General features: G+C 40.6%; 1 protein-coding gene across 1 annotated transcript; it reads right to left on the reverse strand.

Moving 5' to 3' along the window:
• Positions 1-1413: 1413 nt before the first annotated feature.
• Positions 1414-119640, reverse strand: adamts17 (ADAM metallopeptidase with thrombospondin type 1 motif, 17). The gene is made up of 23 exons (XM_076730170.1): positions 119516-119640; positions 118800-119164; positions 111469-111640; positions 97342-97514; positions 95803-95886; positions 94360-94517; positions 87629-87672; positions 64326-64431; positions 59643-59783; positions 45516-45666; positions 41767-41868; positions 41487-41632; positions 40811-40980; positions 36237-36364; positions 29883-30003; positions 21385-21465; positions 19937-20094; positions 17165-17324; positions 13295-13430; positions 12028-12232; positions 8949-9101; positions 6141-6318; positions 1414-4753 (listed from the first exon to the last, which is right to left on the reverse strand). The coding sequence occupies exons 1-23, from the start codon at positions 119571-119573 to the stop codon at positions 4602-4604; spliced, it is 3342 nt and encodes a 1113-aa protein (XP_076586285.1). The 5' UTR covers positions 119574-119640; the 3' UTR covers positions 1414-4601.
• Between the last annotated feature and the right edge of the window lie 11060 nt (positions 119641-130700).

Raw genomic sequence — 130700 nt, forward strand, 5'->3', positions numbered from 1 at the left:
TTAACAGATTTAGTTTCCAGATAAACAAACTTAAAACGTTATGCTGGCAGTAATGAGGAGCGACGGAGGGAGATAGGGGTGTGTTGTGTTCAAGAGTACCTCGGAGAAAACTAACTTTTTTTTAAACTCTGCTAAATTTGCCACCGCAACAACAGTACAGTAGGACACAGCATGTAACAAATAGTGTATAAAACCCGCAGTTTGAGAAAACGCGTGACTGTCTGATCATCTCATTGCGACAATTTGCGAGGGAACGGTGCATATTCAGTGTGAATCCTTCACTGAATGTACTGTGGGGTATACGTTCAGTGAACGGATCACTCACTGAGCCCAATTTGCCGAGTAGACCAGTTAAATAGCATACCATAGGACAGGACACTTAAAACATCATGATTTATAATATAGTTATATATAGTTTTATATTTACAAATGTGTTTGTCAAAGCAACACAGTCACAACACTCTCATCTCCCGGTCCTGGAAGCTGTGAACTGAACTGAAACTTGAACCGTTCAGCCGTATATCAGTTCAGGAGTCGCAGGCTCCTCCTGCCAAGCACTGAATGATTCGGTGATTCAGTGAACGAATCTTTTGAACGAATCTTTCTAGTGAACTGATTCTAGTGATTCAGTACATCTAAAAGAACTGGCGTGCCCATCACTATACTGAAGAGAGCTACGTGAGCTAGAGACGTGTCTGTGTAGGGAGGGGCGGGCGCTGTGTGTGACTAGCCAATCACAGAGCGTGAAGACACTCAGTTACCCAATGAGGATTTTCCTTCAGCACGAGCACGGATAGTGACGAGTTTTACTCGTATCATGCTCGTACCCGTCAAAAATGCTTTATCCGTAAGGGATAGTCGTCTGAAACGAGTATCCATCTCAACCCTAGTAACCATGTTTACTGATATATGATGAACACATCTGTAACCATGTTTACTGATGAACACAGCTGTAACCATGTTTACTGATATATTATTGCTCACAACTAATTTGTTTAAGTTTTATAAAGCCTTTGTAAACTGTTCATACACGGGAGGGATGGGAGGTGGAGACTGAAACAGTTTACAACTGTTTAAAATGAGTAGAGAAATGCTCAGGTTGAAGATTTACACTTAACCTGGAAATAATAATTTTCATCAGCTGAAGGGGTCAGCCATCATGAAGTTTGAAGGAAAACTATAAATACATATGTTATGTATAAAATAAATGAATAAAAGTACAAATTCTTCATCGTTCATATACAATATTTACATTTCAAGTGTTTACAGATGCTTTTACTGAAAAAACTCAATACTGTTTCAAAACTGTTTTCATCTCGGTTTGCAGCGACTTCAGGCTGTTAGGCCTTTATTTATTGTTTATACATGACTACAGTGTATGCCAGTGTGTTGTGAGGACAGAGGAGGAAGATGGCAGTCTGCATTCTGGTTTAATGGTAAATCCACATATCTCCATAGTAGGTCATACAGGTTTGTCACATTATTTATTATGTAACAACATAAAAGAGAATCACTATACAGTAGATTTTAAATAGAGGTTGATCCAATCATTAAAGTTTGTCTTCAGAATGGTCTGATGAATGTTGAACACAAAGTGGATGAGAGTACAAATATAGTGTGACTACACAGAACAACAGACAAATGGTTAATCCCTGTATAAACAAATTATTTACTCAGTTCCAAGTCAGCACCATAAAATACATTTAGTGGCAGTTTATGTACCAAACATACTGTGCAACTAAAAAAAGAAAAAAAGTACAGTACGGGAATAATTAAGCAAATATTATTTGCACTACATCGGCAACAAATAAAATAAAAACATATAACAATAAAATTAAAAAAAAACACAAAAACACAAGCTCGTCAATAAAAGGCATGTTATTAAATAATCCTACAACTTACAAAACAAATAACTGTTAACAATGACAATAGGACCATCACTGACAATAAGCTGGATTCCACAATAGTGAAACAGGTCATAAGATAGCACCATTCAAACCCTTGGAAAAGACCGAGGACATTCACACACACAGCTGTGTGTGAGCTCTATGAGTATGTGAAAAGGGTCAGCAAGGTGATGATGAGATTTCTGAACAGCAGCTGCTGGTGGCAGATATTCAGTGCTGATATTACGCATTCATTGTTTGACATTTAAGGATAATAATTACTGGTTTACCTCCTGACTTTCACTGTCAGTTTTACTTGTCTGAGGGATAAGCTTAAATAAAAGTATTTAAAGCTGTGAAGAATAAAGCCCTTGCTCTTCAATCCCCATGTCCACCTGGTATTAACAAGTGAGCTGTATCTGGATATGTTATCTGCATAATGACATCTTGTCATGGACCATTGCATTTATACTTGGTGTTAAATAAGTGTTCTCATTACATCAATTCTGTCTGTACTGTGATCAGATCTCAATATGCAAACTAAGCAGCCAGAGCCAGTGGATTTGTCAACAAACATGGTGTGTCTCAAGCCAAGGGAAGTGATGAAGGTCACTGTCAAGTGCAGAATGATCATCTTCTCAGAGCCAGTGGAGAAGCCTGGTGAAAATAGTGCTAGCTCTGCTACCACTGATAGTCACGTGATCCTCATATTGTGCTCTGTGGCGGTCACTCACGACTCACTCAGCCAATTTTTGTTTTGATGTGCATTGAAACCTGTGCTACATAAGAATAGAAAAATATATACAATACTGTATATGGCTGAGGCATAGGTGAGAAGTTAAATGACCTAAAAGGAGGTTAGAAAAAAACAAGTTGCTGTTTAAGAATGTGGTTACACTTTACAGATGTCATTTACATCTAACTGACACCTGACCACCATATATGACCACCTCCACATGTGGTCTGCTCAATCTGATAACTATCCCATTGCTTTATTCTTGAAATGCTTGAAAAGCATGACATCATATATAGTGGTTATTACATAGATCTATTATCAGGATCACTGTGTTGATCAGATTTGGCTTTCTAGGACAGCTGCACAGGCACAGCCGGTGAGAGAGCAGTGATCCTTAAAGGTGTGGGAGTGGAGTGAATGAAGGCTGTGAAGATAACACTTTGATTTGCTCATAGTTCAACAATACAATTCATCCATGTGTTTGTTAGTTTATAGGCAGCTATTGGCTGGTGCTTTTGTCAGTTATGAAACAGCTTCAAGTGCATTACCACCAGCTTCTGGATCTGGAGTAGATTGATCCTGATTCACAGGCAGCCAGAAAACCGAGATGGATTGTCATCAGATTGGTGGTTTGGCCAATGAAGATGCAAACAAGTGTAAACAAATGTGTATTAAATAGCATCTGATTTTAATCTGGATATGAGACATTTCACATGACAAATTTAAATGTTGTTTTTCTCGGATATGATAGTGAAAATGTAATGTGTGTAAAAACACAAGACGGATTTCTTATTAGCCAAGAGTTAGGAAAGGCTTAGATTTGGCTTATTTATATCACTTAATTTTAGTTTATGCGCACTGGCTACGCCTTAAGAGCTCATGTCTAAAGGCCTTGTAATGCTTCATATGAAGTTGGATTGTTGCGATTGGTCTTGGTATTAAGCAGGATCACAAAAGCCCTGCTGTGACTGCAGTAGCAATGCATCTGTTCTTGTCTTGGACTGGCATAGCACGTTTTAAGCATTTTCCATGCCCATGGTCAGGATGACTTGTACTGAAACAACCATTGAAAGGTGTCAGTTCTCATGGCTCATACTGACCCCCACCTTCTTCCAGGACAAACAACGAGAACCACAAAACAAGAAGTTGCACTGAGGTGCACAGTTGACCTAAGTGAATTTAAATAAATCCCAGAATAACAGTCTTGGCAAGAAAACTTAAAATCCATTGATGGACTGCATTTGAAAGGAAACAAAACAACCACGTACCCTCAGAGTGTATATTTACGCTTCCACCATGTTCTGCTACATGAGCTATCCACGGCCCTCAGACCGACGGATCAGTGGGTCTCCCATCATTAGCTTGGTCGCTTCACTGTAATCCTACAGTATTTTACCATGGCTCCTGATCAATACTTACACATTATTACATTATACTAAATTAATACTTAAGTGTCAAAATTTTACTTATGTATAAACCTATTTACTAGCTATTTGAAATTGCAACAATTAGCTATTATACAGTACAGAATAACAGAATAGAATAAAAGATACAAAGGAGAGCGTAATCAAGGAAGAGAGTAGAGAGGAAAGCTCTGGCTAACTCATAATCCCATGTTATCTGATAGACCTGCCAGAAAAAGTCTACAAAATCAAGCACTTAGTTTCAGTCATTCTGTGCAATAAAGCCGCCTGGATTGGCGTTCTAAAGGCTCCCGCGTATTTTTTCTTTTCTTTTCTATTTTTTTTTTTTTTGGTGTACAGCAAAAAAAAAAACCAAATAGGACATTTTCAAGTCTTCATCAAAACTAGAAGCTTCCAAGCCCATTTAAAATGTACACTTAGATGTACTTGCCATTTTCTTGTTTAAATACAAAAAATTCCATCAATAATAGAAACTGTTTTCTTATAACATTTAACAATATTAAAAACATTTACAAAAAGGAGCGCTATTTGGAGAAAAGTAGGTGCATTTGGTCATTAGCTCTTGTGCAGTATTTTCTTGGCATAAAAGTCCCTACAGGTTTCACAGCAGCGCTGGTACCACCTCATGTCCTGACAGAGGTTCTTCTCTCGGATCACACGGCAATACACCGTCCACTGGTCCCCCATGCATTTGTAGGTCAGAGCAGCTTGGGAATGGAGATAGGAGAGAGGCAGCAAGTCAAAATTCACAGGTGACGTGCTGCATCACAATTCAACAACTTCGTAATTGCCTCTCAAAACAACCAATACAAGCATTTTGCAACAGTGTGATAAAGTATGTGAACACACGCCATCTGTCCCCAGTTGCACCCAGGCTGAGTATTCCCTAATTAAATCAAGTTAACCTCCAACCATTCTTGTACAATTATTCTAAAACACCTTTCCAAGGCATTCCCGAAATAAAACACTGAACAATGTTCTTGAACCATTTAGTTCAACAGGCATGGTTTTGGTCTCAGTTGAAATGTAACAATCAGTTTTATCTCCAGTGATCAGTATCACTGTAAGTGCTAAAGGTATTGAGTAATAGAAGTTTGAACACATTGGAGTAGACACTTCATATTTCTGCCTGAATATTTTCGTGCAAATGCATGCCTGCACGACTATCTGGGCCTTATCTGATGGAAAGGACAAAGGAACCACAGCATGAAGCCTCACCCTAGTCCTAGTTCAATAAAAAAATGTTAAAAATTCCACAGAAAATGAGTATTTCAGACATGTTTTTCTCATGGTATATCTATGTTTTCTCCAAGAAAGGCTATTTACTATAATTATCTAGAAAAATATCTAGATTTAGGCTATCTATCTTTATATTTAGGCCATTTGCTATATTTAGCATTTCAAGCCCTATGTAATATCCCTAATTGCACTGAATACCTTAATTTGGCTGTAAAGTTACCCTCTGAAGCTGCATGTCCTTATTTTGTGAATTTCATTGCCTATACGAAGCACCAGTCATCTGCACATTCAGCTGAAACTGGCTCGATTGTTATACGGAAGAAAAGGAGCAGGCCCATCTTTTCAACACACTGGCTACTATCAGCTGTGGACATGACATGAAAGATCCTAAATGGTCAAGTGAGGTGGCAATCAAAAGGTCAGAGTGTAGTGGCCATTTTGAAATCAACATATCACCTACACATACGTGTTTAATAGAATTATAATGGAGTAAACATGGGAGGTTAGCACGCCTGTCAGCTAATCTGAACATCTTTCCATGGATTATTATAGTGTTTTGGACTAAATATTTTACTGGATGGACTCAACGACATTCAGTTCCAAGTGGCCTGTTCCAACTCCAGATGATTCCCTTTCCAGTGCATGGAGCACCAGGTCCATGTTGGGGGGTGCAGTCTCACCTGAACTGAACTGAAACAACAGCTTTGTTCATGGCATTAAAACCTAATGAGAGCTACAGCTGAATGCTATTGAAAATAATCATTTCTTATCTTGGTTAATGTGACAAACTGCTAATGATTTCATTGTCTGTTTGGTCAATTTAACTTTAGAACAGAGTTGGGATAAGTGTCTCACCTAGCCTGGGGGAGGTGATGGTGTTCACATTGATTTTCTCGTTGCAGGTACCATGGTGACAGGGTTGGTAGGTTGGTGGTCTCAGCGTTACAGGGCAGTCATTACCATGACGACCAGTTACTTTGTGCATACACTGGACCACTCGTGATTGCAGACCCTTGCCACAGGATGACGAGCACTGAAACAGCCAATACAAGTTGTTAGTTCTCAATGTTCATACTGTGGCTCTTCAGAAGTTAACGTCAACACAGGTGATTCTCATTTCAAATTAGTGTATACCTGTAAATCCTCCTGAAACCACAAATTGTCATTTTTACATTTCTGTTTTTTGTATCGGTTAAACAATTAAGACACTGCTTGTTAATTAGTGATCTTAGGAGGTGTTAGCAGGTGTATTTTTGAATTGTGGATGAAGTCAGACTAGCTGTTTTACCCTGGTTCAAGTCTTATGGTTTTAGTATGGTTGTTCCTCACCTTGTTTTGTTTCCCCTATGCAGCTGTTTATGTTTCAGTGAATGACTTTGGCTCAACTACACATGTTGTTAATCATTAGTACCTATTTGGTAGAATTGTTTAATCACATACTGGGCTACTTTCTTGAACAATATATAAACATGTCAATAGAAGATTTCAATATTGTTTGTGTATATGTTGTATATATATTATGTATATGTTTCAAAATCTAAAATATAGTATTCCAATTGATCCAATAATGACAAAGCCATAAAATATCTATTTAAGATGTGAAACAGCTAAAGCTTATATTTCGCACAGTACTGTACATGCTTTATGTTTTGCCTGTGGTCTTCTACCATGTCCAGATGAGTAAGCCATGTTTTCAGTCTGCCCAGTGTCCACATGAACATCACACCAGTGATGTAATGTGTGTAATGTGACATGACCCTAAACACCTTTTGGAAGGTCTTAAAAAGCAATGCAAAATTACACAGATTGGCACACACACACACACACACACACACACACACACACACACACACACACACACACACACATACACAGGAGGATGGCAACATCTGAATTTTAAAACATAGAAGCAAAATCCTGAATTGCTTAGTTCAAGTCAAATCTTACAATTCAGACACCACCATAATCATCCTAACGTTCTGTTGCCTTTCCTGTTCACCACTGCCCCTGATCATTTCATCTAAATTTGATACAAGGCATTTATTTCAACCAGATAAAAGTTATTTTTTATTTTTTATGTTGGGCCTCATTATTTTGTTAGTTGGTAGCCAAATTGTTCTAGGTGTGGTTTAAAATGACATAACATCAATAATGCAAATGCATTTTGCAAGTGCAACCAACTTTTAATGACTGGTGCACTCACCTACTCAGAATGATGCAAATTGGTCAATTAATTTAATGGCTGTTTTGACCATAGCAACATTAATTTTGCACAATTCAAACTACCAGACAGGATTTAGATATTCTCTAAAAAGGTATTAGCCACCATTAGCAAATCAATTACTTAATCCAATCATTGCTACAAGCAAACTGATGAACTGAATTGCAGTAATTCACAATCCATGCATTGAAGCAATGGCAGAGTCGTTCCAGCCCTATGTGGCAGTGCTGCGTAGTGAGGTTGCTGTAGCTAATTCAGTTTTTGTTGGTCAGACAAGATTTTCCAGATCAAGAAATGTCATTAAAAGTTAATAATACTGTGACACCAGCAGTGTAATGGGCTCACATGCTGTCTGACAACAACTCATTTGCCAAGCATCATTATACTCACAAATGAGCTTCCCCACAGACACGAGGAAGTGATGATGAAAGAAGCACAAATTAAAACAGTGGAGCCCTGAAGGTCAAAGAACTGTTCCTGGGACTGATGTTTGAATCTACTGATGGACTGGAAATTGTGCTTGGTTGTTCAATGATATAAATCAGTGAATTCACACTTTTCACATTCGGTCCCAACAGTGATGCCCTGTTGTTTCATGGAGCTCTTTTAAAAGAAATCTTTGCTTGTCACCACGGCAGAAGGTTGCTGTGAGTGAAGAGCAAGAATGTCAGCAACAGTCATCAGAGGGGTTTATTACGTATACTCATACATATACATCCTACTGTAGGTCTAAGGTTTGAATGAGACACAGTGACATAAAGAGGAGAAAAGAAAATTCATCTTTTTTTGTGGAAAAAACTTAAACAGTAAGTCTTATTTTTCATCAACATCATATGGCAAAAAAGAAGTCATTAGTATCATCAAACCTCCAGCTTAGCCAAACTATTTGGAACAGTATAATAGTAACATGGTTACCTAAATAGTCTGTTGTAACCGTTTACAGATTCACTTCCTGCTTCAACTTTGACCTACTGTACTTACCGTAGTTTTCCTGTGCAATGAATCATTGGCATCATTTCAGATGCCTCAATTTCTGTTTGACCTCCAGACGAAGCAGTTTAGGTAATCAGGCCAACCTGTCTTATCCTTTGGCTGCTCGTGTTTCTTGAACTGTTGGACTTCTTTTAAGTGATATCTCCATATTCTTAAATTTCAGCAATTACTTTGGTGAGTACAATTTATCAAACTGTGACTAAGAGAAATGATAGGAAGATTATATTATTATAAAATTAAGCAAGTTCATGATCTTTTTTCTCTTTAAAGAGGGAGTTTATCTTTTTCATGGTTAGTGAATGCTAAATAAGTTGCTAAGAATGAACATGGGGAGTGTTCATGGAAATGATAATTAATCCTTGCCTTATCCTTGAACCAAGTGTTTCAGTTGCCTGACCTTAATTCTGTCATAACCATACATGCAACATGGGGTGTAAAGATAGTCGTACCTTGGACCAGTCTCCAGTCTTCCACTCGTTACATTTGGAGTGGTCCTCACAGGGCTCCTCCTGAGTGGGCTGGGACAGAGGATCACATAGACCCTGAGGGTTTGTACAGGACACTGTCCGTTCACGAACACCTTGACCACAGTCTGATGAACACTGGAGGAGGTGACAGAGAATAAGAACAGATAGAAATGAATGGAAAACAGAGGAGTGAACAGGTATGAGGTTAACTGAGTTTTCTAAAGAATAAGACCAAAAAAAAATGCGATTAAGGGGCTGTTCATAGAATGCCTCGGTAATGAGTCTCAAACTGTTGAGTGAAGAGGGTAAAAAGAAATGTGCCAGATACCTTTTAAATCTAAGTTATGCGATGCACAGCTATGTTGAAACTTACTCTGTGCTTCCAAACCTTTAACAAAACTCAAGAGGAGCTGTATAAATGGTACGATGAGTGTTGTGTGCAAGTACAGTCAGAGTTGAATGCCAATATGGATAAGCCTATATTTCAAAACAGAATAAACCGTATTGGAGTAACGAGTTGAGTGATTTCTGGAGGGATATAAAATATCCCCGCACATGTAAACATCATAAATTAAGCATAAACAATATACTTCTGAAAAAAAATAGGTTATACAAACAAAAAGATCAGAGAGGACAAAAAACACATCTGAAGCAGACATAAGCAAACAATCTAATATGTAGTTTGAGGTAACATGAAAAGTACGATACTCATAGTGATGAATCTTTAAATAGAGCCCAAGGCAGAGGAGAAGTCCAAAAGGCAATTGAAACTGTGAAGGATAAAAAATGCTGTATTAACATTATCACTATCGTTCACAGAAGCTTTTGGTGGTGTAAATCATGATTTTTAATTTAAGCTTCACCAAATTGGGGTTCATGAAAAAGCTGCTAACTCTTTATATAAAATACAGGTAGAGTTCTCAGTTTTGCGTAAAAGCTTGAGTTTACAGATAAATATAAGAATGGGCATCTTTTTTTACTCTGTGCATCAACAGACTCAGTGAGTTGGGCGTTAGGAGGTTTTATAGGTTAAAACTAAAATGCTCAGAGATATGGGCTAGTCTACATATTTCAAACGGCATCAAACAAGTCCTGCTTTAGACTATGTGTTAGGAATATTTGTTTCTATAAGATTTCAGGAGAGCAAATGTGCCCATAATCAGTTAATTCCATCACTAAATATGTAGCTGTTTTGGAAGTAAATGGAAATATGGGGTTGGACATGTGACAGAAGATGGAAGGCCAGCGTGGTTGGAGCAGGCTTCTGGGTTCACCAACCAACAGCATGTTTGTGAAATATTCTATTGGGATTTTTCTGTTGGAGGTGAATGAGCATCTGAAATATTTGATTTGCTAGAAGAGTAAGGACTTGAAGAAAATAAATTCAAAAAGCAAATATGGAGGAGTTTAATAAAATAAAACTTGCAGAGAAAGTGTGGCTAATTCCCAAATGCTGGTCAGGTATGTCAAACAAAAATCTTATATTTTGAAGACCGAAATACACAACCTTGTCACCAATCACGAGCATAAAGGATCAGGGTTAGGGTTAGGAGATCATGAGAGCAGGGCGCCTGTATCATGGCTCTTTGGGGCTTTTCATGGCCTTGCAGGTGTCTTTGCAGGTGTCTTTGCAGGTGTTGTTTGTGACCTTACATAACCCTGTGTGTCCTTATATAACCTTACTGTATTCATCTTTAAATCCATGTTTGAGTGTTTATTGTAATCACTGAAAGGATGAATGTTCTTATAATCATAATATGATTCAATGAATGTTGATTCAGTTATGATTCAATGTACTTTTACTATGTTTTAATATAATCTCAAAGTGCACTTAAAGATAGTGTGATTGTGTGATATGCCTTTATACTTTATATGCAATTATGGCAATAAATTGTAACTTGGTAATATTTTTAAAAAATGGAGCCCAGGATGATCAGAAGCTAATGGTGTAATTCAAAAGAATAGAAAGAAAATAAAAAAGAGCATCCTTTTAAGATGCACCTTTAATGTGTCAATACAGGCCTGGGAAAGTCCAGGCAGAACAGCGGCCAAAAGATAACATAATGGTGTAAAAATAGAAGAACCTTAGAAAAAAGAGAAGACGCCCCCAAGAGCGTGGTAAACCCTGAGCTGAACTGTATAAAAGACGGAGCACTGACCATTGTAAGTTGGATCTTCTTCAGAATTGTACGCTGTGTGTTTCTGAGTGTTTTTCCCCTTTGTTGCCGTCAATAAAGTATTTTTGCTTCTCGGACTCTGACTCCTGCAGATCCTTTTTGAGCATTTTTCTCAGACAGCTGAATTTGACTGTTTCTGATCCGTTGTGGTCTGTACATTCGGCCTTCACATTCCACGACAGTTCCTTGGTGAAAACTCATGTTCTGCTTTGTGTAAACATGACCAACATGGGCAAAACTGATCACGGTTCCAGTTCCCCAAAAGTATCTTCAGGCTGTGAAATCCATCTTCCAACATTCTTAAACTGGAGATATGTTTCCCATATCGTAACAATGTAAGATGCTCACACGTTTTTCTGGTGCTTGGTGGTACTAACACCTGTGCTATCATCCAGATCCACTAGAGGCTCCTAACCTGCCTCTCTCGCTGAGAGCTGAGTCTCTGAAGCTCCTGCAATCACTCAGCCCTGCTCAACTGGAGCACTGCTGTCCCTTCTCTCCCTCAGTCTATGCTTGACTGTAATGACTTTGCCACAGAGCTCCTGCCAGAGGTTTTGTCTTGGCTTGTCCTCATTTTTTTGGTTCCTGTCTGCTACTGACCAAATGAAAGCTTTGCAGACATTCTGTCTCATCTCTGCACGGTCTCTGCCACATTACAAAGACACTTTTAGGAACGATGGTGGATGAAGAAATACCCACTACCCTCTCGGAGAGGATCTCTGAGAACGTCAGGAAGAACCAAGCACTATGTCTTTCACAAACATAAGAATTTGTAAATTTTGTAAAATTTGTAGAAACTCTCTCAGGACACACTCTTCACTTCTAAAATCAACTATCAATGGGAAACAAGGCGCAGACATCAGCACAGTGTGTGCATGACATACCTTGGACCACTCTGACGCTTCCCACATACTGAGGCACAGGCGGCCCTCACAGCCCTGCAGGGGAGGAGGTTTTGCTCCTTGGCAGTACAGGTCCCTGGTGTGGATGAGTGAGCCATTCTGTAGGTGGTAAACACAAACCACCTCCCTCTGCTGAAGACCTTTACCACAGGTGACGGAGCAGGATCCCCACTCTCCTGTCACCCACCTGTGAAAAAAACACCATGTTTACAGACAGCTCATAATGTGCAATCCATTCGCTTTGAGTCTGAATGTAGAGATGGTGGAGTCTGAGACAGCCTCACTGATTGTTGATCATTGTTTTATGGTCACAATGTCACACATAAATCCAGGTTGATGATAACAGCTGTGTGATTGGCTATATTTAAAATACATGACCAGTAAGAAAGAGTCCACAAGAAGTTGTCTTCTTAACTTTTCTGCCACACAATCAGCTGTGACTGCAGCTACAGACACAGCCGGTTACTCTGCTGAACATCAGCCTGTTAAAGCTCTGTTCAGTGATGTAACACAGACAAATTCACAATAGTTAGTGTGAGTATGAAATAGTGATAAAGCTCATAAATACTAGCTGTTGACCAGCAGTCATTTCCATGTTGCTGCGCTGGGGTGTTAATAAAATCATTGTTTTATAATTATGGATTAATAACAATAGCTATGAAGTGCATTGCTATATGTTATATTTACTTTGGAAATGAGTGATCACAGAGAAGGTTTGAGGTGGCAGAAAGCTCCTAACTTTACTGTCACACAGCCCTGAACTCTGACCAGACAGCTTACATCATCATAAGTAAAAGCTCTGTTTTACACCAAGAGACTGTTTTGGAAAAGCTCGATTTTGGGTGAGAAAAATGCAGATTTGGTGCAGATTAAGACAAGATGTGTTTACAAAATTAACCAGCTTAGTGTGAAGAATAAAATAACTAGTACAGAGCACGTTCCTAAACAAAGGGGAATGTGCAATGATGAGGATTTACATTTATAAAGAAACAACATTATAAAAACATAACAATCTGATTAACCCTGTCAAGACAACTTTTATATCAAAGCACCTATTCTGAAAATAACTTAAAAGAACTAACATTGTTTAGGTGGATTGTTAAAAAACTAAATGTGAGAGTAATTTTACAGCATACTCAGTTTAATTATTTTTAATTGCAGCATGTCTAAAGACAAGTTAATGCAAGCCTACAAGCAATCAGCACCAACTCTGTATGTGCATGTGTGTGTGTGTGTGTGTGTGTCTCACCGGTACTGGCAGGGGTGAGAGTTGCAGGGTCGTATTTGGGGGTGTGGTCGGTTCTCAGGTTGACAGTAGCTATTGTTGACCACCTCCATGGTTTTATTGGCTATCCTCATACAGGAAACTACTGTCCTCCTCTCACCTGCACACACACACACACACGCAAACACACACACACGCGCATGCACACAGGCACACACACACACACACACACACACACACACACACACACACACACACACACACACACACAGGTCAGCATTCCATCTGTTCTGTGGAGTTCTGGAACATGTCCAGAGAAGACAGATTATGGCATTCAGCCCTTTGACTTTGTACCTATAATTAACTGACTTTTATTGTGTCATTGTCACTCGGCTCAGGTTCTGACGTAGTTTACTGGATGGTTGGGTTCGGGAGGGCAATGTAAGTGCCTTTTTTTTTTCTTTTTTTTGGGGGGGGAGAAACCATATTCAAGATTTTGTAGTATGTTGTCTATGGGGCCCTGAGTACAAACGTTTGGAATCTGCAGTGATCTGGAAACACAGGCTTGACTAGATTATGACATTATGGTTGTTTTGTAATGATTTTGCCCTACGGGAGCATGAAAAGTTTTACAGCATAATGTCAAGAATTGACTTTTATCCTGCTCTGGTATTTCAGTAAAATGTATACATCAAGGAGCACAAACCACTTTAGACTTCTGATGTACAATTTACATCCTGATCCCTGATTAGAGAATCTAAAGAGATGCTCCACCCAAAAACTCCTTGCACCTCTATTGTTGTCACTGCTTTAAGAGACTGCTAACTTGTTTGCTGATAATCTGGTAGGTGGCATGGTGGTGAAGTGATTAGCACTGTCACCTCACTGCAAGAAGGTTCTGGGTTCAAACCTGCAGGTCAGCGTCAGCTGAGATTAGTTCCGGCACCCCTTCAATTTGCTATATCATTGTTTCACAGTGACGTTCACAAATTATATAACAGCTGTCACTTTTCATACATACTCATACTAATACATAATTTGCCAAATATTCACAGCTCTAGGCAGACAACAATGCTGAATGATCCTTTTAGTTTCTTGAAAAGTAGCTCCTGGGACTAAAAGTTCTGGGTACTTTGGGTTTAAAAGTGGCTTAAAATGTATGCTCTTGATGTCAAACCATACATCTACATGGGATCTCAAGCAGATAGATAAACTCTAATCCACCATTAAAAAGAGATAAACTGAGCAGTGGTGGGCTTACCCCCGGCTGCTCCGCTGACTGCTAATCCAGGAGCACCTGACCTCGCCTCCTGGATGAAAGCAGTCGACTGCAACTTCAAAGTGCTCTTCTCACATGCAATTTGAAATATTTTGAGCGCTGGATACCAATATTACAGAGCAATAAGAGGATAAGATGAGCTGCTCAGGAAATCAGCAGTGGGGTGCCTGACAATTAGGATTGCCCTATGCCCTGTGTGTGTGTGTGTGTGTGTGTGTGTGTGTGTGTGTGTGTGTGTGTGTGTGTGTGTGTGTGTGTGTGTGTGTGTGAAGAAGAGAAAGCATGACAGACACAGAGAGTAACACAGAGGGAAGCCTGCTCTGTCTAATATGCTGTTGATGATTAGCTTGGATTAGCACTGGTATGCCTCTTTGTCCAAACTCCCTGTTATCCTACCCCCCTCGACCCCCCAGCAGCCCCTCCTCAAATCAGTCTTCATTTCCTTAATTTAATCTTTTACCCTTTTAACTACTACACATGAGCTTGCAGCAGATCTGTTTGGAATTCCTGGACTATTAGATGCAAAGAAATTCCACCCCAGAATAGTATCCAGCCTAGAATTGTATTCATGTCATGGTGGAAAAGCCTCTTATTGGCATGATTACTTATTGCAGATACTTTGTACTCAGTGGTATTAATTATTAAGTAGAACTTCCGAGTTAAGATCCACACAGGCTGAATTCTTTATGGCATGGATTCTGAAACATTCCTTAGAGGTCCTGGTCCATGCTGACATGACAGCCTCGAACAGTTCCATTAGATCTCTCTGCAAACTGTAAATCACCTGTTGTACCTCATTCCACAGGTGGTAAACTAGATTGATATCTGGTCTCTGTTGAGGTCACATTGTCATGTTGGTGGAATCTTTTTAACTATGGTATTAACGGGCCTAATGTGAGCTAAGAACTTCCCACCACCAGAAAGAGTGTGAACCACTGACACAGAGCGAGATGCATCCGTGGATGTGGTTTATACTGGATTCTAACCCTCCAATCTGCACGTCACAGCAGAAATGTGACCATTCTCCAGAGGCTATTTTATGTGAAACTCCCAGAAGAATCCATGGTTTCCGAGAGTCAAACCGCATCGTCTGGCAACAGCAATCATTGCACTGCAATCATCCACGGTCCATTTCTCCACCATTCTGATGTGTGGTCTGAGCCTCTTCAACATTCTTGACCATCTTTTTTGATTGAGTTGCTGCCACATGATTTTTTTTGAGTAGATTGTATGTTAATAAGCCTTTAGAGGACACTTGAGCTCTTTCATAAACAAATCAGTCATAACGACTGAAGTATTGTAGTGATGCCAGATGAAGCCACTTAATGTTGCCATAATGATTCAAAGGCACGGAAATATGTGCAATAAAGTTGTTCACGCAGCCTTCACTGTAAGCACTTTGTCGTGTTTTTACCAGTTTTCACTCATGAGTGACTTCCCCTTGCTGGACCAGTAGGGACACCTGATAGCCTGCACCTGATGAATTTGTAACTGTTTTGCATGTATTTATTTTTCCTTATGATAAATACGTGATACAGCACAGCACCATGTAAAGATAAAGAAAAAAACACTGGTTGTCTTGTAATTAGGACTCAGTTTTCTAATTATTACAAACAAACTGTCTCATAATATTATCAAGGAGACAAGGTCAGGTGTGGATTAGTCCTGAGGCACCTGGGGGCACAGCCACCACAGCTTCGTTTATCTCTTCTAAATGGTGGATTAGAGTTTATCTTTCTGTTCGAGATCCCATGCAGATCCAGAGCGCACACAGTAATATCAAACTGATCAGGTTCTCTAAATACGCAACTGAATTCACAGGGAAGCCAGTGCTTCTATTTAGCAAGAATCTTTGGATACATGTTGGATTTGGATCTTTATTTGATAATAATGACAACCAGACCCGGTAATTATGAAGTCCATATCCCATGAGATTACCAATGTGATCTCTTAATCCTTAGATGAGGTAAACATGGTTAATTTAACCTTGATTTCTGTATCTGAGGCTTCAAAAATATTGACAGTGTTTGGTAAGTCCATATTTTAACAATAAAGTTAAAAAATGAATTAGGATTTAATTGTTGGGAATGTTCAGACACACACACACACAGACACACAGACACACAGAAACACACACACACACACACACACACACACACACACACAGCAGAAACTGTAGTAGGAACAAGGCTTCTTTGTTCTCACCTTGTTTAATTGTTATATTGTTATAGTCTTTCATGTTTAATTTATTTTATCTCCAATGTCATTTAAGTCAGCAGTTAGTTTGCTTTACTTGACAGTTGCCAAACAAATTTCCCTCTCAGGGATAACAAAGACATTTTGACTCTGAACACTGTTACATGTTCTGTCAGCTCAGGTCAAACCAAGTGTTTTTGTAAAGCCAACATCACATACAGTGTCCAATGGCACCTGACCCATCTGGTCTCTCTAAGACAACAAGGATCAAGTTCCAAAAAGCATCAGCACATATGGCAGAAACCTGGGCAGAGGCAGTTCAAAGGGAAATAAACCAGACTGCATTTCTGAAAACATCTTTTAACTGCTCTAACCTGTAACATGATTTGACTGTAGCAGTGTGTAGTGTGGTGTGTTACCTCCTCCACACTGGACGGTGCAGTCCTGCCAGCTGCTGTGTGTCCAGATGTAGAGATACTCTGGCTCTTTCTGCTCCTCACTGCTCCTGGTCTGAGTTGTGTTCAGGGACACGGTGTACTCGTAGTGGATTCCATAGCTCTGGTCATGAAAGAGCAGCACCTGGATACAGGGCGGAAAGAAACTTAAAGAAAAGAGACGCACTGCCTGACAAAACATGGCAAACATCAATAAAACAATCAGTACTATAGTTGTATTCGATATAGTTATTACTCTGATCAATTTGATGTGCGGAGGTGTCAGTAATGAATAAGTATGATACGCCCAGATTCACTTTTTATGAACATCTGTATCTACCATCAATCATGTCTTAAAGTTTACAGACATTTATCTCTTTCATCACTACGATGCGATTCAGCACACTCATTCATCCAGACTCGCCTGTCAGTTCTTCTGAATATCTATAGAAATGTGACTTAAACACCAATTTTGTGGGTTTTTTGGGAGTTTGGATAGCAAACTCAGCAAAACAGTGACAGATAGATGTAGATAGTGAAAGTGTGATTGAGTGTTGATTGTGATGGAGTGATGGTCTTTGTGAGTGATAGTAGGTGAGTAATTGACATGTGCTTGTGTGTATTTCTGACAGGCTGGTATTGGGCATATTGTGTGATTCAGAGCTTTGCTATGCCTGTGCTATGCCAGCATTTCCGACAGTGTAATCATGACACAAAGGCCAGTGAGTACCTGACAAATGATTAGAGTGACCAATAACTCTCTCTAGATATACATTGTATGAGAGTTGCTTTTTAAAATGCTGTCAGACCGCATGGGTAGGACTGTAAGTATAAAGTGAGCTAGCACTGCTGGAGCAGTAACAACAGAATAATATGAACTGAAAATCATTTAAAATCTTACCATCAATCAAAACATCTGCCAGCGCAGTTAAGCTATTTTAAACTGTTTCCAGAACAAAAACCAAATGTCTAAGAACTTTCTCGATGGGAGTGTATCCTGAAGCCAGACAGAATAAGGCAGATAAATTCATAGTGTCAAGAAAAAATACACTTGATTCTATTCAGTTTTTGAGGGAGTCAAATTTGAACAGGAAACAGGTTTTATTAGGACTAAAAAGACCTGATAATATTCAGATATGCAAAAAGTTTTGCAGGGTTAAAACCCATGAAATGTAGCAATTTATGAGTAGTGAGCTGAGTGTCCCTCACAGATATAAAAACACTGAAGATGACATTGTCATAAATGGACACCCCTGACATGAGATTCATTAGCTTCCATTACAGCCCAGACCACTGCCTTACAACTATGCCCAATAGTGTAATCAAGTGTTCAGCCATGTCTCCAGCTCTGCACGGGGTGGTTGTGTGTGGTCTTTCGTGTTCATGAAGTGTAAGATATATAGTAATAGATCAGAAAGTGGATTTCCTCTTCATGAACTTTTTGTTTAATATATATATATTTCTGAAAAGAAACAAATAATAGTCCGAAACTTAAAGAGGACAGTCCAAATATTCTGGATATAAAATATCAGAAAATAGATGATGATGTTCCCATAGCAGAAATTGATGTCTTCAAATATAACTATAATATGTTAAATTTCCAAAGAAACAATAAAGAGCCTGCTTCTTGGCCTGATCCCAGTCTGAGTCCCTTCATACTGAGCATCTGCCGATAGAGTCCAATCCCATGCTTATCTTTACCTCAACATCAAATATGTATCTGACACACTGGAATAGTATGTGTCGCCTTCTTAATTTGGCACATTTCATTTTTTCAAGCGGTTTGGTCCAAATACTGACGGTCCTGGTTCAAAACTATGAAGGCAATAAGCTTAAATTATTGATATGACATTAATGAAAGTAGGAGAATACCACTCCTGAAAGTGATGTGAAGCAACAAGCTCAAGAGAAGATGTGTCAACCTGTTGGAGTTTTTGAGAATACAGAAACACTCACAGTTGTATGGAGTTACAAAGTGATGCTTCTTCCCACACAAACAACCTTTGGGGGTACAGTAAGCACACAAACCTGACAGCAGCCAAGTTTACTTTGGCCTGTCATCAAGTTACTTATGAATTAACAGTAATTTGTAGCAGCTGTCCTGCTGCTGGCGACACCTGTCATTTTAACTGGTGAAAGCGACTGTGCGGAGGCTAAAAATTAGCAGCTGCCTGTCTGACAACACACAATCACTGAATGTCATGATGTTGATTCCTATTTGTTGACATGATATATGCAAAACATTTTGCCAGATATTCACTTATTCATCCATGCAGTTGGCATTAATGTGTATGATCAGGTTATTAATGTGGTTGCAGAAAGGTTTTTTTTTTTTTTTTCTAAACTTAGTTGGCTCTGGCCACGCTTCAAGGCAAACTGTGTGTACTTTTTTCTTTTTCTTTTATGAGAGGACTAATCTCCTCAGTTTTTTAAACTTTGCTGGTTCTCACAGTGGTTCCTAAGATTATTAATACAGTAATACAGAAATGCAGTTGTGACTTTTACGTAAAGTGACCATGCTGCTTATTCAGACATGAGGCCATCATGTTAATTTGTCTTCACATTAATGTAAAGAGGTGCATGTCTGAAAAGGGCTCCAGCAGGCAGTTGTTTTTTTTTTTAAAATTAAATAATATCAAATTGATAACACTCCTAAACCTTAACAAACAGTCACCACCAGCAGGATGCTTCAGTCCTGCCATTATATTCAGGGTGTGTTGTGACATAATAACACAGAACAGAGTGCATAATGTTTACCATCAGGTGTAAGGGGGTTTTAGTGGGTCCCTTGGCAGACATCTTCTCCCACAATCCCCTTCTAACATATCGCACGATGGTCCCGGCCAGCTCAAACTCTCCTGGAAGCTCGATCTTCCAGTCGCTGTTGATTGACCTCTCGGAGGAGTCTTTCAGGGCTGTGAAGAAGACACAGGAGTTCAAGACCAACACTTTCACAGACAAACCCTATGTCTTACATGATAATGAACACCAATTCTGCCCAGTTTTATGTGTGACCCATTCCTACTAAATGGATGTCACAGGTTAATTCCTGGTTAGCCTTGTCCACCTGGTACTGAAGTTAGCACAGTGCATTTTCTGTCTGTTTGTGGACTTTCAGCTCATGAACAGTTTTAATGTTTACACTGGATTCATCAGGGCAGAAAGCCACTAATACTGCTGTCATTTTATCAAATATCAGAAATTCGACAAGAGCACAGTTGAAAGTTAACATTGTCTGCTGTATGATAAGAGCAATCCTACAGTAATTACTATAATACTTCAATCCTACGTGTATAGAGCAATACCTACACAGCCACATCTATGGTGCAGGTTTGGTTTATGAATAGTTCAACATTTTGGTAAGCACACTTATTTACTTTCACGTCCATATCTTAAAGGTTAAATCAAAAAGCAACAGACAAATGTGGAATGGTCAGAACAGTTTGATTCTTCAGCTCTGGCCAGTCTGTTAAAAGAACTCTTAAAATGGATTGTGGCTTCTCTGAAGGCCAGCCAACTGACTACCTCACCACATGTCCAGAGCAGGACACTCCACTCTGCTGGACTGTGTGGAGGTGGGCTTCACATTAAATTGTAATAAACCATAGCTATCCTTTGACATCACCAGAAGGAATCTAGTTAAAAACACAACAATGGACTGTTTGTTGTCTAATCAAATCTCAGTGAGTTTTGTGTGTGATCCATGAAATAATAGGCAGAACTTCAAAAATAGACCAAAAAAAAAAAAAAAAAAAAAAGAGAGAGAGAGAGAGAGAGAGAGAGCGCAAGTTCCGGCCGCAAACTGACAAAATATGTAGTCGACCAGTCAATTAGAAAGAAAGATCATAATCATATCACTACTCACTATTCAACTCATCAGGAGCTGCTAACAACTATGTGTTCAAATAAACCATAGTCCTCTACGTGCATGGTCAGTATTCCCCTCAAACTATAACTTTTTCAGGAGAAATTACAAAGGAAAAACCACCATGTTTTCCATCCATCCGTCCATCCAGATAACATACAAACAGACATAGGATCATACAAATACATAGTAGCAGTACTAAAGTAGTTGTGTGTAAACGCTGTTGTTATACTATACATTGGCAGTAGCTGCCGAATGTTCACGAAGAAACATGGTATTGTGTTTGTGAGCATGTCTGGAAGTTAGCAATCGACAGTCTGTACAACACATGCATCATTACCCAGAAAGCTATGAGAGGGTTTGTCCTCCACAACTTTGATCCTCCTCGCTCCCGCAGGGATAACCACAGCCTCGATGTAGCCTGACAGAGAGACAAAAATGTGAGGTGAAAACAAATCCAGTGACAAATGCAGTATATGCCAAAAAGCTGGATGCTGGATCAAAAGAAGAACTGAGTGCAAAAGTCAGACAAATGTAAATTAGCTGGAAGCTATCAGTCCAGTGTGCTGATCTTTGTCTGACTTTTGAAAACAGAGGCATACAGAGGATGGGCTGGTGACCTCTGTGTCTGTATCAGAGATGCTCTGCACAACTTCTGTACAAGCGTTTTTTGCTGCTTGATTACTCATTACCTAAATTTCGCTTTAATGCTCATTATAAAATGTTAGAGCGTTTTTATGTGTTTTTCTCAACTTCAAATTCCCATCTACTGGGTTCCATTAGTTTATGATACTCTTTGTAAATGTACATACAGAGACTCTAATATGTTAGGCTGCCCTTGCAGAATTTGCTGATCAAATCAAAATAAATTCAGCATTTGACATTTAAAAAAATATCGAAATACTCAAAACCCAGATTCACTTGAGATTAAATTCAAATCTGTAATTTCTCTTTTCTGAAAAGGCAGAACACAATCTTCAGTGGCATCCTAAGTACTGTTTGCAACTTGTGGCTCTAACTGCAAACATGACAAGCAGCAACAATATGAAATGCTAATTATAAAAGTATCTGACATGTTGATATAAGAAATGTAGCCTTCTGACAGTACACCTGGAACAAGATCCAACACAGAGGCAGCTATCTGAGCTATCTGAGCTATCTACACATCAACAAAGTCAGTCAAATTTTAAGTGTTTATCATCTGATTTTCATGCTGTACAGAAATGAAACCAATTTCTGCCTGGAAGTTGGAAAACTTATTCAACAATCTAAACAATGTGACCTGTTTTAGGAACATGTGGACACACACAGAGCTGTTCATAATGTAGTAATGCTCATGTTTCAATCTCTTAAGCCATGACCAGCATGGCTATACAAAACTTCACAGCAATCCAAACAAAAGTTATTGAGATATTTGATTGAATGTCAGTCTGACGTGTGACAGCCCTTTGACCTGTTTGTGTCTCACCCTGGACTGCTGCTCGGGTGCTTTCCACTTGGCTTTCATGGCTCCTTGTTTCCCTCACTTGCATCCTCTCCTCACACCATAGTATGCAAGGGTGAGACGTGAGGACTGAGGAATTGTATTTACTAAATAGGACCTCCTCCTCCAAATTTGTAGGAATAACTCCATGACAGTTTAAAAGAAAAACACCCGGCACCTGATGACTGCCACCGTTTTTAATAAAATTTAACACTTTCTAGCAAATCCTTCTTTGAACGACACGGGACAATCACAGGGTGTAACTGGGTGCATTTGGCCAGTCCATCCAATGCTTTTAAGTTCAGCCATCCACATTATTCCATATCTCAATCCATCCCTGGCTCTCCTTTTGTTTTTGTTCTTTTGTTCGTTTATCTTTATTTTACACCATACAACACTACACATTCAGACATCCATTCACAAACACTACTGATTGATCATTTCATACATTTAGTCAATTCTTGCTTGATTTCTCAGTACAACTGCAGGTATTTCCCTTCCTTTGTCATGGTCTAAAGGCAGGATCAGTTGGTCCACCACTTTGGTCTGGCTTGAAATATGACTATTGCTTGGACTGACAGGACATTTCCTACAGACTTTCATAGTCTCCAGACGATGAATCCCAGTGACTTCAGTGATCTCCTGACTGTTCAGGATGTTCTCCTTGGGATGCATTCTTGTAATTTTGCTGTTTCAAGGTCAAAATTTTAATTCATCCAATACTTTGGTTAATGACCTTGCTAACATTACTATGATGACAAAACTAATGACATTCTCATCTACCTCTGTTGTACTTTGTATTTAGTGTCAACATGCCAAACTAAGACTACGGTGAATACAACCACCTAAACGTCGCCATGTTGTCATTGTGAGCATTAAGGCTAAAATTCTCAGTTTTGTTTTGTTTTGTTCTTAAGTATTTTTGGGGGGATTTTTCTGCCTTCATTAGGTAAAGTGCCTTTATTACACTTTGCTGACAGGAAATGTGGGGATGACATGCAAATAAGACAACCCTAAGCCTGCGCAGACTCAAGCACCAGGGATGCTAAACAAGATTTTTCCCTGGGTTTTAAGTCCTCATGCCCCAAATGACAGTGTTCACTGTAGTTTACTGTACATGTAAAACAATTTAAATGTAAAACTGTAAAACTATAAGAGTACCTTTAGTAATCATGTCCACTGCTCATTGCAGACAGCAATGTTTTTTTTTTTTGTAATTGTGTCATCTCTGTTGCACAACCAGCCACCAGCCCCTCTCCATACACAGTATACCTTGTTATACTTGTTGGGCATTATTTCAAGACAAATCAGCTCAATCTGATAGCCAACATTTATTCTACCATTGGATGTGTCTTCACTGTGTTGAGGGTTAGCCTCTACAGTAAGCACAAAGCATGTGATACAGAATGAGATAGAAGAGCACATTACTTTTTGTTTGTTTGTTTTTTTGGCCATCATTCTCATCATTCATGATAACTCACCATCTTTACATCTGAGAACAGAGAGGCGCTCTTAATACATACAGCTTGTTAGCGCATAAGGTTTGACTCCTATGGTTGTATGTGTGTGCACGCTGTAAACGTCAGACATGAAGCTGGTGAGTAAAATGCAACAAATCTTCCCAACTGATCCTTATTGCCTTTCAAAATAACCCATGAGTTTTCTGTGATTGGACAGCCCTGTCAGCAGGCCCATTAATCCAAGCGTTTGCTCATCTATACTTTCACACTCCTTCAGTCTTTGCTTCTGACAGACAACAGTCATAATTCAGATCACTGTTTGAAGTCTATATCAGTTAAACATAGGCCTTTTGTAGGCCTTTCAGGAGAGTATAGTAAAATGTTTGTCGATGATAGAAATGATGGCCAAAACTACAAATATTCAGGTTGGAAATTAAAAATAAAAAGTCTGCTCCCTTAAATAGCTAAGATTGATAACATCTGAGTAGAATGGATGTTTCATGGTAAAGTGATTAGCAATTTTGAAGCATTCTGGAGTACATCTATACATTGGAGTCAAATATGAGCTGCTTTGTTCCCGTACCCAGTACATAATTATGCCCAACATTATTTCATAGTACAGCATTTCACAGTTACAGACACCAATATGACTTCATACTTACCAAAACATTCTCCCACCTTTAAAGGATGTCAGACACACAGCACACTGTTACACACCATGAGTAAGTATGGTTACTTCTGACTGATAGTCAGATTTGACGTCAAACACAGACACACTGACAAAACAACACCAAAAATTTTATCACATGAACCCAAAGGATGAAATGCAAATTACTCGTAGAGGATGAATGTGAATACCATCATGGACCACCATAATATGGGAAAACCATCATCTGCTCTTACTACGATCTGTCTTCATCACATGACATGGTCAGTCACGTCTCAGTGATTAGTGAATCCACTATGTTTCTTTTTTTGTTTGGTGTAACATAACAGTGAATTATGTCAAAGAATCCTTGACTACAAGGCAAACTGTATGGTGGCCCTTAAGGACAAAACATAAACAAAAGCAGAAACCATAATTCATTCAGGAAATATAGCCCTAAAAATGCTACAGATTATAAGAAACATACAAAAGTGAAAGTACTTTTACGTGAGCTTAATGTGGTTTGATACGTAACAGTGTGCTGTTTTTCATAGCTGCCTGGCAACAGTCCCATCATAGTCTCCAACATGCCTGGATATGCAACTCAGCCATCACAGAATTGCTTTACTGACTGTATATTTATCAGGCTATTAAATCATCTGATCATTTATTATTCAACCCAGAGGGGGCGACAAAAACTATAAACATTTATCCAGTAAATAAAAACAGTCCATCAAAATGTCAGTCATTATTTATCCAACAGGAATAATATTTGAAAGATCTTCAATCGTCCTGCCTTCTGCTTGGCCATCTCTCCCCTCATCTCTGATCATTCCTTTAAATGTCGATAGAGTCCATCACATAGCTGCTGTAGTTATGCTTATTTAGTCAGCAGCACAGCAGCAAGATGTAACCAACTACTATGGGACTGATTCTGAGATCACTGACAAATTTTTTATGCGTCTGAAGAGTTGTTTTCATTTTTATGAAGATCTCTTTTGTTAATTTTGGGATCTTGCTGGATGTCCACGGTGCAAACACAGGATCAAGTGAAGTCAGTCCTCAATCCATGGCCCCAGAACTTAAACCATGCCCCCCTACAGGCAGCAGGTAACACTTCCTTGACAAAAGGCTTCATGTGAAAATGCATGTCTATTTTTCTCTGTTGGTGTTGGTTTTGGTGACGATTTCAGTGGAAAGTCCTCTTTTGTACTGCATGTGTTTCTGAAATTGGAGTTTATTTCTTTAATGTTTGTGCTTTTGGTATATATTTTGTCCTTAGGGGCCACCATAAAACCACAGTAGCTACGTTTAGACCTTGATAAAAAAAGTAAATGCAACCCAGTAATAAAAGTATTACTTTTTTAATCCATCCTGCTTTGTCCCCAAACGTTTTGGAGGTGCATTGTGAAATTACTGGAGTACTTTATTTAGATGCTTTAAAGGAAAATTCCACTACATTTCAACCTGCCATATCTCTTACTTCACACTCCTCCTCTGTTGAAGACATTTAGTGAAACCAGGACTCACCAACGAATATATATCAAAGCCTCACAGCTTTCCAAATGAACATGATTTTTCTATGAATTATTTTCAGCACTTGTCTCCGAGTCTGATCCAAAATCAAACACAGAAAGTAAGCAGCTAGAAGACCCATTATGGCTAAGTGCATAGATATCTATGTATGGATCAGTTTGTTTATGGATCATTAGTTTTTCATTCAGATCTACTGATGCCAGAAAATCTAGGTGTGTCCAAGGACGATAGTGATCCCAGCTGTGTAACAGTAGTCAACAGTTAGGGGGTTTTCAATGGCCAATGCAGATATTCAAAGAGCAGGGCAGCCAATGGCTGACAACAAATAAATAATAAGAACTGTATCAAATAAACAAATGTCTATAGGTAATCAAAAACTAAACTTTGTTAAAAAAATAAAAACTATGAATGAAAACTAAATGTTTTAGTGCACTAACCAACAGCATTCTGGAGACTGTATTTCACCTCCCCTACAGTGAGTAAGACAAAGCTGATTACAATGGTAAGAAGGATATTGCATGTGAGGCATTGCATTGCCTGACCCACAATCAATAAACACAAGCATATGGTGGGACATTTTCCTTTAACCCGCTATGATCTAACATTACAGTAGTAGCAGAGAGACAAAGCTGGCAAACTGACCTGGATGTAGGTTCTCATTCAGTTAGTTACATGGCCAATCCAGGCAGCTTTCTGCTGTGTTTACTTCTGGTCGGACTCAGAGACGAGTGTCTTGTTGTATCCTAGTGCTCAAAAGTTCTTTAATGCGACTGCCCTACATCTAAAAGCACTCACTATAAATGTCTACTGCCTGTTCGTAGTAAAGCCTTGCCATATAATCCTTTCACGGTGGGGAAACAGAATCTCCTCAAACATGGTATTTGCATTTCAAGCAGTTGCATTCATGACACAAAATTTTGTGAGCCTGGGCTGAAACTGATCCTGTGCAGATCTTTTCTGAGGGTTTGGGCAACTTGTATCAGCAATGAACAAACACACCCCTCCCTGATGAAAGCCAACCAGCTGTATCCTTCAAACCTCCACCACCCTGCCTATCCAGCTATGGTTAGACACAGACTGCCATGGGCTCACCTGGGTTTACAAACAGCACATTTGACATTTTAAGAGGCAAATGTCAAATGTTAAAGGATGACTTATGTATAATACTGTAAAAATCAAACTTCTAACATTCATAGCGTTATATTGCAGATGACTGTTCTCTCCCTTCCACCCTTGCTCCTGCGCTTGGCAGGAGCAGCAGGGAGAAGAAAACACCTTGGATGAAAGCAGTGTGTCCTGAGCATACTTCACGGCTGGATTATGGGGTAACAGGGTCAAACAGCTGGTTATGTAACTGTAACCAAGCATGCTTTTAAAAAAATATTCAGACTACACCCCCCAGAGGAGCCCACAGATAACTGCTTCTCTAATCTACCTACAGTAAAACACTCCAGGCAGAGCGGGAAACACAGACACAGACACAGACACACACAGACACAGACAGACAGACAGACAGACAGACAGACAGACAGACAGACAGACAGACAGACAGACACACACACACACACACACACACACACACACACACACACACACACACACACTCTGTCTCTCTCTCTGTCTCTCTCTCTTCTCTCTCTCTCTCTCACACACACACACACACACACACACACACACACACGCGTGCGGTGCATGCATCTTACATGAGAAACACTTGGGGACAGCTCTGGGTTTAGCCATCACACAGGTAGATACCCTCTTACACTGCCTAGTGGTGACTGGAGGACAAGACAAGGAAGTGGAAGGGAGGTCACATGTCCTGTGGACCACACCAGCATGTGCATGCAGGTGTGCACACACACTGACACACACAAGCTCCCATTCCTGTTATCATTATCATAGATAATGACTGATTATTGATTCGTTTATCAGCGTCCTCATATTTTGTCTTGGCACTCGCAATATAACCTGAATATTCATGATCACTTCTGGCCACACAAAATATGATCAAGAATTACTAAGTACAATGAAGGTGATGATGAGGAGTTGCTTGTGCTTTACGCTCACATGCTGTCCAGTCCAACCAGGAGCTGTAAATCCTGTGCAATTGTCTGACCAAAAATTGTCTGTCCAAAAAGCCTAAAATTTTAAAATAAGACATTCAATTATGTCTAATGCAGAAGGTCCATTGCATAAAGTCCATTTACATGACGTACCATGTCCTTTTCTGAATTTGTCACAGATATAAACTGGACCCACATAAAGTTTCAAATTCCAAAATTAGATAGTCTGATTGACGTGTCTTAGCACAATACTGTAACACCTCTTGTAAGTGCAATCTGTACATCAGCTTGCAAAAACATCATTGTATGAATATTTGCATACAGTAGATGCTGTATACCTTTTGTATGTGGCATGTGATTGAGACACAGTTTTGGCATCTGGCTGGTCTCTCCAAATGAATGAATGAATGAATGAATAAATGAATAAAGCAATAAGCAAGAAAGAAAGAAAACATCTACATTGCCATGATTGGGTTAGTATATGTAGGACCAAGTTTTCCAACAAAACTCCTTATTGCCCAATATTTTCAAGGACTTTTGGTTTCCAGGTTTTTTCAGGATGATTAGAATTAGAAACACTGTCTGAACTCTGAACTGCAGGAATAGATGTTTCAAGTGATCAGCAGCTCATTGTTCTTAGTAAGGCAATATACTGTATGTTGGTGCATGGACAATTACTAAAGAAATCCAAACATACTGATCCTTAAAGTGTTTTCACAAACACAGAAGTTGATTCACACTATATTATATATTATAGTGTATATATTTATATTATATAGTATCTATACATTTGATCAGATTTGATCCCATAGGCCCTCACTGAAGAACTGATGATCCTGTTAATTTACTATTAGATAGCTGAGCTGTGTACACTGAAGATAAAGCAAGTGGGAGGAAAACCAATCAGGTGTAATCAGAATAAGAGATGGGCTTGATCATAAATTGATTGATTCTGATACGGACTCTCCTGCTGTATGGGAAAGCATATGTAGAAAAATGAGAATGTTTGGTGTTATCAAGTAGACAATGATCCTGCTGCTGACATGATGCTTTTGCTATCAGTGAAGACAAGGTGTTTGAGACACACGTGATTGCGCCAGCCCACTATACCGCTATACTGTACTACATGTGTAGCCAGTGAAACACAGTGCAGTAAGTCCAATAATGGAACATTGTTTGTATTTTAAGCATCTACTGTATGTGTAGCAATTAAATATTTCTGAGTTTGGAATGCCTGGTGGTAACATCAAATCAGCCAAGTGAATAATTCAATTGAAATTAAACTGCTTCCCATTGTGTTGGCATCTTTAAACAAACCACATATGGCTGATCCCTGAGTATGCTTTTAGAACAAATTCAAAGACTGCAAATGTAACAACAGCTGCTGCAGTATAAACTTCTTTCTCTTCAAAACCATCAGGCTTTACACAGAAATCAGGCAACCAACGTACAATAGTTATAATTGATGCTTCAAAATGTATATACAAGAAATCAAAACAAACTGCATCACATCAAGAGCAAGTAGAAATTATTTGATACCTGATTCTTTTTTGTATATATATATATGTATATATGTAAAGCCGATATCAGCCGCATACATCAGCACACACATATGGCGTGCTAGTTGGATATTAAAACACACACACTCACCCATTCCTTTGGTGTGGTTGAAGTCTCCTCTCACTATCTTACAGGAGTGTCCATCTCCATTACAAACACCACAGCGGTCCTCTTTCGCTGAAGAGCCGATGATGCCGTCACAGCCGATTTTCTGACCACAACAAAACAGCGAAGTACAACAGTAAAACACAAGGCTAATGAGTTGCCGTTGTCATGCACACTATCGTGTGTGTGTGTGTGTGTGTGTGTGTGTGTGTGTGTGTGTGTGTGTGCGTCTTTCCACTTGCATGGCCATCTGTGTTAAGACACCGTGTGTGTGTATATATTTGAGTGTATATATAGTTAGAATTTATCTAGAAAAGAAAAAAATGTTGGATAGAGTGTAAAAACTTTACCTGTCCTGGTGTAATACTGTATGTACTTCAGTTAACCATCAGAAGGTGGCATTAAAACTTAAGGAAATGGATGCACCAAGATCAAATTGGCCTATTTCACATAAATGTTGACCTTCTTCAGGAATTGTTTAACAATGGAAGAAATTATTTGTTGATTGTTGTTTTTAATAAATCAGTATTTCTGACAAAGCTATAAATGAAACTAATATTTATCTATAAAGAGTGTAGGAGAGGACATGTTGGACTCCTGGGTACAATTTGTGGCCAATGAAGACAGGAATTCAGTGCAGTAATTCATACTGCCAGGGTAAACAGGGTGTGTGTCCATAGTCCTGAAGTCACTGGACTTTCAGGATTTTACTTTTGGAGAAGACTCAGCAATCTGCTGACACATCATTTACCACTATCACACTGAATGAAAGAAACACAGTAATTGCACAGCAGTAGTCTCTTGTTCAGTAACAAGACAAGGAGAAATAGAAGATACCTGGATGTAACCTCGGTTCTATAAATCTACAACCCGTTGACCCCTTGCATCAAGCATAAATTGAGCTTTATTCGTCTGATTTTGACAAACATTTATGAGATTAACTGATACACGTCATACCTCTGATCACAAGAACTGACAGAGCATGCCATCATCAGAGCTACTAAAATCACTTCTTGATGGAGGATGGATTGCTTTTTTGTCCACAAAGCCCCTGCATCCAACTCTCCCCAGCTGGATGGTTGTAGTCCAGCCAGTCTCATTGTACACTAGTGCCAGTTCAGAGTACTTGAGTCGCTTTAACCATTGTGCTGCTGGTGTCGTAAGTGACTAAGTAATGGTGACGACCATCTTGGCAGCTCTGAAGTACATCATGACATATGGTCTGAGAGTTGGCTGTTTGACCACAGGTGGGAAAACTAGCTCCTTGCCAAGGTTAAAACACATTGCCTTGCCACATCTAGGCAGAAATGTTCTTTTGCTGGCTTCTGTGGGTTCTCTTCGGGTTTGACAAAGGGTCAGTTGATAGTAAACTGAGGAGTTGTTTACCCCTGCCCTGTCCAATAGCTCTGCCAGCTTCCTCAGCACCTGGTTGTGCCACCACATGAATCACCCCTGTAACAGTGTGACCTTGTACCCTATATGCTGGGACAGGATATGCTGGAGGCCTATGTTGCTGCACAGCGATCACTCGTCCTCTCTCAAAAACCACTGAGAGAGTTTTTGGGGACACTGAGTGTCATATGTTGCCCTTATGAAGAGCCTGAACCATGCTTGCAGAGTGGTCTGCCCACCTGATGTTTCTGCTTGTGGTGGCCTCCCATTGTGTCCATGGTCCTTGCTGGCCCCGGGACACTGCCTTGATGAGGCTGTGCTCCTGCCCCACCCATGTAACCTCCTCCACAAACCTTGCCGCCTTGCTGTGTATGAAACTATCTGTAGGATGGCAGTTGCTGGACATTAATTTCAGGATTCTGACTATTTGCCTCGCTCCAATGAGGATTATGTCAAAGGCGAAAAGGCTATGGGGGAGATGGAACATCTGATGCCAATGCTAACTTTAAGGTGTTGCCATCCTGTCATAAACCCTTCAAAAGAGAAGCACTTGTGGAGGTTGCTGAAATACTTACAATGATGGTGACACTGGTTGGTATAGGAAAAATTCAAAGCAAAATCAGTCAGCTTGTGTGACACTAAGCCATAGTTATTTGAAAAATCAAGCCACACCACATGTAGGTCACCCCTCTCTCTTTTGGCTCCTTGTATTTGCTGTGACATCATGGAGGAGTGTTCAATACATCCTGGGAAGCCTGGGTGTCCAGGTAAGACTCTATCTTTATCTGAATCTATAACCTGGGTCCCACATTTTATCATGTTTAGGTTGCAAAAGTGTTGAGGTGGTTAAGGTTAATGGCTGATGGTACAGATATAAAAAAAAGTCAAGACATCCCATCACATTCTTCGCTTTTTAAAATAATATTTAAGCAAGGCTGTCTTTCTCAAATCTTATCCAAGAGCCTTTCCCTGACTAGGAACACATGGTCATCCCGCTAAAAACTTTGGTACTACCAGCAAATCCGCCACTGAAGACCTACAAACAGCTACTAATGGAGTCATTAATGTAGGACGTAAAAGACCATGAATGACTTAAATTAATAATCGCAAATTAATCAAAAGACTGCACCTGGAAAAGATGCTGGTGTTAATATTTCCTGGACCTGTTTGAAAGCAGTGCAGTTGCATTTTGTACCAGCTGGAAATGATTATTATTATTACGAACACTGTTTTGGATGAGACGAGATTACAATGTATTACAATAATCAAGATAATACTAAAGTATTTACTGATTTTACTACATCACCCTGAGAAAGGAATTACCTTATTTTTACAATATACCTCAGTTGGAGGAAGCAGAACTTCACAGCCTGTTCCTCTTGCCCACTGAAAATAAGGTCAGATGAAAAGAGCACAACCAAATATTACCTGCTTAACTTACATTGGTGGGCTTCAATGGTTCAATAAAACTTCCATTCTGCCCTGATTGAGCTGCAAGAAATGTCAGATGGGCAGTACCACAGGGGCATTGCCTTGGATAACAGAAAGGTGTGATTGCACAGAAAAGAAAAATGATTAATGTTATTACAGATAGGGGGCAGTAACTGCTGGCAGGTTGTAGGAGATGAGAAAGTTTTGTTTTTGTTTCTGTGTGTGTGAACACATTACTCTTTATGGGGGCTATTGGTCTTCCTTATGGGGACAAAATGCAAGTCCTCATAATGTAAATCATTACATTTTAGGGTGAAGACTTGGGTTAAGGTTAGGTTTATGTTGAGGTTAGGGTTAGGCATTTAGTTGTGACGTTTAAGGTTAGGGTAAGGGGCAAGGGAATGCATTATGTCAATGAGTGTCCTCACAAGGATAGATATACAAGTATCTGTGTGCGTGTATGTGTGAGCGACTGCACATATTATTGGTGGTCTGAATGAGCAACATGTCTATGGCGCAGATTCATGGGACTCATAAGACACACTTTTTCACTACATCAGGAATTTAAATGTTAAGCCAGACACACACACCCACACAGAGCATAAGACAAAGTAATGCACGGTGCACAGTTTGCTGAATCAGAAGGCCATATGGCCCTCTTCAGTTCAGTCAGACTTCCAGGATCCTCCTCCAGCCAGACACAGTCTATTTTCATACCTCCACTGAATATATTCCTCGCCCCTTTTCCTGTCTGCTTCCTTTCTTCCTTTTCTCTCTCTCTCCTTCCCAGTGTTTTCATAGCATGCCTGAGACTCACATGCCAGGCTTAGAAAAACATCCATGCCTCCTCCTCCCTCTGTAACCTCAGTATCTGCCTACTTCTTTGTCTGCAGCTCACAGTCTCCATCCTCCAACTCCTCCACTACTTCTTCCTCTCAGGTGAAAGACAGAACCAGTGTGCAGGCTGGAATGTTTTGGCAGAGCCCACAGAAGCATGATGTGGTTGTTTGAAGCTGAATCTGAAGCTGAGACAGAGGTGAGCAGACCAAATGAAAGAGACTTGAAAAGAGAAACCCTGCAAGTTTGTGGGACTTATATTAATGTGTCAGACTGGGTCAGGTTGATTTAGACATAATTGCAGGTAATGGGTCAGTGTTGGAGGTGTATGGTGGGTTTGACTTAAGGTGTGGCTGATGTTGATTGTTTTTTTGTTTTTTTTGTGTTTTTTTTTATTTAGCAGTATTATGCAGTCTCCCTAGGTGTATGTGATTTTTAGTACATGGGAGAAAACATCGTGTTGGGAACTGGTAGGGGCAAGTTTGGTTATTAGCAGATCTTTCAGAGAAAGCTATTGATATCAATACAGTTATTAACAGGACTTAGTAACTACAGGGCACCATCCTGGGATCAGGTACAAATGACCAAACCATGGATGCAGTCTCAGAAAGGAGAGTTCATTTGAAATGTCAATATTTGAGCCCTATTTTACATTTATAAGGTGAACATTGAGGTTAAATTTCAGCACTGATCATCATGTCCAGCTGTTATCACAACACATATGCACAAATAATAACAGACAACTGCTCCTTAGAAGGACAGCTATAGGCCCACGCAACTACGATAACAATCATAAGGACAGCAAGCATATGGCCTCTGTGTGGAGCAGATAAGCTGTGTGTGTCGTTCTGAAGCCAAGTGGGTCTGTGTGAGAAGTAAAGGGGAGAGAGACAGAAAGGGCAAGGTGGCAGAAATGGCTATATGAGGGCCTACATCACACAAGAATTCAAGATGGAGGGTGGAACTGCAAGGGTTAAACAGAGAAAGGAGACTCGATATGGGAGTGCGAGATCTCTGACAGTAAGATGCTGTGGAGCCAAGCTGAGCTATGCTGCAACACTATCTGTGCATTTAAGGTGTGTGTGTGGATGCATGTAAGGACACAACAATAGAGTAATGCTTACAAAACAATACCGGCTACTTTGTCTGCACCAGTCCAGTTTAAATGGGAGCAAGAGCACAATGGCACGCTCCTTATTCTTCATTTTTGAAGTGAAATAGATACATATGCAATCTGTGCCTCAATTGTACTCATTCTAAGTTATTTTGCACAGTTAAGGACACATGAGTCATTGCTGATGTGTAAGAAGTAAGTATTTTGTGAGCACATGTGCGTCATGATAATTGCATCCACATTTGACTTTCTGGACCTCTCTCTCTCTCTCTCTCTCTCTCTCTCTCTCTCTCTCTCTCTCTCTCTGCCAGAAGGAGGGGGAATTCCTCCCAAATGTACCGACATCCACATTTGCAAATAAACACAAAAGACTGACTGTAGTTGAGACACCAGATCCAAATAAACTCCTCAACCCTCCCCAAGGGAGCAGGCTGTGGATCCACTCTACCACTTCTAACTGCTAATGAATGAGGAACTCTTTTGATCCCTGAGTTCAGGAGGCAGCCCCTCCTCCACAGTACTGCAGTGGGGCATCTATTTTATTTTATTTGTTTTATTGTTATTTTATTTGATTATTTGGTTTATTGTTTATTTATTTCACATCTGATTGATTTTCTTCAATGATGACAGCAGTGCCAAAATCTTTCCCCCTTCATACTCCCTTGGCTGCTAAACTTTGGAGCTTTAATTTATGGACCAGTCACTCTAACCACCAGGTCATCGTGCAGCCACGACATTGGAACCTGACTACTTTATAATAGTTACTAATATCATTATCATACAACACTATTTGCAGTCACCATCATTCTATTTCAACAAAGGTTAACTTTGAAGCTTTTCAGGCTGTAAAGCAAGCCACATGATACCAAATGGTATACCAACACAAAACCTGAACCTTACACAATAATGATCCCAGAGTGGGATCATTATTACTGTCGCAACAACTCCTTCATAGTAAAAACAATGAAATACAGAACTCGTCAGTGGCTTCCAGAACAAGCTATATAAGCAATTTGATTCCCCATTCAGCAGAATGACATTGTTTGTCAGTACCTTCCAAAACCATCACACTGATTCATATTTGTGTTTTCTGAGCTGCAATTTCTAGGGTGATGATTTTGTTAGGTTTAGGCACAAAAACAACTTGGATAAGCTTAAGCAAAGCTCACAGTCACTAAAAGAAAGCAACTTTGATTGCTGTAGGAAACGGGAAGCAACGGTAAACTTTATGTTTTTTGGCCCATCCATACACCCAATCTTAATTCACATGGCAGTTACAGATCTTTGTCAATTAAATATCAAGATGTGTAGTTTTTATGTAGTTTTTATGCATCTCATTGTTCATCATCAGAGGATAATACGTGCGTGAATGTAAGAACAGGGTTAAGTAAGTGGGCTTAGCAATGGCACAGCTCAAAGGGTGGGGGAGGAAATTTTGTTCCTCTTGAGCAGAACAGCAGGAAGGCCACCAGACCAAAGGATGTCTAATTGTATTTGGCGTATACCATTTCATGACATGATTTTGAAGAAGTAAGCAAGGGTGTGTGACTGCTGTGTGTGTGTACCTGACATCTCCCGTTAACACACAGGTCAGCCTCATATGGTCCACAGGGCGTGCCGTCCATCACTCTGTCAGCCATCAGGACTGGAACATCTCGACCCACTGGACTGCAGAACAACACACATGGCTTCTCTGCTCATGCACGCACACACACACACACACACACACACACACACACACACACACACACACACACAAATCATGTTAGTGTAATGACCAGGGATGGAGAGGCTAATGGAATATAAAAGTACTGTACCTTTGAAGGCTTTTCTCAAGTAAAGGTGAAGTTACTCATGTAAAAATGTACTTGGATAAAAGTGAAAAGTAAGCCAGTTAAAATCAACTCTCCATAAACGTTAGTGTGTTATATTTTGTAAAATGGGGCTAGATAAAAAAAATGTAAAAACGTTGGGATAGAATGTGATCATTTGCGAATCCTTTTTGATATATGTTCAATTTTAAGCAATATATTTCATGTTTGACCTCAGCTTCATTGATTTTTGTTGGGACAGGGGCAAGAAAAGACTGTGAAAGTTATGGAGTGCTCCAAAAACACCTGTTTGGAACATTCCACAGGTAAACGGTTTCATTGGTAACAGGTGATAGTATCACGATTGGCTACGACAACATAGAGCTGTAGAAATAAACTCCACAGATTACAACCCACAAACATAAATATTGAATCAAAGGAAAAATTCCAGTTTTTACACAACATAGGGCACAAATATATACAATGTTACGTTGCTAGGCAATGGTGGTTGGTGGCATTTCTATCTGGAGAGTGACTTGCAGCAATACTTGAGTTTGCTGTAGTAGTCATCCGTCTGAACAGCTTCTTGTGAGCTTTGTGTGCTGTAAAGTTCACATTCTCCTATAGCATCAAGTTTGAACAGCAGATGAAATGGATGGACTGAAACTCACGTTAATCGCTCCCAAAGTCATCTCAAGTAAGAGGCTTTTGTCTGGGCAGAGACAGTTAAGTCCTTCCACAGCAATTAACACCAAACCAAAACCACTAACAACACAGTAGGAAGAGGTCAGAGGTCAGAGACCATGTGTCATGCGGCAGGTGACCAAATGGAATGAAAGTACATAACTCAAAACAAGATATTTAACATAGGTCTAGTCTTTTTTAGACATTTTAATGCAGAAATGTTACAATCCAGATTCCAAATACGTTGGGATACTGTGTAAAATGGAAATAAAAACAGACTGAGCCTTTCCAGGATGCCCCTTTCATACCCTACCACGACACTATCACCTGTTACCAATGAACCTGTTTAACTGTGGAATGTTCCAAACAGGTGTTTTTGGAGCATTCCACAACTTTCCCAGTCTTTAGTTGCCCCTATCTCTTCTATGTGTTGGGAGGCTTTTTTACCATTGACAAGAATACAAATACACAACAAATGTAAATACTGAAAGCATTTAAGTACTTTCTTGGAATTTGTAGCTGAAAACTTTAAATATATTATAAATACTAAGTGTGATTTGAGCCTGAAAAGTTCATTCGTGATCTTGGAAATAATAGTTTGATGATGTAATCTTTACTCAAGGTTAGCTTTCTCCTCTCTTAGCAACAGAAAACTGCTGTTGATGAAGTCCAGGCAACAACTAAAGCTAGTAAGTGGAGCTTGAGTTAACATTATTTCATCAATCTACCATGACATTGAAGTTGACATCAGTGCTGAAAGGTTTGGTAGGAACACTGTTGGAAAGTACAATGTGTCTTAACCACTATCCTGGAAAAATGAGCGCGGAAAGACAGCGAAAGACGGAGGGGAAGAAGGACAGAGGAGCCATTAATTTGTCTACCTTCACTGTAAATATATTTACATCTCGTTCGAATAAAGGCAAACAGCTCCCATAATTACCCGTAAGCGAGAGAGTTTATGTCTGACAGCGTAACAATATGCTGCTGAGAGACTCAGATGCTGACTAAAAGGCAGAGCTCTAAGGAAAACGTTTTCCAGTCAAGGTTGTGTCAGCTGAGAGGTGACCCAGCTGGCTGCAGCAGGTCTGAAGGAGAATAAAAAGCGTCTGTTTTGAACCACGTCAGTCCACTTTGAAGCCAAAGTAATATGTTTGTATATCTGTATATCATATGTTTCTGTGTTGTACTGGCTGTGAAACCCAATCATCCTCTGGAACAATAACTCTGAATTTAAAAGATCACAGGGATTGCACAAAATTCTTACTTGAAAGTGAAATGACACCTGTGGTGAATTACCTCGATTAGTATCTCAATTACATCTCCCCACTTCATAGCTGCATCCCAGTTCAGAGCCAATAAAAAGTTTATCCACAGCAAGCTGCCCAGCAACAGCGACCTAAGTGTAATGATTTTAATGCAAATTTATTTATGGAAAGTGAATCCATAAGTCACACAATGCACAATGGATTGTGGGGTACAGTTGAACAGTTGAAGCTGGCAGGGCCTTTGCGAAAGGAGAGCCCTGAAAGCCCATTATTTCACACCCAGCGTTGAAATGCACACATCAAAGAATCCAGTATTAGGACTCAGTTCATGCACTAATGTACTCATGTACTAATTCAAAGTGAATTTCACAGTCATTGCTTTTACCGATAAAATTAATGAAAAGTGAGTTGCACAAGTTGGCCCTCACGCACTAATGAATTCCCTCTAGGCAGTGCATAATACGGGTAAACCAATTCATGTGACTGAAAAGTGTTTCAACTTGAATGCAAAATTTGTGCTTAAACCAAGGCTGTGTGACTCCACTTCATGAGCATACAGAGCCAAGAGGAAAAAGTCGAGAGACTGGAGGAAAATAGAGACCCAAAGTTCCTCATTGGTTCTGAGCAGTCCCATCAACACACAGATCCACACTCCACTGGTAAGTACATAGCTAGTTAGTTACAGCTAACACCTCTACAGTCAGTACACTGGCTGTATTTGAGGCAAATAAAGAGAGACTGCAAAAACAGTTCAGCTGTCAAACAAGAGCAAATAACATGAGGTAAACTTTTGCGTGTAAGACATGGAGTTACTTTAAAGAATTTAGAAGAAGTTGTATCCTCGTCTCTGTGGATACAGAATGTACAATTGAAAATACATACAATCAGTTCTGTATATGAAATTGCATGTAAATTGACTTGATTTTCACAATGCTTGTGGGAACAAGATGTAAATATGTTTACTGTGAAGGTAGACAAATGAATGCCTCCACTTATGTTCTCATCGCATTATACAATTTTTTTGCATTTGCATTGTGAAATATGTTTCATGCTTTGTCTGCACTCACATGGGTCATTTTCATTTGGCTGCTTGCTTTAGTCTCTTTAATTGCTATCATTTGGCAAAACGTTTCATTTTAAGCTGACGGGATAGTGTGGATATTTTTGCTTATCCCATTAATTGCTATTAATATACATACTTATATTGATATTTTGCTCTCTCAACAATGCTGTTCCCGGCTTTTGAACCTTACTGAAAAAAAATAAATAAAATATATATATATATCTGCAATGTCTGTGTGAAACACTATATAATCCTGCACAGCAGTGTTTTCTTTCACCCAGGCTGTGTATACTGTGGTCAAAAGCACTGACCACTTCCAAGCCTGTCACTAGCACCCATGTGTTTAGTGGCAGAACATGACAAAGCACAAGAACAAAGATAATTTAGAATTATCTAGTATTTATGACTCTGCGTTTAAATCTGCCAACATAAACAAAAGTAAAAAATGTGTATATAAAATCCCGACGGTGCTGCAGCCTGTTGGAGCAAATTAACTCTCTGGCCGCTGCTTGGCTTTCAAGTAACACATTAATCACTCCAGCAGTGAAAACATTAATTCAACTATTGCTCCCGGAGCACAGGAATTATGCTCATTTTAAAGCTGCCGTCCCTCTTTGGGACATATCAGTTTTTATAGTTATCCAAACACTGTTGACGTCCACGGCTCTTGACACCTTTTAGCACACACAGCATCAAAGCAGTGGGAATGTTTCCATCCAGGTTTTTTTTCCACCATTTCTCATCTGACAACACCTCACCATATGAGGATAATTACTGAATAAGAAAAATTTCAATGTAGGATCTTTGCTGGGAAAAGCAGGAAAGTAAAATGTTTCAGGGTAGTTTTTCTGTCACTGTTAGTAACCCTGTACTATTTTGTGGTGTACTACAAGGTTCTGTTCTGGGCCCTTATTGTTTTTCCTTGCACACATGAGATTGTATAGTGCACCATTCATGCAATCTGAAATAAATTTGGTCTAACTTTGAAGTATACTGTGGGTGTCACTCCAGCATGTCTACTGTAACTCTCTTTTTCTTCGCCTCGGCAGGATCCAGGGTGCTGATGCCGGGGTCCTGGCCAAGTCTGCTGAGAGGTCTAACATCACACTCATCTGATCTTTACAATCACTCCTCAGTCAGTTCACACTCTAAGTTCTCTTTCCACATTTTAAACTAAAGGTGACTCCCACTGGACCTCAAATGTATTAAAAATGGACAACTTTAAAAAACAGCAAAAACAGAGAGATTATAGGATGAGTGAGGGGAGTATTGCTACAGTAAGAATATGTGTTTGTGTGTGTGTGTGTGTGTCTCACCATCATTAACAATAGCAGTCAGCATGCTGCCCTTCTTCTTGCTGGCGTGGCGGTCATAGGACAGACACTGCAGTTCTCTGAAGGTTGGTGCCCCTTTGGGACAGGGAGTGCCTTCACAGGCCTTGTGCTCCACGCTTGCCTTCTGACAATGTCTCCCACCAGGACCAGGCCTGCATGCACATGTGCACACACACAAACATGGTATGACACTCAGTTTAGGAAGGAGAAAGAGGCTAACAAAGTAAGCATGGGTATCCCCCAAGATGAACTAAGAGATTGTTTGAGCAGGTATGATCACAAAATGCAAACAGGTCAGGGTCTTTTTTTTTAAATACATACTTCACAGTTTCAGACATGAATTTTATGACTACCAACAGAAGATCCTTCATCCCAAGCAATTAAAATAATGAAATATTTTCATGCATGCTCGTATGGAAGCTGATCTGAATGCCACATAAAAATAAGTTTAGTTGGAAGGCTTTTTGACGAGGTGCCTCTCAGCAGCCTGCCACTCAGCTGGAAGAGGGAGGAAACTCATGCTGTGGAAAATACAGTGTGTGACAGTGTATGGGTATAGGCATAGCACAGTATGTGTGGAAATCATATTATCAAAAGTATCTCTCACACACACACAGACAGACAGACAGACGGACGGACAGACAGACAGGTGACATACGGAGGGTTGTCACATTTCCTCTGTCTGAACTGGACTCCAGTACCGCAGGTCCTGCTGCACATGCTCCACTGGCTCCATGGACTCCAGTCACCATCCACATGTTGAGGGATGGGAGTCTTACTGACACACTCGCCTGCTCTGCACCACTGACACACACACACACAAGAATATCCAAATTAAAATGATTTTAAATACACCTCACAATCATCAGAGTCTTCATTTAGGTAAGTCAACCGGCTTCTGTCAGAAGCTGCTCAGTGTGTGAGTGTGACAGTCTCACCTTGTCTGCTCCACACTCTGTTCCATCCAGAGGAGGATCCAGCTTTGTCTTGCAGGATGCATCTCCCTCTACTAAACACCACAGGCCAGCACACATCAGGTGCTGACACACACACACACACACACACACACACACACACAAACAGATAAAATTATCAGACAAATGTCTGTATCTATATGGTTTCAGCATTCAGCATCATATCAATCTACTGTTGAAGTCACGTCATACAAAGCAGCAACCTCTGGGGCTGAAAACTGTAAGGCAACGTCAAAGTGCCAAAAACTGAAGTTCCTCGAATGGCTACTTGAGGCTGGTTCCTAAAGTGAGTCAATCCCCGCAGAGCCTCAAATTAAAAAAGGCCAACTTTACAGCAGAAATAAACATGGTGACAGCCATTTTTAGTCTCTTTAAGTCGGTCTCAGTAACCAGGCTTCATTCAGCCCACCTCAACTCTACCCACGCTGGAGCCACTGTCGCTGAGCTTCGTAATGGATCTTCAGAAACCTCTGTGTGATGTCATGGAGACTATGTCCATGTTTCATACAGTCTATATATGGGTCATACTCACCTCTCTTCTGCTCTCCATTATCCTTGAAAAAAAAAAAACTTGTTTGCTAATTAATTCCTTCTTCTTTGTCATCTTCTCGACCAGTAAATGAAAGCAGACAGTACCTGACGCTTCACATTAAAAACCTTTCAAAAAAGTGAAAGACTATGCCCTCTATAAGCATGTTGCAAAATAAAGCCTGTTTTTCTCTTCAGTGAAGGGAAATAAACTATCTGAGAATTCATGGTCGAGATTTGCATGAATTAAAGCCGGACGTACCAGACTAAATACACAGGCATAGGACCACAATGATCAGACAGTTCTGTTTAGTCTGAATATTACTTTGAAGTTTCCCAATCAAACAACAAGTTCAAAGCTCAGAACGCATGTGCTTCCTTTGCTAAGTTTATGTATTAAGTGACTACCAGGTGGATTCACACTGCAGCAACCTATTTAATATCGGGCCTCAGTCACAGAGGTCCTACTGCTGGAATGTCAAGCATTTTTACAACAGAAAACTCAGGAAAATGAATGACTCAAAGATGAAAACTTGCCTCTACTTTCGACTGTATAAATTCTGTATATTCACACTTTCAGTGACCTACATGCTTGTAAAATCCTAAAAAAAATGTAATTTATTTTGATCTGTCATCTCTTCCTGGTCTCTTCCCTTTCTGTTTCTGGTTTTCATTCAATCGTCCTTCCTCTTGTCTTTGTTGACTGGTTTTTGGAAAGTGCTTGATGACTGTGCTGGCTCCTGTAAAGCAGTCCCACTGAGGTACATCAACAGGTGGTCCCTGCTGACATAGCACTGTCTGTCCTGGTATGAGATCAGAGCCATCCCACATACACACAACGTTCAATTCCAATTAGTCATTTGGCAGACGCTTTTATCCAAAGCGACGTACATATGAATTCGGCATCAGGGGCAGTTTTTGGGTTCAGTATCTTGCCCGAGGATACTTCGGCCAAGGCCAGGGATTGAACCACCGACCTCCTGATTGGTCGACGACCGCTCTACCTCCTGAGCCACAGCCGCCCCATTCACCAAAACAAATGACACTGATAACCACTCTGATAGCAGATGCAGAACTGTAAGATGGACGAGGTCTCACTTCAGCAGGGGTTTTGTCCCATCTGCCACAGCACACCTAAACAGCCCTGTTGAGCACTATGTATAGATCTGTGTATGCATATTTGTGTATGCATGTGTATGTGAGCACCCCCTGTAAATCCAGAGAGAGCAGATTGCAGAGCTGTGATCTCTTTGCTCTTGCTTTGATGAGAACCTGTGTGCCTTCTGTGAAAGCTCACATGACCAGTTCCCAGTTGACTTTGATGCGATGCAATCAAAGCGACTTGGCAATCTATCACACGGTGTTGACTGGATAAATGATTTACCCTTTCCTTGATCTAGTCCGCTTTTCATCTTTCTCTCTAGCTCCTGTCTTCTCTTAACAAGCTTGAGTGATCAGAAACATAATAAGTGCTCCGTGTTCAGGTGCTGATAGTCCACTTCGGATGGATGGAGGAGCCAACTTTGCCTAGTCATTGAAACTGTTGTGTTATAGTGGCTGACAACGTATACAGTCAGCGGGGACAGAGTCTACAGGGCTTTGAACAGTTTGTCATTTTTCCAGTTTTGCATTTCAGTAGTTCAGTGAGTGTGTGTGATTTGTGAAGGAGTCCGTGTGAAGGGACTGCTGCTAGTCGCTTGTGAGCATTTATTCATTGCTGCTTTGTTTTCAAACTGCTGCTGTGTAATGAAGTTAGTGGAATACAGTATGTCTTGTAGGCAATTTTTGGTATTCTAAGATTTGATGTGAATGAAAACTTTTAGATTTGTGAATCTTTTTGTTATTAAACCTTTTTTTCTGTACATTTATCTGTACCTGTAAGTATTCTACTTTAAGGTTTTAACAATTTTGTTAAAATTACATGTTGTCCTATTATATACTTTATGAGATGATGTTAAAATGAGCTCGTACTTTGAGAGTAAACTCCCCCCCCCCCCCCCCCCCCCCGGCTTAAATGAGCTACAACCGCCACTGATCAAGATCAAGACATACTTTATTTGTCCCAGTGGCCGAATTTGTTTTTTTGACATCTGGTCACTTGTTATTAGCTTTGTTGTAAAATTGATGAAGTGGTTTAGTTGAAGCATTCAAAAGCACTCTCAAGCTCAGTTTTCTTCTTAGCACACTGTAAATCTTTTTCACTCATTGTTTCATTCACAATGTACTTTCAAAGGAACAGCCCAACACTTTGAGAAACTATTGTTAACAGTCTTTGACTCTATTCACATCAGAATTTATATCAGCAAAATTTTAGAACAAAATCAATTTGTGTCAGTGGAATTGCTGCAATTAATGGTTTCCCTCACAAAGATAAAGTCTATCCACACTGAGCTTTCACTCACTGCTAAAGATTGGTGAACTTGGACTCATGACTACATGATGCTGACCACTTCCAAACTGCCTTACCAACACTGACCTTTACAAAGACCCAAGAGTCTAAAACAGTCTTCAGACAGGAGAGGATGGCACAACTACATTTGCTTGAATTTATTGTGGTAACTTATTGTCCTGTTTGCGCAACTAGACCCTACAGACAGCCCACTCAAAAGACCAGTATCTTTATCTGAAGTCTAACCACCACTTACAGCAACAAAACCAGTGGTGAGGAGCTGACTACACAGAGCACAACAAGTGGATGAAAAGAGTGGATGAAAATCTGAAACAAGCCAACTGAAAATCCCACCAACAACTTCAGGTCAGAACAGACTCTGTTAAATCAAGGAGGGCCACCAGCAGCATCCCTGTGGGAGCCTCTTAAATGGCTGTCAGAATTCACAAACACTCAGCACGTATCACAAACCATTCAACACCCTAAGATCTTTAGAGGCACACCCTACAGACAGGACCCTCCCTGAAAGAGAGACTGGAATGGTGTATGACATCATCATGAAATCACAAGACAACCACGTTAGTGAAACAGCAGGAACCCTGTCCAAGTAAGAGACTGATTGAACACTGGAAACAGACAAGATATTTTAGGTCAATAGGCATTTTTGTGTGTGTTTCTGAGTAACTCTACCCATTCTAAATATCAATGGATCTCCTGGTTTTATTGTATGTTAGATGCACCATAAATATGTTCTGAAAACAAAATAACATGTGACTTTTAAAATAAGATGTTGTACCTCCATGTCATTGCAGAAAGTGGCATTGGTTCCAAACAGGATCTGGCACTGTTCATCCACACTGTAGTGCATGCCTGGAAGCTTGGGAGGAAGCCGGACTTGGTAACGGCTCCGTGGGTCTGTGTGCAGTAGGCAGGCACTGGCTTTGGACCTGTTTGAAAGGCACACAAGACAAGGATTCATACTGTGTGCTTGCCAGCGAAATATTTTACTTCCAAGAGTTTTCTTTCCATTGTCAAATCTGAATCCAAAAGAGACTTGGCATTTACAGCGGAGAAGATTGAACAATGGTAGTTGTTATTTTGAAAGCAGATGTAGATGAACATAGATGGTGACAACAAAGGATATATGGCACAGGCCAAATTAAGACTGCTTTGCATGTGTGATGTGTATCTGCTGTTTGTCTAGCTTTCCAGGGCTGATAGGTAAGAATGTGTCTTACTCACACTGCAAAAAACCTGCCTGGGCCACCAAAGGGTGTGGCCTTTTGGTGGCCCAGGCTGGTTTGGGTAGGCAACACACAGGTTGTCCACCTGTCCATAGATATACTATTGTGTAATATACATATATCTACACATACTGTATACATACTGTAGAACTATGGTCATATTTACATAATCTGCAATAATTTACATATCACTTCCATTATCAGACCACCATTGTCGTTCATCTTTAGTGTACTAAAGATGAACGACAATTCCATCACCACATGAGCCACTGAAACTGTGCATCTAAACACACTTGCTGCTAAGGACAATGATTGTCATGTGTTGAAGTCTTGAGGTAACATGTCATTCTAAAGATCCAAACAATGTGGAAGAGCCAACATTGCAGTACCATAAATGGCCATTGGAGGCTGACTCGAAAAGTGAGTCAATACCTGTGGACTTTAAAAATCATTTACAACTGAAATTAACACCTTTACAGTTTGGCACAAAGACTGGTTTTGGTCTCTGTAGCTAATTTCATCATTCATGACAACTGTATGGTGGGCTAACTGACTTAAATTAATTAAAATTATATTAATGCATAGAGTTTGGTATAATTATGGACAACTGAGTGAAACTAGGCTTCATTCAGCCTTCTTCTCACCCAAGCTGCACCTCTCTGCCCATTTTTGGATTAGCCAGGAGTTTGGCAGAGTCAGACACTGCCACACTGGCAATGAGCACAGCCACTGTCACTGAGCTTCGATGACTCTTCAGAAACCTATGGGTGACGTCAGGTAGACGATGTTCATGCTTTATACAATCTACGGTCATTCTACACAGTGTCAATCAGAGTTGGAGTTCGGATAATCATTAAGTATGTAACAACCTCGGTAAAGTATGTCCGAACCAATGATGTAACACTGCTCTGGCTGTTGCATTTCCCAAAAGTATAGTTTAACTCTTAAAATTGCCTATAGGTATGAATGGGAGTATTATGGTCTGTCTATATGTGTGTATAAACATTGTTTCCTTTTATTTTACTATGCCTTCACATAAAATCAGGAGCAATTGACAGTTCAGACTTAATAGCAGACCTGCTACCAAACCTGATATAGTCAGTTTCAAATTTTCGTATCAGAACAGTTCACAAAAAAAAATCCCCCTTCACAGTCACAGGGGAAAGAGATGAAAGGAAAACAAAAAACCCACACAAACACAATAATGCCTGTGCATGAAAGAACAGGTGAGCTAGCAGCACACATCAATAGTCTCTAATGACAGCTGGATTCAGTGAGGCAGTCTGATGTATCATTGCAGGGCAGTGTGACATGAGCACAGTGAGTGTGAACCATAACACTCTGCCATTAACAGGTAAACAGTACCTTTAGATTAGAACAAAAGCTGCAACCGCAATTACTGTACACAACAAAGAAATGCAGAATGAGTAAAGATTTGAGCTGTAATAAATCTGTCAATTCAGAGTCCGCAGGGACAGGTTCATGAATGCAAAACAGGTTTGCAGCATACATCCTGATTTTACATTCACTCAGCTGGAAACGGGCCCTCATAATATTCTTTAGATGTTTGTCAGATTTGGAGCATGTGAGGCCACACCCATAGGGCTCTCAACTTTATTCAATTTCAGTCTTTTAGACTGGCCAGTGGCCAGACGTTACTCAGGAGTTGGAGTGTGACAGAGGATGCTTCATTTTCAGGCTCAATTCAGTGGAGCACATGTACTTTTACTTTTTATACTTTAACTACATTTAGCTGATTAATACTTTTGTAGTGCAATTTGAAGTCCAACTGAAATAATGTTTAGTTAGCGTTTTTTTTACAGTCAAAAATAGTATCAATGTATTTATTAATTATATTGTTATTAGATTTAGTTAAGCTATTTAAAAGGGATGAAAAAAGGTCTTTGGGGAATCACCAGAAATGCTACTTTTCATCTCAGCCTATTAGAGGGGCATGTCGATGTCAATGTTTGATTGACAGAAGCTGGCAGGCTGAGCCCCAGTACTGGTGGCAGGTTAACGAGAGACAAAGCACAAAAACTGCACTGTAGCTCAAAAGCCACGGGCAGACAGTGTGTTATTAGCAAACATCCTTTAAACATTTTCATGAAAAAATGACCAGAACATTCTTACACAGCATACCAGGAATTGTTTTGTGGGTGAGGTTATAATAATGATATTGTAAAACACAGAAAATGTAACATTCATGAATTGTTAAAACATTTCATTACTAAAACCTTCCCAACAGTCCCATCAAGTTAGAAATGCTACTGTTCCACAGTTCTGAAACATTTTCAAACATCTGACACAACAACTTTTTACAATTTTACATAGTTTACCACAACCACCCTGACGCACTGAAGAAAATTACATTTTAACTCAAAATTTGATTTTAAAAGGAAAAGACAGTTAGTTATTCAGTACAAATTCATGCTGCAGCCAAACTCTGTCCAAACCCAGAGAACTTTATTTCAAGTTGTGGTGGAAAAAATGTACATCTATTTAAAGGTCCAGTGTGTAGGATTTAGTGTCATCGAGGGGTGAGGTTGAAGATAGCAACCAACTGGTAACCTGATAACCTCAACCTACAAGACCCAGCTACGGTGACTACTAAAAACATGAAAGGTGCTCTCTAGAGTCAACGTTTTGTTTGTCTGCTATGGGCTACTGTACAAACATGGTGGTGCAACATGGCAGACTGTATGGGACTCGCTCCCTATGTAGATATAAAGGGCTCATTCTAAGGCATTTATGTCTCAAAGCCCGCGGCCTAAAATTGGCCCGTGATGGAATTATCTTGGCCTGCGTGATAATATCTAATTGTTATTAGAGCTGGCCTGCTAGTATATTGAATGCACCTGTAACAGTTGGATATTTATTTTTATATAATTTCACCAAAATGTTCAATGTATTTCATTTTTCACACTGTTGAGGTTTCTCTCTCCTGCCTGTCTGTTTTGGGGAGCTGTGTGCGTGTGTGTAGGGGAGGGGCTATGATGAGGAGGTTTGAGGGTCTGCACCTGCGTGCTCTGGTCAGAGTCTGACTGGAGCATGTCTGCAGGTAAGACGTGTGTAAACTTCTTGCACACTAATATGAGAAATATGTTGTTAAATGAGACTGTTGTTTAGCGGGGTCGGTGCGGTTCATGTCGGGATGTTGTGGGGAATGTTTTCCATGGTTAGCCGCATTGTGTGTGTGAGAAATGTGACTCCGAAGCAGTCTTTTAATGACGCTAGTTAGCGTTAGCTTCTGCTAACTGTTTACAATGACACGCTTCATTAGCTCAGAGCTGATACACGGCAGAGTTTTTTTTGTTTTCGTGTGTATGTGACGTTTTCCTCTCTCCTCGGCAGAAGTGTCGTCAGCCTCCTCATGTACACCACTCAAGTCTCTCCTATGTGTTTATTTGTGACAGGTATGGAGAAGTTTAATTGTGTTTATTTTATGTCCATTGGTTAATGTGGTTAAGATGTTATTTACATGTTGAATGAATGATTGAGGGTCCTTTGAGATTAATTTGTTATTTTATTTTATTTATTATGATATTTTGAGAGTGATATTTTTTTTTTAATTTTACGTATTATTTTCTGGCTGTTTTGAAGAAAAACATTATTATTTTATTTAAGTAAGAAAGCAAATGTGAAAATGAGAGTCTGACTGGAGCATGTCTGCAGAAGTGTCGTCAGCCTCCTCATGTACACCACTCAAGTCTCTCCTATGTGTTTATTTGTGACAGACTGAGTAAAACAAGAGTCAAAGCCCTCCAGCCCGTTTCCCTGGCTTATTCTCGCACAACACATTGCAGAGTACTGGCAGAGAAATATCTACATGGGTTACACACCACTAGTACTACAAGTCCCACAATGCACTGCCAGTGCGTTGGCACGTCAATCAAAGGCCTGTGAGAGCGAGTCCCTGCTACACTCGTTCATCAGCAGCCTGATGGAGCTCGTTACCTGTGGTCAACTTTCAGCTACTCTCTCCCCGAAAAATGACTAAACGGAAGGTGGACTTTGAAAACAGGGGTTTTCAAAGCAGGTGGGAGGCAGAGTATGTGTTCGTGGATATGAAGAACAAAGCTATTTGTCTTCTGTACACAGACAGTGTGGCTGTAATGAAAGAATATAACATAAGAAAACACTATGAAACGAGACACCGTCACAGGTAAAGGACTCTGGAAAAGCTGCATAAAGAGCCAGAAGAAATGAATGCAACTGATTTTTCTTCTATTTAATGTTTAATGTTGTTGTTTACAGATAAAAACAGTCTTATAAGCTGTGTTAGTTCCAGGTTCAAGTATCTGGCTCAGACTGGTGTGCATCAGAGAGCAGCACACTCAGGTTTAATATGTGGTGAATTTTTGCACTCTTTGGGCATGTTTGGTTTTTCATTGAAGGAAACTATTTTTTGGCTGTTGTTGGTCTGTGGGAAAATGTTTTCATTTGAAATTATTATGGAAAGCTGCAGATAAAGCCATGAGAAATGAATGCAACTGATTTTTCATTTATTTAATGATTAATGTTGTTTAATAGGCAGTAACTTATAGGCTGTGTTAGTTCCAGGTTCAATATGTGCAATAAGGTCATTTCAATCAGTTTTCAATAAACACTGAACCAATCCGGCCCTCGACTTGGAAAATTTTGGCCCACTGTGTATTTGAGTTTGACACCCCTGCTGTAAGTTAACGCAAACACAGGGGGATCTATATTTCTGCCAATAGATCCCCCTAAATCCCACATGATGGACCTTCAAGGGGACAAAGGGAAAATGTCTGTTAAGTTACTACCACACCATATTCCAAAACACACACATTTTTTTGCAACATGTTCACACAAATATGATACCAGTTCTTCAAAGTAAAGGTTATTGTCTGGCATTCGGTAGGCAGTGTTGCACAGACCTGACAGCATGTCTACAGTGTGTGTATGTGTGTGCATGCAGTGTTGGTAGTGGAAGGAAATATCGTGGTGGCGGTTTTGTCCTTTAACAGCCCACTGACAGCACCACAGGACTCTGGTTAACCCCCTACACAAAAACAAAAAAATAATGAATTAGATCTTTCTGGAATGTAGTTAAGTATTATTCTTCTTAGAAACTCTGTCACAAATCCTTCACACTCACCTGAGACCCTTTGAAGGCTTCTGTAATGAGGCACTCAAACACCTGCTGGGCTAATGTTAGATGAATCTTGCTTCAGACATTTTTGAAAAACAAACAGAACAAATAAAACACACTTCAATACATACTGTGTGATAAATAGCTGTTGTTTTGTTCTCAGTGTTGTGAGCATCAATTCAGTTCATTGTATTGGGCTTGAGGCAGAAATCTCAAGAGACATATCGCAAACATGTTTGTTGGCTTTTTTGCTTTTGTATTTTAGATAAACCATCAAATAAGAATCAAACCAAGTTTGAGATTGTGAAATGATGTCACAAAAGTGTTTTAAATCCTGTAGTTGTATATCAGCCTTTAAAAAACTGCATGAAAAATTCAAGTTGTGGAAAATGTCTTCATAAAATGTATGCACAGATTAAATCAACTGTGAGGTTAGTTGTAGAGAAAAGAAGGGCCTTTTTATCTGAGTACAGATTCAAAGCCCAAAACTGTCAGCTTTGAGTGGGGTGAAAATGTGTATTTTTAACTTAAATGTATGTGTATGTGCATGTGTGGCTTCTGCGCTGAGTTTCACACAACATTCTGCTTTGAGTCTTTACTCAGATGTTCCCTGAAGGCCACTGCTTAGTGAGTGGGAGGCATTATCTTACAGTAGGTGTGGAGGCTCCATGTCTGATTTCCGCTGTCAGTGTTACATAGTGAGCATTGTTGCAGCAGCAGCAGAGTGATCCCTCCCTCACAGAAATATCTGATGATATTTTATCTGCTGCTGAGATAAACAGTGCTGCCAGTGGCTACTTTTCTGCAGAAAGGGTTGTTGTTTAAGAAAGGGCTTTCTCTGGGTAATGACTTTGTGGGAAATGCTTTTACAGTTGGTGATGGCAGCTAAGTTTTGTTATCTTTTTCTACAAGTCGGCTTTGATGACAGTGGACACTTCAGCGCCACAAAAACTTACCTCAACATCCTAAAACACTTGGCTGCTCTTAAAAAGAGGAGTCTCCTCATGCATAAAAACCTGTCATGTGTACCCCGTTAACAGTAAGCTGAACCAGTGTGTATCCCTGCTGTGGGTGAACTGTTTGAACACTTTATTGTGTGGGGCCATTGTTGTGCTCTAAATCTGGCTGTATCTCCTTATGGTTACGTGTCAGACCACGAGGTATCCTGCTGTGTACCCGTTGTGGTTAAGAACTACTAAAGACGTTGTCAATTTATGTCAGTATGCAGCATCCTAAAAGTAATCTAGAGTGACCAAGGTTAATATTTCTCATTTCACGTTTTGGCAAGTGTTCAGCTTTTGCACAATCATTGGCCTACCATGCACAAGGCCAAAGGCTAAGACTATGAAGTCTCTCCTTCATGCATCTTGCACTAAGCTGAATATAGATTCGGAAGAGGGTCAGCCATGGCTGATGTTGATTACAGGGAGGCTGTGAAAGAGATTACAGGTTTTTGTCTGTATTATACTGTGTGTGACCCCTTGGCAGTGCAACAAGATAATTGGGTGGATGCGAAGCTGCCTAAAACCTTGAACAGGTTTAGACATTGTTTCTTTGTAGCAGGTGGTATGGTAAGGAGAAGCTGCAAAAGTATCAAAATATAATGAAATAGTACAGAACACCAGGTGCTTATTCCTAGAGACCACATTCTTGTCCTGATGCCTTATGTGGGTTTGCCGTTTCAGTCTAATTATACTGGTTCTTACACTGTCACCAAGAAAATTTCAGATTTGAATCAATTAATTGCAAAAACTGGGATGGAAAGAATAAAAACAGCTCTGTTTATTAAGGTCATCATGTGCCCTAATCTTGCTGTTAGTTCAGTATCTTTTGTACATTGAGGGGGCAGGGTGCAAGAGCCTGGTGAGGCTATATGGTCCTTTGCAAAGGCCACAAGAAACTTGATCTATATTAGAAGTATGTTCATATGCATGTGAAAACATCAAATAATAAACATTAATATATCAAATTAATAAAACAAATTGATTAACCAATATTACTTTTTTACACAACACTTCAGAAAAGTGCAGGTGCTTTCAGACAACAAGACTGCCTACATTGGCAATAGGCCAGTTGTTGTGTTGACACTGGACCAATGACATAGTAGCAATGAACACTCACTCCCAAAGTAACTTATGTACAGTTGATTGATGTAGGATTTCACTCTACAAGGTACAACCACAGCAAAGTATGAAAAGTGTATCAAGAGTGGGTGAGAAAACTGAATGGCTTTTGGCTGCTAAATTTAATTTAAAATCTTTGAAGACCTTACAGGGACTCCAATGCATTTCCACTGTGTGTAATAACATCTTACTTTGCTCAGGAACCAGGGACAAAAGTCAGCAAGCAACTGTGGAAGAGATTAAAAGACACAGATGTTCAACAGTCACATGTTAATGACAAAATATAAATAATCAGCACTGCCAACATTAAGACAGTGAGTTTAACTTGTCTTATCCTCTCGCTCAGAATAGATCAAGTAATGGATACGAACACTAATGTCTGTCAATTTATGAATTCAGCCAATTCATTTCAGTATTTACACAGAACTTCCCACTGCATTGGCTAGGTTGTTAGTTTCCCTATTCCCCTTCTTGTGTCACCCCTGCCAGGAATTCATGCATGTATCTAATAGAAATTAGTACTTCATATACACACTGTAAATATGTATGTATCATATGTAAAATATGATTTATACTTAGCACTTCAAAATGAATGAATGTTTAATTTGACATAAGGCAGTAAATAAGTGTGGTGTTCCTCAACTCATCTATTCCTGAGGTAACAGTCACACTTTAATGTACGACTAATCTTTAAATTAAACACATGGTTAGCTACTATATTACAGTTAGCAATATCATAGCATTACCTCTAGCATTATGTTCTTAACAGTGACATGTGTTCTTCTAAAACAGTATGGTCCTTTAAAATCACACCACACCCCCAATACTATCCGGCATGCTAAATCCCCAATGCAAAGGTATCTGTAACATTAACATAACTAAATTAAAAAAACTGTCAGTTTCCTCAACACAAAACGTCAAACCTGTCTCACTAACAATCACCAGTTTGCTACATCATTCCAAACTTGTAGTTACTGGATTTCCGTTCGTTAACACTAAATTCTTACAGTGCTGTAACATAAGATAGCTTAAAGTAATGTTAAAAACCAAAAACATTAGCAAACTAATATCAGCTTTGTGTATAGTCTTTAAAGCATACAGAAACCATTTCAATACATTCAACATTCAAGTCTTCTTTTGAGAGTTGACTTCAAGTTAAATTCATGGCCAATTTTTAACAGGAACATTATATTAGGGTCAAACGAAGCTTGGAGTTGAGAGGAGGCATTAATATGCTAAAATCACCTTGCTACAAAAGACGAACAGCAAAAATTACAACCAACTATGCTTAAAGAAAATAGTACCAGGTAAGGTTATGTATGGCTACTTAAGAGCAGGAAAGTTAACTCACCTTGACACACTCTTGGTGCAGTGTATCTGCTGAAGTGAATGCTGTTTGTCAGGCAAACAGGTGACAGTTCAGAAAAAAATGTCCGTTCAATTGGCTGTAAAGCTCAATCACTCTGCTGGCTCTGCTCGCACCAGCCAGAGTCTCTCTGCATGTTGAGTCTCTTTACATGGCTCTGCTCCATCGTGACTGTGGTGCATATCTGCTGCATCTGCCTGCCATCTTGATGGATCAGTCCTTGGAAGCATGAGATGATTCAAAGGGCTGCCGCTTTGCTGATCTGATCCTTATTCCCTCCTCTTTATTGATCAAGTGGTCAGGGATATAGCATACAGTAAATGTTCAATAACAATGGTTCGACACAGCCAGGGGCAAAATGACATGGAACATGTTCAGCATTCAACTTTTTGTATTCCAATTTAGGGCTCTGAAAGACACTAGGCTGCTTAAAATTTCTATCTGGGTATTTTGTGGCACCAAATGTAACACTGCATGAATATTCCACATGGAACATGTGACACTGAAGAAACAAAAACATTAAATTGATATCATCCTGACAAGTTTATTAGAATGTGGCAGACAAAATGCTACACCTTTGTGAATATGTAACATTGCAGGAACATTCTACCAAGACTGTTAAACTGACAACATCCAGACATTATCGTAGTGTATTCACACTAAACATGAAGCTAATTTTTTTGTGTGGCGTCATTACATACAAAGTCAATCCAAAGACCAGGTGACACAAATGATGCAATGCAAATATGTCAAATATGTGTCATTTGTGTACTGAGTTGAAAATATTGAACATAGGCAAAAAATTTGCATGTACTCTTGCAGAGTGCTCTTTGGGGAGGACAAGGCAGAGCGAGGGACAGAGTCTTTGTTCACTGACAGACAGCAGCTAGAGCTTTTGGACAAATAAGCACCAGATTCTGCTTTGATCCAGAGCAGTTAAGAGCAGAAGGAGAGCTCAGAGGGTATTTTTCAAACTTTTGGGATAAAAAGTGGATTTATTTTTACCCTTGCTTCTCAACCTGTCTGCAGCAAAGAGTAATTACTTTCTCTGTCCATGTACAAAGAACATATAGAGAGGAGTAGGTGAAAAGACGAGAGCCTGGAGGGAAACAAAACAACCAGAGTCTCCGGTGAGTGCTGAGTTCAGTCAGAGGCTGAACTGAACATAACCACACACACACACACACACACACACACACACACACACACACACACACACACACACACACACACACACACACACGTACACACGCACACACTTAATTCAGACACAGTGCTTTCTGTTGCTTGCTAGCTTACAGCTAATGTACAGCTACTATGGCCGTTTGAGGTGAATTAACACACAGGTTGATGTAATATAATAATACGTAATATAGTAATAAACATACTATAAACAAATCTAATAATACAAAGCGAATAAACTAAAATAATCCCGTCGTCAAATTTGTGTGAGAAACGTGAGGCTAAAATTTACTTTATATTTGAGAAAGCATCCATGAGAATGTAGCAAACATAAAATCATATAAAAAAAGCAAGATGGTGCCACAGGAGCGCCAGTGAGTTACAGCAGCTTCGACCACTTTTCTTTGTTTTAGTGTTTTTTTGAGCTTTTCTAGTGTTTCTTCTGCCACCGTCTCAGTCGATCGTCCACACCTATGGATGTACAACTGGTGAGACTGGTGAGTGATTTTCTTTTTACTCTTTTCCGGACTATTAACATAACAACATCGGGAGATCCTCTCAGCCACGGCTCCATTGTTTACACTAGGTAACAGCTATGAGTGCTGTGCAGCACGAATGAACTCCCAGTTGAAAGACCAGAGATCCCTGGGGAAATAAGGAGAGGAGGAAGGGATACAGAGCTGGCACTAAGTGCCTGACAAGAATAAACGGTAAAAAACCATCCATACCGTCTCTTATTATGGGGCGCATGAGATCTCTCCCTAATAAGATGGAAGAGCTAACGGCGCTAACAAGACTGCAGAGGGGGTACCAGGACTGTAGTATTGTGTGCTTTACAGAGACATGGCTGAACAAACTCATGCCAAACCCGCATGTTGCTTTGAATGGATTTCAACTGCTGAGAGTGGACAGGAAATTAACGGAAGCAGTAAGAGGAAGAAGGGGGGCACAGCAATGTTTGTGAACAACACAGGGCACATCAGTGTAAAATAGCAGTGTTGCAAGAGAGACACAGAGCTGCTAGTTGATAGCATTCAGCCATATTATCTCCCGAGGAAGTTCTTGGACGTCATCGCAATAAAGATGTACATCTCCCTTTTGGACGATGCTCCTGCAAGCTCCTATACAATGTGGTTTCACAGCTGCAGACATTGCACCCCCAGGCCCCCCTCTTCATCTCTGGAGACTTCTACCATGCGTCCCTGTTGTCAACTCTCCCCACCTTCACCCAGTATGTTCAATGCCACACCAGAGATGATAGAACACTGGACTTACTATATGCAACTACAAAGGACGCTTACAGTTCTTCACACCTACCTCCACTGGGCTACTCTGACCACAACCTGGTTCATCTGCTCCCTGCATGCGTACCTTCGGTGAATAAACAACTGCCAACTGTAAGGTATGTGAGAAGATGGTCTGCTTCTTCACCGCTCTTTTTCCCACCTGGAGAACACTGGGAGCACTGTGAGAGTCATGTTTTTTGACTTTTCCAGTGCTTTCAAAAAGATCCAACCATCACTGCTCAGGGGGAAGCTGGAAGGAGCTGTAGTCGTAGACTGTCATCTGGCTGCATGGACCATCAACTACCTCACCAACAGACCACAGTATGTGAGGCTTTGCAACTGTGTGTCCGATGTGATGGTTTGCAGCACGGGGGCTCCACAGGGTACAGTGCTCTCTCTTTCCTCTTCACCTTCTACACATCGGACTTCAGACACAACACTGACAGCTGTCACATCCAGAAGTTCTCCTATGATACAGCCATCTTTGGACACGTATCACAGGGGAATGAATTGGAAAACAGGAAAGTCATGGCCAGCTTTGTTAAATGGTGTGAACTGAACCACCTGCACATAAATGCCAGCAAGACAAAGGAGATGGTGATAGACTCCCACAGGAAGGAGAATTCTTTGAGGGACCTTTGCTGTCCACTGTCACTATGGTTATCGGACCTCAGTGTTCTGACTGGTAACATTTATCTGTGACAAGAAGCCTTTCACACAAGTCTGCAGGAGGATGCTGTAGTAACATGGCATGAACAGGGACTTTTTATGTGTCTTCTGTGACAGCTAATGCAGTACACAGTCTTTCAGTTACTTTCTGCACATAAACGCAAGCAAGACAAAGGAGATGCTGATAGACTTCCGCACGAATGTGCCACGGATTACACTGCTGAACATCCAAGGTTTGGACATTGAGATTGTGAACGAGTATAGATACCTGGGTGTTCATCTCAACCACAAAGTGGACAGGACAAACAACACACATGTCCTGTACAGAAAGGGCCAAAGTCGTCTCCTAAGAAGACTGAGGTCCTTTGGAGTATGTAGGACACTTAAAAACATTTTATGACACTGTGGTGACATCTACTATTTATGACACAGTGGTCTGCTGGGGCTGTGGAAGCTCTGAAAAAGACAGAAAAAGACTAAAACACTGTTCAGGAGAGCTGGCTCTGTCCGGTACTGTCCTCTGGATACCATTGAGGAGGTGGGCGACAGGAGGATAGTCAAGCTGACATCCATCATGGATAACCCCTTTTACCCCCTGCACGAGACATTGGAGGCCCTAAGCAGCTCCTTCAGCAACAGACTGCTGCATCCCCTCTGTAAGAAGGAACACTACTGCAGGTCCTTCATTTCAACAGCAGTCAGACTGTTCACACTCTAGCACTGTTCAACTCTGGCATTGTTTGATGTAGCACTACGTTTTACATACATACTGTTTGCATTACTGTGGAATTTATATTTAACATCTTGCTATTACATCCATGCAGTATCTTGTGCAATATTACATATTTCTTTTTGTACTAAGCCTATGTGTATATGTGTTTCTACTGTGTTACATATATATTGTATATCTATCTGCTTTGCAATAGTACAAAACATTGCACTTAATTATCCATATCTTACCATGTGCAATTTCAAAATGTTCCATTATCTTATACCTGTGTAAAAATGTAATGCTGCAGGAATGTTCTTCTTCTCCAGTCTTACAATGTTACATTCACATATTTCTACAGTGTTTTTTTCTGTGACATTTGCCAAACAAGCAATGAATGTTACTCAATGTTGTGGAAATGTTCCTGCCAGCTGGTGTGTGTGTGTGTGTGTGTGTGTGTATGTGTGTGTGTGTGTGTGTGTGTGTGTGTGTGTGTGTGTGTGTGTGTGTGTATGGTCACATTCACTATTCTATATTGTGCAATTTCCAAATACAATCAGATGCTGGAGTGGCCTTTGCTGGGCAGAGCAGGACTGAGTTAGATTTTCCATCCTTACACCATTATGCTATAGTTAAAAAGGCCACCATGGCCTGGTGCAGCTTATACAGGCCCCACAGAGAGCCCTGGCAACATGCTGACAGTGTCAGCACACTTAAGGCCAGTTGTGTGGGTGTGTTAACAGGAGGGAAAGAAAGAGAGAGAGAGCGCTAGGCACAGATGTGAGCTTGGTTTATTACTCAACATTAAAGTGAGGAGACTGTTATTGGCAGCAGCTATGTTTAGCAGGTTAATTCAAAGTGAGTCCTGCTGCATCCTGCTGTGATTCTAAAGATGTACATCAAAGAAAGACATATAACTCTGAAAACAGTCTTTCTCTGTTGTTGCTCTAACCAACAGGAGCTAATCCTGTTAACAATGGCTTTTCATTTTTCAGGTTCTGTGGGAGCGTCAAAAGAAGGACAAATTTCACAAATAGTTGAATTGAACAATTGAACATGATTTCACATCATGTAGGATCCACATTTGCCCATCTGTGAATATGTTAAAGAAATCTCGTGACACAAATCCCCAGCTCAGTCACGATTGTACTTCCACTCACCACTGGCCACACCAGGGAGGGAAAGACCAACAGTTCATCTGACTGCATGGGTGTAAAAAACATCTCACCTTAGGAAGTTCTCCAGGTCATCACGGCTGCAGGTGGACCACGACAGGTCGCTGGGGTTACGTCCTTTCACCCATTCACCAGACATTATGTGAGAGTGACCAGTGCAGGTGGCGTGGTCGTCATCATGGCTCATTCCCATACTGAAGACAAGACATGGATACATAGATACCGTCACAGAGTAGTAGAGCTGGTTCTCAAATAAGGAAAGGAAGCTCTGAGAAGAAGGAACTCTTACCCACAGTGCATCTGTGCACACACAATGCATGTCTGTGAGAGAGACACAAATAGAGACCAACAGGGGAAGGAGCGTATGTTGTAACAGGGAGGACTCACTTGGGTACAGTTACTCTGTGTGTGCGTGCGCGCGTGTGTTTCCACCCAAAGCCATGACCTACATTTGCAAATTAAAAACAACATCCTAGTCTCAACTCCAGGCACAGTCTCAGAAACTAATAAACTACAAGTGCAGACTCCTTTCCCCTGGTTGAAATAAAAGCAATATAGAATTACATTTCAGGACTCAGACTTGTCCACTGCAGAGGATAGTGCAGTGCCTTCAAAGCAGAGGGAACAGATCAGTGTCTGAGAACCATCCAACTGGGCCAGGACCTTTAAGGCTAGAGCAGACGAGCACATGATCGTCAACAGTCCACTTGACATTAAATATATACTGTTTATCCTAACTGATCACACAACACAGCACAACATGTCCACAACCACTGTATGAAGATAAAATTAATGAAAGCATGTCATGTAGCCAGGGAAGTAACCAAATACAGATTGGTCAGCGCCACTATATCTATAGAAATATAAGTAATATTCACTACCACTATGCCAACCTTTGTGTAAAAGCTTGCCTCATGTCCAAACATAAGATGATGAGCAATCAGTCCTGCTATGGTGACTTGTGGTGACTTGCTATGGTCTTGTGGCCATTTCATAACAAACCTGTCTGGTTATATACATACAAACTCTGACGCATTTACGTTTTTAGTTTGGATTTAGTCGGGTTTAATTTGGGATTGCTCTGCTGATTGTGAAATGTTCAACAAGCAGTCTTATAATAAGCCATTTGCACATGCTGTGTGTAATTTTCTGTAAGAATTTTTTTAACCTTGGTAACACATCTACATCAGCACATGTTTGCAGGGATTTTCACAACAGAAAGTGAAAAGTAGTTCAAATCTTGGTGTTTTTGGTCTTGTGTCCTCGTCCATGCACTTTGGAGTTTCCTCATAAGTGAGTGATGGCCCACTACACACCGGACGCTGCAGCAGGTGATTAAAACTACCCAGCACATCAATTGTACCAGCTATCGCACATCAGTGATAGTGAGATGAGGTGTCTGCCCAAATGATGTTAAAAGACAATACTTACTCCAGCAATGGCCTGTTCACCCTGCTGCTGCTGTCTGGCAAGCAATACTGAAGCATTTGCTGCCATATCATCAGACTACAAAGCATTTTTCTTTCCTCAATTCATCCTCTGCACTCCACCATAAACAGTAGTTTATTTTTATAACATCCATTCATCCATTTATATACTTTTTGTTTTGTGAGTGGCATAAAGAGACAACAGCTTGTAATTCGTCGTGAAGTCGTGTTGTAGAGTGACGAATGAATCTTGTACCTTGAATCGAGATGACAAGGAACATGGTTTTACTGCACTGTGCTGTAAACACATAAAGGGATGACAGGATGACATCACCACAACACTTGTCTGTCCCTGTGACATCAAGTAAGCCCCTGAATTGTTTGAAAGACTTTTTTTTTTTTTTTTTGATCTGGTCCAAACACAAAGGTGTGATAATGACCTTGGGTTGCTTTCACACCAAACCTGTTTGGTTCATTTCGAACGGACTGGGTTTGTTTTGGCTCATTTAAGCTGAATCGAATTCTGTTGCAGTTTTTTTGTGGTGTGAAAGCAAAGCAGACTGACCACAGACTGTTGTGACAGTAGAGATGTGATGTGATGGAGATAAAAGCATTGACATTCATCTGCTGACCATGGGAGGTGTCAAGGAAGTGATCTGTAAATTATAATTAATGTAAATTAATTATAATTATGGAAGATAATGGGTGTCAACTCTGGATTCGTGGATTTGGCCAACTGAGTGTCTAATGCTGATTGGTCCATTCCCAACATCCTGCCTTTTTAAAATCTGCAGGTCTCCGGCAGTCCAGTACCTTGGTTCCGTCCATGGCCTCTAAACATTTTTGCAGTGTCTTTGCGTCTTTGAGCTGTGTGATATGAATCCACATTGTCAAATGAGGTAATAGGGGTAAGCTGTCATTTTCTTTTACACTGTTTCATACTGTCCTGCTTTAGCCTAGTGAGTTCGACTTAGTAAATGTAACACTGCTTCCATAACATGCATGTGCACGGACAGCAGTCAGACAGTGTGTGTGCCAGCTCGTTACCTTTCCTGGCCCCCAAAGCTGGAACAGAGCGCTCGATGAAAACTGTGATAACTCCTGAGGGGCCTGGCACAGTCACAAAGCTACTCCAAAGGTCCATACACTTTGGCATGATTTCCAGGTGAATTTGGCATAAGCTCTGTGTAACTGGGCTGTCAATGTGGGCTTTATGTGCAGACTTCATGTTTCCAGCTTTAACATACATCTTACCACCGCACACAGAGAAGAAATAATCACCTGAACTTGGCTCAAATGGATGTCCCAGTCACTTTGTTGCCTTCACTGCAAGTATTTTAATCTTGTGTATTCATATCTGCCAAGTGCAGAACTCATATTTATAAATAAACAAAACAATAAAATGAAACAGAGTTTCAATTCATTGGCAATATATTTCTCCAACCTTAACGGGGAAAGCAATGGAAAAGAGTTCTACCTTCCTTTGTCATAGTTCTGTTTGACAATAATGACACAGCAGAGAAAATATGTCAGACTGCACACGAAATTAACTATCTCCTCTTTTTCTTAATTTTAAACAGTTCAGCTTCACCAAAATGCTCTGAATATAATGAGAGATGATTCTCACCCAGAGACTTGCCCTTAATGTCCTCAGGGAGGAGGATGAACTCGATTTTAAATCTGAGTCATTCAAAAGAAATACAGTACATTTCTACTGGAATGGTTGTACTTTATGATTTTTTCTGTAATTATTATGGTATTTTGCATTTTTAACATTCATATGATGGTTTTTATTATTGTCCCGTCTGTCCTGCACTACAAGCTCACCATGGCCACCAAGTTATTCACAACCCTTGAAATGACAATAAAGTTAACTCAGCTAAACTCAGCCCATGTCAGCTCATCTGACAGCTCATCAGCAAATGGAACTAACGTGACTGAATGTTCATGACATGATAAAAGATGGTTGTCTATGGGTATGACTTTCTCACGTCCCACCCCAAAAACTGTCTTTGAACTGAGACAGCAGCTACGATCTCCCTCCCTACAATCCCTATTCCAAAAAAGCTGGGACACTGTGTAAAACATATAGAGTTTGTTAATTAATTAAACAATATACTGAATGTTTAACCTCATCGACTTCACTGATTTTGTAAAAATATGCTTGTCTGTAAACACAGCTGGTTTAGAAATGACTGCATTCTGTTTTTATTTGTCTTACACAGTGTCCCAGAGTTGTTGAAATTAGGAATGTGTGATCACTTGTCATCACGTGAGCAACATTCTACACTTAAGTCATATGATGACACATGATGTTTCATTCACTGATTAAGACCATGACATGCAGTTACAAGCTCTGAAAGAGACTTTTTTTTCCTCACACAATATATTCTCTATATTTCCTACAGCTGCACAGTGCAGACATAAATTCACAATGATGTATATAAAGATGAAAAACAGCACATTTGTTAAATGTCTCCATGAACAAGCAGAGACTAAAGAGTAAAAGAAGAAGGTCTGGATTAATATTGGACAAAGTAGAATTCCTGGTAAGTTTGGAAACCAGTCTGTCTGATGTGTCCCACTGTGAGTCAGTGCTTATTGTCACAGCAAACATCAGTCAGGGAACTTGTCCACTGACTGTTTGTGGACAAAAGCCTCTGTAGCTCAGAGTGTATCCAAATACAGTTTGCTTGTTATCCCTGAGTGAGACTCTCCAACTTTGAAAAAAGCAACTTAGAGGTGTTCCACCTTCACTCCAGACTGCTCACAGACAGCTGGGTCTGTTTGAACTGTGGACATGGTGGAGGCGGAACAAGGGCTCTATCAAACTGAACACTGAGCATAGTCCCGAACATGAAACCTGTTAATGTGTCTGATATCTCAGCACAGGACCAGATTTCCATTTGTTAAATAGATAAGGTGTGAACCAACAATTTGATTTAGTTGGTGATTGCTCTTAAATTTTTCATCCATAAATGTTGTAACGCCAATGCAGAAAACTGATTCCAAATCTGAATTTTTTTTTTTTTTTGTAGTTGTTGTTGTTGACAAGTTAAAGACTAAATAATAATCTAATTGACATTTAGCTTAAACAAGCTTTTTATTAGAATAATGCCTTTGTGTTATCAAGATGGGAGGAAACTGAACTCTGAACTGAACTCTAGTATCCTGCACTTCCTCCACACTCCGCTCTGCACACGGTCACAAAAATCTTCCAGTGGAAAAATGGACATTAGAGTAGCAGTACAACAAGGTGATACATTGTAGAAATGCACCTTTTTCAAACTTGAGCACAGTGAAACTTACTTGTGTCCCAGCTCGTGAGCAATGGTGAAGGCCAAATTGAGTCCATTGTCCTCTGCTAACACACACTTCCTCTTGGCACTGCAGACACCACCCAGATAAGCAATACCTGTAAAACAATGACATGACAGTGAATTTCAGAAATAAGAGTTACAACTGTGTTTATATGAATTGATAATTTAATGGAACATGCTGGAGGATACACACACATTACTACAATGCATTAATACAGTTCCTCAAACCACAGGTTGGATGAGAAGATCAAGGTCATACGTCCTCTCACTTCCATTTCGAGGCTGCAGATGGCCTTTTTCATCACACACAGCACCTCAACTGACAACTAGACAAAACAATGGGTACTGGATACTGTGGCTCTGTGAGGTTATAAAGCTCATTTTAGGGAAAATCTAATTATCATGTTGAGCTCTATGATCTTTAATCATATTCCCCAAAGGAATTGTTTCACTTCACTTTATGATACAGAGTGACAGTGGGCAACGCACATGTGTATAAAATGTCGTTGCCTTCAGATAACTTGTTTCTCCTTGTTCCATTACAAGATTCACCTGTATTACATTAGCTGAGCTCTGCAAGACTGTCACTGAGTGTAACTCGTCCACCTCCTGTGTTTCAAATCATGCCCTGAAGATTATAAACACATCTCTGCAAACAGGCATCTTCCCTAATGCCTTTAAAACAGCTGTTGTAAAACCATACCACCAAAAGCAGACAACACCAGGGTGCCTACATGGCATCGAGTCCTCATCAACAACAGTTAAAGTTACCACAGATGAGCACAATCATTTCTCTGTACAAATACATCAATGCGAGGGTCACGTATCAACAACATCTTCCAGTCTACCTGTTAACATGAGTTAAATTTGATATTATGCCGCCATGCTTTGATGGTGATTGCAAGAATAGCATACATGATGAGTGACCTCAGACCAAATTCAGATGAAAATAAGGTCTCAGTTCTTGTGCTGATGATATCGTAATCAATCGTCTTGAACAGTGGTTTGTTTTTCTGACTGTGTGTTTAGCTGGTTTAAAACACACATCAAAGGGAGAAAGTTTTGTCAGTCTTGGAGATCATGTGTCTGAGAAACACAACATGTATTTTGGGGTTGCACAAGGCAGCTGCCTCGGTCCATTACTATTCTCACTATACATGCTGCCACTTGGTGACACCATTGAAGAGCACAATGTATGTTTCCATAGTTATGCAGATGATACACAACTGTCCATCTCTGCTCAACCAAATCATGCTGCAGCTATACACTACATTACTAACTGTCTTTGGCAATAAATAAATAAATAAATAAATAACTGGATGACCAATAATTTCTTGAAGTTAAATGAAGACAAAACTGAAATCCTACTAGCCAGCCGTAAAACTGAAGGAGGAATTGTATTCAATAATCTGAAATTAACTCAATGGATTAAATCTGAGGTTACATGCTTTGGCGTCATCCTAGACTCAGATCTAAGTTTCAAGTCCCACATCGACAAGGTGACTAAAACTTCATTTTTCCACTTTAGAAACATAACTAAAATAAGACCTCTTATAAATCAAACAGATGCTGAAAAATTGATTCATGTCTTTATTTCAAGCCGACTTGGTAACTGTAACACACTATTTACTGGTCTCCTGAAAAACACTACTGAGAGACTTCAGCTCATTCAAAACTCTGCAGCTCATCTATTAACCAGAACCAAGAGGAGAGAGCACATTAGTCCAGTTTTAGCTGCTCTGCACTGGCTTCCTGTAACATTCAGGATTGATCTGAAGGTCCTCCTCCTCATATACAAAGCCTTTAATGGGCAAGCACCAAGATACATTATTATTTGCCTTCAAGAACACTGTGATCATCTGCTGCTGGTCTACTGGAGGTTTCCAGCAACAGCTGAAAGAAAATTGGTGATTCAGCCTTTGTTCATTACGCCCCAAAGCACTGGAACACACAACCTACGCATATCAGGGAAGCCAGCTCACTGAATATTTTCAAAAGAAAGCTAAAAACTTATCTAGAGCAGAAGATTTGCGGTGGAGATTGCAATGGCAGATTATGTTACTGAAAATCTGCCTTCAGCTCCCTTAAATCTTGTGTTTTGTTCGGACTGGCTTTGTTTTTTCATGACACAGAGCCCACTTCTGATCTAATTAAAACCCAATATGCAGAAAAGCACTGCAGTAGTAAACACTTCCCTCACAAACTGGGCTGCACAACTGATGAACGTGACAATGTACAGAAGTTACCATAAAGGCATTGTTATTAAATCAAGGTTTTAGGTTTTATTACACGTATAACAAATATATTTTCATCATGTTTCATCATCACAGATAATGAAAGTACCTGAATGGTGAAGCTACATGAAATTGTGAACGTCAGTTAGACCCCAAAGGTGTTGGACCTGTTATGGTGTTAGACCTCTTATGAACAAATAAACTAAAACTCCAATAGCAGAAATATAAACAGACTTATTTGGTATTTGGGGTGAGTAGCACTGTGTAAAAAGTACAGTTAATACAAACATAGATCATATGAAAATTCCTAAACTACTGAACCATGTTTTACAGCTGGGGTCTCCAAGCGCCCAACAGTACAGTAGTAAAGATCACTGGTGTGTTCCTTCTCAACAATCTCCACCCCTGGTATCAAAAACAGTCCCCATGTAGTGCATCTCTGTTGCCCCGATGTGTAGTAACATCTGTAATGAGGTCCACGTCAGCCTCAGCTCAGTCAACAGCACAGCTTTGGAGTCTACACAAATTCACCATAGCTTTGTTGTAACCCTTTAATATACATCTGAACTTTTGAACCCCCTCCTTCAGATAATTAAAGAAAAGTGCAAGGACTTAATTAATCAGACTAATGATGCCTCAGATACTGTAGCAAGAAGGACTTCTGAATATTATTATAAATGTGTTTTGCTGATATTAACCTATTTACATTGAACCAATTTCATGCCAGGAAGTGATTTTTGAAATGATTGCTGTTCAGAGTTATCTTACTTAATCATGGTCTTTAGAGACTGAAAAGATCTGTGACAAAGAAATGGAATGAGAAACACAAAAACTCTAAAATTAAGCTGAGAATAATATTATATATTACACATTTGTGTAATATTATCAGTATCAAGTACTGCCAACAGACATTTGAAAGCAGGCTGACTGCTCAGGCATACATCAGCGGCCAAAAATGTTTAAAAAACAATCAATCAGGCTTTCACCCAGGAATGCTCTGAAGTGAAAGTTAGATATCTCCATGTGTCAGTACACACGCACGCACATACAAGCACATGCACACACACACACCTGCTTCCTGTCTGCCTCTGGAGCCAGGCCATGGAGGCTCATTTGACAGCCATAAATTAAATAATTGACGAGGATAAGACAATGAAAAGCCAGTTGAGATTAAGGGGGAAAAAAACTGACAAAGAGAGAACAGACAGCCAGAGAAACAGCAAGATCAAGTTTTGTCTTTATCAGCCAATACAGAAAATGCACGTTTTATTTCACTTGTGCATGAAGCCTCAGGTTTCAGGTCTGTATGATAAGGCAGAGGCAAGCAGAAGAAACACGGGAATAGTTGGAGAAGCTGCAATGACTGTTGGCCTGTTAGATACAGTCACAAATCTGCCACAGTCAGGATCAGTACCAAGCTCCACTGACCATATACTGTCTAAATATATAGCAAGCAGAGAGACTTATCTGAAGCAGTTTGTTGCATTTGTCACAGTGTATCACTTGGGTCATAGCTCAAGGTCCATTTGTCTCAATTAGTTTTCTGCAACACAGCAACGTGGTGTATAGTTGTCGCTCTCGTCTATTGAAGGATATTAGAACAGGCACTGTTTACCTGTTCACACACAGTGTTCATGCCAGTCTGCTGTGCAGTGATGCAGGGGGACTTTCTTAAGGGGAAAGTGTCCTTGGGCAAGATACTGACCCCAAATTAGATTAGAAAAGCATTATATAAATGCAGTCCATTTACTATTTCAATCCAGTAGTCTATAAACGCTGGGCAGAACAGTTCACTCTCTGCTGCTCAGCTCACCCAGCATTACCACAGCTACTGTGATAATATACTGCAGAACAGCAACCCAATCAGGTCTGGCTTCCAAGGAGAAGCTAAAACATTGGACTACATAAGGATATTTCTTTAGCAAACATCTTGAGGAAGAGTTAGATGGTTGACCACTGACATTAATCCTGGAACTGCTCATTTCTTAAAAAAACAACATGGAAGGTAGCTGACTGAAAGAATGCTAATTCTATGGAAAAAGCAGTGTTGAGTTCACTGAAGCCACCAGTTTTGTATAGCCAGGGTTGCCTAAAGGCTGTGTTCACACCAACTTAAGCACTATGAGAAGACAGGCCGGCTCCTCATTCATTTTGGGCAGAAGTTGTCTTCTCACGTTCACAGATGACCAGAATCTGTTGACTGAATTGAAACAAATACATCTGCTCCTAATCCTCAGACTTCTGATGAATGGAGTCATCCAAGAGTAGATTTTGAACAATGACAGAAAAATAAGTTTCTTGCCCTTTACAAACATTTCCATGTTTCCACTTCCTTCCACATTTCCATTTCCTTTAACTGCTGTCTTTTTCCTCTCCGGGTATATTTACTCTTACTGGAAGGTTAATCCATATATCCACTATTTTTGTGTAGCTAGAGTGTGGGTTGCCAGATACACTTAATGAGCACAAGTTTTGGCAACCTCACTGTAATGACAAGAAGCCAGTGCTGTTCCTCGAGAATTTACAGGTAAAATAACCATGTAGGAAAGTCTGTTTTGAATAGTCCAGGAAATTAAATAGCAAACAAATGAAGGTATTCATCATATTGATGCAGATCCACTCTCCATAAATCTGCCCTGCTCAACGTATGTGTAGACATGGGTTGGCAAATCACAAGCTTCTAAGAGTTAAAACTGGATTATCAATTAATATCTTTTTCAATGTTCTCTATATCATGTGAGTAAATAAAACTATACTATGTTTGGATCTTCTTTCTCTTTCTGAATGACAGCAGCTACATTTTGGAAACTCTAGGTGGCTCATCTGTCCAGGATGATCCTGTGTCACTCAGTGTGCAGCATCACTGCACAGAGCAAAGCCTGAGCCAATCTAGATACCCGATGTTAGCGGATTTCCGTTAGGCCCAAGTGTATATAATGCAAAACAAAGCACTTTCTTTAAGTTTGCCATGCATCAACATAAGGAACACAAGAAATTCAAATTCAGCTATGGCTCAAGTATGAAGATAGCTACACCGTCACCTGCACCATCTTCCTGGTCAGTCAATAAGTTGACAAAAGTGGCTACATGTATTTCCCTCAATGGATCATGTTCTACAGGCTCCCACCGGCAAACACTCATCTCGTTCTGTCAGTCAGTCACTGGTGGTGACACAGACTGAATTCTCTCCACACTCTCCTTGAAACAGAACTGACTGAATTACTGGAGCACAGTGAAATAATTCCTGAGCTGACGTGCAATCATCACAGGTAAAACATTTACATTCTCTGTCCCTGCAGTGTTGCTCATCATAGTGTATTCAGCATGTGGCTGTAGATTTGATGATGATGGAGTGGAAATTGTTCCTGGAGCCAGGTTGCCGCGTTTCTTTAGCTGCTACTGTTTTGTTGCCTGTGAGTCTGTGTGTATGGTTTAATGTTGATCCTGCTGCACATGCATGCACGCTGGGTGCACTCTTTTTATGGTTCCCTGTGTTTTGACATTTGGTTTGGTAATTCCCTTTGCTTTTTGCTTCTGGGACACTGGAAGAAAAAACATTATTAGTAAAACAAGCATTTATGTAACTATGTATGAATAAATAACTATTATCATCATTAATTACCAACTGACAAGTGAGTGACACTGAATGTCAGTTTGATGACTTGGTCGTAAATGCAGATGTCAAAGTGTACCAGTTTGAAATTACTGGAGACCACAGAATAAATACAGTATCACATTGAATGCATTCAGCAGTTTAGAAGGCAGAGACCCTCATGAGCTCTCTCATACATGTCATCTAGCTACAGCACTGCGCAGAATGGACCATTTAGTAAAATCCAAACATGGTGGTTTTGGATTGGACTGGGCTCAGGCTAAAGCCCTCTTCAATGGAAACATTTCGGGCAGATGAAAACAGATGTTGGCTTGGACTTGGACGTGTTTTTTCCTCTTCACTGGCTTGCCATTTTACAACCATGCCTGCTTAGTCAAAGGCTGCAATTACGTGTGTATAATGTCTATGATCTCAGACAATTATAGGAAAGAAATGTTGATGTTTTAATTCAAATAATGTAAGTCAGAAATATTTGTTTTTCTGCTTTCACATGCAGAGAGGTTATATTTAAAAGATTGTTTACATGGCTACTCTGGCAGGAGAACAGTGTGGTAATGAGATATATGTACAGGAAAGAGACTGTGTCGAGGAACACCTGCTGCGTGCTACACAAAAAAGTTTCCTGGTGAAATAAGCACTTTCCTTTTTGAAACACTTTCACTTTCTTACCATAAACAACCCTGATCCCAAAACATTGGGACACTGTGTAAAACATAAGTAAAAGCAAGAATGTCATCATTTGCGAACTGTTTACCAGCAATATTCACAAACTGTTCCAGAAACCATATTTTAATATCCTTTTAACAATCATGTGTTCACAAAGTGGTGAACCTCCCTCCATCCTTGCTTATGAACGACTGAGCTTTTCCAGGATGCCCCTTTCAAACCCAATCATGGTACTATCACCTGTTACCAATGAACCTGTTTACCTGTGGAACAACAATTTCAGTTCCAGTTTATTGTTGCTCTTGTCCCAACTTGTTTCAGCATCAAATTCAGAATAAGCACATATTTACAAAATGAAGTTGAGGTCAAAGATTAAATATATTGTCTTTGTGCTGTTTAATGTTGAGTACGTGTGAAAAAGGATTTGAAAATAATCACATTTTGTTGTATTTATGTTTTACACAGCATTCCAGCATTTTAGAATCTGGGTTGTATTAGCTGTTTTTCTTAAACTAGACTCCTCTGATAATGATTCATCTATTTGCCTTTTGCTATTCCAGTCAGCTGCACTGCTTTAACTGATTTGGGGAAAATGAAACGTCTTTCTGCATGTCCGAACATCCACACATTTTTGTTCCTTCATATGTGAGCTCGCTTTGCAAACAGGCATACATAACTAGTTCTGGCTTGTAAATCCTGATTCAACTTCTAACAATATGCAGTGCTAAAATAAGCAAAAACTTTCAAATGGCCCTATAATCGGAAACCAAAACACTCTTAAACTCAAAAAAAGAAATTGTTTGAATGTCTGTTCCAAAAGTTTTCCGGTGTTCCACACTAGCGGAAGGTGGTGTGACTGCTGGGGTGTGGTACTCAAGCCCAGAGTGATAATTTTGTTATTTTAATCAGGTTGATGAGGGTGTCTATGTTGAATGCTGGGCTGAAACCAACCTCTGTGGATCTGTTGGCTCTGGGTGCAAGCAGATGAGAGTCCAGGCTTGCTGGGATGCTGTTTTTGATGTGCTGGATAATGAATCTTTATGTCTGACTGTCAAACTAATCATGACTGTGGTTGCAACATCACCTGCTCTCCCTCTTCCTATCAACTGTAAAGGAAGAGAGGGCCAACTTTCACCACAGAATGACAATGAATAGTAACAGGTTCACTTTCATTCAGGAAACTGTATTTACAGTATGCCAAATCAGTCATGAGTAAGTTGGCACCACCTACTAGGATATAAGGCCACCAGATTCCTGGAGATGAAATTCCTAGTCAAGTCGTTATGCTGAAAAGCTTGGTTTCATAGAAGATAAACCATTGCATGCCCATCCCCAAACCTGAGACAAGCCATATCTACAGAGAGAGTGTTCAATTCACCTGCTTGGCTGAAACAATAGCCAAGGAGAAAGCAGTTTTCCAACAGAGAAGCTGAAGGTCAAGAGTGGACGGTGGCTCAAAAGGAGGCAGAAAAAGAGCTCTGAGAGCCACATGGAGGTCCCAGGAGGCTAGTAGAAGCTACCGAGATGTACAACTCTGCCTCACCCCTCTTAAAAATTTTGTAGTAGAGACTGCTGCAAGGTACACCCTGATAGATTCTGTCTGACCCAGGGCAAAGAGGTGCTGGAGGAAGGACAGAAACACAAAGATGTGACAAGCTTGGGGGCAGGAGAGTGAGTATTCTGTGCTGTGGCAGAGAGGTCTACCACTGCACAACTAAAGCAAAGCCATATCTGACCCATTATCAGCAGGTGCAAGTGCCATAGTGACCTCCCCATGAGAGCAGATCTGCCGCTACATTCTGGGGCCCTGGAAGATAAAACACCCTCAGGAACGTACCCTTTGACTGAACCCACAAGAGAAGCCAAAGCACTCTTGTATGCTGGGGTAGACACTTCAACCCCCCGACAGTTGATATAAGACACCATAGCCATGCTTTACCAAGGAAGTATCTCAGGGCCAAGTAAACTGCCTCCATCTTGAGGAGGTTTACATGTCATCCGTGCTATGCAGGACCGCAGTGAGCATAAAGAGTTCTGTCTTCCTGATTGGTTTGTTGTGTGACTGCTGATGAGCACATACAGTTTCAGAGGTGAATTTCTTGAATTTGCATCTGGGGAAATGGAAAGAGCAGCAACAAAAACACTGGTGAATTCCCTGGGCAGGGGACATTTTTGCTGAATTTCTGCAAATTCAGGCTATTGTAAAAATGAACTGGATTCTTGCAGGATAGTCTGTCTGTACCCGCTACAACATGAGAGAATCAGACTGATCTGTTGGATCTTCATCAGCACTCAGATTTCTTAGTTTTCAAAGAATTTTTTTAATTACAAACCTTAAAGATGCGTATTCATTTTCCTTATGTCTTATGAAAAAATTATTTACTTATGTTTATGTAGCGGTTCTAATATTACTATTTTATCATGCTATCGTTTTTATTATAGCATTGGTGTTTTTTATTACAAACTTTGTCAATGTTCAAAACCATAAAGGCATTTTTTGTATGTGTTACAAAGACCTCTGACACATAAGACTTTATACAAACATCCACCCTGACCAACTCCCATGCAACCTCTGTACAGTTAAAAAAATGCAGCACTTCATGGACTGGAACAAAAGTAGCCAGTGAGCATAATCCTTTGAAATGTACTATTTAGTCAGACACAGGGTTGGTTAACTGGGTTCAAAGGCTTAAAAGCTACCAACACACCAGCCACACATTATGTTGGTATCATTCATGTCTACAAGCAGTCAGGCACACAGAAGTAGGCAGCAAAGAAAACGTTGCTCCTGCAGTGCTGAGTGAGCAGCTTTCACTGGAATGAATGACCCACCATGTTTGGTCCATGGAGTGAGGTCCTCATTAGCTGGTCAGATTCCCTTTAAATGACACTGGATGCTAGTACTGACCAAGCCTTTACCATACTGGCTCTATAAAGCCCATGTGAATGAAACAAAGCTGGGCGGTGATGCTCCACAGTGAGGTCAGAGGTGTGGCTGAGATTTTGTGCAGCATCAAAGATCCGTTGAAGCCAGCACTTCTGAGGCTAAAGCCCCCAGACAAAGAGCTGCGATCCACAGCGCCGTGGTTATCAGTGCTGGGTTTTGACCTGGTGTTAGGGGCTAGCTGGCTGATCAAACAGTGATGTGTTGGCTCAAATAGCTGGCGGCACATCCAGCCAGACAGCCTCAAAAGAGCCACAAAGCCTCATCAGGCCTCTGGACTCACAGCACTGTGCTGCCCACAAGCAGCATTGGCCAGCCATTTATTTTGCACTAATTAGCCGTTACAACATGAAGGGCTTTCCATTGAGCCACTGAATCCTGGACAGTCGAAGCTCCGAGTGCTGACAACACAGGCCTGAGTCAGCCTGGAAGAGACGCTTTGTTCACCCTCTCTCTCTCTCTCTCTCTCACAAACACACATGCAGGCACTCACACATATGCACACATGCTTGCACATAAAACACATACAAATACTTGCTCACCGTAAACTGACCCCACTGGCCTTTATGTCACACTAACTACCTCACCTCCCACCCCCCTAACAAAGTATAAACTTTACACACAGATACTGTACACATACCGTATAAGCACATGTATTTATACACAAATTAGGACATCCCCCATACATGAGGGGGACATAATATTAGAAAGGCTTTTAAATACAAGGCAGGTAGATGTAATGGCAGAGCTGTTGTATTAGACTGCTTTAGACTATACAGGTATACCTAATATAGTAGCACACAGTGCATGTAGACATACATTAAAATTTTTGACTCACACATAAAAATATATACACATTTGTACAATGCATGCTTGTACACACAATCTTTACATGTACATATACTGTACACATGTAGGCACATTTGGAGAAATCCTAAATAAACAAACACACCATAGATGCTGTATATAGACATGCGCCATAAATACATAATATTCTCCATACTGTAGCTTCATCAATACTCAATTTTGGGGCCAATACTGTTTTTGATATTGAGAGAAACAAATTCTGATGAGAAAATTATCAATATTTGTACTCAACCAATTTAGCATCGCACTCCTCGAAAGCCACAACTTAATACACAAGCAAACCAGGAACTCAGAAAACTTTCTGCATCTGTCATTAGAGTGAATGGACGCCATCTTGAAGTCTAGTATTCAGCACTTGTAATACTATAGCACTTGGTGGTTAACTAAAATCATCCATTAACATTGACCCAATCTAATGCTACACATTTGTACAGTTATACTATGCCCATTTGTTACAGCTACTTTGGCTCGATAACTTTTCACTGTCCATGTACAACACACACACACACACACACACACACACACACACACACACACACACACACACACACAAACACACATTGTCGTGACCATATAGACATTTGGACATGTGGACACATATACAGGCATGTGCAGATACGCATACAAATAGGCTGTACAAACAAGACACTCACAGACCTCTTTTTGGTAGAATGCCCTTTACACCAGAAAAACATTGTGTGAGTGTGTTGTTGTATCCAACTCTCACTCACACACACACACAGGGTGCCAATCAGCTGATTTGTGCAGTGTCACCTCCCACCAGTGAGCAGCCACTCCATAAAGTCAACCATGAGTGTCCAGTCTTCCGGGCCTCATTCAACAACAATATCCAACCAACCCCCTAATCTTCCAATTACATCTCTGCTCCAGTAAAGCAAACACAGGAAATAGGATACTGCTACAAATATGACTTATATCCCATTTCCATCCACCACCCCACCACCATTGCCTCCAGTCCTGCTCTGCTTCACATTGGCTTTTTAAGGTTAGACCTCCATCAGTTTGCTGATATATGAGAACAGGGTTTCTCTTTCTTTAAATATCTTCTGTCAGTCAGCCTGTATCATACTCTGGTTCCAATGCAAACCAAAAAAAAAAGGTTAATCATCCTGGATCCATGACCTATTTGGGGATTTTCAAGACGAATAAGGCATATTAAGGCACATCGTAATGAGAGGTTAAAGCAGGAATAATACAGGGAGAAATGGTAAGGTTTTTGCTTTCCAAATGTGAAAAAAAAACAATAAAAAACATCCAGATGAGAGAATACACCAAAAAATGCCGAGTTCTCACCATCCACCTGTGTATTGTAGAGATAATTGTACCATTGAATAAAACAAATCAATCACTAAAACTTTGTGGGTCCTTGGAATCGTAGCAAATGCTGTCCCATGGCCTCATTTGTGTATGTTTGGGGGCAATCTTAAATGAAAAAGCTTGAGACTGGCTGGGGAGGAGAAACAGGGAGGAGAATTGTGGGTGGCAGGGGTTTTCAAGCAGGACCTTTTATGAGTGCTGTGACTTTAGAGAGGCTCAAAGTAGGTCACACACTTTCGGCCTGCTCACACAAAGAGCAGGAGTGTTCTCATTGTGCAGGAAGATTAGCAGGTTGAGAGTATTATGGTAGGGCAGAGTTGTGCAGGGCCAGGCATGGCCAGGAGCTGCCACAATGCCTCACAACACAGCACTGCCTCTGTCTGCATTTATTTCCATTACCTCATAGCTATGTGCATGTTGATAATATGTGATAGCGTGTGGGAAGTAGTGCTATGTAGGGTAAGACTGAGATATGGAGCCAATCAGAGCCTGTCCACTCAGTTTCATCACCTCCCTTATTTTTATTAGCCATTTATTGAGTAACTGACTCTATACAACACTGGTTTTCTTTCTGCCAGTGAGTGCATCATTACAAAAATGTATATTTGAGAGCAAAGCTATGTTTAGACCAAGTCTGAGATGTTAATTTCCAAAGGTACCAAATACTGTATGACTGGATACATCTGAGAAATGTGTATCTCCAACTGAACTCTGAAGAACTGGAACAGCTGTTAAAATTACATTTTACTTACACATGTTTGATGAAGACCATGAGACATGAAAGTTGAATGTCACTGTTTCACCTGTATACAGTCATCTGTGACAGACTGCCAACATTTTAACTCAGACACCAGAGAAAGACAAAACATGAAAGCTACTTTATGGAATCTTAAAAAGATTATGTCCGGCCGAGTGGCACATAAGTCACCATATGGAGGTCTTGTGAGAGGAGAATATCCTGCCTTAATAAAGGTAGGCTTATAATGTTCAGTTTTAGAGGTGCTGTTTCAGGTGTATGATCATTTTGGAGGATGTAGCCTGTGGTGCTCCTGAACTGTATTGCATTATAATGACAGGTGTTTCTGTTATTCAGCCTGCCCACACTGACATAAATGAAAGTGCCATAGATCTCTAGTAGCTATAGCAATTGTGACTATAGTCCATCAGGAGCAAAGGTGGAAGCACTAATCCACAGAGAGAGAGGGCTGGGGTGGATGGATGGATCAACAAAACATCAGACCTAAACACTGGTTTCTCTTAACCATGACCAATATTGTTCCCCAACCTTAACCAAGTTCCTAAGGCATATTACCAAGGGAGACTGAGCTTGACAGCTGATCAGGATTGTCGTCTAGTTCAACCAGAGGGAGGAAGCATTTTGAGGCGGCGAGTCACTAAGGCAAGGTTTCATTCAGAGCCATACACTGACTACCTTTGACAACCACTTCTGTCCAGGCGGAACAAGGAAGAGGAGCGGAACAGAAGGTGCTTCCCTACTGCTTGTCACTGGCTTGCTGAGGAGTGGGCTCCTCCAGACGGCAGACGACAGAGGTGTTTAGCCCAGAGATGGAGGGGATCTTTTTCAGTGTGTCCAGCTCAGATGGTTGAGCCATCTGCTATCCACCCAGCGAGCACCTGGCAGGCCTTGCATGGAGGCGGCCTCCTTCCGGAAAGCAGGGGAGCAGGAAATCCTTTTCCACCCTGCATCGGGCAGTACAGCAGGTGACTCCATAATAAATATAATATAATGTTACAAACTGTCACTTGAGTGCAGAGTGCACAACGGAGCAAACAAATTTCAAAGTAAGCTCTAATCATAGTCACTGATTGCGGTTCAAATTTGGAACATATTAGACAAAGGTTGAAATCTGTTTCACCTTTTGCTGCCTTTCAAAGCACAAATGGTGATGTGTCTGTGGTCATTTCATTCAGTGTCTACTCTGGAAAGGAAATTGTTGAAGTCTTCGTCTGCTCAGAATGAGGTGCTGAGCAGCCGTCTACTTGAAGGAACTGGGTCTGTTTCATGCACTAGGTCAAAGCTGTCTGGTACATGGTCTGAAATAATAATTAGATGATTTTCAGTACTATCGACTGGGCATATAACAGAATTAAAAACTAGGAAGAAATTGATTTGGGAAATCACAAAGACCTACATCCTTCATGCACTGTTGTGCCATGTCAGATGAGTGTAGTCAGTGTTTCAAGTATTCATTCTGTCTAGGTTTGGGCTGAGGATTGTATTGAAGCTTACTCCTACTATTAAGTCAAAGAATTCGATGAGGTGTGAGACGTTGTGCCAAAAAAATCTGGACTGTTGTCATTGGACCCGGTAAGTTCATTAATAATAGCAAAGCGACCATCTCTTTTAGGATTACATGATTTGGAGAATATCCGTTCTCTAACCATGCATTGGATTCAAATATTTGCATCCAAAATATCCTTGATACTAAGCGGGTTAATCAAAAATCACAGTTTCCCATTTCATGATGCATTACCATTTATGCTTGGGATTTTGCCAAAAGTGTCGCCTCTCTCTTTTACACTTCATTTTTTTCTCTCTAAAGTTTGAATGTAACATTATAGAGGAGGAGCTGCTGTACTTTGACAATATGTAAAGCAAGCAAGCATGACAATGCCATGCCAGATAAACTGTGCTGGGGTAAAACTAATGGAACATAATTTATACAATGAATGGCAACTCTTGTGGTACTGACTGTATCACACAAATACTAAATGAAATTTCAATTTGTACATACGTAGCACCAAATAGCCGACCTACGTGTGAATAAGAGGCCGGATACACTCAAAAACAGATGCGGATGAGAACAGCAGCATGGAGAGCAGATGTGAGCACAGTGTACATACTAAATCAGGCTACATACGCAGGCACATTCAATTCGATTCAATTATTCACTCATACATGACAATATAGTGATTACTTACATTTCCCCAAAAAGTACACTCGGCACGTCTTCACTACATACATTAGTCTGGACAGACATGGTTGTAAACTGCAACTTGATATTCCAGCAGATTGGCCAATGTGATGTTACATGCAGGTGAAGAGCATTTTGGCATCTCCCAGTGGTTGCACTGAAGAATGGCCTCCCTGACAGCTGGATGGACTTGTTCTCTATTGGCCATTTGTAATGATATGGGTAGGGTCGTAGTTCAGAGAAACAATTTTTGTCTTGAGATTTGCACAGTAAGGTGTTCCATCTGTCACTCTGTGTAGAGCCACATATGCACTGGACAGTATAGGTGGAATGTTACATGATATGCTATGATAACAGGCCTGTTTTCAGAAATCAGAGCCGAACCAGACATTCTCCATCTGAGAAAAGCTTAATGCACAAGCCTCAACATCATTCCTTCAACATTCAAAAGCATGGCTTTTCATGTTTTGACTTTCCAGGTGCTTTCAGTAAAAACTCTTGTCAGTGTAGGTCACACTGTTCCAAAGGAGAACTCAAAACTCCACAATTAGTGATTATAGCCAGGATTAAACCTTCAACTACAATCATCTCACTGGTATTCTTAAAAAACCTAAAAGCCTACTTGTGTCAACATTTTAACATTCTAAGGTAAATACTTAGAACAATTTGTTAGGCTGTTTGTGTTTGCAGTGAGAGAGCCATTCAGACAGTGACTACAGACAGCCTGGTTGTGTCAGGACCTGCCGCTGAGAGGAAAACAAGGAAGCAAAGGAAGAGATTAGCAGGAAAAAAGGAAGAAAAACTCTTTCCACACTCCTGTGGGTCAATGAGGCTGAGGTGACATGGTTCACTGAGCATCAGTTAGGAAATACCACCATCTGCTCTCTACATGCACCTACATACTCCACTAAATGAACGGTCACACTGCTTATGAACTTTCAAGAATCAAGAATTTCCACAGGGGATATTTATTTCAAGTAATGCTTACATGGTATGTATTCTACAACTGCAACCATTAGTCCATTGGGTAGCTGATCAACAGGAAACTGTACATTTTGTTTGCAGCCTCTCTACTGTGACGATGTTTTCTCTGTAAAATGTCATTACAAATGGACAGTCTTTGAGTTTTGGACTGTTTGTCAGACAACACAAGACAACAGAAGACATCACTTTGTGCAACAAGAAAAATGTGGATATTTTTCACTGTTTTATGACATTTTACAGTCCAAATGATCATGCGATGATTAACATAATTAGTAAGTGTTGAACTGGAACCCTAACAGCCAGGACTTGAAACCTACTGGGGGAGAGCACCAGATAAATGCTTAATCCATGGATTCAGATCACTGTCAAACGCTGTATGACTGCAATGTGGAGATGTAATCATACTTGGATACTCCCTCCACACTGAATAAAAACCCATTAACACCCACCAACATCTGGCTTTCGTCTTTAGTGGGAAAGGGTAGAATCAGCATTCATTCCTGGGTCAAATGACTCTGCGGTAGTCACGGGTATTTACTAGCTCCAGCTCTGGCTCCGACAGTGATGGAAACATGACACCCAGGTGGACACGCTGGTCTTTGAAGTTCTGGACGTTGGCATGTAAATGGCCCCTGATATTAGACCAAACTGTCAACTTGTTACACTCCATTTCTGTCACATCATCATCTCATGAAAGACATACAAGCAACCACCATAATCATGTCACTGGCCTCCACGCTGCTTTCTGCTATTCCCTGTTTTCTCCCCGCATTTGTGACATTGAATGTGACACACCAGAGGAAAGAAAGGCAAGCTCCTCTACTGGCAAAGGCATATGAGTCAACATTTAAATGCAGCTTCACCTGCATTTAAAAACCTACATATACACACTAATTTTAGTGTAAAAGTGTTATCAGACCTACATATAGGCCTCATGTTGGTGTCAGCGTACGCCGGTCTGGCATTTTCCTGGGTTTCCTGATTTTTTTGGTCAACTGCAATGGTATTTTACAACCCTCAGCTGACACATGATCACACGCACACAAACATGTATTTGTATCATAGCATAAATGAGAGCAAGGTAGAATAAAGACTGAGTGCTTCTTACCAGTTCTGTTATCCAAGATAGTAGCCTATACTGAAGGCCTTTCTTTTATTCTACTGCATACATATGCTCACACAACATAGATTAAACTCCTCTTTCCTCTACTTCCCCAGGACCACCTGTTCTTAACAATCCTGCCTCAGTATTGCTGCTTGCAACATGCACTTTTTTAACAAGTCTGGCCAAAGTACTGCCTGGAAGATACGCCCTGGGCGGCATGTCCTTGACTGCGATCTTCTGGGTTCACAAAAATAGAGCTCAAAGTCTGTTTTCCCTGCCTGTCATAGCCAGCCTGTCCTCATCAGAAAAAATGGCGTAAAGGTCACCTGTACAAGTAGGTTATGACAACCCATATTTATGCTTATTGTGAAGCTGCGACCTCTAGTAATTATGACGAGAGCAAAGGAGGAAGTCAGGTGATATAGTGTTAAGGGCAAGAAACTCCGCACATGGAGAGGTGGGGTGGATGGATGTGTCACACAAATCCTGAACTTAAACCCAGGAGACTGCTGTTCATGTCCCATGTGAAACCAAAAATTAGTGTTGGCTTATGTGAGTTTACTTACATTAAGTACAGAATGTAAATGTTTTTTACCCAAACCATGATCTTTTCCTAAACCTAATCGAGTAGTTTTGTTGCCTAAACCTCAGCAAACTGCAACTGTGTCATGATGTTAACCATGTGACGCCGAAGGTCTGGTATGATGAAGGTCTGGTATGTCGATCGCTGGTACTCTCCAGTGGTCACATATGTCACGTTAGGAGTCACTGCCAATCAACTTATTCAGCTGTTTTAGTATGAGGACATGTTCTAGTCTGGGCAGACTCCACTACAACAGCTGAAAAACTGAATGATGAAAACATCCTGAGCATCAAAACACTTTCAATAATGATTCTTCAAATGATCACAATGATCACAATGTGCTCCACTGTGCGTGCAGGCAGTCGACCAGAATTGTCCAGAAAAAAAAAAGAATGTGCAGTGGATGTTTGGACATCTTGCCTTGGAGCATTTTTGGACATCTTATCCATATTAGGCACATGAAGTATATGCCTAACGTAAGAAGGCTGTTTAACTGGGCAGGTTTGAATGGAGCAATTATGCCAAGCCTCAATTTTTGTTGCCATTATACTAAAATATGACTAGAATGTTTTTGGTTAAACCAGATGCAAGCCACTTAAAACACACCCACACACACACACACACACACACACACACACACACACACACACACACACACACACAAACACACAAAGAAAACATCCAGTTGAGAGAAATTGGGACAAGGAAAGTTTTATTTAAGTATAAATACTCCCAAAATCGAGAACCATGCAACTCTGTAAAGTTATTTATAGTAAATCCTTCATATGGAAATTCATTTACAGACCACTGGATCTGATATGAGGCTGAACGGCTCAACAGAGCAGCAACTGAATTGAAACTATGAGGCTTCTTTAAAAGGAAAGGAAATCATACTGCCAGTCATGCAACATACTCACTCAAACAAACTACCTCTAACACACACACACACACACACACACACACACACACACACACACACACACACACACACACACACACACACACAAAACCAGATGAAAAGTGTCATGGGGCCCTAAATTTCTGCTTCAGGTGCAGGCTGAATGTGAATGCATTCGCAAGTCCTCTTCCTATGAAAAATCAGCAGATTTACTGGACTTTGTTCAAAGATGTATTCCACATGAGAAGGACTCCCTATAACAAACATTTGTGAAGTACAGATGCTCTCTGAGGAGCAGTATATTGGCAGTATATTACAGTGCCTGACTTAGATGAAGTCAGTGCAGAACTGCTCTGGTTTGTTTACTAATTTCATTCTGTCTCTACGTCATTTACAATTCAGGGAATGTTTGAGCCCCTTGATAAACTGAATGTACTGGGCTGAAAAAAAAAATGTCTGCACTCTGGGTTCATGTGGTCAAACTGGGAAACAAGCAGAAAAGAAAACCACATTGACTTTTATGGGCCAAGGCCAATTCTTTGACTTCCAAAGGCATAAATCACAGTGGTAGATGGAAGAGTTCCAGCTTTACATGATACAGAAGCACAGAGTTTCACAGAGGCAGAAGAAATTCATGCAGACCGTTCTTTAGCAAACCCGCCTCCTACTGAGAATGTTTATCTACTAAGTATGTTTAGTTTCTTTTGCCAAATGTGTTTTTGAGGAAACATAATTGCTGCCTGGATTACATTCCCTGGTAACTTTTTTCAACTCCAGGAAGGTTTCAAATTCAAAGCTCAGGACTCTGACAACAGAGAGCAGGCTTTAAATCCAGCATTTCATGTGTTGTTAGATTTAAGCTATTAAACCACTTGGTTTGATTCGGGAGAGTTGACAGTTTTGATTAAACTAAAATGTCAAGGCATCCTGTCTTGTTCTTCAAGCCACAATCTCTTCCAAACTTCAAGTGAGCACTTTAAGTTTCTTAAGGACAACCATAAAAAATGCATAATATTTTACTTGACAACAGCTGATTGTAGGAGAACAAATGAAATATGTTGTCATTAAACAGTTTGCACACATTAATGTATGTTCCATATGAGGCTCTGTGCAGCCCCTTTAATGTCAACAAGCCTATTATATTGACACCACAAGGGTGCAAAGCAGAGCTCCAGCGAATAAATCCATGGTCGTCAAGCAAAAACAAGTGCAAGAGGTTGAGTCATTTACAGAACAAAATAATTATCACGACATAAATCATTTTCAGTGGTCTATGAAAATGTTATTCATGGGAGTTTAGTGAAACTAGTGAGTTTGCTAGAGACAGACTAAGCAAGATGTCTCCACCACTGTAAGCCGTTCTCAGAGTCACTCGTACACATGCACCAGACCAGAACAATAACACTCACCTGAAAGTGATGGAGAACTCGCAGACTATTTTTTATAATAACCTTTGTGATTTTTTCACCTGATCTTATTTGGCCTATGATCATCAACCTTCTGCATACTGCCAACACAGTACAAAGACACAACTGTGCAATAAAACTGTCCGGCTACACATGGTAAAGTTCTTCATTTCCTTCAAAAGAAAAAAGGCTGGACCGGCCTTTCCCATAAATAATGTCCGTGTTCTCTCTCCAGCACAGCTTCTTGTCCAAGTACACACCCAGATATTTGTATTAATCACTTGAGTCAGTCCTGAGAAGGTTAACAATTGGTATATTCCTGATAAAATCCTAAAATAGGTTATCAGTTTACCAGAAGTGAGCTGTGCACCACACAGTCAACAATCACTCTCCTTTACTCCTCATCAGATCATTCTGTGATTTGTCCAAACAGAGGAGAGTGTGAAGTCTGTGGTACGTATATATAAAATACATTAAAACAAATGTAAGCCAGGATGGAATACACATATTATAATACACTCATTTATTTACTTCAGTGGATACTGACTTTTTTGAATATATATTTGATTACTTATTTATTTCATTATCTCAATTATTACTTCAATTTCAGGAGAGGTACTTTTATTTTTCATTTGATACCCATTTAATTTCTTGATATACTTTATTATTTACTGATTTAATTGTCAATTTGTTAATGTAATTTCCAGCTGCAATTTAATTTCATGAGCAAACCACGTGGTTGGAAATGTCATAATATTATTGGTCAGACAGTCAGAGGGTGCTTGCAATTTCTACCTGGGCTACTATACTTAGTACTATAATTTCGACTGGACTGCTAAACATCATGGCGCTCAGTCAGGTCTTGTTTCCGCCCATGCTAGTTATGATCTGGAGATTTTATTAGTAGACTTCAGAAGATCGCACATTTGAATGTCTGGCAAGACAGCATGAATTTAATATAACACATTCAAAAGAAGACACTCTGCCATCAGACGAGCTTACCACAGAAAACCGAGACTACCACTTTGAGGCCGACCAAGGGTCGATCCCTGCATTCACACCAACCCCAATGAGCCTCACCAGGGGGGTAAACGCTCCAGGGTTTCTCTCCAACTAAACAAGTACCGTGTGAAAAATTTGCGAGTTAGATGTGAAAATATTCTGGCTCTACACACCGTTTTTGCTGTGTGTCTGATGTCTGTCCACGCTCTCACTCCTCTCCTTATTCGCGATTCCGATATAGCGACTGTTTCTGGTTAAACAAAAAGGATCTTATTCTTTAACAAAAAAGTCTGTCTCTGTAGGGAATCTTTTCACTTAGAATAACAATCTGAGACATGTTTATGTTGAAATAAATGTACAAGTGGTTTGTCTCTGGTATTAGTTTGCCCTCTTGCGCAAAAAATAGATATATTAATGGTTTGAACCTATGGGGTTTTTTTAAGAAGTGATAATCAACCATAATTTTTGACAGTCCTAGTGGAGTATGCCTTCTGTTTTTGTAATATTATGATATTAAGAGTGAATGTAGCTTGATGGTGATGCACAGACACAAAACCTCAAAGGGAGAGGTTGAGGTAAATGGTTAAATTAAGCTTTAACCATAGACGCAGTAGATCAGGAAACTCTAAAATGAATCATTTTGTCATTTGTAACAATTTTGAAGGACAATGACAGACCATGCTCTCCTGCTGATAAAGGCAGCAGAATGCAAAAGGCTTACATGGATTGATTTGGAAGGCAAATACAAACAATGTTCATACTTTGGTGTCATTTGGTTTGGAGGACTTCTTGTTTCCCAGTATAGCAATCCACTGGAATGTGAAGAAAAACTGTTGCCAGAAAAAAATCCAACAAGAGTGTTTTTCCCCAGTGGTGTAAGACACAATAAACATCATCTTGAAGAACCCTGACAGGTTGAGATGGGCGGTGTGCTGCATGATAAGTAAGGCACAGCTGTTTCAAATGGCTGCAGATTACAGTGCTGTTTTGGATACAATGCAGCATTCTCACAATCAGTCTGAACGCTGCCTATTCCCTAATAACTGATCAAGTTACCATTCGAAGCATCAACGGTTGGCAGGCATCCTTCCTTATCTTCCTCTTTATCAGTCCTCCATTTTCACATCTTAGAGTATTTCGGATATTACATCAAACTTATTATGGAGCATGTAAGAATACAATTAAAATATACTGTTTTACTATCCCCTGAAGAACTGAACAGAAAGTGTTTTCGAAAATGGATGTGGACAGATGTGCATACAAATGCACATGACAGGTCAGAGTATTTTTTTCATGGTCTTTTGGGGGGCAGTTGTACAAATAATTACAAACCAAGAAATAACAACATACAACATTCCTTACTCAGCCCCACCACAAGCCTTATTCACTCACCCTCCATCACTACGCTACAGTGTGCAGGGGTCATACATGTATTTATACGGTATAAAGACAGATATTTGAATTGTTAAATTTTTGATTAGAGGCAATGGAGAGAGGCAACCACTCTGTCTCAAAGATCTTGAAACATTGGCCAGCTGAAGACGTACATGTGACCACTCTCAGTGGATTACATTGGAGCGAGAATTGGGTATCTCTTGTGTTAACCTTGCGACCCTCCAGGCAGATGACCAAATCATTGAGTTGTAAAATTCCACAGTATCAAAAAACGTGCAATGTGTGTTTCGCCTCTGATGAACTTTCAGACTCATGGATCTCTTTGTACTTCCTGGATCATAATTCATCATCTCGCTGGTACCAGATGAAATACACCCCATCAATGCAGATCCGTGCATTTTTTGAACTTAGTGCTTTTTTTGGTCTGATCACTCTCCAAAAGAAGGCTGTGAGGTTCCAGTGATTCCGAGAGGTTATCAACTCGCTTACCCTCCCAGGAGGTCACCCAGCATAGTGGAATCATGCAGATGGGATCAAAATTGCTTACGATTTGAGCATTATTGTGAATTTACATTGAGGAGTTTGCAAATGGTAAATGGACTGTATTTATATAGCTTTTCTAGTCTGACGACCACTCAAAGCACTTTTACAGCACAACTCTGCATTCACCCTTTCACACACATTTGTATAATGGTGGCTCTGTCACCAGTTCATTACAAGCTTTTCAACCATTCATCCGCACACCGATGGCCCAGTATCAGAGAAATTTGGCATTCAGTATGTTGCCCAAGGATACTTCGACATGTGGACTGCTCACTTTGCCCTGCCTCATTTGAATTACCTTTCCACCGGTTCGCGCCTCTTCCTCCCACCTGTGCACCTTGTGCTTGACACCAAAATACCACACAGACGGGCAAAGTGAATTTGAAGGTCAGGAAAATTCCAAGAGGTCAGAGTGCTGCCATGAAAATAGGGGCCAAAATGTTTTTCTGTGGAACACATGTGTTCAAGTTCAAGTGTCATGGTAACTGAGTGTCTGAAAAGACAGCTCCAGTAAAGAAATGTCATTTTTTTCCTCAGACTAAGGTCACCACATGCCCTAAAATGATTTCATAACTCCAGACAGAGCTATATGCCACTTCCCATCGGTTTTGGCATGGTGTATGTTTTGTGTTTTGGAGTTTGGATATTACAAGTGTGTGAGTGTGTGAGTGTGTGAGAGTGTGTGTGTGTGAGAGAGAGAGAGAGAGAGAGAGAGAGAGAGAGAGGGAGAGAGAGAGAGGGAGAGAGAGAGACATGGTGAAGACATGGTGGTACTCACCAACAGTATCACAGGGTTCGTCTTTGTGAACGCAGAAATCTGTCCTACAAAAGAAACAACAAGTTAACTCAATCCATCTTTAATCAAATTTTACTATAACTGCACTAATACCACAGCTTACAGCACTGATGTTATTGAAATTAGGCAAGCATTCATGTAGACTTCACCCACAGTAAATAAGTCTCTGCTAAAGGGTTATTCCAGAAAAGAAGTAACCGACCGTGTTGGAATGCAAAGGCGTTTGTAGGTATTCCAAACAGCCACACCAGAAGGTGGGGTGAAGAGCCAGCTGTCATTAGAGAGGGGCAGGATGTCTACAGGGGGCTATAAATTTAATGTTAGCAAAGGAATTAGAAATGAATGTATGAAAAAAATCTGTGGTTTTTCTAGTTGCTATAAAACTAAATTCAAAATAATATTTGTCAGAAGTGTCACTGACAACTGACATTTTAATCTGATGTTGTGCCAGGCTCGACTTTTTGGCAGCCCAACCCGCATTGTTTTGCATGAGCCTGCCACATTGTCACCTCCATTGCCTTGACAGACTGGCTCCATTCAAATGAATGACAAGGCTCAAGTCGGCCTGGACACAGCCTGAGAGGTGACACAACATACTTTACAGCTTTACTCTGCCGAGATGAAGTGTAGCTGGCCATGCTGATCAAAAGAGTCCACTCAATTACTTGCCAAATAATGGTGCTAGTGCATCATTTTCAATTAAAAGAGGGAGAGGAATAAAAGATTTAGCCATTTCTAAATGTGATCTGGGAAGGCCAAATGTGGATGGAAAACTTTGCAGTCATAAACAGTCAAAGCAGCAGGGTTTTACAACCCTGGGCAGTGCTGAGTGTGCTCGCACTACAGCGACAACAGTGGAGGAGGAGAGGTTCCCACTGACATGTGGGAGTGCTCATCTAAGTGTGAACAGCTGCACATTGGCATCTAGTAACTGGACTGCAACAAGACCTGCTTGTCACTGTGTTGGAGTTTGATGAATGTTATGCTATGTAAATTGTTCGTATGTGTTTACTGAAATAGGATTTTGGAAGGACCAGAACCTGGTCATGATCTTGCCACTGTGGTTGAAAAGGGGCCAGTAAAGGAGAAGGAGAGGTAGTCCACACATTGAATTTTGAAAGCTCCCAAAAACTGAATGATGGCATGTTTCGATGTTTTCGCACATATTTATGTATCACGTCTAGACCCAAGCCTCTCCACATCAAGAGGCAGTGACAGTAACCACACAAAACAGAGAGAAAGCAAAAAAAAAAAAAAAAAAAAAACAGTTTGCAGACAGACTCCCTGAACTTAAGAATTTATGTCTATAAAACACAAAAACTGCATCATGAAGAACACATTTGGTTGCATAAACAAGTACTCTGATGTCTAAAGTACCATATCTGACAAGTTGCTTCAGCTGCACATTCAAGTTTGCACAGAAAAAGCATCAATGGGGGAAAACAATTAATCAAATAATATTTGATTAAAGCAAGCATCTCTCTGTACAGCTGTCTTCTACTGGAATCAATAATATCACAATATTTTTGTGTCATTTTAGCCAGAGGAGTTTTTTTAAACCATTGTAATGCACATACGTTTAGTTCAGCTGGATATACCTAAACTATGCATACTGATGGAATATAGATGTTAGTTATATTAGTTATATATTAGATAGACGTTAGATGCCCCTGAGGATGCTCAGAAGTCAGAACACATGCAGAGTATATTGGTTAGCTATATTCCTGAAGAGAAAGAGAGGGAGTGTGAGGGTCAAGAAGTCGAAAGCTTACTTTGGATTGCAGATGTCAGGAGCAGTGAGAAATCTGATCTAAATGGGGTTTTTTTTCTTTGGAACAAATCATTGTTTGAGGTGTTTGAGAAGATTGCTGAGAGACTGGCCTTAAAAGGAGTGGATGACCCTCATAGAGGGTTCCCTAACAGGGGAGACCCAGGAGGCTTATGTTGCTCTAGATTTGAGTCACATTGATGGCTGTGATGTGGTTCAACAAACAGTGCTAAAATCATAGGAGTTACTTGGTTAAGCTTTTTGATGAAGCTTACAGTTAGGGCTGGCTCACACTTGCTTGGACCAGCCCCTTGTTATGCTGCTACAGGTTTAAACTGTTGGGGGACTTCCCATGACACACGAAGCTCCTCTCTCCCTCTCCATCTGTACATATTAATGTACTTGAGTTCTCATCTCACAGGTTCCCATGGATCGTCACTACGCCTACATTGTAGATCATGGTTGCACCTACTGCTGTGGTCCTGCTTGATGCCCATTGCAAGTGTTATTATTAACCATATTTCTGTCATTATATACATATTAATGTTATTTTTCTCTCTCCCTCCAAACCCAACAGGTCAAGGCAGATGGCTGCCCACCCAGAGCCTGGTTCTGTTCAAGGTTCCTGCCTCGCGAACTTTATGAAGATATGGAAGCTTTTTGTCACCACTTTCACTCTTTTCAGTTAGTATGGAAACTTACAGTCTACAGTGGTCAGATTAATAATCATAATGATTGTGTTGGCCCCTTGCCTAAAAAAAGGAGGAGGGCCTTAGTCCGTTGTTGACCATAATGGATGTTACCACTTGTTTCCCTGAGGCTATTGGTTTGGGTTGCCAAACTAAGTGCAGCATGACCAGGGAACCAATTTTGTGTCTTGTGTCATTCAGAGGGTTATATGTGAGCTTGGTATTTCGAATGCAGTTTCATCCACATATTGTCCCCAGTGAGCCCAAAGCCCAAAGAGCTTTTCAATGGGCTAATCAAACTGTAAAACATATGTTAATGATATCCAGCATTAAGTTTACTGCAGACTTGGATATCACACATCCATTCTTACTTTCTGCTATGACAGATCTATGGAATTCACTCCCTTTGAATTGGTATTCAGTCATGAGGTTAGGAGTCCCCTGAAGCATTTTGACATGTCTCAGACAGATCGAGAGGTTATGGTGTACATGGACCACAATCCGATGGCTTTCTTAGCCAAGCTCAAAATGTTGAACCCAGAGTTTTCAGGTGGGCAGTAGTTTTACAGCCATTCAACCTGGGTGTACTACATGAAGCAGGAAAGGATAAAATCTTGGCAGAAGCACTGACATGTATGTCAGTAGGGGAGCCTACTCGAGCATGCATTTACTCAGTTTCCGGTTTTGTTTGCACACTCTTGTAGTGTTTCCTTCCACAAAGGAAGATGCTAGCTCTGTTACAGTAGCAGATGTTTCAAAAACTGTGCATACTATTCTGTTTCTCAGAGTTTTACAAAGGAGCATTACTGACATCTGTGTCATCTATTTTTGTTATTTGTTTTTCTTTCTTATTAAGAATATCCAAGTATTTGAGTGCAAGTGTAAGTGTGTGCGTGTTTGTCTGTGTCCATAGATTTAAAATCAGAATTTGAAAATCTTTGTGTCATCCAATACAATTAACATAAACACAGGTTAATGACAACAGCTGTATGATTAGCATATCATCATTTAAAAATTTGAAATGAGTGATCACAGGTAAAGTTTTAGCCAAAAATTGTCATCAGCCCCGAATGTGATTTGGCAGGCTACAGTCAAAACTCCTCTCTGTCCCTTCTGCTCTCTGTGATCACTGTGCTGTCTTTAATGCAGCCAAATTCATCACATATTTGTTCTATTAGCATATTTCTCTGTACGAAAATAGCAGAGTGATTTAGTGACGGTTTCAAATGTCATCTGTTAGCTGCAACAACGTCTGACAAATCAACATAGGAAGATAACGACGACAACTGTTTGATCAACTGTATCAATTGTTTTGTCATTTGTTGGAGTGAATAAGAAATAGACAGAAATGGATTTGGCCATGGCTTAAGCTACGTGTTACATAGCCATTACAAGCTGCTATGGGACAGAAGAACAAAATGTAAGCCAAACACACACAGGATATATTGCCTATTTACACACCCAGGAGATGTGGAGAAACTCCTGGAAAAATATCCAATGCTTGCTGACTCAGCTAGCCACAAACTATATGTCTTTTGTTTGGTACTGGGCAGGTAGTGTACAGTGGGAATGCTGAAAAAGACCAATGAAGACCATAAAACTATAACAACGAGCTGAAAGAGGCTTAACAACTTCCCTACAGCTGAGAAGAACTGTAGAGTTGGTGATAATGTGGGTTTGTCAGCATTAATTGACACCTTTGGCATTACACATAGTCATCTGATCAATCAAGATATCAATTAATACACTTCTACAACCTCAGCATGCCATTGTAAAATCATTAGCAAAGGAAAACAGAAAACCTGATTAAATAAGATCTTAATACCGTGAATCTATCATCCATTCAAACATAAACTCCTGGACACTAAGTGAGACTATTTGTGTGACTCAACTCTGTCCTTGTCTAATAGCTGGTGAGCGGCAGGCTGTGTTGGCCACTTTCCTAAACTCCAGCGCCAAATCAGCTGGATGTGGGAGCAACAATAAGTGGATCTGACGCCTGTTTGGAATGAGTTGGGATAAACAGACATCGAGGGCTGCAGCTGCACGTGGAAAATGCACAGCAGAGGGGAGAACAAGGGAAGGATCCAGAGAGAGAAAGGAAAGAAAGTTGGTGAAACAGGGTTGAATGAGTTGCACAAAGGAATGCTGTATTAGAAAACAGATTATGGAAGACATTCTAAAGTAGAAACCCTACATATGGCAAGTCAAGAGGCAAAGTAGGTACAAACTAATCCACTGTAGAATCATAAACTGCTCTTCTTAAAAAAAAGAAATTGTACATGAGGATGTAACCCATGTTAACTTTCAAATATCTGTCTGTGTTGCCAACGAGGCTCCAACAAGGCTTCAGGCCTTGACAACCAAAAGAGGATAAGCGGGATGGATGGTTGAATGGATGATAAATGGATAAACCAACCAATTGAGTCTGAAACTCAAGACACAAGCTAATCGACATGCATCTGGCCCCCACACACAGATATGTCTTTTCATTGTTCTCATAGCTTTTGTGTTTCTGTACAGGGCTGGGACACTAAAAGGAACAGTTCAATATTTGGGGAAATGCACTTATTCACTTTCTTTCCAACATGGAAATGATAATATCGAGACCATAGTTATCCATCCAGTAGCAGTTGAGACAAAAGTGTTACAGTAAAATGCTGGTGGCACCACAGAATGGTCAGAGGATCGCCAAAGTCAGTAGGATTCATTGTCTGGGCATGAATGTCTGTAAAAAAAAGTTATCCATCCAACAGTTTTTGAGATATTTCAGCCCAAAGAAGTGGACAGACACTGGCATCTCTCCAGCCACGTGAATAGTGATTGGTGTGGCTTTAAGATAAGCATTACGAAACTGGAACTCATTACTTAAAAACTTCCTTTCAAAGCCTCACAGAGGGTTGTAAATGTGTAAAGTAAGGCTGCAACTGAGTTATTTTCATTACTGATTAATCTGCAAATCGTGGTCCATGATGTCAGAAAACTGTAAAATGCACAAAATCAAATCCTAGACCTAAGGTGAGTCATCCTTTTTTTTTGACGACCAGTGACTCAGGAGTTGTTCTGGGTAGTTCCCTATGTGAATATGTGCAACTGTGCAAATGTGTGTTGCTGCTTCACAAACATTGCATGGAGTCATTTCTTCACAAATCATGTAAAATATCAACCTTTCATTGAACCAAATCTCGGGTATTTTGCTATTATAGTACATGTAGCACAGGTCCAATCATGTGCAGTCTGGTATGTATACATTCTATGTGACATGAAATCATCCAGAAACCAGTATCAAATATCCTGTTATCTCCTCTAAGAGACTGTAAGCTGTGAGAGACATACTGCAGTTGTGTCATTCATATGAGCCTTCCCCAGATACAGCAGTACAGTAATTCAGCCACACACAAACACACACACAAACACACACACACACACACACACACAAACACACACACACACACACACACACACAAAGGCCACTGAGCGACCATGCGCAGCAGGAAACCTGAGAGCACTGTGACACGCTTTAATTTGCCTGCATGCCGCTTCGCTCTCCCCCTGACTACTGCTGGCAGCATCCCTCTCCTCCCATTCAAACATTGATGTCGGTCCTGACTACCCCTGTCCTCACAGAGGACACCTTATGACAGTAGCAGTGGTGGTCAGGGGGATCAGGTTTATAACAAACCACCTCAAGAACAAAAGGCCACTTTGTCCATGCCCTCCTCCTTCTCCTCGTAGACAGAGACGACAGGATACGATCTGACAGCAGACATGAGTATTCAGTTAAACAAAAAGATTCCTTTTACCATAACTCCCCCTCCCTGGAGTTACAGCAGGTAATAATAGCTGATCCTAAATTAGGAATGTGTCATGTTGTGCCAGAGGCTGCCTTGTTGGGACTGAAGCATGAGGATGGAGAACAAACCTGTCTCACTGACAGACAGAGGAAGGAATGATAAGACATGAGACTCCACTGAGTCCTGAACAGGACAGGGATTTAAGGTTGGATGCTTCTTCTGTCCGACAATCAAAGACACTGTCGATTTTGGCTGCACAACTAATTGTTTTAAAATCACAGTCTTGATTGTTGCCTCAACCTCTCATTCTTACTTGACAAATATTTGGCTGTATTTGTATTAGCAGGGGGATCCACTGCATCAAAGATGAAAGCAGCTGTCCAAGCAAGAGAGCTGAGACCACATTTAATACATTTATCATTCATCACCTTTCATTCATCTGAGGAAGTGCTGGCTACATACCTGGTGACCAGCACAGCAGTGTCCACTGGTGGGATGTCATCCCTTCCACCAGGAATGTGGTTGGTGCCAAGGTACCGCGGCCCACCAAACTCCTGATACTGCCAATGGCAGAAGCTCTCCAGAGACCTTTCTCCATGATGCCCCACCTTTAGCTTTTCCTGAAGAACAGATTCAGAACAGGTGAACTTCATCCTTTCTGGTACTTGGTCACAGTGTCTGTTTTAGCTTCAACCCTCCGATTATGTTGGAAACATATAATACATTCATTGTGTTACAAGTCAAACAGACTTAATGTCAACATTCTAACCTGCTCAAAAGAACAATGCTAACTTGCCAATGCTAAACAGGTATAGTGTTTTGCATGTTCTGGTGTGTTAACATGAAATATATGATAGTTGACATTCTCTTTTAACGCCAAAAATATCATTAGGATTCATCATCTGGGAACCATGACTGTCTCAACCAAATTTCATGGCAGTCTATCTAAAAGCTATTATGTCAGTTTGGACCAATGTGGTGGACTGACAGATTGACATTGTTGTCTACAGGACCATGCCAATGTCATGGCCAAAAATTGTTAATGGTATACAAGTTGAATGTTATACAATGCACATGTATAAAAAAAAACACCTAACGTCTCTGGATGCCCTTACTTTCATGTTTGTGTGTAGAAGCATGTTTCAACCTTCAGTGTTTTGGAGCACATTTTTTAGTGTCTTTGGCTAGATTTGCTTCATTGTTAGATCTGGGACAGGTCATTTTTACCCTGGCAGGCCAATCATAACCAGTCAGCAGCATAAAACCAGTCACAACAAAGACAATATTTTATTATATATCTGTGCGACAACTAGAATTTCAGGGAGGAACAGATCGGGTAAACGGTATTACAGACAACTTCAAAGTGGGAATGGGTCAACATATTTGGAGGGTTAAATTTGCATTGTTCACAGAACTATTCAAAGCTTTAAAAACTTTAAACAGTGACAGATGGGTGCTAAAAGCATCAGTGTGCTCTATGTCATTGGGTTTGTTGCCCGTGCTTAACAATTTAGAGTGTACAAGCATTTTTTTTAGTGCAGGAACTCCTTGCAAACCTTTTCAGGTACTCTGAAGCTTTCACATGTCTGCGAACCAAAGTATTCACGTAAAGTAGATTAGCATGAATACTTTGCATTATATCAGATAAAACTCCTCTCATGGATCAAATCAAAATTGAGAAACTGATTTTGTCAGTACATAGATGACTTAGGATCTTTAATTTGGACATGGAATCTTTACTTCATAGTCCACAGGACAGAGCATTCTAAAGGGAAAAAAGGGAGCTGTTTTCCTGAGGGCCATGACCTTCCTCATACACACAAAGGTTGAGGCAGCATCTGCTGACATACAGGTTGTCGACAGAGAGTTAAAGAGGGGTCAAAGAGGGTGGAAAGTCAGGCTTACTGGGCGGTTGTGAAGCAGCACCAGCTTGGTGACACGGATGTTGATCCTGATTCCAAGACTCTGGTGGTGGAACATGTTGTAGACCTGCAAGAGACGGCACAACATTTCTACCGATTTAACTAGCAGGGGAGAAAAGAGAAATCAAGATGATGATACCATTCAGAAATGATAATTGAGCAACACACAGTATGATTTTTTTTTCAGTGTCAGTGCACAACATGTTCGATATGAGTGCTTCCCTCTTGCTCTGGGCATCTATCTCAGGGAGGCTTGTAATGTGGTGTATTAATGCTACTACAACACCGCAACAGTTGAGTGAGCAAGCCAATGGAAGAAGGCATGAACACACTGCATGGAGTGTCCCATAGGTGTAAAAGGCAAACTGCACTTATTTTGCACTTTTTTTTTTTTTAACCTAAACAGATAAAGCACAATTGGCCTTTCACACACATTTGTATTAAAGAGGACCAAAGGGCTGATGTTCCATTGGGTTTTATCCTCTTGTAACTCCCTATTTTTCAACTTTGTACTTCATCAACACCAGATGATGAAAGGAAAGGTTCATAGTTTTTGAGGTCTTAAAACAACATTGACATGCCCATATGTCCACTGAAAATGTATTTGGTCACCACCATCATTCATCCCCATTGCTCCTCATTCCTCCTTCAAAAAGGGGATGAAGTCCTCAGTCCTCATTCTGTGCAAAAATGCATTAGTGACAAGTTAATATGAGATACCAGCAGTCGGAGTGAGACAAATCAAGGGAGTATCTTCCTAAATTAGTGTTTTTAATTCAAAATTCCCTCTTTGTGCTACTATCCCTCCACCACAGCTAAGCAATGAAACAATGTTTGAGTATACACGGAGGGAATGTGGTACTGAAAACATCATACCAAAATCCTGATACTGTTTATACTGTCTACAGTATATCAGTGATCATCAACTGGCAGCCCCTAAGCTACATCCAGCCCAGGGAGGCCCAGTCCATTCTGAGCGATCATTGATAAGCTTGCCAACCCCTTGCAATGAGTCAAAAACTCAAATTCATAGTTCACCCGTTCCACAGCATCAGATTATTCTCCATCCTCTCTACTCTGTGGACCCACCATCATCAGACAGCAGCGCACTGGCCGGACTGAAAGGAGGTAACTCTAGAGAGAATCACTAAGGCTGTCTATTAGAAGCAAGAGGCATCACTTCAGTTTATTTTTGTTGGCCATCAGTTGCATTGAGCCTCAAACTGAGTATTTTTGTTTGCCTTCTGCCAAAGGCAGTTCACCCCTTTTTAACACATTTCTTCCACAAGCTCACCATTTTATGCCAGCCTTTCACATTTGAATGTGTTTCTTCAAGAATGTTTATCATCACCCTGTTACTTGAAACTGAACAGTATTCTTAAGCAGAAGTGAGAATCAAGGTTGGAAAAAAGGAAAAACTAAGTAAGAGAGTAAATTTTTAGTAACCTCTGAAAACCTTTCAACGTGCTAGTCTGTTGAGTGAACGCTTTAAACAGTGCCGATTCTATACTGGGATTCTTACCATGTTCATGACAGTCAGCAGGAACCTCTGCGCCGCCTCTGCGCCGTGGTACTTCACCATATCTGAGTCTGCCACCACCAACGTCTCCACAGTGTATGCGTCATGCAGACGAATGGCGTTCCTCTTTCCACGACCATCCTCACCCACTTTTGACATCTTTTCCTTCTTCTTCCCTACCACAAAAACAGACAGACAGACAGACAGGAAGACCAAGGTTATAAACACTACTCCCACTGCTGTGACTGAGTAGCTTGTTATTATCATATTATAAGGACATGAAAACATTATGCCGAAGCATTTTGTAAAACACTGATACAGACAGTTGTTTAATGCAGTAGAAAATAAATACAGGTTATTGTTGCTCTTATTACTGATTACAACTTCTATTCTCTGCCATTAAAGCACCAAAGGATGCATTATCTAACAGACCTGCATGAAAAAGCAAAGCATTATGTGTGGGAAATTGTAGAATTGTAGTGTAGAATGAGAACGAGACATCAATGAGACATCATGCCAGTATTGTTTGGTCCAGTGTAAAAAGTAAAGCCAGTGTAATGACAGGCTACAGTCTCGTCCTCAGTCAGCCTGAACACATCATTAGCATTAGAGTGTGCCTTTTTGTTGGCACTTAATGGGCCATCAGTATGCACAGGTCCCCCTACCACTGCAGTCTCGATTGTCACATTGGGTGAAAGGGTGATCTGCTGCTTACCGGAGAGCCTACATGCAGCATTTAATTATTTTTTTTGTCTTTTTTTCTTGTAACTTTTTCTTGATTTTAATTCTAATTCTTTACACAAAATAAGCATAGAATGTGAATGTGGGCAATCTATCAGAACCATGCACAGCTTCAATAGGGGAGGGAGAAAGAGAGGGAGAGAGGGCTCACAAAATGTACACATTTTCTGATCAGGTGATCAGTGAGCCTGTGCCCACTGTAGCCTCAGTTTCCTGTTCTTGGCTGACAGCAGTGGAACCCAGCATGGTCTTCTGTTCCTCGAGCCCATTCACGTCAAGGTTCAATGTGTTGTGTATTGTATGTATTGAGTTGCTCTTTTGTATGGCTTTGTTGGAACACATGGTTATTTGAGTTACTGCTGCCTTCTTGGAAGTTTGAGCCAGTCTGACCATTTTCCTCTGACTTCTCACATTAACAAGACATTTTTCCACACAGAACTGCAGCTCACTGCATGTTTTTCTGTACCATTGTTTGTAAAGTTTCAACAGTTTTGTGCATGAAAATCCAAGATCAGCTGTGTTTGAGACACTCGAACCACCCCGTCAAGCACCAACAATCGTTTGGTCTGAACAACAACTGTACCTCTCAATCACATCTGCATGCTCATATGCACTGACCCACTGCCATATAATTGGCTGATTAGATATTTGTATTAAAAAGCATGTGTAAAGAGGCACCTAATTAAGTGACCACTGAATGTATATCACTTGTCAAATGGCCAAAACAAGTCAGTCCGTACCTAAGAAATTCTCAATAGTGCCTCTGATTGTGTAGGTTATCCTAGCACACTTTCCATAGCTGCAACATTTACAGAGGCATTTAGATAGAGGTTGCATAGCAACACAGCTACACAGACTGGTTCACTTTGCAGTGCAAGTGCTTTGTCTTTCCTGTCAGAGAACAATAGTATCTGACATAGCATGTAAACCACAGCACATACTAAATTCAACTATTAAAACTGAGGAGCATTGAAAGACATAAACCTATTATATCTAGTTATACGTTGTGACAGTGTCAGAAAATATTAGGTAAACCGCAAGACAGAGCAGTGTCTGATAGCAAACCTCTGCTGGCAGATTACTCTCGATAAGTCCTGAAGGCTTGGAACAGTCCCTCAACATGTGTCTGTCTGTTTCCATCTCTTCTGGGTCAAACCTAGTTTTATGTCAAGCCCACCAGCTTGCTGGGGGATCTTGCCCATCCTCCTCCACTAACACACTCAGGATCATTCCAAAATGCTGCTAGTCCACAACGACTGAGAGCTAAGACTCAAATGGGGGTCTAACCAATTCTTAATGCTCTATCTTGTATGGGAGCACTGCAGGGCCTTGCTCTGGGTCTTCTTAGAGCACCAGACTCCCACAGCCCCCAAATGTTTTGCATTTCAACAAACACCACAGATTACTCAAAGACCAAAATAAGCATGACGGCAAGAATCAGAGGACTACAGTCTACAGACAACTGTATTGTATTGTTTCAGCAGGTATCAGAAACAGGTAGTAAGCTGACACTAATATACAACACTGCCACTAAAAACCTCTGTATGAGCAGGGCAGGAAACAGAACCTCAATACCTTCAGTACTGACCAACCTATGTCTGCAAGGCCAAAAACAGAAAACAGTCAAGGCCTGAAAACCCCCTTGAAACTGTAATAAGAATTTGCTCTACAACAACACGACCAGCTCCAGTCCAGGGGAGGAAAAAGAGCACGAAGAGCCCAACAGTGTGAACAAAATTAGGCTTCAAACAAAGTGCCTTTGAAATCATCGGACAGCGTCTACATCTTCCTGTCTGCCATTGGCATTGGGAGAAATGCCAGGCATACATATAAAAACATTAACTAATCAAAATCAGATAAACTTCATGCCATCAACTTTTGAACTTGACACGCTTTCACTCCACTTTGGAGACACTGAGTCAGTCAATACTCTTTTGGTTACAAGAAAGTGCTCTTGAAATACGTGGTTCAGACTGAATTCAGGTCCTCCAGTGCATCAATCTACTTTATCCTCCTCACCATCGTCATTATTACTATTGACATTAAGTCGGCTTGTTAAGACTGTTAAGAGGTTTTAACATTCCACCATGGATTCAGCTAGCTGGGGGCTCCAGTGTCAATCTGGGACTGCTTACTTGAGGCATTCAGCAGCCACCTCAGCAGAAGCTCTTGCTTGGAATGAGCTCTGTATTGTTTCACATATGTGGTGTCTGTTTAGCTTGTTTCATGAGTGCACAAATGTGACTGATAGATCTTTTGTTCTCTGGGAAGCTCTGACATGCCTGTGACAACGCAGGAAGAGTGAGGGCTCCCTGTAACACTGCATTATGGATTCACCCAAGACACTGACTCCAAACCAAGAAATAAGGGCCCCAGTGCATTGGGAACCAATCGGCCAGAATAATCTATGTATTGTTGTATATGTAGTGTACAAAAGCCTTTTATCTCACACGAGTCTCTACACTTGCGTTGCTTACTGAATCTTGCAACCATATGTAAGTCTCACTAAAAATGGCTAAAAATAGCTTTGAGAAACAAATTACAAGTTAAATGTTACATGTTATTTTGCCTGAGAGAGAAAATACTGAAATATTACCAAAATAATGGCCAGATGACTTAATACCCCTGGTGGAAATGGAGTCCTCCACAGCCAGTAAGTTTACTTCGGCTCCATGCTGACTATGCATGAATGCAACTATTCACCTGGGGATGTTTGCTTCCGCTAGACTTTCAAGTCAAACTTAAAATGGCTGGAAAAAACTCTGGAAGTCCAACCTCAATGACAAAATACGTCGTTTGGCAATGTCTTCCAAAAGAAGACAGTAATATGAGCATCTTCTGATCTGCTGCCTTTCCTGATCTGCTCCTCTAAGTGTTATAGTTTGACAACTGAGGGCTTTGGGTAGGTATGTTAGGTATTTCATCAAGTCCTGCCAGCCTCAACTAACATCTCCTGCACTTAATACAGGAACACACACATAAGGCACAGGCCAGCACATGTCAGCTGGCCACCAAAGTCCTTTGGGGAACCAGGTGACAATTCAAACAGACAGATATTGAACAAAGGAAGAACCAGACACTGAACACAAACTTCAGAATGAAGTACCACAAAAACAGAATTCATGTCTGGAAGTGACAGCGTATACAAAAGACAGTTCAGAGCTAGTGGGCCCATAAAAGTTGATACCATATCCCACCCAGGCAGAAACAAGAAACTCCCCAGTAGGGATCAGAGAGCTGCTCTATGATCAGGAGGGGGGACGCTTGTAATAAGAAGGAAGAGAGTATGTGTTTGAGTCACACAGAGACAAATAACACAGTGCTTTGAACTATGAAACCAATCCCAGCACCACAGGGGAAAAATGACTGCTTGCTCAGTACTTTGTGGAGGAACAATGCCTCAGTGACTGGACTGCTGCTGCTGCTGCTGCTACTCAGGCCTGAAGTAATTAGTGTTGTTTAAAGAAGAGAGTCACAAAGCAAACTCTTTTCAGAAAAATGCACTAGCTTTTTCAACATAAGACCTTGTTCTTACATAACTTGTATTACTTTGATAACAGCCATGATGCATACACAGTTATATCCTCATGATGAATCAAGATGAATGTCTACCAGTATGAGTGAACACTGTTAGGTACATCAGACTCATGTAGGCTCAGAGAAAACTGCTGTGTTACTTTTGTGAAACATTTTTGTACCAGTTTAACCTACTAAGAAAGGTAGCCTGTACATTGAGTGACAAGGGAAGACTCTGTCAAACCACTAATGTGTTTGGACTATCTCAACAAGTTGTGTCAGTCAGAAATATGTGTATGTGTGTGAATAGTGGATTTGTTTTGATGCATAAATGTCTGAAAGTTTGCTAGTATGTCATAGCTTTGGCTAGCCTGCTGTACATGTGTTCAGCCATTTTGCACTTCTTATTTAGCAGTAGCCTTACTAGCTAAATTCTTGTCTTTCTGTTAGCATTTAGTAGCACAGCTGGACGAAGGGTACTGTAAATTGGTACAACAGTAATACATTAAAGAGAAAAGTTGATTCTGGTGTAAATGCAGTTTAAAAAGTAGCCCAACTTAAGTACATGTGTATGTAGGCTATAAGCATCATTGGCAAAGGTGAACTCAGAGTACGTGTTATGATATTGTGGAGTATCTGAGTTTGTAAAATGATGGAAAAGAAAGACAACAACACTACTATTGTAAGTGTTTGAATAAAAACAGTATTATCTGGAGAGATTCTGACAAGAGCAGCCACGTTTCCCTGCCTTGTCATTTGCGTTGTGTTTTGTTGTCCTATCCGGACAATGTGCTTCCTGTTTACACTGGCACGCACATGCCCAGTGTATGTGAGTGGTCATGTGATACACATTTTCACGTGTGTTCGTATGGATGGTGGGCGGAGAACAATGGAAGTACCTCTGGCAATGAATTCATGTTACATTATGTTAGCTTAAGTTCTTGCAGTGGGAAGGGCTATTTGAGCATTGGACTTTCGAGATGTCATTTCACTGGTTGTCAAGAGGGCGGGTCTGACATGATATGAGCCAAAGGGCAAATGGCAGGGTGGCAAGAGCAGAGGAAGAACGGAGAAGAGTGGTGTGCTTCAAATGTACATAGTTTTTTGTTGAGACCGTGATGGACAATGAATGATGATGATGATGATGATGATGATGATGAATGAACCCTCATCCCTGAAGTTATTTGGTTTAGTTTCTGTATGCATTTATTTGCAAACCAAAAAATGAAAAAGTAGAAATGGTGCAACTAAATGAAAAAGGAAATTGGCTCCTGCATGTTTTTTCAGAGGAAATTATGAGGGAAGCCCTTATAAAAGTGTCTCCTCAGGAATAGAGGTAACTAACTTGGTCTCCAGCCATGAAGGAAACGGATGCCTACGGTCCACTGTTGCTTTAACTTCCTTTGGGCTTTTCCCATTGACTAGGTGACAGTCTCAGATTCCATTCATGAAGAAGGAATTTCATTACCAGAGACAGGACAGAACCCGCCACGGCACTAAGAATTATAATTAAAAACTCTCTTAGTTCAATGGTCAGGACAAAAAGGGACTGCATGTATTCTTTTTCCACAATTGATACTTTTGTGAGGGAGAAACTCAAACCGTGCAGACCACACGTAATGCTGCAAACACACAGATTACTACTGCTACTTGGAAGTTTTAACAGACAAAATTTTGAAATTTCTTGGAACAAAAAAGTTGAATGGCTAACCTACAAAGAGAATGCAAATTGATGGAGATGATTTGGAGTGTGTTCCAGCATTTTTCAGATTCTCTTGCAGTGTGGATCAGACCACATGCCTCACCATCACTGGCTGACTGATAAATCACACCATGGACTCTGCAGTGATCATCTGGGTCTCAACCTGTTACAGTGCAGATGTAAGACACTGGATTTAATAAGGGCTTGGATGGAATGATTAATAAATCCCTTGCCATGCAGACCTGTAGCTTGTTTACTTCACCCTCCACATACCTCCAATCTACCATCTTGACAGTGACCTGCCTTTCTCTCTCTGGCCACCACCACTAACCCCATTTTGTCACCCATTCTTTCACTACTCTTCAGATCCCATTCACTAATCACCCCCAGATTCCCAACCAGCCCAAACACATACAGTAGCAAAAAGACAACCTTACTTCAAGTTATGTTAAAGGACTTAATGTGTGTGTATATATACACAATTCACATTACATGGATCCCCACAGCTATATGAATGTAGAAAGTCATTATGAACTCATGCTGTGCAGCTAAACTTTTAGTCAAACCCAAAAAACATTATAGATCTCCAAGTTTCCAAGGATCAGGCTAGAAATGATTGAATGTTGCTGAAGTGTGTAAACAATGATGTAGAGCAGTGATTTCCAAATTGTAGGTTGCATGCATTTTGTTCAACCTCAAAAGAAACATATTTATTTACTTATTTTTTTTCAAGTTTTCCAGAAAAGCACTTTTATGGGTGATATGAATGGGTGCTGATTGAGCCTATGTGTGGAGTCTGATTTAATGTCTAAGGGTTAATCTGGACCCTGAGGCTGGACCAGTTGGCAAACAGTGATATAGAATAATGCCATTTGAGGGAATGGTGCAGTGACAATAAACATGGAGGGCCTTTTTTGGAGAACCCTCATTCTCACAATGGTCATTAATTAATGCTTCAATGGCAAAAATATGTTTTTGAAATCCATCAGTGATGCAGCACAGAAACACCTGAGGCCTATTTTATCCACTAGTGCAACGACATTTGTGAAGTGGTAGGTCTTGGATGCGCAGACTGTCTGGTCGTCTCCAAGACCACCTGCTGTTTTCGTTCATGTATGTGCAGCAGTGCAAAGAGTGAAGAGCTGAGTGAAGTGGAATATAAATGAGACAAATGAGCTGTGCTGACTAATTTGCTCTCAGTCACACAGCTGCGCCAGTAAGAGTGAAGTATGACAGCAAACCAACGTCAGCAGGAAATCATGTTGTCTGGATGGTGCAGAGTGTCAAACTTGGTGGGGCTTGAAGAGTTAATTTGTATATTGGTAAAAATACATGATCGTACATCAAGCATAAAATTCAGCAGCATTTGCACCATGACTAACTTCACGACTAAAACATGAAACACTGCGGGGGAAAAAAAGTACTGGAACATCAGGACACTGAGAATCATTCGTTCATTTATAGATAAATGCAGACTGTTTCATTGGCGTTCCTGCTTTAATAACAGTAAAAGTTTGAATTAGTTTGATGCCAATGTGATGCCATCTACAAGTTGGAGAGTTTTTAAAATAGTTTACCATTATTCCATTATTGCTGCAAGTTAGCTTGCTCTTGTTGATGAAATCACCACTGCAGAGGTCCAGTCTATATATCTATTCTCAAAATGTCTAAGACCTGAAATCCACTGAAATACCAAAAACTCACTTTGGAAATTATCAGTGGTCATGCACTCATCTTTGTCCCACAATGAAAACAGGGCTCTTGTCCTTTCATTTTATTATTTTTCAACTCTCAGCTGTTTGAGAGAGAGAGACAGAGAGAGATGCCAAATATCTCAGCATTGTGACTCTTTCCTTAAATGTCCTTTTCTGTCTGACTAATGCTGGAAGAAATGTCTGAGTGACAAAAAGCCATTACTAAAACCTGTGGACAAACAGGGAGAGAATTGTAAACTTCAGATTGTGTAAACAAAACCTTTTAAAATGAAACATGTCCTCGAACATGTATAATACTATTTACAACCTAATTACATTTCTGAAGATTAAAATGACCTGCATAGCAATGTCAAAAAAGACAAAAACTGAGCAAGGCCAGCAGAGGGCTTAAAGGGTTAAAGGTGCCCTGGAGACTTACCAACTTACTGAATGTAAGTTCTGCTTATATTCAGGACTTCCGTCTGCATAAAACATTTACTAAGACGACTGTTGAACTATTAAGTCCATTCTCTTGATATTAGGTCACATTCTTTTTCTAAGATGATTTGATTGTACACGCCATAAAAACATATCTATGAATAACCAAAGAGCAACATCACCAGGTAAAGCCCACAAGCTGCTCAGTCACTCTTTCTCTTTCTCCTCCTCCAGGCTCTTATGCAATATGACACAGTTACCTCCATCCAAGCAGACTGAACTACTGCTGTACCAAGAATGCATGGGAGAGAGAGAGTGGGGAGGGAGTCATGTTGTGAATTCCTCTGGATGTGGAGCTGATTCTTAATGGATATAAAGTCTGCCTCAGTTTGCATCTCTCTCCAGAGACCATGTGGTTTTGGGGAGGAAATGGAAGCTTTTATGAAAAGCAAGGAGAGGCGAGGAGAGACGAGGAGAGGAGACTACAAGACAGGAGCAGAGAGGACCGACTGAGTCCAAGCAGACATGAATGCAAAGGAAAGAATTTATAGTCTGGCACTTCCCTCATCCATCTAACCTCAGGAACATACATATACAGTGTGTACATACATTTAGTATAATTATCTAACCACCTCTGTGTCTCTAGAGCTGGAGACCCCAACCTCCCATTAAACACTCCGCTGCCACTACTCTCAAAGTTGGGTCTGGGGGCCATCCAAGAATGCAGACAGGAATGTCAGATATCCTTGAAGGGGTTCCAAGACGTTCCCTGGCAGAATAAGGAATAGTTTAACTTCACTATGATTTCATTCACTAGAAATCATGTCAATTAGAGGCTGTATAAAGTTCCACAAGTCATTCAACATCAGCAGACATCTTTCCACTGAGCGGAATGGGAGTGTATAATGTGAAGCGATTTGGGACTGTGTCATGAAAACATATGAAAAACCCTGCACAACCTTTGTGTGATGGCTGAAAATAAACGGACAGAAGAGCTGCAGCTCAGCACACAGCTCTGCAGGTTTTTCTTCTTTCCTTCTAAAGAGGAGCTTTCAGTTATTGTGTATGCCCCAGTTATGAACATATGGAAAGAATTTATTTATACAGGTTGTCAAAAGTGCTGGTGGTCTTTAGCTTGGGTGGTGTTATGTAACTTTGGGGGTGCAGCTCAGTTCTCAAGGTCTAGCTGCTGTGGTTAATGACTGTGCACAGGGGAAACGTGGAGAACGTCTGAGAGAACTTTTAATTGTCTGCAAGCTGGCAGGATGATGATGCTAGACAGATCAGGCACAACACGGTCACAGTGTCTGAAGATGCTCCACCGTTCAACACTTCCAGTGGTCACTGAAACCACAGCAGAGACCTGATGGAGCTGTGGCATAGCCGTAAATAGGGCTGGGCAGTATACCGGTTTACACTGAATACCGGTGTATATTTTTGTTATGATATGAATTTTTAATATACTGTCTCACCGGTGTATGTGATTATACAACGTTCAGAACGCTGCGCCTCGCGACACTGTTTCAGACGGGACCGTTTTCAATGTTGCGCTTCTAAACACGCACGGTGCAGGGCGTGGTGGGGGTAAACTGTAGCGCTCTGGTGTTACGTTACGGTGAAGATGGATGGGATAGACATCGAAAGTTCCAAAATCGAAGCTACAAACTAGTAGAACATGATGACACAGATGAACTTAGATGAGATGAGCCAAAAAGAGGAGCCGTGTCTGTTGTTTTTTTGGTTTAAAAAAAAAAAAAAAAAAAAAAGAGCAAAGTTGTCGCCGGAGGCGGCAACACGAGCAATCTGCTCCAGCACCTTAGTCGCAAGCATGTCTTGGAATATCAAGAATGTATGAAGTTAAGATCAGCGCCCTCCACATCAACAGGCAACACGGGAAAAGAAAAAGAAAAACCGAGCCAAATGTCTGCGCCGCCTGTACAGGGGGCAGCGTGAGATGCCCGCAGTTCAGATGATCAATGCTCACGCTAGGAAGCACCAATCCTAACTTGTAGCATGCCAGAATGACAGGGAGAAACTCAGCCATAAGCCTCTACAAGCATTGCCACCCAAACGAAACATAATTCATACAGCAATAAATTGTATGTGCATGTAAAAAAAAGACAAAAATAGCGTATGTCTACTTTAGAGTGTCTGCTTATTTCACTGCCCCTCGAATCTCTTGACTCTGACTGGTTGATAGAGGGGTTAATCATCAAAAGTAACCAATGGGTTGCTGAGTTATTGACCGGTGTAAGTGCGCAGTTAGTTTCACCTCTCCATCTTCATTTACACATGAATGGACAGAGCACTCACAGAGGACTCTGCTGAGCAGCCCGAGGTGTTATTTTACTATTTTATTTGCATTTCGTCCTTTTATGAGAAATAAGAACAATAGCAAGCAGAAAAAAAGGCTGAAAAAGTGTTTTCAAAAGAGTTTTTCCGCATGCTTAGACAAGATAACAGTACTCAGCCTGGATGCGCTCAAATGAGTGCCTGGACATACCTGTGTTAAAACATCTGTCTTCCAGATGAAAGAAAAAAAATACCGTCGCATACCGTGAAACCGTCATAATATTGAAAAATACCATGATACGCATTTTTGGTCATACCGCCCAGCACTAGCCGTAAACAAAGTAACTGCATCCTGTAGACATCCAGGGTTGCACACATCTGCACATTAAGCTTCCCAGTACGACCACAGTCTGATCTGATGGCCACTGAGCAAGTTGCAGTTTACCAACATTAAAAAAATGAACTAACATTACCAACAGTATGTGAAGAAGCAGCAGTTCTAGCAATATGTCAGAGATGTCTAGGTGTTGTGAGGTTAGCATGCTAACCAGCTAGCCCCAGCCTGTCTTGTCTCATAGTACCACTTTGAACCTCATGGCCCAATGGTTTCAGCTGGGAGATGTATGTGAGCACTCTTAGCTTTTCTTAGTCCAAAAAATAAACTCACAAAATGTCAACAAAGGAAATATTCGTACTCATTGTACAAAAAAATACTACTGTTCACCTTCTGAATTCAACTTTCTCTCTTTTGTAGAACTAAGATGAGATTCGGTTCCAACCTGGAGCCCCTTATTGCATGCCATCTCCACTCTCCTCTCCCTTTCCTGTCTCTCTCCAGCTGCACTATCTAATAAAGGCAAAAAACCCTCACCAAAACCATCTTGGTTTGTGTTTCCACTGCTCCAACAACCACTACCTCTGGTTTGGTCCAAATGGACCCTTATTCCACGGGCTAGATATGAAAATATTCTGGCCCTACACTGCCGATGCCCAACCTTCCTCTCTCTCCTGTCCAGCTTCACGTCTTTGACTCCTGGGAGTCACAGCAAAGCCCTGCTGATGTAAAACACCTTGGCACTGCATTCCCTGTCGCCAAACTGGTCTCTTTTGGTCTCAGAGGCTGTGTTCGGTCCCGATCTGGCCAGGTTTACTGGAAGGCTGCTGGGCCTGGTTCCACTGTCCTGTGGTCTAAACAACATACCCCTGGTGCCTGTCTGGGCAGACTCAGGCAGCTCACAGGCCATTAGCTGCACAGCTAACTGAGCTAATTATCCAACAGCCGCTAACTACAGCCAAACAGTATAGTGAGCAGCGTACACTCTGGTGATATGTTGCCCCATTTGTCTGGAGTGACTTTCGACAGGCGGCCATCTTACACATTGTACCTGTAACCTGTGATCTGTGTCTGTGTATGTAATCTGGATAATGACATCTGATCACTTGGGTCTTTGAGGTTACGCCTGGCATTTTTACATGTTCTCTTTATCTGAAATACGTTGGCACTGGGATCAGATCTCAATATGCAAATTGAGCTAATTTTCTGTCTGAAAGTGACATTATATATTTGAGCCCTTTTCATTGAAGACATTTTGACATCACATTAGGAAGAGCACAGGTCTAGAAAAAAATGAAAGATGGCTGAATTCCAACCATTGTTTCTTTCTTAGAAATGTAGTCACAACTGTACAGAATGAACCTACACCTGACTGAGTTCCATTCACAATGTGACAGCAATGCATTCTGCTGCATTTGCACATGTATTAGCATGATTTTCTTCCTGATCTAGACAATATAGACACATACAGATCACCATGAACAGCTAACTTCAGTTATTTTTGGTTTGTTTCAAAATCATTTCTGCCTCCAATGTGGCTCAGAAGTCTGTAAAACTAAAACATAGATCTACTGAGAAGGTAGAAAAGCAAGAAAACCTACAGCAACCTTTAAATTCAGGTTCCTGGATGTGTGACATGGTTCTTTGGCTTCACTCACTGACTCTGCCTCCAGAACAGCTCTCTTCTCAGGGAAATGTTTGGATAACTATAGCTCCAATCTGCAACTATTTAAACTTTTCCATGACTTCCCAAGCCAGTCATTAGTGCTTTTGACTCAGGTGTGCTCCATGGTACAAAACTGCCATATTCAAAAAACAGGACACCGGTTTTGCTCTGCTTTAAAAAAAAAAAGTCCTCAGTGAATTCCTCACTGCAAAAATCTATAATCTTGGCAAAGAGACACCAAGGGTTAGGAAAATATGCACATTATTAATGTAAACGAGCAGAGAGAGTTTGCTCAGAGTTTGATAGCGTTAACAGCGAGGGGCTCAGCAGGTTCCAACAAGAACTTTGCAGAGAGGAGACACACATTAAATAAGGAAACATCTGCATTCCACACAGCCTCTCTTACAACACACTGGAGCTGAATGAACATCAAAGCATATCAGATAGCAGTAAATGTTGCTCTGAAACCTATGATTTATTAGCCCTGCTTCCCTGGGATGTTCAGCCGGCCTATTTCAGCCAGGAGGGCGGAGAGGCAGGCCGAGGTTCATTCACACAGCTCACTGCGAGCACATCACTGCAGAGGCATTTGGAAGAGGTTTCAGGTGTTGTGAGGTGAGTGTAAGAAACATTTGCCAGATTCTGAAAAATCACACCAATCCCATCCACTGTAATTTGACCAGTATGTATGAAGCTCTTTCTCTGCCAAAAACATGTCAGCATACAACTGCTTGTATTTGCAATGTACTATTTGTAAATGTTTAAGAACCATTTTCAAGAGTGTCACAAGTGAGAAACATTTGGTCATTCTACAATCAGAATTTGAGAATTAAATTGAGCCAACATGCAAAACAAGAGCACAGCAGTTGTTCAATAGGTCAAAATGAGCCTTTTTGTAAAACTACCTGTCTGACAGCAGTCCATCTCAACGATCAAGACTGTGTGCACACAGCTACAGTACAGTGGGTCAAAGCTGAAGCATGAAGTGGGTTTGTAGACTGTGATGGACATTTACAGCAGACAGCTTGGGTAGTACTTCAACAACACACCTTTGTTTAACCCTAACCCTAACCCTAACCCTAAATAAGTTTGTCTAACCTGGAGGTTTGTTTTCAACCTGTCTGATTGTGTTTTTTTGGCCCGTCACACTTTTTAGTGATGTCACCATTTTCTAAACTATCTACTTGGAGGGACTGATCACCAAAACTACGAAAATGAGATCCAGCTCAAAACAAATTACTGTCTTTAAGCTGCTGATGGTGAGCATTCTGAATGATGAAGCCTTCTGCCTCTAATGTCGGTCTACAAATTGCCTTTACTTCTTTGTGTCTTGGATCACACCTTTCTTTGCTCTTTTGGCATACACACCAATTATATGCTCATCTGGAAATTCACACTATTATCAAAGTATTACAACTCAACTGCATGAAAGCTGCAAGTTTCAAAATAAAAGCTCTACTGAGCTGGGTGGATATGTATGGATACGTGACTGCTGTTGATGTAACAGGATCAGGGAGTACATGTTTGAAGCCTGCACAAAATGATGCATGCATGGAATTTAAGTGAGGAAGTGTACGGAAGAACCTGCACATGAATCCATGCACACTATGTTTCACGTTTACAACTCATTTCCTCCCTCACAAATGGTGGCTGGCCAGTCTTTTTCATGGCCTCAGCAAACCTTGATGTCAGTGTGACCATAATCCCAAATCCTGTGTCATCCAGTCTCGCTCTTTGTGTCACTCACCTTGAACAGTCCCACAGTAGTTGGTCTGGTCAGCATCTGGAGCAGAGCCAGTCTTGGCAGAGCGTCGTTGTCGCAGCAGCCGGTGTTTAAGTCCGGAGAATGACTGTGATGGGTCATTTTCACCCACCGGCTGAATGAACAGGTTGTCCTCCCCGATCTGAATAAGCCCTGTCTGTGCACAAAACAGACATGTACAAGACAAAACTGATTATTCCCAAAAGGAGTAAAAAAATGATCCTTTATTGATCCCACAGTGGGGAAATTTGCAGTGTTACAGCAGCAAATGGTATGGTGCTCAAATAGAAGCATAAGTAAATAAAGCAAGAAAGGATCAGTAAAAAAAATAAGTAAAACAAGGCAATGTCTAAGTTCTCATTATTGCATGTAGGAAGTATTGATACTGTACAGTTTAGTATACACTGATATTGAACATGAGTGAATTTGTCAGTTTGGGTGTGTGTGGTCGACTGGGAGCAGTGTTGATTATAAAATCTGCTGCCCAGTGCTGTCAGAGAGTCCTGCATCGGGTGGGATATGCTCTCCGTCAGGGATGACAGCTTAGCCATCATCCTCCTTTCTCCCAAAACCTCCACTGGATCGAGGGAGCATCCAAGGACAGAGCTGGCCTTCTTGACCAGTTTGTGGAGTTTCTTTCTGTCAACAGTAGAGATGCCGCTGCTCCAGCAGACCGCTCCATAGAAGATGTTCCATGCCACCAATGAGTCAAAAAAGGTCCTCGAGTGCTCCCCTGCACTCAAAAGTCACTAGCTAACAATTAACATTATGTGATGAGCACAAGGAGTTAAACACTGTGCAGCGTATTAAAACGTGTATTCTTCAGTTTACAGGAATATTGCTGCACAGTGTTAGCAACTTCTAAACTCTATGTAGTTCACTGTGAGATCGGACTTGCCACTTATCTGTACACAGCAATCAGTATTATTCAATCTAGAGTTTCTTCAGCATCAATATGAATTATATTGATGCTGAATTGACAAGATGACTGTCAAGCTCGTCGAGTGACGTGCTTTTGTGGACATGTAAGGAATTGTTAGTATGTTGAATTTTGAAGTTTTCCCCAAAGAGCGCAGGGAGGTTCCATTTAATTCAAATGCTGTATGTATACTTTTTAAAGTTTTACACCACCACAGAAACACTAAGTAACTGCTAAAGCATTAATAAGGTTGTTAAACATTCATTGACTGCAGTTAGCTACTGGTTTGATTCATATTTTACAGTCTTCATATTGTGTGTTGATTCCTGGTGGTGGCAGATCAGTAAATGGTTGCATGCATGTTGAAACTTGAAAGTTCACTGCCCTACTTTAGCTTTTAGCAACATTAACATTTATTCACCCAGAAACAGCTAATACTTCTCTGCATAATATGACCTCCTCTTTCTGTCAGCTGCTGTGTGTCTGCAGTGTATCTAGTGAAAAGAAGAGATGGGTAGACTCACCTTGAGAAGTTTCTCAGCGTGTTCAATGTTTAAAATGTAAAAAAAAGTGTAAGCTTAGACGAAACTTATTCGGATTCATCTTGATCACCCTAAACCCAAGTACAGACTTTATTTTATGATAAAAATATAACAATATGAGTGCTTACAATTTCAGTAAACTCAGCACTGTTTTTCAATGCACTGACTCCTGATTGTTGATTGGATACTTTTTTTTTTCATAATTTGTAATTACTGCTATTGCACCATTGGATTTGATCGTGATGCCCCCAGAAATCTGTATTTATGAAAGGCCAAAGTGGCCTTACCCTGAAAATGACTTAATTCCAGGCCTGTTAGCATGTTCGATGCGTCTCCATTCACGCACAGCGGAGCAACACCAACACAACATCCTTCTCTTATCCACAACTCTCCACATCTCACCCTGCTGCAGTCTTTCATTGGAGCTTGCCATAAGGTCTAACTCGCATGAAAATCAGCTTGTTGTGCTAACTTCAATAAAAGCTGCTATGGCTAAAAGTTTCCATTCTGAAAGGTGGGGGAGATGGAGGCTTCTGGAGCTCGTGGACCATCCAACAAACACCTCTGACAGCATCTACTGAAGAACTTCTATCAATCAGCTCTCATGTCAAAACGAAAGTCAAGTGTAAACAGTCAAATTGCCATTCATCCCTCTTTCCAGCACATAGTAGTGAGGTCTCTGCACATTTACAACAGCAACTAACAGAGGAGAAACAAGACAAAGCACAGACAGCAGCTACAGTGCAGCTACTATGAGCAGGCCTGCTCTGACTAGAGCAGCGTGGTATGCTATAAAACAGAGCAGCAACTCAGTCTGTTCCAACGTTTGCACAAACGTTCCGCTCCCAACTGAGCCCCAGGGCTAACAAATGCTGTTAGCCTGCATAATGTGGACTGGAGGATGGATTAAAGCATTTCTACAGCTCCACAAACATGGCTACATGATACTATTCACAGGCATTAGCCAGAGAGAAAGGTATATCACAGCCATGCAAAGACAGCTGTGTTCGGTTGGATCTGAGGAGGTTTAAAATCCCTCCTTCCTCAGCTGGAAGAGTGTGATTTAATCTTTCCTGTGTTACAGTGAACTGAAGTAAGAAATCAGTTCTGCAAGTTGTATCGCCACTGTGAGGACATCCAAATAGTACAGCTAATGTTCTTTCCCATACTTTCAGTTTATTATGTTTAGCTACAATCTATTTATATGATGAAATCCTGTTGTTCTTTGTTCTAATAGGTCTACAGCTGGAATGACCCAGTTTCTCCAGTTTCTCTAAATAAACCTCCATTTCACTTATGTTTAAGTCTGGGAATAGGCCAGGCTTCAACTGCTGCTGCTGGGGATAGGGTTATCTGATGCCACAGCAGTTTCAGAAACATGGCTTTAAGATGCTATTTATAGAAGTGTACAGTGAAGAAAGATGGACAGCAACCACACACACCTACGCCTACTTTAAGGATGTGGAACTGCTTGTGTGTCAGTTGTCCTCATAAGTGGGGTTACAAGGTTTAAGCACTGCCTTAATGCTGATAAAGAATCTTGAAACTTCAACTTGAGATAGACTTGAATTACAGAAATGAGGACTTGAAACACGATGTGCTGCCACTCTGGTTAAAAACTACTTTGCTTCCGACAGACAACAGCCACAATCCACACGAGCGGAGGTCTGTTAAACATATACATGGGTCATTTAGGCATTTGACCAACTGACTGATGCTCATGGTTTTCTTGGGAAGACAGCCTCCACATGTTGGAGCATTCCCTGTTATGTCAGCTGATATAAAGATATATAAAGATTTTTGCTTCAATATGGTGAAGCACCTTGATTTGTCAGGTATTACAATCACTGAATCAACCAAAAACACTTCCTTCTGCTTATTTTATACATGAACAGTTTGTCAATTGATTTTCCAGAGAGTCTCAATATCACCATGTCAATATTGCACTAACAATTAGTCAATACCATGACAGAAGACTTTATCCAGAGGATCTGATCAACATTCCTAGTCCCTGTGAAGTATTAGTCTCAATTAGACTAAACAAGGGAAACAAGGTGTTAGTTAAGTTGTGACAACTGCAGCCTGACAAATGCTGAATTTCTGAGACGGATAGATTTTTTTTCCCTGATTTTTTAAAATAAATTTTAAACGCAGACACAAAATATTTGTATTCATTCCATATTACTGATAAGAAACAAAGTTGGCACTGCTCTAGTAGACATGGTAGCAGTGCAGTACTGAGATGATTAATCCACTAATTTGTTAGTCGACTCGACAAAAAAATGTGTCATACAGATCTGATCAACGTCCACTTGAGTCATTTATCTAACAACTCCAAAAAGTCCCAAAAAAAGGTGCCGATTTGCTACTTTTCTCTGTTTTATATCATTGTACATTACAGATTATTTGTTAAACTAAGACAAACGGGTGGATGTCTATTCTGGTGACTGTTGTGGTACATCAGGAAACATCAGTGCCTCCACCTTTCCTGTTCCCTCCACTGCATTCACAGATGTTGGAAGCTGTTGGATGCACCATACAATCCAATTTGTCTACTGCCACTCCACTGACAGTAATATGAGAAAACAAACACACAAGGACACGGTATCGGGGGCTCTGCTTGACTTGAGCCTCAACCAAAAACAAGCTGCTGATTTAACAACTCAAATAAAACTGACAACTTGTGCCACTTTGCAACCATGACAAATGGACGGTGTGTGCACGGCTGTGTGCGCGCTGAGCCAGCCGGGCTGACTGATTTGCAGGTTTAAGGACAGCAGCTGTGACTGGATAGTGTTACATATAGCCAGGACCATATGGAGATCAGTGTCACACAGGCAAGCCATAATACATTTGTGGTGAGGTGTGCTGTGTGCATGGCTGAGACTAGCTTCTCCCACTTAAGGTGTCACCGAGCCTGACTGGACATCACAGTTAAAAAAAAAAAAAAGAAAAGAAAAAAAAAAACTTTTCAACATAATAAAATCTAGCAGCTGTCTCGAAAAGAGAAATGAAAATCAGCTAAATGGCAATGAAAGGTCAGAAGTCCACTCTGGCTGGCAGCCAATCACAGCTTTACTCCCAGTTTAAAAGGCATCCAGGGTACACACTACATGCTTCCATGACACATCAGAGAGTGTGTGTGTGTGTGTGTGTGTGTGTGTGTGTGTGTGTGTGTGTGTGAAGTCTGGACAAATGCAGACAGCCTGATCACACTCCTAGTCAGACTTAAGATCAAACATGCAGGAAGCATTATGTGTATGTGTATGTGTATGTGTATGTGTGCGTGTGTGTGTGTGTGTGTGTGTGTGTGTGTGTGTGGCACACTAGCTACCAGCTTTGCCTTTTCTTACTGCTTCAAAGAGCAGTTTGCTTGGAAACTTGGATGTGGCAAACCAATATCTGGTACACTCTGAGCTGCTAATAAAATTTCTAGGAACTGTAACAGACAGAAGCCTCGAGTTTCAGCCGAATCCCAGCAAAGACTCCTGCTGTTGATTTAGTCCTGAATTCTACAGTGTAAACAAAAGATGTGCGATGATGAGTCCTACGCTTACAGTCACTTACATACAATCTTTAACTGAACTCATTTAATTAAATGGAATTACTCTAGCTAAACTATAAATGTGTCCCAATTGTACAGAATTCTAACCATGCTTGAGTCTGTGGTATATTTATTATACCCTGGAAAATAATGGTGTTTATTATAACACTGTATATTAAAACTTGAGTCTTATTTTCATACTTTTGACCATCATTTATAATAACGTACTGAACAACTTGAGTGAAGAGGCCAGTCTTTAAAAAGCGTTTCATGTTTACACCACAGACAAAGTTTCTTGTCTCGTCAGACTTCACTCTAGTGATGCAATTATCTCTGTGAGCATAGCCCAGACAATACTGTTTTTTATGTTGATACTGATATTTGGGTGTGAACATATAACTTAAATAAGTTTCAGAAGTCAAATTTAAAGGACTCTCATCAAAGAGCAGTGACATGAGTGGGATACTCACCATGGAAAAATAAACTCATCAGTGCTCTCTGTTGGGCAAATCATGTAATGAGATGCTGTTACTAAATAAACATTTTCCACTCACATTTTTTGGTTACTTAACATCTGACATCAATGCCACAACATCTGTAATCAACCAAAAGTGGCCAAAAATGTCAGTCATGCTGATATATCTTTCTGGAGAGTACAGTCTTATTAGTGGCAGGAATGATGGACAAAACAACAAAAATAAGACCAAAGCTGTTATAAACCAAAATGGTCCTTTAGAAATGCCAGCACGTAGCATAAGATTGCTCAGCTTTTGAGTGTGGTGTTGATGGACACCGTCGCCCACAATGCAATGCACAAGAGAAATGGTTACTCACAGCTGGAAAGTCAAGAAAGTGTTGACAGTGGTGTGGGTGCTTGTGGACTGCTCAGAAGAAAAAAACACTGCTTTTTCATATTTGAAATTGGCACAAGTGTTGCAGCTTGGTTGACGTTGAGTCTTGCATCATTTCCCATTAGCTCCTAACAGCACATTACTCTAATTTCTACCACAATAGAGCACTGTAAACATACTGTAAGTACATAGTATGTGTTCTCTTGAATTAGTGTAAAGCTTGAAACTGGGGCACAGTTTCTCTTTGCCCCTCAGCCGCTCACCCTGACACGTCCTGCTCTGGAAAGACTAAGAGGCTGCAGGTTCAACTGCTGCAGCTGCCTCTGGTTTTTTTTCCATATAAACCCACCATGTGTCTGAGTGTCTGTACGCAGCTGGACAATGATCTGCTCATTCATTGTAGGTCAGCTGAATGCTTAAACTGTCACTGAGGATATATTGAGGAAATAAAGGAGCGCAGTCTACTTTAAGAGCTGGCTTCAAGCCCGTTTCTGCTGAAGAGTCCAGGACCAAGCCTGAACCCCTACCTGCACACTCACTTTACATAAGAGCATTATCCAAATGCCTCAGCTAATGTGGAACTTCAGTGCTCACAGCGGAGAAATTCAGATTTTCTTTAACTCCCCGTCCACAGGGAAGTCAGAGGTCAGGCTCTGTTACAGAACAGCAGACCGGGAGATGCTGAGAGTCTGTGGGATGGAGGCGTAACTTTGTTTAAGATGGATGTTTGGTTATTGTTGTAAAGTAGTTGGTTTGAGCTCTTAAAATCCAGTTTCCCCATTTTATCTTTCCAATGTAGCTTAAAGAACCATCTCATTCCACTATTTTACTGTATCAATCACATTGAGATTTGAACGCAGTAATATTAAAGAACTCTTTAGCATATGTTGAGCAAAGAAAGCTATTCTTCAACTTGGAAATAGTTTAACAAAAATAATTTTACCTCAAAGTCAATTTTAAAGTTTTCCCTGATCTTAAAACCAAATCGCTCAGTTCATTAACATGCAGTTTCCCCCTTTTGTATCATCTGAAAGTAGCCTGTCAAAATGACAAAATTTCTATCAAATGAAAATTCTTTGCATGTCTTCATTACTTTAGACAAATTTCCCAAATTTCAGCCTGACAGATTAATCTTTGGAAACTGGGATCTCCACAAGCACTTTAAATAAAGATCGATGGATCTGAAAAGTGCTTGGCTGCACACTGTGACTTCAAACTGCTTTGACCCACTGGCAGGTCAGTGGTGCTTAAGATATTAACCACAATGACTGATGAGACAGGAGCTTAGAATCATACTCAGGGCTCATCAGCAGAGACGCTGCTGCTCGTCTCTCCAGGCCAAACTACAGAAATCCAACCTGCCTTTTCAGTGCATTTAATGGAATGGTCTGGAGCTCAGCTGCTTGGATTGAATGACACGAAACCTATCAATAAGTCCAAAAAAATGAAGATGGATTTACCAGGCCGCCACAGGTGCTCACAGATGCCAGAGATTCTGTGTGGTTGACGACGGAGCCGGAGTAAAAGCAGAGCTGGTTCATGGATAAGCGGCTCACCGCTGCGCTCTGGTCCCTGCGCCTCTCCTCCACCACGAAGTCTCCTGACAGGAACGTGTTGTCCCGCGTCAGACTTAGATACAAGTTTCTTCCAAAAGCGGGCAGTGACAGAATGATATGATCCGGGTCAGAGTGTCCTCCACCCGGCACGTCCAGGGAGCGCTGGCCGCGGTGCCGCAGCGTGCGGGCAGTGTGGTCGGTGGACAGGTGCGCCTCCTGCCCGGACAGCAGCCTGGGAACCACTTCATCCGTCTCCAGCTCAGACTGGGCTGTGGGGAAGGACAGTCTCCATCAAACAACGGCAACGATGCGCAAACACAGCCTTCTGCCCTGTGACTCGTACAGCCACGTTCAACAGCTCATCTGTGGTTTGCAGAAATCTGCAGACTGCGACTATTAGAAACAGCGTGCAAGTTATTATTGCCGTGATTACTCATTACGCTCGCTGTCAGGGAACCTCACAACCAGACAGGAGGAAACCACAGTCGACTTCCTACAACTGATCTTTAATAACACATTCAGCTGTCTGTCTGAAGCAGCGGATCGCTTTAGCTGACCTATATCTAAGAGAAACAGACGTGAGCTTCACCGCACACAGCTCCAACGTAAAGAGTACTTACCAGTCAGCCCGATGCAGAGAAGAGAGAGCAGCAGATGACTAACATGGCTGTTATGCATGATAAAGCAAAGCAGGGTAAAAGAACTGGAAGAGCTGGATGGTTTTATTGTGAGGGGACTGAAGCGCTTTGCAAAGCTCTGGGCAGACTGCGCAACTTTCCCAAAGTTGGAGAAGTTGCAGTAAATCAGGCTGGAGGGACTTTGTAGCGCAGGACACGCCTATGCAGCCCGGGCCGGCCTCTGCCGGTGTCAGATTGGCACCATTAAACCGTGACCCGAGAAAAACCGACAGATCCCTGCTTCCTCATTGGTCAGTGGCGCTGTCTGTCACTGTCGGGGGTTGAAACCCTACACGTGGTTCCAAGAGGAGAAAAAAAATGCAGAGTGCTTAAAAAAAAAAGTTTCGTGTCTGCGTGCGTGCGTGTGTTGCCATTATAACCTCACTTTTTGGCACTGGAGTTATTATTTTGAAGAAAAGCTTTTGGCATGGCAGCAATGAAGCTTTGCATCATTTCAGGATCTCAGAGAGAACATTACTAAAGAAAATACATGGTGTACAAACTAGAAAAAAATTAATAAATAAGAATCAAAATGAGGAGCATAGAACAGTGGAAGACCCAGTCCACAATGAAACGAACTGGAAAGGAAAAGGATGTTCTCAGCCACCCCATCTTCAAACTACTTTTGAGTGGACCCTTGCATGGCACACTGTTATGGTGCTGACTGCATCACACTCTTCATCACATGCACTTTGCCCAGATGTCATGGGTTTGTAGGTTTCCGCTGTGGTGAACATTTTGAACACTGTGCCATGTTGTCTTAAAAGTTGAGACTGAAATTTCAGCCATGACCTTGGAAACAAAAAAATCATCCAGACTGAACTTCAAAGCTCATATTTTGAATACATTTGTTTTGTGATTTGTCCCCCAGTAATCATAAATCAGGGGTGAAATAGCTGAAGTATCAGCAAATAGTGTCACAGCCAATTCTGAGAATTGAAAAATACTATTTATTTGATAGACACTGATAGAACACATACTTTAGCTTGGACATGTTATTTCTGGTTTGGGCACCTGAGTTCCACAGAAGGGGAATCTTAATCCAGAATACAATGATATATAAAACAGTGTTCTTCCAACTTTGTTCCAATACTTCCAGCATGACAAAGCCAGTTCCATAAAGAAATGGTTTCTGTGTTTGGTGTGGATGAACTTGATTTACCTGCAGAGCTCTGACCTCAGCTACATCCAACACCTTTGGGATGAACTGGAACACAAACGCCGAGCCAGGCCTTATGCAACTTCACTGCTGGACCTCTCCAATGTTCTTATGGCTGAATGGTAGCAAATCCCTGCAGCCAGGTTCCAAAATCTGGTGGAAAGCCTGAAACCAGATGAGGGGAGGCTGTTGAGCTGCCAGTATGCTTCTTCACAAGTGCTTGTTGGATGGTTGACTAGCTTTGGAAATCCCCTCCCCCCACACCTCTACATCTGACAATTTCTGTAACTTTCTGAAACTGACAAACACTACCACGTACACTTCACAGAAGTGTGAAAGGAGCCAAGGTCTGAATATTTCTCTCTAGCTTTCTCTTCTGTCTGGATGGATCATTTGGAATATTGCTTGACAAAAAATCTGAAATCATACATGGAATTTAGCTTCAATTAATTAATTAATAAAATTCCCATCAGCTCTTAATTAGGAGCACAGAGAATATACTTGAATTACAGGGAAAAAGACACGATTTTACAAGCTTTGGTGTAAAGCAATTTCACTAAGCCTGACAAAAGTAAATAACTTCTCACACCTTACAACAGTGCATCCTGCTGTTTCCAAGCCACAATCCAATCAAATGGGACCTTGCATGCAGTTTACCTTCAGACAGTGAGGGATTAATTAAATGAATACCACCAGCTGCAACCAGTGCACTCTAAACCAAACCCTGGAGGATGAATTACCAGCCGGTCCAATGAGGCCGGAGCCCATTGCCCTCTCACCATGGGGAGTTAACCCGGGGGTGAGACCTCTGATTGTCAAAGACCCCTGGGCGCAAAGCCAAATATTACAAATCAAAAATGAAAGATGAGGTAAGATTAATTTACCAAGGGAAATTGCCGTGTAGCAGTAGCAGTACAATGTAGTAAAGAGTAGGCCTATTTTTTTTTTTTTTTTCAAAAGGTTCCATGATTGTGTTGTAAATGTGTCACAGAGAAAACAGTAAATTGAATCCAAATGCAGACCAAAGGAGAGCTGGTGCAGTTCAATATATGTATTAAAGCTACAGTAGGTAAAATGGAGAAGAGAGCAGACTTAGCCTGAAAATTTGAACCAACACAAGTTCACGTCACTCCCCCTTCCTCTCCGCTGCACTCATGTCCTGCCTCCAAGCCCCTCCTCCCTGCGGCGTCTGCGCGGCTGCCGTGACAACCAGTAATGTTAGCCTTAGCATCGGAAACAAGCTAACTCTGCCGAGCCGCTACATCACAGTCGCTAACATACCGTACACGCTGTGGAGTGTTATTGTAACAATCACCATATTAGCTTCATGGTTATTTGTTGTCTTAGCCGTATATGCTGTTGTTGGCAGCGGCGGTATGAGCAGTTTCTCCTTTGCGGGTGGCTGTTGCTCCGCCATAGCTTTCACTAGCTTCCTGACGCCGCTCACAGTGAGCGGCAGCCGGCAGCATGAACGGAGGGAGGGGGCGGTTCGCAGCACGTGAGTAGTGATTGACAGATGTCAGATGTCAGACACTCCCTCAGACACTCCTCTGGCTCTGATTGGTTGTTTTGTGTCAGGCACGGTGGATTCTTGCAAATGGTAGCAGGAGCAGTAGGTGGGACCAATGGAGCCGTTTTTTGTCTGTTTGTTTGTTTTTTCATAGATGACGTGTTTCATGTACTGCTGTCTGGGCATAGGGACAGTTTTAGCAAATATGACAAAAAATGACTTTTATACAAGTTACCTACTGCAGCGGCAACCAAATAAGGACTTATAGGAGGGTGAGGCTGGTGAGGGTCAAAACCAAAGTATTAATTCCAAAAGCAAAAGTACTTCACAGAAAAAGAAAAAAAAACAAAAAAAAAAAAACAGTGAAGTTTGAGAACAAAACAAAAATCCAGAAACACTGACTGGGACAGACCAATGAACTTACAAGAAGGTTGGAACGCTTGGCACATGAGGAATGAAGACAAATTGGCAGAGACAGAGGGGAAAAACACTTGCTTAATGACACTGGGGAGGGAGAACTAATGAGGCACAGGTGAAACCAAATGAGGTACAGGTGACAACAATTAGACAATCACACAGGCGGGAAAATACAGGAAGTAAAGCAAAATGTGACACATAAGGTAAACTTTCAACATAAAACAGGAAATAACAAAACCAAACAAACCAGATCATGACATTAAGTCCATGATATTTCACATAATGTCTGTTTATTGCACATTAAATCCACGGTGTCCAGCAAATCAGACAGCTGAAATGATTATAACCCAAGAGCAATTCAGAGAGAAGATGAAGACTTCAACAAACAGAGCAGAACAGAAATGGAGGAGCTCATGCCTCTGCTGTCCATGTCTTTGCCTGAGGTGCATGAATGGTCGAGTGTGATGGAAGTCTAAAGAAAGGATTTAATGTTGCGATCTGTATGCATGGCGGTGATAAGTCTGCTACTGAAGGTGCTCCTGTGTGTGACCAGCACATTGTACAGAGGGTGACATTCATTGTTCATGATGCTCCTCTCTGACACCGCCATAAAAGGGTCATGTTCCACCCAGACAGAGCCAGCCTTCCTGATGAGCCCAAATATTAGTGTCACTTTGAGTGAAAGAATGCCAGCACAATGAAAAATTTATAAGGACTACATGTGGAGAAACATCAAGTGTTTAAATAATTACTGGATTTTCTTTTTTAAAATGAAACCGTACTTTATATTTGTGAGTTGTTGTTAAAGCCACAGATGCAGCAGGAAAGTATTGAATGGACAAAATGATACATTGTTGGTTTGGGTTTGTACATGCAATGTGTTTGCAATTGGAAAAATACAGAATATCACCAAACTTATTCTTTTAAACACACACAGCAACACAGCACCGACACTCTTACTGGTTTAAGTTCAAGCATGCGCTACCAAACTAGAACTTCAGCTCTACATCAGTAGATTCCTGAAGGATGAAAGAATAAAAGAAATCAACACAATCCAGTTTTGATTTGTCATTATATACAATAAGACTGAAGAATGAAATGCAATTGTCGCCCCTTCCATGCTACACACACAGAAAATGTATAAACAGAATCAAATATTTAAATTAGACTGCAAACAATAAAATAGACCATCAAATAGTAAAACAAAAGTATAAAAGTATTACTAAAGGACAAAGGAAAACTACATTCTATAGATACATCGACATACAATATACAGACAAACTAAAACAAAAACTAAAATATTAACGGTTTACAGATTTCAGCACTTCTGACATTTGTTTCTGTTTCTTTGTATATCTCACATGTTAAAAATACAATCTATACAAAAAACAAGCCTGCCCTCGATTATATATGCAAAACACTAAAACTTTACGGTAAAGAAACAAGAGTTCTTATACATAATGACACTAATTTGAATTTCTGTACTCTGTACTGTGCAGCTTGTTAAAGGATAGGTTCACATATTTTCAAGCTTATTTAATACAGTACTCACAAACCCATATGTATAGTGAACTGTCCATTCTGGCCACAAACAGATTCCATCTCAAAGAGCAGCTTACCACCAGGCTGCAAAGCAGTGTGTTCACGCCCTCTCTTTCAGGCCTGTATAACATCTGACCTAAAACGTGTTCTGTTGCACCTGAAACCACACCCAACCGTGATGTTACACGGTCGTGGAGTCCACTTGTGCATTGCTGCAGCAAGGTGAGAAGTTGAACCACTGAAAGATTTTCAGAGAGTGGTTTGTACTGTGTTGGCTAATATCTAATTTTCTCTTATTTTATGCTATGCAGCAATTTCCTGCAGCAGTTTTCTCCATACACTTTACACATACATGGTCTAAACAGAACTTTGTGGGTTTCTGTTGTCATCATACATCACCCCCCCTGCAAGCCAACCCTGTGTGGGCATTATCTGTAATTGGTTTGGGATTGGAAAGAGTGTGCTTGAGTGTGAATGCAAACAAAATTATTTTAGCAGTTTTTTTTAAGGCTGGCTGACTCCCACACACACCTACAGTACTCCAGGCTACAAACTCTAGGATTTATTACCATTACTGACTTGAGTGAAGAATAAATTTTACACAGAAACACGAAGAGTTCAGTAAATCAGTATAATGTGCAAAGAGTTCAAAGTTGTATTTCATGTAACTGTGGTCAGGGAGGAACCTCTATCGTATCAGATGGATGACAATGATTGGCTGATACGATATTTCATACAAGGCCAACATCTGGCCCATACTGGTGTGATGGTCAGGGTGACAGCTTCAGCTTGCAGCAGTCACACTTGCAGTGTCTTTGTGGTCAGGGACGTGCATTTTTCTCACGAAATTCAGTGTTTTGATCTGAACTTCTCTGTCAGAGCAGATCACAGTGCTCAAGGGATCTCTGCTGAACTGACCACACATGACTCCGTATTTTCCAAGATGACAGAGCATGGCCATGTGTTCTGCTCTGAGCTTTATAATCACCAGTCCGCCAGGCTGGTCAGCTCACACTTTTGATACAGACCTTCACACCGTGGCAACACCCTGGCTTTGTTGCATGTGAATGTGTGTGACATTTTTTAACAGATAGCGTCAACACTGCTGTAGTATTCAACCTTATTTTCAGTGCCGTTTTTGTTGAAATTCAAAGTTCATTCCAAATGAAGTGCTGCAGGAATAAGTCCTGAAACCCGGAGTGTAACAATGGCCTTGTCACCATGTGACCTCAAAGAAAAGCTGCACTGGACGGACTGAAACACACGTTAATTGCTCCCCAAGCCATCTTAAGCAAGAGTCTTTTGTCTGAACAGAGACAGTTAACGCTAGTGTGTTACTGTAAGTTTCATTGTTGTATAAGCATTACTGTTACTGTACTGTTGTGAAAATAACGGACCACAAGTCCTGCTGTTGGTGTTTGAGACGCCTCAATCATTGTACTCACTGCTTGTTTCAGTCCTCTTAACATGTTGTATTGATTGTGTGTCCCTCACCGTCAGGCTTTGTTTTTCTTGTTCATTTTCTTTTTTTTTTTTTCTTTTTTTGGCAGAGCAGTAAAGCCGGTAAGCTGCACTTTGTCAGTTAAAAGACCAGAGTCACAGCTGATGAACTCTGAGCTGAGTTCACATGCTGGGTTTCTGTGTGATAAAGAGACAGTTATTGAGTCTATCTGTGGCAATTAGGATCCTCTCTGCTTCACTTTGAGCGCCTTTCTCTCTCTCTCTTTTATGAACCCACACTCACACACATCTGCACTCCTTTCCAGGCATTCACAGACACACCCTAAAGGTGCAGATCATGGTAGTATAACTCCGCTGTGGTTGCAACCAATAAATAAATGAATAAACACTGTTGTACATTTAAAGAGCAATTGCCTGTAATTATTTGTGTTGTGGTAACAGCTGGTTGTGCAGGTCAGTGCTTGGATTCAACCCACCACTGTTCTACTGATAACACTAGAATGTATTTTAAACATTGAGATTTTAGGTGAACAGTCCTTCTGTGAGACGATGTCCACTGTTTGGTTATTGGTCCCTTATTGGTGCCCTGTTATTATTTATTCATATTATTAATTGTATTGATACTAATGCAGCTATTGGTGTCAACAACTATCCCTCATATCAAACCTGTTTGTACCAGATCCCAACAATGTGTCATCCCTGCAGAATGCAATTTGCTTGATCTTAAGAGACATGAAGACCCTTCCCAGCAAACGTCTTTCGTGGTACCAGGCAGACATGCGGATTCCCCCAGCAGGCCATAACTTTCCTCCTCTGACATTCTGTGAACTGAAACTCTTTTAACTCTTGACATTTTTGGTTTACATATCTGCTAACACAGGTAGATGTGAGATACAGAGCAGGTGAGATCAAGAGAAGTGGATAGCACTTAAAAATTCAGTGTTAAGTGAAAGTATTGTAGCATGCTGTTGAACAAAAGTGATACCTCAGGTTCTCTGTTCAGATGAAGGCCATGATAATGTTTCATGGACTCAAAACCTAAAACAAATTTGAACATTTAAATTGCTTAATGTCAAGCCTCACTTTTCCTGTCATTTGTTGCTGCCCTGAATCTTAAATAAACCCTAAATTAATATGTTTATTGAAAACAGATTACACATAAACAAACAACAGTTGTATAATGTCCTCTGTGCAGCTTTGGCTTGGGGACTGCAGGAAGGGTATAACAAAAGACACTATTGAATGCATTGTGGAAAACCTCAACCTATACTATGGATTTAAAGTCAGGATATCTCAGCCTCTGTTGCTTTAGTTTATGACTAAAGCCTTCTCTCATGGGTCCTCTACATAATCTTTCAAAATGTTTTAAATATCTCTTTTATCTCATATTTAACCAATGTCAGAGCAGACAGAGGACCATGCTGTAGGTAAAATTATTTTCTACCTCTAGTTTGTTAAGAGTCATCTGAGATGGTTTTATAGCCCATTAAATTCACTCATTACATGTATAGTTCAACCTGAATTTTAATAATCATTATAATGAAAGGTCTAGATTGGTTATAACATATATAATTAAGAGAGCCAGTTGCGCAGTGGTTTACATCTGCCTGTAGATGTATAGCAAGTTTCATTCAATCCAACCAGAAATTGTTTCCATTTTTCAGTTGAACATGAGGTGAGAGGTCTGATCCTGCTTCATTCTTCGACAGAGAAAAGTAGGGTGATGAGCACCATCTTGTGGGAAACAGTGGAATTATGACCCAAGAACACTGATTCCCATAAAGAATCGTATGACAATGAATCCACAAAAACAATTACACTATATACTTTTGTTTTTCCAATTAAGCATAAAAAGGACACAAACAGGTTAGTATTTAAAACTTGTGGTAGAAAACTGATGGAATATGTGAGCGTAAACTGCTGAACCATGGTTAAGGTCTCTGTTCTACAACCCAAAGTGGTCACTGTGACCTCTATACTGTTTGACAAGTGAGGAGGTTCAGACTGTCTATCTGTAAAGATTAGAAGCATCTCAAGAAACAATTTCTTAAGATGCTGAATGGAGACAGGAATCTGTTGTCTATACCAGACAGCTATGAAGAACCACATGCCACTTTCTTGGTGACTTTGTGTTTGTGTATAAACCTATACTATTGCAAGCGTTGGAGCAGTAAAACCTACACATCTACTGTTGTGTGCTGCTCTGCTTTGTAAGTACATTCATTAAGACATGAAGACTGACCTGAAAGTACAATTTTATTCATCAAGACTACTTGCTGCATGTCAAAATTGTGACACTTTGTACAACATCCTGGACTTGAGAGGACTACATTTGCTGTGGCCTAAAAGAAACATAAAGGCTGAATAGATTTGGCATAACACAACTCACTCCTCATTAATTAAATGTTGCTGAAATGTTTGCCCATGACTCCCAGGGACTGATCTGGCAATACTGACTATCAATCATATCATCAACACACATAACCCCACTCCGTATTTCCAAATAAGAAACAAGCCTACAACCGTTTTTTCATGCCTATTTTCTCCCGTTACGTGAAGAGTCAGTATCACACATGTCAAATAACTCTTTGACATGGCATTATTAATGTCAGGCAAGAGTAAACTCCCTCAAATATGTTTGTCTTGGATTTAGAAAACTCATATGGTCTCGTGACTGTACAGTAACATTGACACACCAGTAAAACCTCCAACACTTGTTATTAAAGATCTGTGATGCTGAGCTCATCACAGCAGGAGTCATTTCCAACAAGTCCTCCCAATGAAACATCCAAAAATTAGCTTCTCTGCTAGCCCTAGAACAAGAAGCATTTTCTGATATGACACCCCACTGGGAAGGAAAACATACACTACTCACAAAAACTTAGGGATATTCAGCTTTAGGGTGAAATTTCAGGATGAACCTAAAATGCACTATAACCTTTACAGGTGAACTTAATTTGACCTTCTCTAAACTTTTGAATGCTCATGTCCAACTGTTCAATGTTTCAGTACTTTTTGCACAATTTGTTGTTCTCTAGCAAGGAGCTGAACGGCAAAATTCACAACAGGTGTTTGACCCATGAATTGACCAATAAATTTCCTGGTTCAATCAGAATTGGTATTGAAACAGTCCTCTTCATCATGCTGTTCACATTTTGACATCATGAGATCAAGATGACACCTAACAATTGACCAACAGTATCTCGCCATTGAGAGGGCTTCAAACAAGATGTTCTCAGAGAGAAGTGGCCACTGAGCTTAGAGTGTCACAGAGTGTCATCAGCAGGTTGCAACAGAGATACAGAGAGACTGGCAGAGTCACAGAAAGGTGTAGAAGTGGACGTCCTTTGGCCACATCCCACACTGATGACCACTTCATTGTGAACAGTGCCCTGCGGAACCGGATGATGAGGCACATTTAAAGGAGGTGAGAGGCACCCAAGTGTTACGTCAGACCATTTAAAACCATTTACATCAGCGTGGTCTGCGTGCTAGACGACCTGCAAGGGTACCTGTCCACATCACCAGGCATAGGCGTCATCGTCTTGCATGGGCCAGGGAGCATTTATGCTGGACAAGGGACCAGTGGGCCTCAGTGCTGTTCTCTGATGAAAGTCAATTCATGTTGAGCAGAAATGATGGCCACCAACGACGTTGGAGACGTCAAGGAGAGTCCTATGCATCAGCCACTGTTGTCACCAGACAAGCCTTTGGTGGTGGTGGTGTTACAGTGTGGGCAGGTGTGTCTAGTCAATACAGAACTGCCCTACACTTTGTGAATGGTACAGATACAAACCCATACTACCTGAATAACATCCAGTCATTGTGCCCCTGCATGAACAACACAGGCCTAATTTCATCTTCATGGACGACAATGCTCCAGTTCATCAAGGTCGCATTATTAAGGAATGGCTGGTGGAGACTGGGGTACCTCAGATGGAGTGGCCTGCACTTTCTCTAGACCTGAATCCCATAGAAAACCTATGGGATCAGCTGAGTCGCTGTGTAGAGGCTTGTAACTCTGTACCCCAGAACCTCAATGACCTGAGGGCTGCCCTTCAAGAGTGGGATGCCATGCCTCAGCAGACAATAAGTCAACTTGTGAACAGCATGAGACATTGTTGTCAAGCTGTAATTGATGCTCAAGGGCACATGACAAGTTATTGAGACACTGACATTTTTGTTGTCATATACCCACCACTGTTGCTGGCTTTTGTTTCAATAAATTGTTTGAGATGAGGAAATCACCATTGTATGCTGCTACTTATATGCCCTACTTTCATGGTATAATATCACTGTAGTGTGAACTTTTTACATTTTCCTTAAATTTCACCTGAAAGCCAAATATCTGCAACTTTTTGAGAGTTGTGTAATTTGTCTGTACCTACAACAAGTACAGATTACTGCTGAACAATAAATCGACTGATCCACTCATCCACCCTGACCTCCTCCCTTCGTGGACTTTGCTTCATCTTGGATATATTAGGGAGTTCTCATTATTTCTACTACTGGTCAACCTCTGTTCAAGCATACATAGTCAGTGACCATGTCATTTGTTCACTTTTTTTTCCTAAGCTAAGTGTTATCAGTACATCAGTACATACATCAGGAAGTGATGCTTCCCCATTCAATTGCACTGCAATAGGTATAACAGAGAGAGAACAAGAGAACTTCTCACCACTCACACAGCTGTGACAGCTGTTCATTGCTGATTGAGCTCAGCAGTACTTCGGTCTGTTTGCTGTCTGTTTCCAAGCTTTCGTGTTCAGTACAGTACATAACTAGCCCATACATAAGCTTAATAGCTCAGCAACCTATTATTTACTAAAGGTATCAAATTAAGATTGTTTCAGTGATTTATGTGGTCTTTTAATATGCTTTTAACAGGAACGTAACATACTGTGAATCATTACTGTGTTGACAATGGTGTTCCTTCCAACACAATCAGTGACAATGTTGATTCATTGTAGTCAGTTCCATTGAAAGATTTGTTGGTAGAGATTTGTTCAAACGTGCACTGAACACCTCTGTATGAAAGG

Source organism: Chaetodon auriga, chromosome 1 (genome assembly GCF_051107435.1).
Source record: "Chaetodon auriga isolate fChaAug3 chromosome 1, fChaAug3.hap1, whole genome shotgun sequence".
Classification (NCBI taxonomy): domain Eukaryota; kingdom Metazoa; phylum Chordata; class Actinopteri; order Chaetodontiformes; family Chaetodontidae; genus Chaetodon; species Chaetodon auriga.

Excerpts from the sequence above, each read along its gene's own strand:
- adamts17 (XM_076730170.1), bottom strand. The coding sequence starts at position 119,573 with ATGCATAACAGCCATGTTAGTCATCTGCTGCTCTCTCTTCTCTGCATC. Across the intron at positions 41,633-41,766 it reads CAGAGTGTGGAGCAGACAAG|TGGTGCAGAGCAGGCGAGTG; the intron begins GTGAGACTGTCA and ends TGTGTGTGTCAG. Across the intron at positions 30,004-36,236 it reads GTGTTAACGGGAGATGTCAG|AAAATCGGCTGTGACGGCAT; the intron begins GTACACACACAC and ends TGTTGTGGTCAG.